The 134,571-nt window shown below is 40.7% G+C and overlaps 1 long non-coding RNA gene and 1 other non-coding gene across 2 annotated transcripts; one reads left to right on the plus strand and one right to left on the minus strand.

Annotated features, from left to right (window-relative positions):
• The first annotated feature begins 5,861 nt into the window (after window positions 1–5,861).
• On the plus strand, window positions 5,862–56,112 carry LOC129149035 (uncharacterized). The gene is made up of 3 exons (XR_008556015.1): window positions 5,862–5,990; window positions 20,425–20,539; window positions 56,063–56,112. It is a non-coding gene; the product is annotated as an uncharacterized LOC129149035 (long non-coding RNA).
• A 23,250-nt stretch (window positions 56,113–79,362) lies between these two features.
• Window positions 79,363–79,499, minus strand: LOC129149209 (small nucleolar RNA SNORA2/SNORA34 family). The gene has a single exon (XR_008556203.1). It is a non-coding gene; the product is annotated as a small nucleolar RNA SNORA2/SNORA34 family (small nucleolar RNA).
• Between the last annotated feature and the right edge of the window lie 55,072 nt (window positions 79,500–134,571).

Here is a 134,571-nt window from a genome sequence, read left to right on the forward strand (position 1 = left end):
GTGGGGCAGCATCTATACTTTATAGGTCAAATGTATAGGTTTGCTCACTTTACTTTTTCAATAAAGATGCATACTTTAATTACTTAATAAGTTAGCTTTTCACAATATAATCAAGGTCTCATATAAACTCATTTATATGAGAAGCCAATATTTTATGAGCAACTGGTTCTAGTAAAATCCAAAGTAAAATTTGCATACATATGCAAATGAGCACTAGCCAAAAAGAATGCTGTTTAAAAGTAAAATTTTAAGCTTAATAAAAAAGGAGAAATTTTATTATTTTAAGCTTAATAAAGAGGAGAAGTTATTATTCAAGCATTAAATCTCACCATTAATGAGACACCATAAGTAAAGAGAGTTACTTTTCTTGAGATGTATGCATTGCAGTATTGACCAGCATGTCTCTCTCCTCCCTGTTTTTCTGAAAGGCAACCAAGTTGGTTGCTGTTTAAAAGAAAGTAAAAGTTTTTAAAAGAAACTCCCTAAATGTGGCTCAGAAATCACTTTGGGAGGAAATAGAGGGAAATGCCCTTCAAATATCTAGGAACTGTAATTAAAAATCAATATATTAGGCCTTAAAAAGTAGAAATTTGAAAGGGTTGCCTTAAAACCTTAAATGACTTTCAGAAATTACTAGAGGACATTAATTGGTTAAGACCTTATCTAAAAATCTCTACGGAAAAAATGACGAATTTATTCAATATACTTAGGGGTGACTCTAATCTTTCCTCACCCCAAACATTAACAGATGAAGCTAGAAAGAAGTTACTAAGAATTGAGCAAGCAAAGCAATCTCCTCAGCCCAAGTAGCATGGGTACAACCTGAATTGCCTTTATTAGGACAAATTAATCCTACTGCAAATAGTCCCACTGGAGTCATCTTCCAAAATAAAAATTGTCCTACTATTATTAAATGGGTCCACCTAGGGCATCAATTCTCTAAAACTGTGTTTACATATATATCAAACTCATATCTCAACTCAGAAAGCACTGCAGATAGCTTAGAGGAGAAGAACCCCAATGTATCTATCTTCCCCTACTGGGAAGCAATTAGAAATGTTATTTCGACTGACTTGAATTGGCAAATTGGACTAAGTGGATATTCAGGGCAACTTAGTTGTCACGAACTAAAAACCAAATTACTACAATTTTTATATTACATCCCTATTATTATATCAAAAAATACTAGGCAGGAACCTATTCCTGGATCATTATCAAGGAATGTCCCACTTGCATGTTACATCTGCCTCAAGGGCCTAATGCAGGAATTAACTCTCGAAGATTGATAAGGGACCATATCTGGCAAATGGATATAACATTCTACTCCTTTTGGACACCTTAGGGCATTGCATGTCTCTGTAGACACTTTTTCCTATGGGCCACTGCATCTACAGAGGAAACAGAAAAACAGGTAATTAATCATTGCCTAGCTGCTTTTGCTGTCATGGGAATTCCAAAAATTATTAAAATTGATAATGGACCTGCATACACAAGCTGTCATTTCCAGCAATTTTGTAAAAAGTGGAAAATTCAGCACATTACGGGAATACCATACAATTCCCAAGGACAGGTAATTATAGAATGCCAACATCAGCGGCTAAAATCCCAACTTGAAAAACAGAAAGGGGGAATAGTGGTGCTGGAGAAATCTGTAAGTAGACTACACCAAGTCTTAATTACTTTAAATTTTTTCACTTGTAACACTGATGGCAAGACACCTATGAAATTACATGGGTGGCAGAATAAGCCAAAGGAAAATGGTTTGGTTGAATGGAAAGATCCCGAGTCTGGTTTATGGAAGGGTCCTCACCCTTTGTTAACCCGTGGTTGAGGATATGCTTGTGTATTTCCAGAAAACTCCTTCAAGCCCATGTAGATTCCTGCAAGGAACATCAAACTCCAACATGAATCCATGGAGAGGAACTGACCAAACTAACGAGGACCTTGCACCCAGTACCTGTGGTTGCAGACAATTGACTACTCCAACCACAGATAGCAGTAGCCTCAAGCAACATGCTGAAGGTAAGGAATGGGAGAGAATGAGACAGAGGAGAAACAGTCCAGAGAAGACCTGGGGAATGGTGAAGAAGCCTTGCCATGCTAGCAGTCATCAATTGTGCGACAGTGCAGGTTGCCTTGGACAAAGCCAGAGAAGGTCATTGACCACCATTTGTCCACCATCCAGAACTCGAATATCATTGCTGTCATGTCACAGGGGACAGTGATTAAGAAAGGGACCCATACAGAACTGATGGCCCAGAAAGAAGCCTACTTCAAACTAGTCCCTTAGATGCCTGGCAGCAATTTAAAAAGGACATGAAAGAACTTTGATCTCCTTACATTTGTCTCTTAGCATAACCATTATTGTCTGTCTCATTCTTGTTCTTATATGTTTATTTATAGTCTGAAAATGCAGAATAAAAAGTCTTAAAAGGACTCAAGCCCTACAGATGGCATACACTTTTCATGATTTATTAAGAAAACGAAAGGGGGAGATGCGGGAAGCCATCCATTGTCAATACTATCATGAGAGTGCATCAAGGAACTTGGAAGGCTGATGAACCTTGAGCTTTAGCAGGGCTAAAGCTATGCACCAATTGTTCCATGTTGAGATAGCAATGGCTCAAAGCAATTTCCTGACCTGATAGCCTCAAAGTAAATGTTTATCTTTATTGACCTTTGAGATGGTCTGTCTGCTACCTGTTTGCTGTGCTTTCCTGAGGGAAAGATGTGTATCTAAACTGAATAAAAAAGTGGACCGGCCAGAGTTTTGGTGTGTGCTCTTCAAGAAAAATACACCCCTGGCCCCCAATGCCTTCTAAATTCATATTCCTTGTATAACATTTTCATTTGTGTGCTGCACCTTCTTCAGATCTTGAACCCTAGCCATTAAAGTTTGCAGCAAGAGCTTGTTGCCTTTCTGAGCTTGTGTGACAATATTTGCTCCTCCTGCTGTCATTTTGCATTTCCTAAGCATCTTTGGATGGAATTTCATGATTTCCTCCTGCAGCACTGATGGAAATATGTCAGAAATGTTGAAGGCAATGGCTCTGGCATAAAAAGGCAGTGGGAATTAAGTGGCTCTACCCAAAGGTTAGTGAAACTCATAATACCTCACAATCTTGTCACTGGAAGATGTGGTTGGAGAGTGTTTAGGGTCATCATATAGTTTTTAAAAAAATCTATTTTAGATAGAAGCCAAATACTTTTTGTTGTGGATTAAATCCATTAATTTATACTTCTTTAGGAGAGACTAATAAGTTATTGTTGTTGGAGTGCCACTTAGAGAGTCCGTTTTCTACTCTTACCCAAACTAAACTCTGAAAACACATGCTGCACTTTTGTCAAATGTAACTTCATCCAAATTAATACAGTAGGTCAAGTATATTAAATAACCTCCCCAATGATAGAAATGCAGATGTTAATATGCACACAATTTTTGTGAATTTATATCATTGCAGGAAACATAAGAATGCTTCTTATGTTTTCTAATGAACAGCGTACACGACTTGTTGGTGACTTAAGGTTGCAGTCAGAATCATAATGTTGTTATTGGCATTGTTTTTACTATTGCATTACCAGTGTTTCCCAACTCTTGTTTTTTTTTTTTTAATTTCTAAAAAGGTAAAGAAAGAAAAACTAAATTGAAATTATTCGTATAAAGTTGGTCTGTGTATAGTTTTTTTATTGAATTTATTTGGGTGACATCTATAATAATAGAAGCATAATATGCTAATTAGACTGGACATCCTTCCAGACGACCTTCTGGATGAAGCTAGGGCTGCAAGGGAAGCCTGGGTCCCGGGTGCCTGCTGGCAGCTGGAGGGAAGCGCGGGTCCTGGGTGCCAGAGGGAAGCCAGTGCCAGCAGCTGGGGGAAGGAAGGCCTACTCTTGCATGAATTTAGTGCATTGGGCTTCTAGCTGGTTAATAAAAACATACAGGTTTCAAGTATACAGTTCAAAAAAACATCATCTACACACTGCATCATGTGTCCATTGTCCAAAGCAAAGTTTCTTTCCATACCCATTCATCCCCCCTTTGCCCACTTCTGCCTTACCTCATGTCCCTTTCCCTCTGGCTGTCACTATACTGCAATCCGTGTCTATATGTCATATATCTATTGCTTAATCTCTTCTTCATCCAGTCCCCCAAACCACCTCCACTCTGATTGCTGTCGTTCAGTTCTATGCACCTATGCTTCTGTTTCTATTTTGTTTGTTAAGTTATATTGTTAATTAGATTTCACATTTGAATGAAACTTAATTCTTTCTGGAAGGCTGTTCGAGAAGTGATTTATTGGAAATCGAATCATTTTTCCCATTAGAAATAATGTAAATTGAATTAAAAACCCTCCAAATGATTCCCTGTTTTAACCTTTTGTATATATAGTACCTGACTAATGTACTGTTTAATCTATAAATAAACACTTTGATAAAGGTCAAGAAATGTAAATGAAAATTTAACAAAAAGGAAATGATATGTACAGTAAAAACTGAAAATTTACGTACACAGTAGACCTTACCTTTAATGTTGAGTATGATTGATGACTGAATTAGAGAGGAGGGATGGAGGGATGAAGGGATATTGTTGTTTGTAATGGAAGTCCCCTTCCATATAAACATCAGGTGGCTGTTCTTTTGGGGTTTTTTCTCTCTTTGCTCCACAAGAACTTACTTCAGGCACACTGGACCTTTGTGGCACTAAATACCTATCCAATAATGTTTGTTTTTGCCTGCATTTTAACACATGCCTGAAGTGAAATTGCATTGTCATTAAAAAAGTTTATCATACAGTTTGCTACTTCTTTGTCAGGGTGATATTTTTCAATAAATATTTGCATTTCTCCCCATTTGCGAAGCATTTCTTTGATTAGTGAAGGAGGAATATCCCTCCTCTGAAAAGACTCCTCAGCTGCCATCTGTTGCTGCTCCCTCTGAAGGTCCTGGAGCTCCTCAGTGGTCAGCTCAGTGCTGTGGTCCTCCGCCAACTCCTCCATATAATCATCATCCACCTCCAAGCCATGGACTCACCTAGAGACACAATGCCCTCCACCACAGACACAGGCTCATCCTCAAAGCCCTCAAAGTCTCATTTAGCAATAGACTCAGGCCATAATTTCTTCCAAGCTGATTGCATGGTCTAGAAGACACTCTCTCCACCCCCATGATTTGTCTATGAGCTTCAAGCAAGTGAGGATATTAAAATGTTTCTTCCAGAACTCCCTGAGGGTTAAATTAGTTTCAGAGGTCACCTCAAAACACCTCTGAAACAATACCTTTGTATAACATTTCTTAAAATTAGAAATGACCTGCTGGCCCATGGGCTGGATGAGAGGAGCTGTGTCAGGTGGTAGAACCTCACAGTGATGACACTACTCCTCCACCAACTCGGCGTCCAAGACTGAAAGTGGGCAGGGGCACTGTCCATTATAAGAAGTGTCCTGAGTGGCAATTGTTTTTCGCAGAGGTATTTCTTCACAGTTGGGGAAACACTTCATGAACCCACTTAATAAAAAAATTGCCTGTCTACCAAGCTTTGCTATTATCCCTCCACATCACATTCAATTTGTTTTTCATGACATTATTTTTCTTAAAAATTCACAGGTTTTCACAATGGTAGATGAGTAGGAGTTTCAATTTAAAGTCCCCATTCATATTCCCACACAACAATAACATCTGCCTGTCCTTCATTGGCTTGGGTCCTGGCAATCACTTCTCCTCCTGTGTGATGTAGATACTCTTTGGCATTTTATTCTAGAAGAGGCCTATTGCATCACAATTGAACACTTGTTGGGGAAGAAATCCCTTGATCTCAATGTATTCTTGAAATTCTGTCACAAAATTACCAGCAGCTACTTTGTTAGAACTGGTAGCCTCCCCATGCCTCACTGCACTATAAATACCACTTGTTTTCTTAAATTTGTTGAACCACCCCTACTAGCCTTAAATGAATCACTTTCAGCACTTGGTCCAAGGAGGTCTTTCAGGAGGTCAGTATGCAGTAACTTCACCTTTTCACATATCATTGCCTCTGAAATGCTATCACCAACTAACTGCTTTTCATTGATCAAAATCAACAATTTTTCTACCTCTTCAATTACCTGTGGTTGTTGTTTCATGAGTAGTTTCACACCCATAGCAACATTAGCATTCTTGATGGTCTCTTTATGTTTTAAAATTGTGTGAATCATCGATTTCACCATGCCTCTCTTGATAGCCAGATAAGACACATGAACACCTCTATCATAGTTTTCAATTGTTTATTTTTAAAGTTCTATCATTGTTTTTGCAACTTTTCTTTTTAATTTGCTGTTATCACTAACTTCTTAGGACCCATAGAGACTTACTGTATGTATCCTCCTATATAATATAGAGGTGATATGCAAATTGACCATCACTCCAACACACAAGATGACTGCCCCCATGTGGTCAAAGATGGCCACCCCCATGTAGACACAAGATGGCTGCCACAAGATGGCCAGCAGGGGAGGACAGTTGGGGGGACCAGGCCTGAAGGGGAGGGCAGTTGTGGGGGACCAGTCCTGCAGGGAAGGGCAGTTGGGAGGGACAAGGCCTACAGGGGAGGGCTGTTGGAGGGGACCAGGTCAGCAGGTGAGGGCAGTTAGGGGCAATTGGGCTGGCAGGAGAGGGTAGTTAGAGGTGACCAGGCCAGAGTGGGAGGGCAGTTGGGGGTAACCAGGCCAGCAGGGGAGGGAAGTTAGAGGTGACCAGGCCAGTGGGGGAGGGCATTTAGGGGCAATCAGGCCAGCAGGTGAGCATTTAGGCGTCAATCAGGCTGGCAAGGGAGTGGTAAGGGGGTGATCAGGCTGGCAGGCAGAAGCAGTAGGGACAATCATGCAGGCAAGTAGGCGAACAGTTGGGAGCCAGTAGTCCTCGATTGTGAGAAGTATGTCCGACTGCCCATCGTGATCAGGCCTAAATGGGCAGTCAGACATTCCTTGAGGGGTCCCAGATTGGAGAGGGTGCAGGCTGGGCTGAGGGACACGCCCCCCCGCCCCCCGGTGCACGAATTTCGTGCATTGGACCTCTAGTTTCATAATAATAAGCAGCAAAAAAAGCAGGAAAACACAAAAATATTCACAGTACAACTTCCTGAAATGTTAACAATTCGAGGTTTAGTGGTAAACTGACTCATGCACATTCTTTCTTTTGTTCCCTGAGTGATGCATAAAAGGGTTGTCAGGTTGAGAACTAAAGTTTTGTTTGTTTCTGTGAACAACTTGATTGAGAAGCAAATTGTTCAACATGGGAGACATTCAAGAACCGAGGTTTGACTGTAAAAGTGAGATCAGATAGTATTTGTCTTTCTCTGACTGGCTTATTTCACTTAGCATAATACTCTCCAGGTCCATCCATGTTACAAAAGGTGAGATTTCCTTTTCTCTCTCTTTTTTATGACTGAGTAGTATTCCATTGTGTAAATGTATCACATCTTTTTTTCTCCTAATCTGTTTATGGGTACTTGGGTGTTTCCAGATCTATTGTAAATAACACTTCAATGGACATAGGTGTGCATATGTTTTTTTTTTGAATTAGTGTTTTAGGTTTCTTTGGTTATATTCCCAGAAGTGGGATCATTAGGTCAAAGGGTAGTTTGATTTTTAATTTTTTGAGGAAACTCCATGTTGTTTTCCACAGTGACTGCTTTAGTCTGCATTCCCACTAACAGTGCACAAGAATTCCTTTTTTTCCATATCCTCACCAGCACTTGTTTTTTTGTTGATTTATTGATGATAGCCATTTTGACAGGTATGAGGTGATATCTCATGGTTTTAATTTTTATTTCTTTGATGGTTTGTGACGCTGAGCATCTTTTCATATGTCTATTGGCCATTTGAATGTACTCTTTGGAGAAGTATGTATTCAGATCATGTGCCCATTTTTTTAATTCGGTTGTTTGTCTTCTTGGTATTGAGTGGTATAAGTTCTATATATTTTTTGGAAATTAACCCCTTATCAAATGTGTCATTGCCAAATATGTTCTCCCATTTAGAGGGTTCCCTTTTTACTTTTTTTTATGGTTTCCTTTGCTGTGCAAAAGCTTTTTAGTTTTATGTAATCCCCTTTATGTATTTTTTTTATTTCCCTTGCCCAAGGAGATATATCAGCAAATATAGTGCCCTGACAAGTGTCTGAGATTTTACTACCTATAGTTTTCTTGTAGGATTTTTTTTTTTTTTTTTTTACTTTTTAAGTCATATTTATTCATTAGGAAAAAGTGGGAAATACAGAAAAGCTCAGAGATTGACACTGACATGAGCGGATGCTTTGGGGGTCATTATTGATATTCCGGTCCCACCTCTGTTATAGGAGGAGCTGTATTCAGATTCCCTGGTTTGGAGACAGGAGTAATGCTTTATACAACAGCTCACACCATGTCTTGAACAAAGGAGGTATTCACTAATTTTTTAAGGACACAGAAGGGGAAATTTAAGAATTCTCTGCTACTATAAAGGTAGAGAAGTTGTTGTCCCTAGCATATGTTTTCTCTCTTTTTCTTCTTCTTTTTATTGTTTAAAGTGTTACAAATAGTAGTACATATGTCTCCTTTTTTTCCCCCCCAATTGACCTTCCCCCGGCCTCCCCTACTCCCCTAGCACAGGCCCTCATCCTTCTCCCGGTGTCTTGCGTCCATTGGTTATGCTTATATGCATGCATACAAGTCCTTTGGTTGATCTCTTACCTCCCCCTGCCCTGATTTGATCAATTTTGAGATTATTCTTGTGTATGGTGTAAATTGGTGGTCTAGTTTAATTTTTTATATGTACCAGTCCAATTTTTCCAACACCATTTATTGAAGAGATTGCTTACTCCATTGTGTGTTCTTGTCAAATATTAATTGACCATAAAGGCATGGGTTTATTTCTGAGCTCTCTCTTCTGTTCCTTTGATCTGTATGCCTCTTTTTATATTACAGTGGCCTTGTAATATAGTTTGATGTCAGGTAGTGTGATACCTCCATTTTGTTCTTTTTTCTGAAGATTGCTGAAGCTATTTAGGGTCATTTGTAGTTCCCTATACAGTTTTGGAATTAAAACTATAGATTGCTTTAATGGACATTTTAATGATGTTAATTCTTCCTATCCATGAACACAGTATATGCTTTCACTTATTTGTATCTTCCTCAATTTATTTCTTCAGTATCCTATAATTTTATGAGTATATGTATTTTATCTTGGTTAAATTTATTCCTAGATAACTTACTTTTTCTGTAATAGTAAATGGGATTATTTTCTTAATTTCTCTTTATCATAGTTCATTAGTGGTGTATAAAAATGTCAGCAACTTCTGAATATTAATTTTGTATCCTGCTAGTTTACCAAATTCATTTATCAGTCTTAGTAGTTTCTTTGGTGCTGTCTTTAGGGATTTAAAAAAAATATATACAATGTCATGTCATCTGCAAATAATGAGATTTTTACTTCTTCCTTTCCAATTTGGATGCCTTTTCATTCATTCTTCTTCTTGTCTGATTGATATAGGTAGATCTTCTAGTACAATGTTGAATAAGAGTTGTGAAAACAGACATCCCTGTCTTGTTCCTGATCTTAGAGCAAGCACTTTTAGTTTTTTCCAATTGGGTACCATGTTGGCTGTGTGTTTGTCATATATGATCATGAAATATTTATCTTCCACTTTGTTTATGTGATAAATAACATTTATTGATTTGTGAATACTGTACCAACCTTGCATCCCTGTAATAAATATCACTTGATTTTGATGTATGATATTTTTAATGTATTGCTGGGTCTGGTTTGCTAATATTTTTTAAAGGATTTTGGTATCTATGTTCATCACAAATATTGGCCTATCATTTTATTTCTTTCTTTTTAAAAAAATATATTTTATTGATTTCTTACAGAGAGGAAGAGAGAGGGATAGAGAGTTGGAAACATCAATGAGAGAGAAACATCGATCAGCTGCCTCCCGCACACTCCCTACTGGGGATGTGCCCACAACCAAGGTACATGCCCTTGACCGGAATCGAACCTGGAACCTTTCAGTCCACAGGCCGACGCTCTATCCACTGAGCCAAACCAGTCAGGGCCATTTTCTTTCTTTGTAGTGTCTTTAACTGGTTTTGGAATTAGGATAATGCTAGCCTTGTAAAATGAGCTTGGGACTTCTTCTTCCTCTTGGAGTTTTGGAATAGTTTGAGAAGAATATGTGTTAGTTCTTCTTTGAATGTTTGGTAAAATTTGTCTGTGAAACCATCCAGTTCAGGACTTTTGTTTGCTTGGAGTTTTTAAAATTTTTTATTATTGCTTCAATTTCATTAGTTGTAATTGATCTATTTAGATTTTCTTATTTTTGCTGATTCAGTTTTCAAAGATTGTGTGTTTCTAGGAATTTGTTCATTTCACCTAGGTTTTCTTATTTGTTGACATATACGTAGTTGTTCATAGTATTTTCTTACAATCCTAAGTTTGACTGCTTCTCCTCTTTCATTTCTGATTTTACTTATTTGTTTTTTCTCTTTTTCTTCATGAATCTGGTTAAAGTTTTGTCAATCTTGCTTATCTTTTCAAAGAACCAGTTCTTAGTTTCATTGTTGTTTTTTATTTATTTATTTATTTTAAATTTATTTATTTATTTATTTTAAAATATGTTTTATTGATTTTTTACAGAGAGGAAGGGAGAGGGATAGAGAGTTAGAAACATCGATGAGAGAGAGACATCGATCAGCTGCCTTCTGCACACTCCCTACTGGGGATGTGCCCGCAACCAAGGTACATGCCCTTGACCGGAATCGAACCTGGGACCTCTCAGTCCGCAGGCCGACGCTCTATCCACTGAGCCAAACCGGTTTCGGCTCATTGTTCTTTTTTATTGATTTTTTGTCTCTATGTTATTTAGTTCTTCTCTAATCTTTATTATTTTCTTTTTTATACTTACTGTGGACTTTGTTTACTGTTCTTATTCTAGTTATTTTAGGTGAAGGGTTAGATTATTTATTTAATTTTTCTTGCTTCTTGAGGTAGCCCTGTAATGCTATGAATTTCCTTCTTAGGACTGCTTATGCATAGATTTCAAGTTGGTGTGTGTCTAGGTAGCTTTTGATTTCTTCCTTGATCTAGTTGTTAACACATTCACCCTATCTAATAAAAGAGTAATATGCAAATTGACCATACCTCTGCTACACCCACAAGCCACACCCACCAGCCAATCAGGAACGAGTATGCAAATTAACACAACCAAGATGGCTGTAGCCACGGAGCGAGCAGGAGGCTTGAGTTTCCTCAGCAATGGAGGAAGCCAAGCTTTCCACATGCCCTGGCCAGCCCAGGCCTCCACTCAAGGCTACAAAGTTTCAATTATAGAAGATAAATAAATCCCAACAAAAATGGCTGTGGCCACGGAGCAAGCAGGAGGCTTGGCTCTGCTCAAGGCTACAAAGGTTCAATTATAGAAGATAAATAAATCCCAGATACCAGGGCCTCCGCTTGGGTCACCTGGGGGTGTGGCCGGCCTGCAAACCACTACAGGCCCCTTGCCCAGGCCACCCCACGCCCCAAGGGAACCCCCCACCCTGATCCGAGACCCCCTTCAGGGCAAACCAGCTGGCCCCCACCCATGCACCAGGCCTCCATCCTATCTAGTAAAAGAGTAATATGCAAATTGACCATCACTCCAACACAAGATGGCTGCCCCCATGTGGTCAAAGATGACTGCCCCCATGTGGACATAAGTTGGCCACCACAAGATGGTCAGCCGGGGAGGGCAGTTGGGAGGGATCAGGCCTGCAGGGGAGGGCAGCTAGGGGTGACCAGGCTGGCAGAGGAGGGAAGTTGGGGGTGACTGGGCCTACAGGGAAGGGCAGTTTGGGGGGACCCAGGCCTGCAGGGGAGAGCAGTTATGGGTGACCAGGCCTGCAGGGGAGGGCAGTTAGGGGTGACCAGGCCTGCAGGGGAGGGAAGTTATGGGTGACCAGGTCTTCAGGGGAGGGAAGTTAGGGGCAAACAGGCTGGCAGGAGAGCAGTTAGGCATCAATCAGGCTGGCAGGGGAGTTGTTAGGGGGTGATCAGGCTGGCAGGCAGAAGTGGTTAGGGGCAATCAGGAAGGCAGTCAGGCGAATGTTTGGGAGCCAGCAGTCCGGGATTGTAAGAGGGATGTCGGACATCCCTCAAGGGGTCCCAGATTGGAGAGGGTGCAGGCTGGGCTGAGGGACACACCCTTCAGTGCATGAATTTCATGCACCAGGCCTCTAGTTGTTTAATAACATGTTATTTAGCCTCCATGTTTTAAGTGTTTTTCAGTTTTTCCTTCTAATTGATTTTCTAGTTTTATACCACAAGCATCAGAGAAAATGCTTGATATAATTTCAATCTTAAGTTTGTTGAGCCTTTTTTGGCCTAATGTGGTTTATCCTAGAAAATAGTTCATGTGCACTTTAAAATAATGTGTATTCTGCTGCTTTGATGTGAAATGGTCTGAAGATATAAATTAAATTCATCTGGTCTATTGTGTCATTTAAAGCCATTGTTTTCTTGTTGATTTTCTCTTGGAAGATCTATCCATTGATTTCAATGGGATGTTAAAATCCTCTACTAGCACTGTATTAGTGTTGATCTCTCCCTTTATGTTCATCAGGACCTCCTTTACATATTAGGTGCTCCTATGTTAGGTACATACATTTGTATAAGGGTTATATCCTCTTGTTTGGATTGCTTTCTTTATCATTATGTAGTGTCCTTCTTTGTCTCTCAGTGTCTTTCAAACAAAGGCACTTTGTCTGATATAAGTATTAATGCCTAAGTTGTTGTTTTTTTCATTTCCATCTGCATGGAATATCTTTTCCATCCCTTTACTTTTAGTGTGCATCTTTTGTTCTGAGGTGGCTGGCTTGTAGACAGCATACATATGGGTCATGTTTCCTCATCCATTCAGCTACCCTATTTTATTTTATTGTTTACAGTATTACAGATGTCTCCCAATTACCCTATTTACGCCCCCTCCTCCCAGTCCTATCTCACCCCAGACCATGATTACGCTATATGTCTCTGTCCATTTGTTATGCATTATATAAATGTAAATTCTTTTGGTTAATATCTTCCCACCCCCCACCCCACCCCATCCCACCCCACCCTTCTCTCTGAGATACGTCAGTCTGTTCCTTACCCTATGTCTTTAAAAAATAAAAACTTTATTTTTGAGAGTATTGCAGATATCCTCCTCATTCCCCTCATTGTGCCCCTCTACCCAGTTTCCACCCTGCCCCAATCTTCAATACTATATTGTCTGTGTCTATAGCTAATGCATATTCTGTATAATACAGAGGTAATATGCAAATTGACCATCATACCCTCACACAAGATGGCTGTCCCCATGTGGTCACAAGATGGCCACCACAAGATGGCCAGCAGGGGAGGGAAGTTGTGGGCATTTAGGCCAGCAGGGGAGGGCAATTAGGGGCAACCAGGCTGGCAGGGGAGGGCAGTTGGGAGTGACTGGGCCTTCAAGGGAGGGAGGGGAGTGGGGGGATCAGGCCGGCAGGGGAGGGCAGTTAGGGGCAACCAGGCCAGCAGGGGAGGGCAGTTAGGGGTGACCAGCCTGGCAGGGGAGCAGTTAGGCATCGATCAGGCTGGCAGGGGAGTGTTTAGGGGGTGATCAGGCTGGCAGGCAGAAGTGGTTAGGGGCAATCAGGCAGGCAGGCAGGCGAACGTTTGGGAGCCAGCAGTCCAGGATTGTGAGAGGGATGTCCAACTGCCAGTTTAGGCCAGATTCCACAGGGTCCCAGATTGGAGAGGGTGCTGGCTGGGCTGAGGGACACCCCCCTCACCCCAGTGTATGAATTTTGTGTACTGGGCCTCTAGTATGTATATAAGATCTTTGGTTAATCTCTCCCCACCCCAACCCTGCCTCTGGTTCTATTTTATTCATCAATTTATTTATTAGATTCCTTGTTTATTTTGATTTTTTTAGATTCAGTTGTTGATAGATATGTATTTATTGTCATTTTATTATTCATATTTTTATTTCTTCTTCTTCTTCTTCTTCTTCTTCTTCTTCTTCTTCTTCTTCTTCTTCTTCTTCTTCTTCTTCTTCTTCTTCTTCTTCTTCTTCTTCTTCTTCTTCTTCTTCTTCTTCTTCTTCTTCTTCTTCTTCTTCTTCTTCTTCTTCTTCTTCTTCTTCTTCTTCTTCTTCTTCTTCTTCTTCTTCTTCTTCTCCTTCTCCTTCTCCTTCTCCTTCTCCTTCTCCTTCTCCTTCTTCTTCCTCTTTCTCTTTCTCTTTCTCTTCCTCTTCCTAAAGAATACCCTTCAACATTTCATGTAATGCAGGTTTGGTGGTAAACTCCTTTAGCATTTTCTTGTCTGTAAAGCTTTTTATCCAACCTTCAATTCTAAATGATAGCTTTGCTGGGGAGAGTAATCTTGGTTGTAGGTCCTTGCTAATAACTTCGAATATTTCTTGCCACTCCTTTCTAGCCTGCAAAGTATGGGCAATCCCTCGTAAGTAACTAACTGCTTTTCTCTTGCTGCTTTTAAGATTCTCTCTTTGTCTTTAATGCTTGGAATTTTGATTCTGATGTGTCTTGGTGTGGGCTTCTTTGGGTTCCTCTTGTTTGGGATTCTCTTTACTTCCTGGACTTGTAAGTGCATCTCTTTCACCAGGTAGAAGTTTTCTGTTATTATTTATTCAAATAGGTTTGCAATATCTTGCTCTCTCTCTCTTCTCCTTCTCCCTCCCCCATAATATAAATGTTGGGATCTTGAAGTTGTCCCAGAAGCTCCTTACACTATCTTAATATTTTTTTTATTTTTATTTTTTGCTCTTCTTATTGGGTGTTTTTTGCTTCCTCATACTCATATTCCAAATAGTTTTTTTGATTATCAGAATCCTCTACTCTATTGTTGAATCATTGTAAATTATTCTTTATTTCAGTTAGTGTATGCTTAATTTTTGACTGGTCCTTTTCATGTGTTTGATGTTCTCACTAAGGTTCTTGAATTCTCACTAAGATCTTTGGAAGTCTCACTAGGTCCCTTGAAGCCCTCATTAAAATCCTCGAGCAACCTTATAATTATTATTTTGAACTCTGTATCTAGTAGTTTGCTTGCTTCCATTTCATTTTGTTCTTTTTTTTCTGGAGATTTCTTCTGTTCTTTCACTTGTGACATGTTTCTTTGTCTCCACAGTTTTGCTGCTTTCCTGTGTTTGTTTCTATGTATTAAGTAGAGCTGCTATGTCTCCTGGAATTTGTAGAGTGGCCTTGTGTAGTAGGTGCCCTGTAGGGCCCAGTGGCTCAGCCCCCAGTCAACCTGAGCTGAGCATTCTAGGTACGCCCCTTGTTGTAGCTGAGCCTTAAATGCTCTTGGTGTCACTGATAGGAATTGACCTCCAGTGAAATGGCTGTGAGTACCAGCTGTAACTACAATGTGCAGGAGAAACCCTTATAGAGTAGGACTTGCCTCAGTGAGGCTTTGGTGCTCATTGAGTCTTCCCCTTGAGTGTGTCACTTGTGGATGTGTAGAGTTGTAATCTGGTATCATCTGAAGCTGTCCACCAGGTGCACTGGCTCTGGGGCCTCCTGGGAGGTGCAAAGTCAGAACTGCCTCTCTTCCCCTCCTTCACTGCAGGACCTACAGAGCTGCCTGCAGATGTCTGCTATTTGTATTGGGCTTGGAAGTGCCCAGGTGAGGCCAAGCTGTGAAGTAAGGCAGGCTGGTGCTAGTGCTGGGTCTTGGGCATCTTTTTGATAGGTATGGGGCATGCTGACACCAGCTGCTGTTTGTTTAAGAGATTTTAGGAAAGCCTGAAGTCTGAGCCAGGACAGGCCATTCCTATGGAAAGCCACTGCAAATGGCTTGAGTGGGGGCTGCAAATTCGATAGGGTAAGGTCTCAGGGTATTACCAGGGTATAGAAAATAGTGTGAGCCAAGCTGATGGTAACTCAAATATGGCTGCCAGTCAGCTCTGGGACAGGGGTGGAACCAGTACTGGACAATGACCCCTGTGAGCACCCTCATCTGGAAGAAAGCTGTCCCTGAGTTCTTGCCATGATGCCAGACAATTCAGTTCCTCCCCTAATGTCCCAGGTTCCTTTCAAGCTTCTGATCCAGCATTGGAGCCCAGAGGGTTCAAGTCTGAGTAAGTGAGTATACCAGCCTTTTAAGAGGATCTGCCTGAGTTTCCAGCAGCCTTTGTGTCACTCAGCCACAATCCCTGCTGGTTTTTAAAGCCCTAAGTTATGGGGACTTCTTTTCCCAGCTCTTGAATCCTGTGCTGGAGGTTTAGTGTCTTTTGATTGGAGCATTTAATTCATTTACATTTAAGATCATTATTGATAGTTACTTATTTATTGTCATTAATTATTTATTAACATTAATTATTTATACCTATGCTTCTCTCTTTTTCTCTTTATTCTTCTTTTTATAATTAAAAAAATTTTAATATAGTTTATTGATTTCTTAAAGCAGCCCCTTTAACATTTCTTGCAATATTGGTTTGATAGTCATAAACTCCATTATCTTCCCCACCCCCCTTTTAGTCTGAAAATCTCTTTATTTCACCTTCAATTTTAAATGATAGCTTCACTTGGTAGGGTAGTCTTGGTTGTAGGTCCTTGTTCTTTATCTCTTTGAATATTTCATGCCAATCCCTTCTGACCTGAAGTGTTTCTGGTGAGAAATCAGCTAATAATCTTATGGGAGCTCCTTTTTAGGTAGCTAACTGTTTTTCTCTTGCTCCTTTTAAGATTTTCTCTTTGTCTTTAACATTTGCCATTTAAATTATCATGTGTCTTTCTGTGGGCCTCTTTGAATTAATCTTAACTTCAGACCCTCTCAACTTCCTGAATTCATGTGACTTTTTTCTTTACCAGTTTTGGAAATTTTTTTTGCTATTATTTCTTCAAATAGTTTTATTTTAATACCTTGGTTTCTTTGTTCTTCTTCTGTTATGCTTGATGTTGTTCCAGAGATCTCTTAAACTTTCCTTATTTTTAAAATTCTCTTTCATTTTTTTATTATTTATTTATTTATTTATTTTTCTGCTTGGTACTTATTTTGTTCTCTAAATCACTGATTTAATCTTCTGTTTCATCTAACCTGATGTTTATTCCTTCTAGTATATTCTTCATTTCACATATTGTATTCTTTATTTTTGACTTTTTCTTGGTTTTTATTGTAATTTTTTAATGCTTATTATCTCCATTTAAGTTCTCATTGAGATTTTCCATTCTTCCCCTAAGGTCCTTGAACATCCTTATAACCATTGTTTTAAACTCTGCATCTTGTATCTTGGTTGCTTCCATTTTATTTAATTCCTTTGAGGGAGGGGGGTTCTCTTGTTATTTCATTTAGGGCATATTTTTTGTCTCTCCATTTGTCTGCCTTTTTGTTTGTTTGTTTGTTTGTTTGTCTCTGTGTATTAGGTAGATTTTCTATGACTCCAAAGCTTGTTATGAGGGCTTTCTGATGTAGATGCCTTGTGGGTCATCTGAGCTAGGTGCCTTGGGAATAATTCTTATGTGTATTATGTGTCCCCTCTTGTTGTAGATGAGTTTTGAATGCTGTTGTCGATTTGTGGGTAGAGTTAACCCTCAGACTGCCTGACTATAAGGATAGACCTCATTCATCATGAATGAGTCACTGTTCAGGGGCTGCCCCTTGAGGCAGAGTTGTTCCCAGCAGGGTCTGGTGTCTGCTGGTGCCCTTTTTAGCTTTGTCATTAGTGTGGCTTATTGGGTCTAGCTCTGGTATGGTTTGAAGCCCACCACTGGTTGCATTGTTTCTAGGCACACTTGGCCAGGGTTCTGGTTCAGGTTGATGTCAGACATTGTGTGTAACTGACCTCGGGCTACCCATCTGGAGCTACCATACAATTCACTGTCTGTTGCTGTCTATGAGGCCTGCATGTGCATGGGAGGGAACAAACTGGGTACAAGGATCTGCTTCCTGTGGCTCTGAGCTGGGGGGAAGATCAGTAAAATGTCTAAGGCCCCTTAAGTTTGGCATCCACTCTTCAGCTACTGTATCACCCCATGAGGTTGTCTGAACTTCCTCCAGAATCTTATGAAGAAAGACTGTAGAGCTGGCCATTCCCATCTGCCCCTTCCACATGACTCAAGCTTGGTAGAGCAGGGGAACCAGGTTGGGAAAACAAGGCCAGTGGGTCCCCTACTTGTGGGCAGCATTGTCAGGCAATCAATAGGGAGAGTGGCCCCTACTCTAGAGCCCTACCACTCAGCCTCTGCCAGAGTCTCCAACTCTAGCTACCCTAGGAGGAGTGTACCACAGGTTCAAGTAAGTGCATCCAGTTTTAACCCCTGCAGGAACAAACTGAGCAGGATGAGGCCAGTAGGACTTGGGAGAACAGATCAAGGCAGTCATTTGTTGGGGGTGGTGCCAGCCTTTGGGGAGGGGACAAGGTACATGCCTTTCCTTAGTTCCACAGACACACCATCAGAGACCCTGATAGGTGGCTCTGAGATAGAGGCACTCTGAAAGTTCCAGTACTGGGGGGCATTCCCTTCCCTTCAGGAACTGAGCACAGCAGGGCAGGGCCAGTGGCACTTGGGACATAGATCAAGACAGTCTTTTTGGGAGGGTGGAGCTGGCCCATCAAAGGGGAATGAGCTGCCTATTTCCCCTTTACTATGCAGCTTTGCCATCAGAGACCCCGACGGATGCTCTGAGGGAGATGCAACGCAAAGGTTCTAGCTCTGAAGGGTGTTCTCTCCCCCACCCCCGCCCTACCCCCATGTAACTGAGCTCAGCAGGACAGGGCCAGTGGGATTGGGAAAACAGATCAAGGCAGTCTTCTGTTGGGGGTAATGCCTGCTGAACCTGGGGAAAGGGGAAAAGATTGGCTCCCATTCCAAAGCCACACAGTTCAATGACTTTCTGAGGGTCTGCCTATAGTTTCTCTTAAAAAGGAGTGTACCACAGACCCTTTTTCCTGGATTCTCACTTGGCAGGGTGATGTTGCCAGCATTTGGAGTACTGTGTTAGTGTTCTCCCCCAGCTGATGCTATAAGAATAGGAGTGCCTGATACTGGGAGTTGGCCCCTAGGGCAATGTGGGATGTTGACTCAGGCCGGGTATCTCAGTAGCTGACCCTCCACATCTCTCTCTGGATCTTCTCTTTATGACTCCTATATGCCATTAGTCTCCTTCCCTCTACCAGAACCCAAGAAGACTGCCTGAGAGCAAGCTCCTGTGGATTGACCCTTTAGAAGAGCACCTGGGTTTCTAGCAGGCTCCCTCCTCTTCCCAGCAGACAGTTTGCCTGCTGATTTCCACTGCCAGATGCTATGCAGGCACTTCTTCCCAGACCTGATGCTCTGAGTTAGAGGTTCCAGCATGGGGTTGAGATTCCACTATCCTTAGGGGGGACTTTTGCAGCCAAGATATCTGTCCAGCTTCTCAGTCACCACACATGGGTACAGGAGCCAGATCTCTCTGTTTCTACACCCTTCTTACCAGTCTCTTTGTAGTTTTTTATATAAATCCTTGAATATAATACTCTTGTTCAGCTGTCTTTCAGTTTGTCATTCAGGTTGATTGGTCTATAATTTAGCTATAAATTTGGTTTGGCACTGGAAGGAGGTGTGTATAGCTTCCACTTACTCTAAAGCCATCTTGGATCCTCAACAATAGCTATTGTTTGCCTTGTGTAGAGTTTGAATATTTTAAACTTTAAATAAGTAGAATAATGAAAGAGGCTGTTTACTCCTCTAGCCAAGACTATTCAACTTCAAGATATGTTTACATTTGTAATTGTTGAAATGCACAAAATAAATTATTTTATCTCATTTTTAGTCAAAAGTATTAAATGTCATAAATATTAGTAAATTTATGAGGTTGAAAGTGACCCTCCACTTTGTACCTCACCATTTACAGATGAGTGATGAAAGTCCAAATGAATCAAGTTACTCAAGATCAAATAGCTGATTAGTGGCTGAATCAAAACTAGAACATAGATTGTTATCCCACAAATAGGCACTCTCTCCACACTGCTAAATAGATTTAGACTTGTGATCATTTTGGTTAAATCAATGGTTGATTTCTTGTCTTGATCTGTTTTTATTATAATTTTTAAACGCAAGAATATCTAAAATTGTTGTCTCATTAAATATTCCTTGTATGCCTTTGTTCTTTGAAAGCAACAAAATATTCCCAGTGCCAGGTCCCATGTGCTCCAGAGGGTTTTCAGATCCACCAGGTTACCCACATCAGCAAGAATGGGAGAAGGTAGTAGTCATGTACCACTTTGTATTCAGAAAGATTCCTTTAGCTCAAGCCCACCCTGGAAAACCTGCCACAGGGCCCTGCAACTGCAGCAGAGTATATTAAGTGAAGTCTGGACACAAAGAGGGGAAAATGAGATAGCTAGTGTCTTGAGTGGCATCAACCAGACCATATACTAGTCAAGAAATCTGATTTGTGTTTGCTTTTATAGCCAGGCCTGTGCTGGTGTTCTGGAGGTTCAAAGCCATTCAAGCAACATTTATTGGCTCCTGCTGTCAAGAAGCTTGTGATTTCTTGGGGAGAAAATACTCACATATCATACCAAGGTATTTGTAAGTCATTCAAGGAGAGAAAAATTCTGAGTCTCTGCCTCCCCTTTAGTTCTCTTTCCCAACTGTAGGTGTTACTAATTAATTGGTCACATTCCAAGACCTGGATCAGCCACTTTACAAGTAGACATGGTCTCCATGATTCAAAGGGCAAAGACCCTGTGCCACCTTCTCTTGGTTGGAGATCACTAAGCTCAGCCCCTTCTTGCACATCCAACTTTCTCTTGCTTCTCCAGTGAGGGCTTCAGTATTTGGGAAAGCTGTTTGTAGCTGTGGTCAGTTACTTTCTGATTGTAAAATTGGGATTTGGAGGAGAGAGGAAAGGTCCTGTGTGAAACCTGAGCCTGAGCTTAAGCCTGAGCTTGGAAGTTCAGCCTGGGTTAGTAGAGAGGTCCAGCATTAGGGTGTGGGGCTCCAAGTGTAGATGGTAAGAACAAAGCATTTGGGTATCTTTCATTGGCTAGGACTCCTTATGAAAACACTTCTTTGGGCAGAGTCACAGTATTTCATGCTCTACTATCATCCATCTCCACCATCACCCCTCATATCAGTAAGAAAGTGATGGTAGTGTTGAAACAACCAAAAGAATGCTAGTTTGAGAGCCATCATAGTAGCAGATGCAATTCTGGACAAAACATTTTCAGCATTAGCTAAAGGCATCTATATATATAAAAGGTTAATATGCAAAGTGTCCCCTCAGGAGTTTGACCAGGAGACTGGGAGTTCAATTGCTTGCTATGATGTGTGCTGACCACCAGGGGGCGGTGCGGAATGAAGGGAGGCCAGAGCCGGCAGCTGGAAGGCCCCAATTGTCCCTGATCACCAGCCAGGCTTAGGGACCCTACCCATGCATGAATTTCATGCACCAGGCCTCTAGTAATCCTATTTAATAAAGAGGGAATATGCTAATTGACTCTCACACCATAGCAAAGATGGTGGCACCCACAGCCAATAAGGAGGGGATATGCTAATTGACTGCCCCACCCTTAAAGATGGTGGTGCCCACAGCCAATAAGGAGGGAATATGCTAATTGATTGCCCCACCCTTAAAGATGGTGGCGCCCACAGCTACAAGATGGCGGCGCCCAGTCCCCTCAGCCCCGCTGGGGTGGCAGGCACATGGCAAGGCCAGGCCTGTCCCCAGGCAGGCACGGCCACTCCGTGCACCTGCCTCTGGAGTCCCCCAGTCCCCTCAGCCCCCCAGCCACCCAGGGCTGGCCCAAGGCACAGGCAAGCCTCAGATGGTGGCTGCCCAGCCACCCAGGGACACCTGAGGCTCAAGTAACCAGGGCTGGCCGAGGCTTGCGCTGCCCGCAGTGGCAGCAACAGAGGTGTGATGGGGCATCACCTTCCCCTGATCACCAGGTCGCCTCCCACCCCTGAGGGCTCCCAGACTGTAAGAGGGGGCAGGCCAGGCTGAGGGATGCCCCCTCCAGTGCATGAATTTTCATGCGCTGGACCTCTAGTAATATATAATCAAATGCAGAATAAAGATCACCAAGAAGTTTCTGGAGTGAAACCTTCCTTTCAAAAAGGGACAATGTACCCTCCTGTTATTATCATAATTAGCTAGTTAATATTAATAATAGGAATGAAGCAAAGGGGAGGCTAGACTTTATAAACATGGTCATCTGCATAAAGCAGCTATAGCTTCACACTCACCAGGGATCCAGTGGTCCATTCCCTACAGATCATTGGGGAAGAGATTGAACACAGGGGCAGGTGGACACACACACAGTGAAGTCAGGTGACATAGGGAAGGTGCTTGCCTGTCAGTCTAGCCTGGGGATCAATGGATTGGCTAAGGGGATAGACACCATTAGAAGCCTGAAAAGGTCTGGGAAGCTGATTAGCTATTTTGAATAAGCTTCTTGTTCCCCTCAAGCCTGAAAATACATAATTCTAGGCAAACAAAGACATGCTTGTTTGCTTGTGCTCTTCTTGCTCTCTCTTGTTCCATGACCTGCACTCACCCATGTGTGCACCTGTTTTCCATAGCCCTGTGGCCTTAAGCAGTCCCATGGCCCATGGTCATGCAGACCTCACATGTATTGGATTTCAGCTGGAAACATAAGCTAAGCTAGCCAGATGCTGGACTGGACTGTACTTTAAAAGAGCAGAAACTATGGATAGTGGCCTTAATTCTGGTCCCGCTGAAGACACGGTTGGACTTTTACCATGGCAGGACAGACAGAGATGGGACCTTGGAGGAGAAGCTCCTTAATTTTACATCATCAATAAAGCTTTCCATGAAACCCTATCCTCCCATGAGGGCCTCAGGAAATTTTCTCACAGTTCCCCAAAAACTCCACTTCTACCAAAAACACTCCTAGAAACTCTACCAACAAATGGATAATGGTTATCCGATGCTGATGTGATTGAGTCGTGAGCAGAAATGCCATGAGGCCTGATACAGCACAGCTGCCATGTCTTGGGAAATGGTCCCTGGGATAGGCAGCAACTAGATTTAGAATGAATCTGTTTAATTAAAGAACAATTGCTCTGAGAAAGCAAGATGCAAGACTACAAGTATAAGAAGAGAACAAAAACATTTTTGAGAGGGTTGAGGGATTTGTGATATCCCTCACACCAGCACCTCTAATATCACTAAAGGCTTTCTCTCCATTGGGCCCTTGATCTGGACATCTTCATGCTTCCAAATTATGCCTGCTTTGGGGGCATGCGAGGCTGATAGAGAATGTGTTAAAGCAGATCCCCCAGTGAAGCAAGGATTTCTTAAACAACATTTGTGGGCAAATGAAGGAAAGGTCCTTTCCCAGTTTCTTTTCTCCATGATGAATTTGGAAGAACTCAAGCTGACATCACTGTGTGAAATTCAGCATAAAAAAAAATCCTATTGCTATAATGAAATGTAGAAGCTGTGTAGAACATGTATGTAGTTGTACTTTTAATTGTATCTGCATTTATGCAAAAACTTGTAATAGAATGTGAAAAATAACTTCTGGCATATTTTTGTTCCTAACAATTTTGCAGTTAATTCATTTATTTGGTGGATTGGGTGAGAGGATAAAAAGAATAGGAAAGGGAGTGAAGTCAGGGAAAGGGAAGAATGATGAGTGGCGGGGCTGGGGGGGGGGGCGGGGCTGGGAGAAAGGGCTGTCTAACAATTCCTTGTTACCAAATGATGTCTAATAGTGATTGATCTGATTTGACCACTATGTTGGGTGAAATAAAATGGCCAAAATAAACTTGTGTAAACTATTTCATATTTGAATTATATTGAATATTTGGATAATCTGTTGTTTTTCTAAAACTGTATCTACAGCCTTAATATTTACCTTTTTACCAAAACCTTTCACCAGATAGAAAAATTTTTAGTTCTCTTTGTGTATTTTGACCACACGTAATTATTTCCATGGGTATACACCTCATATTTCCCAAAAGACACTTTTCTTGGGGAGGGAGGAACCATGCTTTAAACGTTTTCCATGTGCTTCCTTGTGCAGATGTTTAATGAGCAGTTGCCGGGAGCCTGATATTTGGAAAGTCTGGCTCATTTTCAAGGCTATGCATTTTAATGGTACTGACAGAAAACCAAATTTTCAGATTCCAATTATGTATTTTATGTCCTAACTTCATTTTAATGTTGATTTAGTCCAATATCTTATTTTCTCTACCATACATAGTAATTAACTAACTCATACAAATGCTTTGAAGAATAATGATTAAATGAGATTTGGCTCAGTGGATAGAGCGTCGGCCTTGGACTGAAAGGTTCCAGGTTTGATTCTGGTCAAGTGCATGTACCTTGGTTGTGGGCACATCCCTAGTGGGAGGTGTGCAGGAGGCAGCTGATCGATGTTTCTCTCTCATCAATGTTTCTAACTCTCTATCCCTCTCCCTTCCTCTCTGTAAAAAAATCAATAAAAATATATTTTAAAAAAAAGAGATTTGGCAACCAAAAGTAAGTACAAAAAAATATCTCTAAATTAAGATAAAATTAATGAAGATTGATAAAATATACCAGCTAGTTGTGATGTAGAAATGACGAGGGTTATTAGTTACACTAGAGGCCTGGTGCATGAAATTCTAGCACAGGTAGGGTCGCTAGGCTTGGCCAGCGATCAGGGCCGATCAGGGCCTCCCTTCGTTCCGCACCGCCCCCTGGTGGTCAGCGCATGTCATAGCGAGCGATTGAACTCCTGGTCGGTCAAACTCCCTAGGGGACAATTTGCATATTAGCCTTTTGTTATATAGGATTTTAAGTTCTTGTATAAATATTTTTGCAAACCAATTTCATGTGGCTAAATGGAAAATGATTTGGATAAAATAGATGCAATTTTTTGTGTAATTCTAAGTTATAAGAGAAATTTAAAAATTCTGAGGACTTATGATAGAAATCGCTAAGACTATAACACTCTTAGCCTCTTGAACTCTGCTTAAATAGAGTAGGTACTAACATTGTTTGGACTTTTAAGTAATCAGTTTTTGATTAGATAATACATGTGCGATAAAAACATTCAACAAAACTAAGTCTTTCTTCTACTCCTGTGTCCCAGATCCTGATTTATTTCCTTGAAAAAACTTCTCTGTTCCTTGCATTTTATCAGAGACATTCTGTGTGACTACAAGTAAAATTTAGTTCTAAATATGCCTTTCCAATTTTACAACATGAATGTTGGTATACTGACAGAGAGTCCTACACCTTGCTTTTTTTCACTTACCAATATGTCTGGAGTTTGTTTCCTGTCTATACATGTGGGTCTATCTCATTATGGATGGAAGGAACATAATTGGTTAGGCCAATATCCTCAGCTCAGCACATTCAAGGTTGTTATAAAATAAAGATCATTTTCAGTGGGTATGTCTTCTTCATAGCAGGTTCAGGCTTTTGATGTGCCATATAAATTATTGCTGATAATTCTTGGCTATAGATCACACTCAAACTCTCCATTATAGCATTATAAATTATGTTCCTAGGGTCCTGCACCTTCATGCTTCAGTTTAGACTGGGTATTATTCAGCCCATCTGTATTACCATCAGCCTTGAATTTTAACTTGAAACTTTCCTACTTTTGAATTTCTCCTTTTTGTGCCCTTCAGTAGCCATGTATAGAAATGTTTGTAGAGCCGAAACCGGTTTGGCTCAGTGGATAGAGCGTCGGTCTGCGGACTGAAAGGTCCCAGGTTCGATTCCGGTCAAGGGCATGTACATTGGTTGCGGGCACATCCCCGGTAGGGGGTGTGCAAGAGGCAGCTTGTAGGGGGTGTGCAAGAGGCAGCTGGTCGATGTTTCTCTCTCATCGATGTTTCTAGCTCTCTGTCCCTCTCCTTTCCTCTCTGTAAAAAATCAATAAAATACATTAAAAAAAAAAAAAGAAATGTTTGTAGAAGTTAAAATTTATTGAGTCTTTGAATGTCTGACTATATCTTTATTCTGTTCTCATAATAAATTTGATAATTTGGTTATAGGTATCTAGGTTAAACATATTTTCCAATAATATTTTAGGCATTAATCCAGGATTAATTATTTCTATTAAGAAATCTAATTTTCTCTTCAAATGTAACCTATTGCTTAGATCTAAAAGCTATTAGGAATATCCATTTTTGGTTTTCTGACTTGCAATGATAATGTGCACTTTTTTCTCTTTTGTCATGCTGTTCATTTATTTGGGTTATTCATTTTAATCTGGAGAATTGTATCCTTTGGTTCTGGAAGTATTCTTGTATTATTTCTTTGATAATTTTGATCCATCTCATTTTTTTATCCTTTTTGCTCTTTCTGGAACTCACATTTCCTGGAAATTTGGCCACTCGCTTCAAACCTTATTTTTGTCTGATTTATTTTATTTCCTTGTATAGGATGTAAGTACTATGAGGGCAGAGATTTCTTTCAATTTTGTTCACTTTGTATTTCCACTTCCTAGAACAGCGCTTAGAACATGGGAACTACTCAATTGAATAATCTCTTTCTGTTCTGTATCTAGCAGATTTCTTCAACTTTATCTTCCACCCATCTATTGGAATTTTAAGATATCTTCTGATTTTTATTTTTTAAGAATTATTTCTTGTGTTCTGATTTGTATTTACTATAATACCTTGTTCTTCTTTTATTAATGCAACTAGTGGCCTGGTGCACAAAATTTGTGCATGGGTGTGGGGGGGGTGTCCCTCAGCCCGGCCTGCACCCTCTCCAATCTGGGACCCCTCAGGGGATGTCTGACTGCCGGTTTAGGCCTGATCCCACTGGCAGTCGGACATCCCTCTCGCAATCTGGGACCGCTGGCTCCTAACCACTCACCTGCCTGCCTGCCTAATGCCCCTAACTGCTCCCTGCCTGCTTGCCTGATTGCTCCTAACCACTCTGCCTGCCAGCCTGCTCACCCCCAACTGCCCTCCCACCAGCCTTCTCACCCCCAACTCTCCCCCCTTACTGGCCTGATTGCCCCCAACTGCCCGACCCCGCCAGCCTGATCACCCCAACTTCCCCCCTGCCAGCCTGATCGCCCCCAACTACCCCCCCTCGCCGGTCTGATCACCCCCAACTGCACCCCCCTGCTGGCCTGATCGCCCCCAAGTGCCCCCCCTGCCAGCATGCTTGCACCAAACTGCCCCTCCCACTGGCCTGATCATGCCCAACTGCCCCCCACTGCTGGCCTGCTTGCCCCCAACTGACCCCCTGCTGGTCTGCATGCCCCTTACTGCCCACCCCCACCACTGGCCTGCTTGGACCCAACTGATACCCCCCTGCTGGCCTGCTCACCCTTTCTAATTTTTTTGAGGCAACTCCATACTGTTTTCCACAGAGGCTGCACCAATCTGTATTCCCACCAGCAATGCACGAGGGTTCCTTTTGCTCCACATCCTGGCCAGCACTTGTCATTTGTTGATTTGTTGATGACAGCCATTCTGACAGGTGTTAGATTGTATCTCAATGGAAGAATATATTGTTAGGGCAAAATTTCTAGGCGGCAGGAAGACATACAGCCAGGCACTCAGGAGATTCAGAAAATGCTTTTTCTTGCAGGAGCATTGGTGCCATGGCTCAGGGGAATTTGTTTCCAAAGCTGAGCCCTGATTGCAGCAGCCTCTAAGGTCTTTGTTCCCTGTTCCTGGGCTTTTCACAGGCTTTTGCAGCTCCCCCTATGAAGGTGGTAAGGGGACTTGAGACTAAATTCAAAGGCCCCTGCAAGATAAGCATTCAAGGAAACAGGTTTTTCAAGGCTAGGGTACAAGCAGGAAAGGGGTTGGAGTGAGGAATGCAGCTACATGCAAGCCTGGGTGTCCACAGATGTCAGCTATTGTCCTTTAGTCATCAGGAGATGAGATGATGTGAACGAGATGATGTTTTGACTCCTGGTGGGTCTGCCTATCGGTTCTGCTTGCTGGACTCAGAGCTGAGTCACTTCCCCAATTGCTTCACACAGGCCTTGAAAATGAAACGTTAAGAAAAACTTAACTCTCTATTCATATAAGAAATGTAATCCCCTATACACATAAGTATATGTGTTCTAAGATTTAAAATAATATGATTACTTTTCAGATTAATTCAAGTGTTCTATCTATCAGGTTGTAGGTCTCCCCTAACAATACCATGTTCATGGATTGGCAGAATCAACATCATTAAAATGTCCATACTACCCAAAGCAATCTATAGATCCAATGCAATCCCCATTAAGATATCAATGGCATATTTCACAGACCTAGAATGAACTCTCCAAAAATTCATATGAAATAAAAAAAAAGACCCCAAATAGTCACAGCAATCTTGACAAAGAAGAACAAAATTGGAGGGATCACAATACCAGATATCAAGTTATATTACCAAGCCACTGTTCTCAAAACTGCCTGGTACTGACACAAGAACAGACATATAGATCAATTGGACAGAACAGAAAACCCAGAAATCGACCCAAGCCATTACACTCAATTAATATTTGACAAAGGAGGCAAGAGCATACAATGGAGTCAAGACAGTCCCTTCAATAAATGGTATTGGGAAAATTGGTCAGATACGTGCAAAAAAAAAAAGAAAAAGAAAAAGAAAAGAAACTAGACCAACTTACACCAGACACAAAAATAAACTCAAAATGGATAATGGACTCAAACATAAGACAGGAAACCATAAAAATCCTAGAAGAATCCATAGGCAGCAAAATATAAGACATATGTTGTAGCAATATCTTTACTGATACAGCTCCTAGGGCAATGGAAACTAAGAAGAAAATAAACAAATGGAACTACATTAAGGTGACCAGATTTTAACATTGGTAAAGCGGGACACCATTGACCGGGGGCGGGGGGGGGGGGGGAGACACGTGTTTTTTTAAAAAATATATTTTATTGATCTTTTAGAGAGGAAGAGAGAGGGATAGAGAGTTAGAAACATCGATGAGAGAGAAACATCGATCAGCTGCCTCTTGCACATCCCCTACTGGGGATGTGCCCGCAACCAAGTTACATGCCCTTGACCGGAATCGAACCTGGGACCCTTGAGTCCACAGGTTTCGGCCCGGGGGGCTGTTCTTGATTAAAAATTTGGTCTATATTGTAATCGCTTTTGTTTTTTTTAATAAAAGGAAATTCACTTCTTAGATCCTCTTTTCTTACTCATTATGTTAAAAATCTAAAAAAATAATTTAAAATTATATTATAAATTATTATATACATATTGCTTAAAAACACAGTAAGTAGGTACATAATTACATGAACATATTTTATTGTTAGTTTATAAATTAAATTAATTTGATTGTTATAAAGTAACTATGTTTTAAAAATTATTTTAATCCTATATTTCTTTCTAAATAATAACAATACTAACTTGTATTATTTTTCCTCTGAATTTGCCATAACGTAAGTCGTAAGTAGTAAGTGTCACTTTCAAGGCCGGCGCTAGACTTTTTGCCGCCACTATAAAATATAAATAATATGAGTACTGTCTGCTAAATTCAAGAAAATTTATGTATTTATGAAATAAATAAATAAATTACTTACCTAAATTATCTGAATAGCTGATTTGTAATGACATCACTTGTTTAACTAGCTTACTAGCATGCAGTACGATGTGTATCGTCTGAGAGACAGTTACAAAATGTTTTCATCGTTGCCAATCCCAAAAAATGCCATTGTTCATTAAGTCCAAGCAATGGTGGTCGAATTCTAACAACTGACCAACAATGCGAACTTTGATAAGCAGTTCTCGATAATCAGTTCTCAACAATTATTTGTTATTATTAAAGTTTAACATTATAAAATTAACAAAAATAATATAAAACTCATATCCTGGCTAAATAGCCACATGGCGGCCGAAAACCGTATATTCCCTTCCCGTTCTCCCGCCGTTCCCTAGCTTGTCATGCATTCTTTCCAAAAATCGGGACTTTTTTAAAACGCTGCGGGACGCGGGACAAATTGTTAAAAATCAGGACTGTCCTGCCAAAAGCGGGACGTCTGGTCACCTTAGGTATTACGCCTGTAGCCAAGGGAAGCGGCATTGGGGCAATGCAACTTCCACCTCACCCTCTCAGCTTCCTGACCAGGTGGCTCTCTCCCGCCCAGATTCCTGTTCCTACCCTGGTCTCCAGGCATCCTCTGCCATTTCTTTTGATAACTGTCTCCTCAGCTGTGTCCAATTTGTTAATTCCGGTTGATGTTCTCTGATTTAGTTGCTTTTCCAGTCTGGCTCCAGGACAAGGTGCAGGACACATCTGCCTATTCAGCTGCCATTTTCTTCTCCCCACAATTACAATGTTCTTGATGTTCAAGTCCAAATCATAAGAGAAGTAAAAGAGATGAAGATTTTTCTGCCATTTTAGTTACTACTTTGTTAGTGATGTATCTGTCAAATGTGTTCACAATAAGAGATTATTGGGGACAGTACCTGACTTGTCTGACATTTGCTAAGAAACAGAAGTCAGAGCTTGGGGCAGAGAACCATCACTTATCAAGACAAAGGGAGGTGGGGACAGGAACTGGATGAGCACAAAGCCTAAAAACAACATTTCAAAATGTCCTCAGAATAGTCATTGCAGACAGCTCTAGGGTTCAAAATATATGTTTACTTAGATATTTTGTAAAAATATGCATAGCATTTTTTGTCTACATATATGTGTGAGGCAAGAGAGCCTTTAAAGTGACTGCTTTAGCTGACCTGAGTTTATGTGTAAAAGACTACCTAGAACCTAGAGAGAAGGTGCAGTGGGAAAAACTGGCCATGTGAATGGCACAGGAATTTGTCCTTCTGAATTTGAACTTTGATCTCTGAAATAAAATAGAGGAAATAGCACGCCCCTCATATATTCTGACTCTGAAAAATCTTGCCTTTTCTTTTTTCTTTTTTTTTTGCTATATTTATTTGTCTTCCTCTCTGCCCTTATCACACACCACCAACACCAACAACATCATATGCACACACATGTTATCAAAAGATCACTTAATGTCTTTGCTAGTCCATTGAGTGTCCTATCATATTGCCAGGAGGCTTCCCTTCATTCCTTCCAGGAATAAAGATCATGCAGCTGCTTAAGAAAATCCATGAAGTTATGCAGAGTAGAAGTAGAAGTAGTGGACTGTGTGGTATGTGTTTGTATGTGCACATTTGTTCAGTGTGTATTTATGTGTATATGAGTGCATATGTGTACATGTGTGCACATTTTGGGTGGGGAATAATCAGAAAGGAGAGATAAAAAGAAAAATCAAGTGAAAGAAACTAACTAATACCTGAGGAATTATGGACTAAAATAAAGTCAGCTCCCTCAATAACCCATCCACCCACCACGCACAAAAAAAGCAAAATAAACTAGAATTAGGAATGGAGAAATGACTTTTACCTAAGGGGTGGAAAGCATAAGACAAAAAGTAAGCAAGCTAAGAAAAATAGACCTCTATCTCAGTATCTTTTTAACCAAATTCAAAATGTACTGCCTATAACATTGGCAGTTTACAATAGCAATTAACTTCAATCCTATGCTCTAATTAACCTCAATCAACAAGTCTAAGTAGGTTAATTAAACAGGATTTGGCTAAGCATGAAGCATAAAACTACAGCTGTCTCTTTAAGGAAAGTCACTGTTTACTTAAGATTTTTAATTTCTTTTAGGGTACAAAGCATATCAGAGGAGGGAGTGGGGTGGAGGTGTCATTCAGAGAATCTCCCGGGCAGCCTCTTCTCAGGGTTCTTTGGTATTAACCATCCACATATAGTTCAAATATTCCCTCCAGGTGACCTACATTCACATCCATCCCATCCCTTTGTTGATTATTCTGCTCCTACCTCATCATCCCACTCCCTTATATCATAAATTTCTTCAGGACACAGTGCTTATTTGATTCATCTTTGTCTACTAAAACTCATCAATCAAAGTGCTTTGTGAGTAGTAAGTGCCCAATTAATTATTCTACTAATTGGATTTTCATAAAAAATGCACTTTTTTTCTCTCCACACCCCTAATTATATTTTGGATTCCTAGTATTTAGGATAAAACAGTACAGATTCTGTGGGGTAGGGTGCCGTCCTGGTTGCCTCTCTGGTCCTTTACTCTGTCATTCACAATGGGATCAAGAAGACCAATTTAGTCAATGGTGGCATCAAAGGTTGTGAATATTCTGTTTTCAAAAGACTCATCAGTATTCACACTAGGAGTTCCATGTACAGAGGCCACTGCCATGGCTTCACAAAGTCAAACAGTCTAATTCTTATTCTGCATTGGTTTTATCATTATTGAATGTCTACTGGATACTGTATCTAGATGAATATGATTTTTTTTTTCTTTTCATTAGAAGCATTTCAAGTTGAATAAGCATATATGCCTTCTCAATCTCAGATCCAAAATAGGCCCACCTGGTAGCTGACACTCTGAAAGTGAATGTTAAAATTCTTCTTGGACATGAGTGCTGAGATCACAGAATCTAGATCATAACGAACCTTAGGAATCAGCCAGTTCAAACTTTTCATTTTACCGATGGGGAATAATAACAAGGGACAGGCCACACACACCACTGGAAGATTCACCCCAGACCAGAGCTTGTTCTCTGTCCTTGCTACCTCTGTGATTGGTGGGGAGCTGCTGTCACTCTATCAGGAATAAGAACACAGTGTCATGCAGATGTGCTACAGAAAAACATATGACTGCAGAATCCAATTAAATTATTAGGTATTCATTACAGATATGGTGTTATCTGTACCCACACTAAGGAAAGGGTGCTACCACGTTAGGTTCCCCACTCAGGGCCAAGAGCAATGCAAGGTACTTATTACCACAGTTAAATGTTTTTGTGTGTGTATGTATGTGTGTATGTATGTGTGTGTGTGTGTGTGTGTATATATATATATATATATATATATATTGTATATATATTAAGCCTTTATTGATTAAAGTATTACATATGTCTCCTTTTACCCCCATTGACCTCTCCCCAGCCACTCCCACCCCCCAAAACATGCCCTCACCCCTCTAGTGTCTGTGTTCATTGGTTATGCTTATATGCATGCATACAAGTCCTTTGGTTGATCTCTTACCCTCCCCGCTCCCCTGCCAAACCTCTGAGGTTTGATGATCTGTTTGATGCTTCTCTGTCTCTGGATCTATTTTTGTTCATCAGTTTATGTTGTTCATTATATTCCACAAATGAGTGAGATCATGTGATATTTATCTTTCTCTGACTGGCTTATTTCACTTAACATAATGCTCTCCATGTCCATCCATGCTGTTGCGAATGATAAGAGTTCTTTCTTTTTACAGCAGCATAGTATTCTATTGTGTAAATGTACCACAGATTTTTTAATACACTCATCTGCTGATGGGCACTTAGGCTGTTTCCAAATCTTAGCTATTGTGAATTGTGCTGCTATGAACATAGGGGTGCATATATCCTTTCAGATTTGTGCTTCTGATTTCTTGGGATATATTCCTAGAAGTGGGATCACTGGGTCAAATGGGAGTTCCATTTTTAACTTATTGAGGCAACTCCATATTGTTTCCCACAGTGGCTGCACCAGTCTGCATTCCCACCAGCAGTGCAAGAGAGTTCCTTTTTCTCTGCATCCTTGCCAGCACTTGTCCTTTGTTGATTTGTTGATGATAGCTATTCTGACAGGTGTGAGATGGTACCTCATTGTTGTTTTGATTTGCATCTCTCAGATAATTAGTGACTTTGAGCATGTTTTCATATGTCTCTTGGCCTTCTGTATGTCCTCTTTAGAAAAGTGTCTATTTAGGTCCTTTGCCCATTTTTTTATTGGATTGTTTATCTTCCTTTTGTTAAGTTGCATGAGTTCCCTATAAATTTGGGGATTAAACCCTTATCAGAGATAACATTGGCAAAATGTTCTCCCATGCAGTGGGCTTTATTGTTGTTTTGTTGATGGTTTCTTTTGTTGTGCAGAAGCTTTTTATTTTGATGTAGTCCCATTTGTTTATTTTCTCCTTAGTTTCCATTGTCCTAGGAGCTGTATCAGTAAAGATATTGCTACAACATATGTCTGATATTTTGCTGTCACATTTAATCTTAATAAGAACTAAAAAAGATAGTTAATTTAACTCTATTTTTAGGTTTGAAAACTGTGGGTCAATATTTTTTCAAACCCATATCTCTAAACCCTATGTGTTTAACACCAGTTAAGCTAGAAAATCAGGCAAGTTAGGCCAATGATGACATGAGCAGTCCTATCTAACACATTGGATGACTAATTCATAAGGAACCAATTATGCCTGCTCTCCCCAATCTTTTGTTGTCCACTGTTTATAATTGCTTCTTGTGTTGAACCCAGTCTAAAATTATTCTCATCACATAGCCCCTAAAATTACACTTTCTCTTAATTCTGCAGTGCCTGTTTAAGGTAATTTTATTTTCTGGTCACTTAGGCTAGAATCTCTGAGTCATCACCGACTGCTGCTCTCAAGATGTTGCCTATCCTACCTCATGCAAGATCCTTCTACATCCTTATAGCCACTGCTCTTATTAAGGCCTCTTCCTAGGTCAAACATCTTCTCTCTCAATCCAGTCTATCCACTGAGACCCGATTATTCATCTTATAGACCACTTTCAACCTAAATATTACGTTGTAGGGTAGTGCATTCCAACAAAACTTTCTGTGATGATGGAAATGTTCTATATCTGCTCTGTCCAGTATGGTGGCCATTGGCTATACATGGCTATTGAGCACTTGCAATGTGGCTGGTGTGACTGAGGAACTGAATTATTTTCTATTTTATCTATTTTATTTTAATGGATTTAAAATTAGTTAATCACATGTGGCTAGTTGCTACCATATTGGATAGGGACACTCTAGGCAAAAAGATCTACTTACTATCTGTAGGAACCATGCCAGGTCCCCGGATAGTCAAGGCCTGTGGGAGCACAAAGGCCTTGTTATCAATACACCAGAATGACCAAAGGCCACTCTGGGCATGTGCCTAAATGGAATGTTCAAGAACTCTGAGCCTGGGAATCCTAATCAGGTCAAGATACCATGAGCGGGTACAAGGACACAAGGTACACTGTGCCCTTCTGTAGCAAATAATGATTGATATAACTATTGGCATGAAGCTTTCTTTGTCTAAATTGTATAAAAGTAGGTTACTGACCCACTAGATAGCTGGAATCAGCTGAGGCGGGAGTGAGAAGAAGTCTGCTGGAGAGAACAGCCTGGCAGGAGAGACAGAAGTTGCTGAGCCAGAGAGCTCAGATACTGCTACAATATGAGGCAGTGAGTCTAGGTGGCAGTATGTGGCTGCTCAGATAATAGTTGTGGGTACTGATGGTGATATGGCCACTGGCATCAGCAACAAAGACTCATTCTTATATACCCACAGTCTCTCATGGCTTCTCCATCTAAGACCCATTGTCCTAAGAGGTCCATTCCCTGTTACTAGTGAGCAGAGAATAAAGGAGGAACCTGGACTAAGTTCCCAACTATTAGTACAGTGGGCAGGGTTCAAGCAGGAACCAGCCCTGGCATAGTCGGATAAGATAATTTAGAAAAATACATGGACTAACAGCCACTCAGAACAACTCAGAGCACCAGAGTTCATGCAGGGCTCCTGCTGTGTGCTCTGACACTATCCCTGGAATATGACTTGCTATTTTCCTTCCTCACATATCCATAAAAGCAGGAATAGTGCCTGTTTCTTTCACTGCTATATCCTCAGTACCTAGATAAAGGCTTGACTGTGGTAGGTTCCAAGAAACATTTTTTAAAATTTATCTTTATTGTTGAAATTATTATGGATATCTCCTTTTTATCCCCATTGACCCCCTCTACCGCATACCCACTCACCTCCAGGCCTTCACCTCACTATTGTCTGTGGCCATGCATATATGCATATAAATTCTTTGGTTAATCTCTTCCTGTCCCCCAATCCCCCTCTCACTCCTTCCCTCTGTGATTCACCATTTTGTTCATGTTTCTATGTCTCTGAATATACTTTGTTCATCGGTTTATTTTGTTCTTTAGATTTTACATATGCATGAGATCATGTGCTACTTGTCTTTCTCTGACTGGCTTCTTTTTCTTAGCCTAATAATCTCCAGGTCCCTCTATGCTGTCTCAAAGGGTAAGAGAGCCTTCTTTTTAAAAGTTGCATAGTATTCAGTTGTGTAAATGCACCACATCTTTTTGTATCCATTCATCTACTGATGGGCACTTGAGCTGTTTCCATATCTTAGCTATTGCAAATAGCACTGCTATGAACATAGGGGTACACATATTCTTTCTGATTGGTATTTCAGGATTTTTAGGATATATTCCTATGAGTGAGGTCACTGGGCCAAGAAACATCTTTTAATGAATAAATCTGTCTCTTCTACCTGTCTATCTCTTTCCTATTATTCAAGCTTTGCTAACATTTATATTTTTCAAAAAGTGAATACTATGCAGTATTGTGTAATTCATCTGACATATGAAATTTAGTACCATTTGTATTTTTAAATATATTATTGTGTACTTTGTTAAAAATGGCCAGAAACAAGGCTATTTGGCCATTGGACCCATAGCACCAAATGCTGGACACACATGAATATGTTGCTCAGTCACTATTCATTCAATAATGGATTGTTTCCCAACCTCAGTACTCCCATTAGGTCCCAGGATACCAGCACATCATTTTTTTCTCTCAGCTCAGGCTCTGGCTCATCCTAATCCTCTGTTCCAGTGGAAACTGCAGTGATTCTACCAATAAGTCTCAATTCTCAAACCACAAAATTGAATCTCAGCTGATCTCAATCTAGAATTGGTTTTTCACTCATAAATTCCAGAGATATTCTTGTCCATGCTTTGTTCTGACACCTAAGAAAATACTAGAATGATAAAGAGAGGAGACCATGGAGTGAGCATCACAACAGCCATATTGCCTCTCTTATTAGTTATATGACCCTAACTGTATTTTCTCAGCTATAGAATCAAAATAATCAGATCTGCACACCTAATCTCCTGGGCTGTCATGAGCTAATATATGTGAAAGTATTTTTATGAGGAATAAAACCCTATATAACTGGTCATTGTATAATGTCATTTCATTCAGCATTATAATGATGGGATGCTGTAGGAACTTAAGTCTTCTTTACATTAATTGGCCTATGGTAAAATTGGTTTAATTATAAATCATACTTAAAATTGTAGAACCTATTAATGACATTAAGTGAGAACTTACTATACAAATACAAAATTTAAGTCAGCATATGGTTGAGTCAAAGAGATTTTAGGTAAAATAATTTGGGTAATTTTTTTAACTAATATTTACTGAGCAAAAGCACTGCATTAGACACTGAGGAAACAACAATGAATAAGAGCCACACAGTTCTATAGTCAGAGTGTCATTATAGTACTAGAGACAATCCTAATATGCTAATTGCCCGACCATTCATTCTACTGTTCGACCAGTCGCTATGATGCACACTGACCACCAGGGGGCAGACGTTCCCACTGGTAGGTTAGCTTGCTGTTGGGGTCCAGCTGATCGGGACTGGGCGAGACTGGCCATACACGCCCTGGAGCCCTCCCATGGTCTCTCCCCGGCCGACCAACCTCCTGGGGTCCCTCCCCAGCCAGTCAGCCCCGATCGGTCCCCATTGGGACTGGATGAGACACCCTGATCGGCCCCAATCAGCCCCAATGGGGACTGGGAGAGACACGCCCTGAATGAATCTGTGCACCAGGCCGGTTTCAGCCTGATCCCCGCAGGCCAGGCTGAGGGACCCCATCGGTGCACAAATAATGTGCACCGAGCCTCTAGTTTTAAATAATAAACTATGTAATATTGTGATATGAAGGAAAATGCAAGGTGTTATATGCATGTATGAGTGTAGAAGGAATTAAGTAGGTGAAGCTGCACGGGGAAGAGAATTTCAACAGAAGGGCAGCATGTGCAAAGACCCTGACGAGTAAATGAGTTGAGCATGTATACTTGAAGTAATGAAAGACCAGAGTGGCTGGAAAGCAGAGAGTCTGGGATAGTGGGAACAGGAGTGGTGATACCAGGTGGAGAAGGTAAAAGATGAGGCTGAAGAGATAGGCAGGAGCCAGATCAATTTCAGCCTGTAGGATGGTGATTTTATCCCAGGAGCATGGTAAGTTACTGAAGAGTTTTAATAAGGTAGGTATATAAGAAGATTTGCATTTCTGGAAAATACGTCTGAGAGCTCTGTGGAAAATGGATTGGAAGAGAGTGAAAACAAACAGGGAAAACAGTGAAGAGGTTGTCAGAGTTTGTTTGTTTTTTATAAAAGGAAGGGTTCTTGCAGTAAACTGGTCAAGAAGTGATCTTAATTCAAGCTATGGTGTTAGCAGAAAATGTAAATAAATGTACATATTCAAGGGATATTTAAGAAGCAAAATCCTAAAACTCCTTGATTGATTGGCTATGAATGAAAGTATAAGAAATCGTAATAATAACCATAAGAAAGCACACTGAAACATATCACTATGTGCTAAACACAGTTTTAAGTGCTTTACATAGATTATATACTTATTAGTACCTCCATTTTACAGATAAGGACATTGAGGCACAAAAGACTAATTAACTTGCTCAAGTCCAGAACTAGTAAATGGTAAAGCTGAGATTTGAACCCATGCAGACTGGTTCCAGAATCTGTGAGGATGAACTTCAATACTACACAGCCCCTCATAACCAGGACTTTCTACTTTCCAGTGATATTTATTAAGACAGATACATGGCATGAAGATTAGAATTGAGTGGCCTGTATATAAAAGCCACTGGTGTGTCACTAAAGATGTTAAAGATGCAGTTCATGTGGGATGTTCAATAAGCCATTGGAGCACAGAAGCAATTTTTTTTTTATAACAGATTTTTTAAAATTGAAAAGTCATGTCAGCACAATTACAAATATACAAGTCTGACTCATTTAAGAAAGCCCAAGGTATAATCACTTTTTAGAAACTAGAAAAAAGAAGTAAATAAGGATGGTTTGCTTTTAAAGAGAAATTTTAAAAAATATTCCTATATAGTAGTCATTCAAACAAAAATTACTGGATTTATTAAAAATATAACTTGGCTTACAAAGTGACATTTATTTATAATAAACTGGTGTAGGAATAGGAAGTATCTGAGAGGAGGGTTTACTTCAAGACCACAGCAGAGGGGAGGCATTGGGACAGGGGAACAGCTCCTAGCTGCCAATTGGAATATATGTTCTGAAGAATCATCAGCTTCCAGCTATTTCCTACCTTTACAAAAACTGTAATTTTTCCCCAGGGACTCAATAAGTTGCCTATTTCTCAGCTTTGAGTACAATTCAAACCTGAGAGTGGAATCTGAACATTTGATTATATAAGACCCAAGTAAGGCAGCAGTCTTCCCCAGAGAACAAATTATTGAGGAAATACCCAATTAGATGCTTGGCTGCCTCCTTGAGCCAACATCAATATGCAGGTGGGACTAAGACCCCCACAATCCTCTCTGCTGGGAACTGGAAAAGAACTATCTTCATTTTTATCTTCTTCATTTTCAGCAGAAAAAAAGTAAAGTGTTCACTCCACCTTCTTTTCCCACATCCCCCACACCCTAATGATTTGGCCAGGACCCTGTGGTAACAAAGAGGGCAAGGAACAAAATTATGAAGTCTCCAGCTAAGACTGAAAGTTTAGAGTCGAATCCTGGCTAGTAATGATAGTCACACACATTAGTGCCTTGAGGAGGCTTGGAGTGAACAGCTTTTAAATCAGACCCATTTCAAGAATTAAATCCATTTTAGTGAGAATCACCTTTGCTAAGTAAGAGGGCCTATGGACTTCAGATTGCAGGTTGTGAAGGGTGATATTAAGGTAGAACAAAATAATGTGCAAAAATTTTCCACTGGATAGAAAAACTCTCTAAGTATGAGGATCACATTACTTGGTGCTGTCATTGGTGTCATTGAAGGTGAGGATAAGACATGGCTGTGAAAAGTTAAAATAAGAAAGTGAAAGAATAATAAAACTGATCTTGCCGTTCATTCCTCTGTTTTCTTAGGTCTCTGCTTATTCCAACCCCATATAAATAGGGATTTCCTTTTTCTTTCTCAGAATTTAGTAAGAAGAGAAAGTTTTTCCCTCTTACATCTGAGAAAATGTCTCTATTATTCCATTCAGTCCATGTCCCTTATATCAGTGTTACCATCATAGTGTAGCATCCTATCTAATAAAAGAGTAATATGCAAATTGACCATACCTCCGCTACACTCACAAAGCCACGCCCACCAGCCAATCAGGCGCGAGTATGCAAATTAACCCAACCAAGATGGCTGCAGACGTGGAGCAAGCAGGAGGCTTGGGTTTCCCCAGCAATGGAGGAAGCCAAGCTTCCCGCACACCCTGGAAAGCCCTGAACTCCACTCAAGGCTACAAAGTTTCAGTTTTAGAAGATAAATAAATCCCAACAAAAATGGCGGAAGCCACGGAGCTGGGGAGAGCAGGAGGTTTGGGTTGCCCCCAGCGATGGAGGAAGCCAAGCTTCCTGGCCTGCCTTGGCCTCTGCTCAAGGCTACAAAGTTTCAATTATAGGAGATAAATAAATCCCAACAAAAATGGCTGCGGCCACGGAGCAAGCAGGAGGCTTGGGTTTCCTTGGCGATGGAGGAAGCCAAGCTTTCTGCCCACCCTGGCCTGCCCTGGCCTTTGTTCAAGGCTACAAAGGTTCAATTATAGAAGATAAATAAATCCCAGATACCAGGGCATCCACTTGGGTCACCGGGGGGTGTGGCCGGCCTGCAAACCACCACAGCCCCTCGCCCAGGCCGCCCCATGCCCCAAGGGAACCCCCCACCATGATCTGGGACACCCTTCAGGGCAAACTAGCTGGCCCCCACCCCTACACCAGGCCTCTATCCTATCTAATAAAAGAGTAATATGCAAATTGACCATCACTCCAACACACAAGATGGCTGCCCCCATGTGGTCAAATATGGCTGCCCCCATGTGGACACAAGATGGCCACCACAAGATGGCCAGCAAGGGAGGGCAGTTGGGAGGGACCAGGTCTGCAAGGGAGGGTAGTTGTGGATGATCAGGCCAGCAGGGGAGGGCAGGTGTGGGGAGACCCAGGCCTGCAGGGGAGAGCAGTTGGGGGGGACCAGGCCTGCAGGGGAGGGCAGTTAGGGGCAATCAGGCTGTCAGGGGAGTGGTTAGGGGGTGATCAGGCTGGCAGGCAGAAGCGGTTAGTGGCAATCAGGAAGGCAGGCAGGTGAGCAGTTGGGAGCCAGCAGTCCTGGATTGTGAGAGGGATGTCCGAACAGGCAGTCGGACTGCCCTCGAGGGGTCCCAGATTGGAGAGAGTGCAGGCTGGGCTGAGGGACAACACACACCCCATGCACGAATTTCATGGACCAGGCCTCTAGTTCCATTAATAAAATTTAATTAAATACTTATGAACTTTAGTGGAAAGAACATGTCATGTAAAAACACAAAACTCAGTTCTTGACTGTATGACTCTGGGCTAATAAATGTGCAGTCTCAGTTTCCTAATCTGTACAGTGGGGATGATAATACCCCTGCATTGGCTTATTGTGAGGATCACACTAAATCAGATTATGAGGGTAGCTTCCTCAACTGTAACTGGAACATAGTTGGGTACTACCCCATAAACCACAGTCCACAATGAGGAAACAGTGGGATCATGCTATGGCAAAGGTACCTCAGGGTACTAAGGGACCATAGAAGGAAAGGGAGGTGCTGGAATTGAGAGCAGAAGCAAATTCTTGACTCTAGACATAGAGAGTTGTCCATTGATAGGTGGTCATTGTGGCCATAGATTTAATAAAGTTTTATTAAAACACAGCCAAGATCATTAGTACACCTAGCATTATACCTCTTTTCCTGTTACTAGTACAATGGCAGAGTTGAGTAGCAGCAACAGAGACTAAAATTTTTACTATCTGGCCAACACTAGTGTGGATGAAGTTACCCAGAAAAAGAGTATAGTGTGAAAAGAGAATTTTACTACCATGGTTAAAGGCAAGATATAGAAGAAAGAACTGAAAAGGGAGACTGAGGAGGACAACCAGAGAGGTATTGAAAAAATAAAAAGGAAAGATGGAGGAAATTACACCAAAGAAAGCAAGAGGAAAGTGTTATAAGAAGAGAGTGGTTTGCCTTGTTAAAGGCTGCTCAATGACCAAGACGGTTGGAAAGTGTCCAGTGGACTATATAGCATAGAAAGCATTGGTAAATTTGGTAACAATTCAGTGCAGTGTTGGGGCTAGACACTAGACTGAAGTGGGTAGAAGTGAAAAGGAGGTAGGAGAGTAGCATAATGTATAAGCAACTCCACTCAGAGATGGGCTCTAGACCAGAAGAAGAAAGCAGTAGCTAAAGTGATGAGGGCAAGATTGATATTCAGTTAAAGCAGAAGAGTTTTGTTCCTAATCCTTAAACTGACCTGATTAAATAACAATGTGTTGGTCAACAATGGACCACATATACAACAGTAGTCCCATGAGATTATAACGGAGCTGAAAATTTTCTATTACCTAGCGATATTGTAGCTGTTGTATTACCATAGCACAATGTGTTCCCTATGTTTTTGCAGTATTGTTGATGTAAACAAACTTTCAAGTCATATAAAATCAAAGCACAAAATTATGTACATAATATTTTATAATGATAATAAACTACTATGTTACTGATTTATGTATTTACTATACTATACATTTTATTATTACTTAGGAGTATACTATTTCTTATTAAGAAAGTTTTCTGTAAAACAGTATGCTGTGTTACACAGGTAGCAGCTTCATATATCTCATCTTTAGGTCAAGGTGGTGGAGTAGGTGAATACTGTGCTGGCCTCCTTCCACAACTACATCAGAATTACAACTGAATTATGGAAGAAGCATTGAGAACCACCTGCAGACTAGCTGAACAGAGGTCCTACAACTAAGGATATAAATAAGAGTCAGGTTGAGGCTAGTAGGAGGGGCAGAGACACAGAATGGGCTAGTTCCATGGCCACATGTTGTGGTTAAATCAGGAGGAATATCTCAGCTGTGGAGGTCCCACCCTGGGGCTCCTCTGCCCAGGGTTCCTGTGCTGGGAAGAAACATCTCCATAATTTTTTGCTGTGAAAACCAGCAGGGATTGTAGCTGAGTGAGACTCAGATTCACTCACTCTGGGCTTTAGTACTGGATGGCAGCTCCAAAGGCATCAGGAACATACATGCTCACAAATTCACCAGCTCTAAGCTCCAGTGCTGTAGCAGCAGCTTTAAAAGCACTAGGGACAAGAGCTTTGGGGCAAGGGCTGTAGGGCAGTTCACTCCAAGTACAGAAATGCTGGAACATGCCATTTTTCCTTTGTTGAGCCTGTCCCCATCCAACTGGAAGTCACAGGCCATCACCAAATCTGAGCTCTCCATTAACTTGAATAACACTATTCACCTACCCTGGTGATTCTCTAAGACCCCACCTCACCCAATTTGAGTGGCAGGCCCAAACATCTTCCAGTGTCTTTTCCACACTACCAACCTGTCTCAGTTCATGCTGCAGACCTTCCTAAAATTTCTCAAAGGTTTAAAAACTTCAAACAAGTAGCAGTTGGCCTTGGCATGCCCCAAACCTAAGTGACCCCAAGCCCAGAGCTAGTGGAAGCCAGCCTCAGATCAAACCTTAGCTGCTCCAAACCCAGCACAGGTGGCAACCATCTTCAGATTGCTTTATAGCTACTATCAGGTGGCTCTGGGCTGAGCAAAGGCAGCAGCTAAACTTAGCATGCACCAGAGCTCCTCCCAAGAGGCTCCAGAACCAACACACCCAGTGGCTAGCTTAAGACTACACCAGACCACTGCCCAACCACCTCCACAAATGACGCACCCAAAGGGCAAACTCGGCAGGCACCAGAGACCTGCTAATCAATTCCTGTTCTGTGAGATCAATCCCTCCCACTCATGTTCCAACAGCACTCAAGTCTCAACTACAACAACAGGACAAACAACTCACACAAGTGACACCTGGAGCATCCAGATCAGATGACCAGAAAGGCAGCACAACTGGGCCCCACAGGACACCTACTACATAAGGCCATTCTGCCCAGACTAGGAGACACAGCATATCTACCTAATACACAGAAACAAACACAGGAAATAGGTCAATATGAGGAGAAAAAGAAGTATATCCCAAATGAAAGAACAGAACAAAACTCAAGAAAAATGGAGAGAAACAATCTACTACATGGAGAATTAAAAACACTTATTAGAAAGCTGCACAATGAGCATAGGCAAGGAGTAGATTAACTCAATGATAATTTTAACAAAGAGATAGAGAATATAAAAATGGAGATAGAAAATGTTTTTTAAATGAAGAATACAATAATTGAAATGAGGAATACATAAGAAGAAATCAACAGTGAAGTCGGTGAAGCAGAGGGTCGAATTGGCAATTTGGAAGACAAGGTAGCAGAAAATACCTAATAGAGCAGGAAAGAAAATTTTTAAGTTAGGACACTTTAAGAGACCACTAGTAAAAAATCAAGAGTAATAACATTTACATCATACAGGTACCAGAAGGACAGGAGAGAGAGCAAGGGACTGAGAACCTAGTTGAAGAAATAATGACTGAAAACTTCCCTAACCTCATGAAGCAAAAAGGCACACAAGCCCAGGAAGCACAAAGAGTTCCAAATAAGATGAAGCCAAAAAGGCACACAAAGACTAATTAAAATGGCAAAGATTAGAGACATACCACATTTCCTGATTGCATCATTTTCTGTTATACTTGATTTAATCTCAGGTTATTTTGTTCATCATGATCCCTTAAAAGCAATATCCACTGACTAATGTCACCAGTAAGTGACTACATCACATGATTGACCTGGAAACAAAATTAAAAGTGATTAATGATTATGAAGGTAAAAAAAAAAATCAGTGATAGTTATTGATCAACAGTCAGGCATCTACCGTTCCACCATAGCTACAATCTTGTAGTGCAAGAGCAAAATGGTGGAAGGTGTTAAAGGATCTGCTTTATTAAAGGCAATGTTACTAACAAAATTTCAAGAAGGGCCTATATCATACATGGAGAAACTTCTAATGACCTGGATTGAAGGCTAGGCACCATCATCATCACAGACAAAGCTAAAACTTTGTTTGCAACATCAAAAGAAAAGACTTGGCCTAACTCCAATGTTCAATTTAGTGCTAGTTCTGGGTGGTTTAAATAATTCAAGAATTGTTATTTATTATATAACTAGAGGCCCAGTGCATGAAAATTCCTGCACTGGTGGGGGGAGGTCCCTCAGCCCAGCCTGCCCCCTCTCACAGTCTAGGAGCCCTCAGGGGATGTCCTACTGATGGCTTAGGCCCGCTCCCCCTGAGGAGCGGGCCTAAGCCGCAGTCTGGCCTTCCTCTGCAGGAGGCAACTGGGCTGATCAGGGGAAGGCGCCGTCCCATCACTCCGGTGCTGCTGCCACTGCCGGCCACTGCAGCTGCCAAGGTGTTTTCATCAACATAGAGTTCAATCCCTTCACCACGAAAAAATGACAAACTTTCTTTAGGCATCTTCAAGATGTCTCTTTCATAGGTTATGCCATGTCTTTCTTTCTTTCTTTTTACTTATCCTCACCAGAGAATATTTTTCCATTGATTTTTAGAGTGTGGAAGAGAGAGGGAAAGACAAAGAGAAACCTCAATGTTAGAGAGACACTTTGACTGGTTGCTTCCTGCATGAGCCCTGACCTGGGCCCCAGGCAAGGAGGAGACTGCAACCTAGGTCACATGCCCTTTACCAGAATCAAACCCAGATTCTGCAGTCCACAGGCTGAGGCTCTATCCACTGAGCCAAACCAGCTAGGACAAGATATGACATTTCTTAGCCCTTCCAGCAGTGGACCTTCATTTTTTCCTCTAGGAGTGTGGTGGAAAAACCCTAGATCACCTTCTTGGATTCTTATTACCCTAGTTACCAAGAACACTATTAGTGGCATACCAGGAGCTTAGCCAATGAGCGGTCAGAAAAGGTTTTTCCTCTGTAGCTCATGCACAGAGGCAGGACTGCCGGCACGGTGGCTGGCAGGCCCTGCTCTCTCCAGGCCTCCTCGCCATCCATGGCTTGCCTCACCACGCCCGCAGTCCCCTCCTGCCCACCTGCGTGCGCAGCCTCCTCCTGAGCAATGATGACGTTACGGCATCCCAGACAATTTGCATATTACCTCTTTATATATATGTATATATATATATATGAAAGTAAGTAGTGAGTCTATGAGTACTGATGTAAAGGCAGATGAAGAATGTTTGGAGTCTCAAGATAAGCTGATTGTGAATGAAAATTACTTGCCAGAACAAATATTCAATATGGATGAAACCTCTCTATTCTGGAAATGGAGGCCTGAAAAAACTTTTGTTCAGAAGGAGGCCAAGTCAAAGCCATGTTCCAAGTCTGTTGGGGACAAAATAACAGTCTTACTTGGAGACAATGTTGTAGTCTATAAATTGAAACCCTTTATGACCCTAGGCCCTTCAAGCACATTAATAAGCACACACTGCAGTGTACTACACCAGCAATAAGAAATCAAGAATGACCCAGCTTCTCTTCCAAAATGCTCTCCTCAATTGCTAGACCAGCAAAATGGAGAAGTACTCTTTGAAGAATAATACTCCTTTCAAGATTTTGCTTACTATTGATAATTTTCCTAGACATCCTCCTTTTATTGGTGATCTTCATTCCAATATCAAAGTGTTTCTTCCCCTTCCAAACATCACCTCTTTAATCTAATCAAGGAGTTCGAACAGCTTTTAAGGCCTACTATCTGTGCAGGAACTATGTCCAGACTATTACTGCAACTGAGAAAGACACAATTGCAATTCTGGAAATTCATCAAGAACCTTGCTTGGGTTTGGAGTAATGCCACCAAGAAATGTATGAATGACATCTGGAAGAAGACTCTCAAGAGATTTGCTTATGACCTTGAAATAATTGCCAAATATGAGAGGTTATAAAAATCAACAAGAAGGTTATTGAGATGGCAAACAACTTTAACCAGATGTAGATGAGAATGACATTGAGGAGCTCCTAGAGGTGGTTCTGAGGAATTAATTAAAGATGAAATTTTGGAACTAGAAGAGGAGTGCATAGCTAAAGAAGAGACAATAAAAATGAAACTGCAGGAAAATAAGAATTCCCAAGAAAATTCACAGTGAATGGCTTAGCACAGTGGTCGGCATACTCATTAGTCAACAGAGCCAAATATCAACAGTACAATGATTGAAATTTCTTTTGAGAGACAAATTTTTTAAACTTAAACTTCTAACGCCACTTCTTCAAAATAGACTCGCCCAGGCCATGGTATTTTGTGGAAGAGCCACACTCAAGGGGCCAAAGAGCTGCATGTGGCTCGTGAGCCGCAGTTTGCTGACCACAGGCTTAGCAGAAGCTTTGTAGACCTCCGCTAGCCCCTTAAAATATTTGAAAACATGGACTACAACACTGAAAGATTTTCATGATAGAGCAGAATCTTTATGGTGCATTATCTACTTACAAGGAAATCTATAATGAAAAAAAGAAACAAATCAAGCAAACCACCATGGACATATTTCTGAAGAGTGATACATCCTCAAAAAGAAGCTCAGGCAAGTCATTTAGGAGGCATTCCAGAAGAGGACATTCTAACCATAGGAGATGACAGCCCTGTGCATGTTATGACCCCTGAAGACTTTCCAGTGAAGCAGGATGTGGCTATAGAAAACAATGATATTGATGATCATGACCCTCTGTAGAACTAAGCTAATGTGTGTGTTGTGTCTTAGTTTGTTAACAACAAAGTAAAATTAATTAAAAAGATAAAAATAGTGACTTAGAGGATGTTTTCATATGTCTCTTGGCCTTCTGTATGTCCACTTTCAAAAGATGTCTATTTAAGTCCTTTGCCCATTTTTTTTATTGGATTGTTTATCTTCTTTTTGTTCAGACATATGAGTTCCCTATAAATTTTGGAGATTAGGCCCCTATCAGATATAACATTGGCAAATATGTTCTCCCATGCAGTGGGCTTTCTTGTTGTTTTGTTTATGGTTTCTTTTGCTATACAGAAGCTTTTTATTTTGATGTAGGCTAAGGTTACCAGACGTCCCGCTTTTGGCGGGACAGTCCCGATTTTTAACAATTTGTCATGCGTCCCGCAGCATTTTAAAAAAGTCCCGATTTTTGGAAAGAATGCACGACAAGCTAGGGACCGGCAGGAGAACGGGAAGGGAATATACGGTTTTCAGCGGCCATGTAGCTATTTAGCCAGGATATGAGTTTTATATTATTTTTGTTAATTTTATAATGTTAAACTTTAATAATAACAAATAATTGTTGAGAACTGATTATCGAGAACTGCTTATCAAAGTTCGCATTGTTGATCAGTTGTTAGAATTCGACCACCATTGTTTGGACTTAATGAACAATGGCATTTTTTGGGATTGGCAACGATGAAAACATTTTGTAACTGTCTCTCAGACGATACACATCGTACTGCGTGCTAGTAAGCTAGTTAAACAAGTGATGTCATTACAAATCAGCTATTCAGATAATTTAGGTAAGCAATTTATTTATTTATTTCATAAATACATAAATTTTCTTGAATTTAGCAGACAGTACTCGTATTATTTATATTTTATAGTGGCGGCAAAACGTCTAGCGCCGGCCTTGAAAGTGACACTTACAACTTACGTTACGGCAAATTCAGAGGAAAAATAATACAAGTTAGTATTGTTATTATTTAGAAAGAAATATAGGATTAAAATAATTTTTAAAATATAGTTACTTTATAACAATCAAATTAATTTAATTTATAAACTAACAATAAAATATGTTCATGTAATTATGTACCTACTTACTGTGTTTTTAAGCAATATGTATATAATAATTTATAATATAATTTTAAATTATTTTTTTTTAGATTTTTAACATAATGAGTAAGAAAAGAGGATGCAAATTCAACGATGATCTAAGAAATGAATTTCCTTTTATTAAAAAAAAACAAAAGCGATTACAATATAGACCAAATTTTTAATCCAGAACCCCCCCCTCGGGCCGAAACCGGTTTGGCTCAGTGGATAGTTATTTATTTGGGTCCTCCCCTGCAGGCTTGGTCGCCCCCAAATGGCCCTCCCCTACTGTTGTTTCTATTTCTTGCTGAGTCTGGTTAATGGTTTATCAATCTTATTTATCTTTTCAAAGAACCAACTCTTGGTTGTATTGACCTTTCATGTTGTTATTTTTAGTCTCCATGTCATTTATTTATTCTCTAGTCTTTATTATTTCCTTCCTTCTATTTACTCTGAGATTCTCTTTTTTTCCTAATTCTTTAAATTGTAGGGTTAAATAGTTTATTATTATTATTATTATTATTATTATTATTATTATTTGTGATAAGCCTGTCATGCTATGAACTTCCCTCTTAGGACTGCTTTTGCTCTGTCCCATAGATTTGGGGTTGTTATGTGTTCATTTTAATTTTTTTCCAGGATTTTTTTTTATTTCTTATTTTATCTCTTTGGTAACCCATTCATTGTTTAATAGCATGCTATTTAGCCTCCATGTATTTGAATGTTTTTGAGTGTTTATATTGAACACAAAACAACCCCAAATCTCTGGAGCACAGTGGAGGCAGTCTTGAGAGGGAAGTTCATAGCATTACAAGCCTACTCCAAAAAACAAGAAAAATTAATATTAAACTCATTAACTCTATAAGTTAAATAATTTATTTCTAATTTCATGCCATTGTGACCTGAGAAGATGCTTGATATGATTTCAATCTTCTTGAACTTCTAGAGCCTTAGTTTGTGTCCTATCATATGGTCTATCTTTGAAAATGTCATATGTACACTTGAGAACAATGTGTATTCTGTAGCTTTGGGGTGAAATATTCTGAAAATATCAATTAATTCCATCTGATCTAGTGTGTCATTTAGGATCAATTTTTCATTGTTGACTTATTTGTCTAGAATATCTATACAGTGATGTCAGTGTGGTGGCAAGGTTTCCTACTATGATTGTATTGTTCTCAACCTCTCCCTTAAAATTCAACATCAGTTTTTTTTAACATATTTGGATGGTCCTATATTTGGCTCATGTATGTTTATCAGGGTTATATACGTTTGTTGTATTGATCCTTTTAGTGTTATGAATTGGTCTTCATTATCTCTTGCTATGGCTGATACTTTGTTGCTGTTGTTGTTGTTTTTAATGACCTTTACTTTGAAGATTATTTTGTCAGATATGAATATTGGTACCCCAGCTTTTTTTCATTTCCATTTGCATAGAAAATTTTATTTCATCCCTTCACTTTCATCCTGTGTGAGATTTTTGTTCTTAGATGCCTCTCTTGTAGACAGTATATAGTTGAGTTCTGTTTTTGTATCCATTCAGCTACCCTATGACTTTTGATTGGAGCATTTAATCTATTTTCATTTAAATTTATTATTGATAGGTACTTATTTATTGCCATTTTAATTATCTGTGCCTAGGTTTCTCTCTCTATTTCTTCTTCTCATTGCAGCTATCCCTTTAGCATTTCTTGCAATGCAGGCTTGGTGGTGATAAATTTGTCTAGTCTTTTTATTTTTATTTTTTGAATAGGAAGCTCTTTATTTCACCATCTACTTTGAATGGTAGCCTTGCTGGATATAGTAATATTGGTTTCAGACACTTGCCGTTCATTACATTGATTACTTCCTGTCATTTTTTTCTGGCATGTGGAGTTTCTGATGAGAATACAGTTGACAGCTTTATGGGAGCTCCTTTGTAGGTAACAAATTCTTTTCTCTTGCTTCCTTTAAGGTTCTCTCTCCATTTTTAATTTTTGGCATATTAATTATGATGTGTCTGGGCATGTGCCTGTTTGATTTCTTCTTGATTGGGACTCTCTGTGTCTCCTGAACTTGTGTTACTTTTTCCTTCACCAGGTTATGGAATTTTTCTGCCATTACTTCTTCAAACAGATTCTTTATCTCTTGCTCACTTTTTTCCCCTTCTGGCACATCTATTCTGTGAATACTAGAGGCCTAATGCACGAAATATGTGCAAGGGGCTCGGCCCTTGTGGTCCCGGTTGACTCAGCCCTCAAGGCCTTGGCTGCATCGCAGCCCCGCCCCCTGCCTACTGGTCATTCCCGAAGGTTGTTCCACCATCTGGTCTAATTAGCATATTAGCTCTTTATTATATAGGATTGTTACGTTTCACCTATATTTCTCTTGATGATGTCTGCATCCTGAGCTTCCTATGCAGTCTGAAGAAGGTATTGCACTCAGAACCAACCATGTACTGATGATAAAAGCCTCTGGTAACAATAAAAGTTGTCCTAAACACACACCAAGAACCTGAGCTTGGCACTTATATCCTTGTATAAAGGATCCTCGGTGAAAAGAAAATCCTTTTTACACAGAATTGTTTGGAAGATGCAACAGATATTATGTGTGAAGCACAATGTGCTGAGTAAACATTAGCTACACATAGACCATCAAATGTTAGACAAATGTAAAATAGTATTATTTTTGTTTTTCTTGGTTGTATCTCACAATTCTTTGAAGAAACCCAAAACTTCCAGGGTGAACTGGGAAAGTTCTAGAAAACCACAGTAGGGCTTATTTAGTCCAGCAACTTGTTTTGAAAGCAGAAATACTGGAAATATTGCATAAAAACCCAGGCTATCTGAATTTCAAGGACGGTTTCTAAACCAGAATGGCTTGGATCAGATTAAACAAGATTCTGAATGTTTGAGTGCAGACGCAAAACCAAACCTCAGCAAACTGAAAAATGACTAACTGAAAACTTTCAAATTATGGGATGGTTTAGGCGCTATGGGCAAATGTCCATTAGCAACTAGGATGCAATTATCAAGCTCATTTTTAGACCATGTCCAAAGGGCCAGTTTTTGTTTTCAGTTGTTCTCTTCTGAAGTGAAATTTCTGCTTGCCTAGGACCTGGCAGCAATAGTAATTAGAACAGCAACTTAGTTTGGTCAGTTTCCTGTTAAAATATTTTTAAAAAGTTATTAATGACATTGGTAATGACTAGTTCGTACTTTCTTTATAATTCTTATCTATTCAAAAGTTATAATAATTAATGGATTAATAATGAATAATTATAATGTATATTTTTGATAATTATAATTATTCTATGAATTAATGAATAATTATAAGAGAATAATAATAATTACATGCAATTATAATTATCTCATAAGAATTTCATTGAGTCCCTTTTATGTACCAGACAATGTTGAGCACTGAGACTAGAAGTCAATAAGATACATGCCCTGGACTTAAGGAGCTTGCACTTTTTTAGGGAGGCAGACAAGTTGGCAGCCAATGGTGACCCAATGGAATGTGTGTGGTCTAGAAGCCACTGAGTATTACTTCTGCCATTATGGGGAGGCCTTTTGTTTAGCATCAGTGATGTGTCACAAACTGTTCAGTGCATGTTCTCTGTGCTGTTCCCAATCTTTGCACTGTAACTCTGTGTGTATTTTTACATATGGGGAAACTGAGGTGTAGAGAAATAAGTGGTGACACTGCCTGCCTGCCTATCAGCATCTCTGGACACAACTGCCTTTCCCTGCCTTCCCCTGCAGGCCTGGTCCCCCCCCAGTTGCATGTGGTTCCAATTGTGTCTGTTTCCAACCTTCCCACGTGCCATGCTTCAAGTGTGTTCTTATGTACCTGTGGCTTCATCTTTTTCTGGAAACCATGAAAAAGCCGACCAGCCCACTTGGAAAACCCATAAAGCACATGGAGAGGGGGATATATTCCTCTTGCACAAAGTGATGCATTTAAATAGACAGAGCACAGTGGGGAGAGTTTCCATTTATTCCTGGTAGGAGAAGTACCAGGTCCTCCAGATTCTATTGTGCATGCAGGGGCCAGCTAGTGCCTTAGCAGCCACCTCTGTCCTGCTCAGAAAGCTCGCAGGAAAGTCACATGTTACACAGTATCATGAATTTTTAATGAATTTGACTTGAAAAGTAGTTTCAGAAGGTGAACAAAATACTAAGTTAATTGAATACTGCTGCTCAGCCTTCCTCTTCCAATGTAGTTTTCAAAAAATATGTCTGAAAATATCAGCTGTCAGATGATGAATATTTTAAAGAAAATTCTATTATGCACCCAAGGTTCACTCAGCTCAGTAATGAGAGTAATGAGGACAGTTACCTTTAGGGAAAGGAAGTGAGATCACTCTTGCCACTTACTGGGGGTGGTTTGACAGGCATCTGCTCTGAGCACAAGGCTATATCTGGGGAAATCACAGCTGCTTGTAGGAGAAACTCCACCTTACAATGGTTGGGAGCTCTATCTGTGGCAGAGAGCTGGCTGCAAACTATTTTTATTCCCTTGGCTGATTGTTGAGGTAGAATCCATCACCTGATGAATATTCAATGGGTGAAGTAGGAAAAAAAAGAACATCTCTGCTCTCTTGCAATGTCTCTCTGGCCTAAACAGAAAGAAAGAAAAAGGCAAGAGAGGAAAAGTGTTACACATCCCCTTTCTCCTCAATATGAATGCTCTCCACAGATGCTGGCAGAGGTCTGACCCTGGGAAAGGCAAAGGCAAAGGAATATGTTTTCAAATTATTTCAGAAAAGTACCAGAGAGAAAAGAGGATAGCCTTGAAGTTAAAGGTATATGAAAAGTGAACCAGTGGATCCATATTTTGTTGCTGCCTCTGATCCATATAGGTTTTTTACTTGAGTTTGGAATGGGGATTTGGGTACTAAATGGAGAAAAAGAACCTAACTGTGCTGCTCCAGGGAAGGCAGCCCTGTCAGAGATCAGCACACTGCTGCACTGCCTGAAGTTGTTAAATAGCACACGATACAGTTTTGCAGAGGAGAAAAATAGAAAATGGTTCTTTTTACATGCACTGTGTTATGAAGACAGTTTTGCTAGTTGTGAAGCTATTGTCAAGCTACAGTTGAAATACTTGATATTTTTTCCCATGCTGTGCCAGCAGGATTTGATGAACAGTGTGGCTGCAGAGTGACTTAACCAATCCTATATAAGAAAAGCCTAATATGCTAAGTGTCCGGCCATTTGGTCATTCGTTCAACCAATCAAAGCATAATATGCTAATGATATGCTAAGGACACTCAACAGCTCGCTATGACGTGCACTGACCACCAGGGGGCAGATGCTCCGACTGGTAGGTTAGCTTGCTGCTGGGTTCTGGCTGATTGAGACTGAGTGAGATGGGCTGGATATGCTCTGGAGCCCTCCTGCGGCCCCTCCCCAGCTGGCCAACCTCCTGTGTCCCTCCCTGGCCCTGATTGTGTACTGGTGAGGTCCCTTGGCCTGTCTTGCACCTTCTCGCAAACCAGGACCCCTCGGGGGATGTCAGAGAGCCGGTTTTGGCCTGATCCCGCAGGCCAGGCTGAGGGACCCCACTGGTGCATGGATTCGTGCACTGGGCCTCTAGTCTTAGATAAAAGGGTGAAGTAGGCACCATCTGCTTCTCTCATCATCCTGCCTGTGCTCCTACTCCCTCCTCACCATGCCAGTTCTCCCCTCCCTTTTGCCTATTCACAGTGCATGGTTTACTGGTTGTCCCTAACCCACCCCCTATTCATTGCAGTTTCACAATTCTATCCAGTGGTGATTTGCTTGTGAGGGTAGTACTAAAAGGAACTGAGAAGTCTGGCACCCATTGTGGATGAGGATAGAACATTCTTGATAATAAAATCAAGCATGGATATGGTACTACTAGATAACTTGTATTTCTTAGGCATATGGTGGATTATTTAATCCCTACCAGAACCCATTCTCTTCATTTTACGAATAAGGTAAATGGGGCTCAGATAGTTTAAGTGGTTTGACCAAAATCACATAGCTTTAAAGAGTGCAGCTGGGGATTGAAACCAGGCCAGTGTAACCCCACAACCTATGCTCCCCTTTTTATATCTTTGGAAGGACAGTAAATAAAGGAAATATATTGGTTTTAGGAATAGGGGACTCTTGCCAGTATCCTTGGAGGTTAGAGGTCCTTTCTGGATTGTTGCTTCCTGATCTTAGGTGATCATAACCTGGCTCCAGACAACAGTGTGTGGAATCTCAGGTGGCCAAGCACACACATGGAACAGTAAAGGGTTAGTGCATGAGGAAGTTCTAGCCTAAAATCCACACTTACTCAGAAATAGGGTTTCAGTGATGATAGTCAGGAGGATTGGGCAGGTCCTGGCTTATAAAAGCTTGGACACACATAATGGATGATGAAAAAAAAAAGCACACAATTGGTCCCAAACTCCAAGGATGGCAATTTAATAATAGAAACATAGAGGTCTACTTTGCACCTAAAAGTACTTTATGCAGTTTTTTCAGCACCATAACAAATTTCTGGGTTTGTGACACAGTGAAATAACTCCTAATGGAAAGGTTGTGTGACTCAACTGTGGACAGAAAAGCAAACTTTTTGCCATCATGATCCCACCCTAACCAGTATCTGTGGTGCAGTTTCCAGAAAGTGGAGCATTCCAGGCCACCTGGGTAGTAATTACCCACATTTATCCAGTAGCAGCTTCATGTAGGCAGCTCACATGGTTCATTTCCACTTGAGACATAAAACAATTCTAAAAAGTAATTATATTTCTTCCACTTTCAGAAGAGGGAGTTGAAACTCTAAAATGCTGACTGATTTGCCAGACAGCACAGAGACTAAACAATGGAACAGGGACTTGGAGTCGGAGCCCATTCCAAAGCCTGCCTTTCTGCTAGTGCTCTGATATCTTTACCCTGCCCGGTGATGCTGCTCTCCAGCATTCTTACCATTTAACCTACAGGTGACAGTGGTACTACCATATCTAGCTCACAGGGCAACTCTCCACTGGTTAAATTTATTTTCATCATAGTCAGGCTTCCCTTAGACCCCTATGTCAGCTGTTCACAGCTGACTGCAGTTTCCATGCCTAAAGACAGTTTTTCCTTTGAGTTCATGCTCCCTGTCTCTGTGCCAAGGGCTTCCATCGTTTTCCAATGCTCCTCTTTTGGGTCCTTTATCCTTTTTCCTAGCCACATCTTAACTATTCCTAGAGGGCCCATCTAGTTCCACAAACCTGACACAGAGGATTTTGCCTGGAACTTAGGTCACACTTTGCCCCTTATCTCCTCATAGGTTGCGGAAAGAGAAATGGCCCTTGGAGTCCAAAGAAGAAAGAGAGAAGAAGAGACAGCACCAGAGTGCTACCTCTAGTTAGCCTGAATTGGAATGGACCTAAGTCAACTAATCATTCTCAAGACATAGGCCTGGCCAAGTATTATTGGGCTTGGGGTGTATTTAATTTGGGGGTGCTTTTAAGATAAAAACTACAACAGTATGACTAGCAAGTAATATTCAGAGCCTGAGAAGAGGCCCATACAGGTGAGGGGCCTTGAAGCTGACGTGCCATTAGCATTACAGCAAATGTGCCCCTCTGCATAGGTTTTAGTGTACTTTTGGTAAGGGGCCACCTAGACATGGGGGGTGGTAAAGGATGACTACTCCTCACACACTTGCTATCAGGTTAGAATTGAACTGTTTCTATACAGATATATAGTAGTCTAATGTTTATCCCAAATATAGAACAGTTCATAAACCTGTTCTACAACTCAGTGAAAACGCATCTCTGGGACTTTCAGAAGTTCCAACCACAAAGGATCTGTCAAAGAAAGCCTTGCACTGAGCAGGCCAGATCCCATATGTCCCTTAGATGCAACTGTACAGTCACACCTGCTAGTCTCTTCACACTTCAAGCAAGAATGAGATGTTTCTAAACAGTTTTTAGTGAATCCACATACTCTGAATACCTTGAATTTCACCAATAAAGGAGAATTTCTAATATTTGTCATGCTATTTAAAAGTCACTAGTTTTACCAATGAAAACCCAAGTCAGTATGCTTATTCACAAAATGTTAGTTTTTAAAATATTTTAAAAATTTGTTTATTGTTATGTAAATTATGATAAAACTAGGGGCCCGGTGCACAAAAATTCATGCATGGGGGGGGGGGGAGTGTGTCCCTCAGCCCAGCCTGCACCCTTTCCAATCTGGGACCCCTCGAGGGTGGTCTGACTGCCCATTTAGGCCTGGTGGGATCAGGCCTAAATGGGCAGTCGGACATCCCTCTCACAATCCAGAACTGCTGGCTCCCAACCACTCGCCTGCCTGCCTGCCTGATTGCCCCTAACCGCTTCTGCCTGCCAGCCTGATCACGCCCCTGCCAGCCTGATCAATGCCTAACTGCTCCCCTGCCAGCCCGATTGCCCCTAACTGCCCTCCCCTGCTATCCCAGTCACCCCTAACTTCCCTCCCCTGCCAGCCTGGTCGCCCCAAACTGCCCACCCCAGCAGGCCTGGTTCCCCCTAACTGCCCTCCCCTGCTGGCCTGGTTGCCCCCAACTGCCCTCCCCTGCAGGCCTGGTAACCCCCAACTGCCCTCCCCTGCAGGTTTGGTCGCCCCCAATGGCCCTCCCCTGCTGGCCTGCTTCCCCCTAACTGCCCTCCCCTGCAGGCCTGGTCACCCCCAACTGCCCTTCCCTGGAGGTCTGGTTGCCCCCAACTGCCCTCCCCTGCTGGCTTGATCACCCACAACTGCCCTCCCCTGCCGGCCATCTTGTGGCGGCCATCTTGTGTCCAATGGGGGTGGCCATCTTTGATCAGATGGGGGCAGCCATCTTGTGTGTTGGAGTGATAGTAAATTTGCATGTTACCTCTTTATTATATAGGATACACATAATATAAAATTACTATCTTAACTATTTTTAAGGCTATTAATTTAGTGGCATTAAGTACATTCACATTCTTGTGCAAATTTCATTATTATCTACCCTGGAACTCTTTTTATTCTGTAAAACTGAAACTTTGTCCCCATTAAACACTAACTACCCCTAGCCACTAGCAACCATCATTCTACTTTTTTTTCTCTATTAATTTGACTACTGTAGGTATCTTATATAAGTGGAATCAAACAGTATTTATCCTTTTGTGACTGGTCTCTTATACTCAGTATAATGTTCTGCAGGTTCATTTCATGTTGCAACTGGGGTCAGAATTTTCTTTTTCTTTTTTTAAGCTTAAATGACATTCCATTATATATATTCTGCTATTCATCCTTCAGTTGGACACTTGAGCTGCCTCTGTCTCTGCTACAGTGAACATGAATGTGAAAATATCTCTTCAAGACCCTACTAACAAATCTTTTGTATATATACCGAGAAGTGGGATAGCTGAATCATATGGTGATTCTAGTTTTAATTTTGTGATGAATTGCTATTCTGTTTTGAAAATGTCAGTTTTTGATGGCAATAATAGCAGAAGAACTCAGTGTGTGGCCCAAATTTCTAGAACAGTGCTTTCACTTTTGTCTTGTCGTGGCATTCTAGAGAGCACATAGGAGCTGAGCTTTCCTAGACTGAAAGCATAAACTCACTGCTTCTGACATAGCATCACAGTGCTACAATGCAGTGCTATACTGTGATATCACAGCTGATAACTCACAGCCATGTGATGTCTTGCATTCTCAAATCAGTTAGGGAGCCCTTTGATGATACAGATCACGTTTAATATTTCTTTTTTCCCCTTGCCTTATGATACCTACTCATTTAAAAGAGGCAGAGAAGTAAGAAAGAGCACTGATTCTGAAAATGAGGATCTTGATTTAATGTTTGATTTTGACTTAACCTTTTGCACTCGGATGTCGAGTGTGACTCGACACGGTTAGCATCGGTAGCAGTAATTCAAAATTACTCTTTGAATGTATCGATAGTTTGAAATATAAAAAAATCCAAATAAATAAGTTTGTATGAAAAGAAACTCCAGTTTTTTATTCTACTGCCACGCTTTGTAAAATTTGGGGTATTTAAAAAATTAAATCCTGAGTAGAATAAAGGAATCGAGAAAAAAGCAAGCGAGTGCAAAGGGTTAATATGTAACCTCAGCCTCTATTCAGTTTCTTCACAGAATAATCTTTGAGCCTCAGCCATTAACCTCCTGAGGCAGCCAGAAACAATGACTGCACCTTGACTAAGGGTACAAGATATGGATTTCTATAAAGTTAAAGATAACCTTTTCATCTCAGTTATGATTCAGCTTCTGGGGCCTAAGGTAGAATAACCCCCTGGCTACTTACCCATGAACCAGACAGAGGGGCACTGGGACAAACCTCAGAGCTGTCCTTGATATCTGAGGAAGTGATTTATAAATTTTTTTGTTAATCCTTATCTGAAGATATTTCTTTTCCATTGCTTTTAGAGAGAGTGGAAGGGAGGGGGAGAGAAAGAGAAATATTAATGTGAGAGAGACACATTTAATCAGTTGCCTCCCGAGATTGGGGGATTGAACCTGCAACCCAGGTATGTGCCCTTGACCAGGAATAAAACCCGAGACTCTTCAGTGGGTGGGCTGACACTCTAACCACTTAGCAACACCAGTTGGGGTTGAATAAATGATTTACTACCTTTACCTCACCTCCACCAATCAGCTCCTAACATGACCCTAAACCCTAATTGATTTCAATCACCACACTGTTGTCCATGTCCATGAGTGTTTTTCTCTTATTTGCTTAATATATCCACCCTCCCAGAGAGGCTCCCCCCCACAATAGCTGTCCACCTGCTATCTATGAGTGTGTCTCTATTTTGCTTATTAGTTCATTTTGTTCATTAGATTCCATGTGTGAGTGAAATCATATGGTACTTGTCTTTCTCTGACTGGCTTAATTCACTTAGCATAAAAAAGCTGTGGTACATTTACACAATGGAATACTACTCAGCCATAAAAACGAAGAAAATTTTAGCCCAGCTGGCATTGCTCAGTGGTTGGGTGTTGACCTATGAATCAGGAAGTCATGGTTCGATTCCCAGACAGGGGACATGACTGGGTTGTGGGTTCAATCCCCAGTGTGTGGCATGCAGGAAGCAACCAATCAGATTCTCTCTCATCATTGATGTTTCTATCTCTACCTCTCCCTTCCTCTCTGAAACCAATAAAAAATATTTTTAAAAAAGAAGGAAATTTTACCCTTTGCAACAGCATGGATGGACCAAGTAATATTTCATTGTATATATGCACCACATCTTCTTTATCATTGATGGGCACTTGGGTTGCCTCCATAAAATGAGTCTTCTTAATCTATAATTTGCATCCAGATAATACTGCCTTCCAGGCACCTGGGACCCATCCTTCCAAGTAACACAAAATGGAAGAAAGTTTGAAGCAGAAGCCACCACCCTTTTTCTTTTTTTTTTTTCCAGTTGCTGCCCTGCTTGGGTGTTTTTTGTATCTTTCCTTTGAACTCATTGATTCAGTCCTCAGCTTCTTCAAGTCTATTGAGGAAACCTTCCAGTGTGCTTTATTGCAGCTATGTCTTTCTTCATTTCCTCTTGATTCTTATTCATGTTGGTGAAGTTCTCATTCAGCTCCTTATAATTCTCAATGAGTTGCGTGTATTTGTCATCCAGACATTTGAGCATCTTTATATTCATTACTCTGAATTCTTTCTCTGACAAATTACTTGCTGCCATTTCATTTAGCTCCTTTTCTGACAATTCCTCCTTTTCTTTCCTTTGGGGTTTGTTTCTTTGTCTCCCCATATGTGCTGTCCCATTGTATTTTTGAAAATGCAATGCAGATTTTTGTAGAGTGGTCCTATGTAGTGAGTGTTTCGTGGGACCCAGTGTTGCAGTCTCTCAGATCTCCTGAGCTGGGTGTTCTAGGAACCCCCCTTACTAGAGTTATTTGTGTTCTTTTGTTATAGTTAGGTCTTGAATGTTCTTGTCCCTTTCATGGATGGAATATCCTCACAGGTTGTCTGACTATGTGACTCACCCCCAACCTGTTGTGCATGCTGTTGTGGATGTGCTCAGAGTCTGACTCCCATGGCAAGGGTCACTGGAGTGGGACTCACTGTGTGTTCCTGTGGCCCATGGTCTTGTGGCTCACTGCAGGGTCTGAGAGCCCCAGGATGGGTCAGCGAGGTCTTGACATCTGCTGCTGAGGTGGTGCAACTCTGGCTGAGGTGGCATGCACTCTGCAGCTCACTGCGCATTTCAAGGTGGTGTCCAACACCAGTCTGGGTGTTGATGAGGCTGGTCTTCTAGCCGTGGCTGCTCTCCCCTTCAAATGGCATGATTTCTGTGCTAGATCCTTGCACCCTGGGTGGTAGTAGGGGCTCCCCATCCAGGAAATTCCTGAGAGATATAACTGTCACACACACACACACACACACACACACACACACACACACACACACGTCCACACATGCCCCTCTCACTCCCTTACTTACTCACACTCTCTCCCTTACTCCCATCCTACCGGCCCCAATGTTTCCTTTGGCTGACTGACTCTGTACTGTGATTATTTTCTTAAATAGTTGCCTAGCCTAGACTAAGCGGCAGATACTCTCTCTTACTTATTTTTTTTTCTTCCTAGTATTTAGCACATGCCTTGCACCTAATAGATACTCAATATTTGTTAATTGAATTAATGGTTGTGACTCTTATCAACAAATAAAACCGCCTTTTTATTTTTTATGGTTTTTTTTGCCTCACCCCAGGATATTTTTCCATTGATTTTTAGATATAGTGGAAGAGAAAGGAAAAGACACAGAGAAATATCGATGTGAGAGAAACACATCGATTGGTTGCCTCCTGCATGCATCCCAACCAGGGCCCGGGCAGGGGAGGAGCCTGCAACCAAAGTACATGTTCTTGACTGGAATTAAACCTGGGACCCTTCAGTATGCAGGCCAACACTCTATCCACTGAGCCAAACCAGCTAAGGCAAAATTGCCTTTTTAACAATCATAAAACACAACATGTATGTGCATGTACCTCCATATCTACAATAAAGATATTGACAGTCTCCAGACACTAGATCCATCATTACTTCTGTCTTTCAGAAGTGGCTATTGAAGGCAACTTCAAGGAACTCCCATGGGCCCTTGCTTCACTTCTTACTCAGGAGAGAGTAGAGAGTAGAGTAAGGCCTTTGCAGTGTTCAGAGGAAAATGAGCTTGCTGTTTTTCACACATATAAAGGCTACTTAAAAGTGGTAAGAAATACATTGATTTCCTGTTTTTTATCTGGTAGTGTGTGGGCTTCCAAACCTTTGTGTCAGCCTAAGATAATCCTGAATTTCCTCAGATGCTTCTTATTTTTTGTGTTTTGTTCTTCTGTAGTGTCATACATGGAGTACATTATGTGTGAGTGGTGCCTGTGATGGTGTAGTGCAGGTCAGTGGAGAATCTTCCATCAGACTCAGATAATAGAGATGAGTGTGCAAAGGCACCTTACTTGACCAGACTTTCTCTAGAGAAATATACCTCTTTGTTAAAATAATATAAACATTAATAATATAATATCAATCCTTAACTAGCTACTGCTGCAAGTTATTCACTTAGAGTGAAGACAATATCTGAGATAAGATTTAAATAAAAAATCTATAATTTTCTTGAGGCTTACTCAAGGGATTTATTTTCTAGACCATTTTTTCTTCTTCTTTGGTTAGAAGCCCCTTGCTGACTTTGTTAGTGTAGATAGCTAAATATTAATAAAAGAAGGAAGCGAAGGAAATTGGATATTATTAAGCCTAATAAAATAGAAAGCCTACTTCACCAGGAACTTACAGGTTCACACACTATCCAGGGCATCCTCTGCCCTCAGGACACAAACTTCCTATATTGGCATACTGGGAGAGGAATAAAAACAGCAAAAAAAATCTTCTGCTGGGTGTGTGCCAAGTAGAAGCCAAGATGGCAACTATAGAGACCTGTTTGTCTACCCCAGGAAAAGGATTGGGTTGGACAAGGGACACAGTACCCCAGAATATCTAGGAAATAGATTGGTTAGGGTGTGGACCCATCAGAAGCCCGAGAAAACTTGGGAATTGATTGGCAAGTTTGAAGAAGTGCATAGTTTGTCCTAAGCCAGAAATAATATAATCAGCCTAACAAAGAAGCAGCTCTTTCTCTTTCTCTCTGTAACACATGCTTTCCCCATTCATTCACACATTTTATAGCAACCATGGGCCCTAGCAGCCACTTGGACCAAGTATGGGCCTGGGCACAGCACCAGCCTGAGTGCAACCAGGAACAGACTAAGCTAGCCATATGGGGACAGGCTAAACTGGAATGAACCAATGGCACAGAACTTTTGGACCTTGGCTTTTGTACTAAGGTTGAGAAAGACGAGATTGGACTTCTTACATGGTAGGATGGATGGAAGTGGGACACTGGGAACCCAGGGGCAGTCCTTTAATTTTGCTTCTGCAATGAATCTTACCACAAAACCATAACCTCCCATGCATGAGTCCCCCAGAATGCTTTCCTTTCAACTCCGTAAAAGAACATGATTTCCACCAGCAGGAACTTGACAAGTCACCCTTCATTGAGAAGATCTTGACTGCATTTTGAAATTCTTTGAGTTGTGTCTGGGTTCAAGTCAAATAGTTCTGTCTACTTACTATCAAAATGACAACAACAACAATAACAAAACACACACAAAAATCACCTCTATCACCTTTTATTTCAGGTACATGAGAAAAGTATAAAAACATATTGCCTCAGTCTATGCTTTTTCCCCAGAGGTATAACATCTTCAAGTAGTGTGTTATCTTTCTGAAAAAAAAATTAATGTCCCACTGCATTTCCCCCCACTGCGCATCTATATTTGTAAATGCACACACACACACACACACACACACACACACACACACACACACACCAATTACTACATGAAAATAACAGAGAACTTTAGTCTTTTCTGGCATTTTTTAAACTTATAGGGTTTAGATTACTGTTTCAATAAAGAAATCATCTCTGAAGATTCCAGGACCATTTCCTACTGATACAGGTGAGCAACTTGTTGGATGGAGACATATTTTTCTAAAATTCAGAAAGACATCTTCAGTAGGTTTCAAGTTCTTCTCTTCTAGAGTCTGTTAGGCCGATAGGGCAATACAATCCTTAATGACCATTTGTAAGCTTCCTGCCACAGGAGAACAAAAGACCAGGAAAAACTTGCTGGACACCAGGAATCAGACCATATATAAGGAACGGAAACTGTCCTGAAGGCACCTGATCACACAACTGCATTCCATACCCATTCCAAGCCTACTAGCTCAGCCCCCAAACCTACTGAAGACAAGTTTCCCACCAGTGATTGCATACAAGGATGAAACTCCAGCTCCTGGGTGCTGCCATCATGGACCCAATGTCCCCTTGGCTCGGTGCCATGTAGCCCTTCCCTTTGGATATCCCATCTTCCATCCCCTTCCCTTAAATAAATTCAATTTTCTTTAATCACCATCTGAGATGACTTTTTAGCCTACTTGCGTGCACCATCCACCATGTTCACCTTTCAGAGTCCTTAATTAGTTTAAATCACTTACATGTTTAAGTCAAATTCTGCTCTGTGTAAAGTGTACAATTTTAAAAGCAAATGAAAAGGGAAAGTTCCTGTATTCCAGTCTCCAAAAATAGAGAAATATTCTATATATCTGGTCAATTCCACCATGGTAGAATTGATTCTAGTATTTTCTCAGGAGGAATGGCTGAACATGAGCATAAATCATAACTTAAATAAAGCCCTTATTGACAAGTCTAATTGACTACTTCAAAGCATTGAAGGAGAAAGTCTAGGGGCAACAGCTTGATTAAGTATATTTAAAGTCAGAATTCTGCATAAATATCTGTATCAATACTTATTTTGTCCTTTAGCACAACAGAAAATAAATAGCGTATGTTGTGCCTGTTAGCCCACCTTGAATGAAATTCCCTTAGTGTAGGGAATACCAGAAATTGGGCTGCCTTGCCCCTGAAAAATTGTGAAGTAAAGTTTATTCTGGCTACCATCTTACCTTACCTCTCCTTCTGTCCTGATTTCCTGTCCTCATTCCATAGGCTCAATCCTGTGTCCAATTCCCAAGAACCTTCTTGCTGTCAGTTAATAATAGCTTTTAATGCTGTTATTCTTCTCAGAGTTTTGCATTTTAATAGGGCCCCCAGGGATTAAAATGCTTCCAGAACCAAAAGAGTGACTCTCTAATGGTGGAATTTTCGGTATTTGTGACAGGCATTGTGGGAGCTTTTCATGAAAACCTCTCAGAAGACAAACACCTTGACAGCCTTCATCTACACGGATTCGGTATGGTCGGTCCTGTAGAGGAATACAGGAATGTGAATCAATCAGCAACGAAATAGTGAATTTTATTGAGAAGAAAACCTTAAACTTTGCTAATTATAGCTTAATATTTTAATCAGTTTTTCTATCAATGAGTACGTGTGACGTTATATGTTAGGGAGATTCTTTCAAGTGATGGTACAGTAAGGGATGGGAGACTGGTGGGACAGAAATGCTTAACCATCTGTGCTCCAAGTCTTAGCCCCTGGCTAAAAGAAGCACTCTCATGACATAGAATAGAATCCAAGTATGGGCATGAAACTGTAATAAACTTCACTCTGAACTGTTGTTCCCATATACATTTTGTACATGGACAGAAAAAGAAGAGAGGCCAGGATACTCTTCTCACCATGGTCTAGCACGAGAGGGTGTGAGACTCTGGCTCTTTATCTGAAACTGACTATCATCCTTTTCCTCCCTCCCCCAGCTAAGTAAACAGTGCAGCTTCATCCATTATTCAGCTATCAGAGACTGTCAGGATTTTCTGACTGTGGAACTTGGGAGTTCTTATATTTCTTAAAAAATGTGGAAAAGTGGATTTGCAAAATTGCTGGAAAGGAAAATGAAGAAAGATATCAACTCCTATAATATAATTAATCCTTGTGATTTTCCTCCAGAGACCTGACTTTTTTCTTTATTAATGAAAATTTAGATTTATTTTTTTATTTTTATTTTTAATATATTTTTATTGATTTCAGAGAGGAAGGGAGAAGGAGAGAGAGATAGAAACATCAATCAGCTGCATCCTGCACGCACCCCACTGGGGATTGAGCCAACAACCTGGGCATGTGCCCTTGCCTGGAATCGAACCTAGGACCCTTCAGTCTGCAGGCCAATGCTCTATCCACTGAGAAAAACCAGCTAGGCCCAGAAATTTAGTTTAATTTTTGGTTGTCATTATTTATACTTATCTATCTGTGGCAAGTGCTATGGAGGGGAAGAGAGGAAGGAAGAGCTTTAAAATTGTGTCCAGTGAGAAAAAGCACAAAGTAGCTGTGTAGGGCTCTGCCTTAGAACTATAAACACACTACCCTTCCTACCAATCAAGCATTACAAATTCTATTTCATAACTCTTAGAAGGCTATCTTCAAATTTTTCCATGTTGAATGCTGTAGTTTGAAATCTTCCTTTAGAGAAATTTTCCAGGTCAAAAGTTGCAGGTATAAGAATATTGAAAACAATGTAAAATCTTATGCATGTAAATATATTTTTGCTATCATCTTTGTAATAAGGGACAGTGACCTCTGCACTTGGAAGTAAAGAACAACCTCAATAGGAGGAGATTGAAATGCAAGAGGAATGAGGAGATGATTGCGGAGTCTCCCAAACATTTAAAATGTGCCACAGTCTCCACTTCTGCATGATGTTTCTAAGAAACCACAAAGCCTGACTATTTTCTATTTTTCACTTAGCCATGGCAGGGTGCAAGATCTCTGGACATAAAGACAGAAGACCTGGTGTAAGTTCAGCAATCCCATTTGCTGTGCCTTCTAAAGTGAGCATCTTCAAGCCGGGGATTCGCTGCACTCTCACATTTTGTAAAAGCTTTTTAAAAAATATAAATTAAAAAACACTATTGTAGGTATTAGGATGACAGAAAAGTTATTCTGGTGAATTTAACACAATCTGCATCAATAAAACTAGAATATATTATTAAATGCAACTGGGAGTGCTCAGAATAGAAGTGGGTAGAAATGGGTGAGCCTGCATTGTACACAAAGAAAAGGAAGCAACTTATTACCTTTTTGTTTGATAAACTGATTGCTGTTAAACTAGAGCATCACTGTAAACCTAATATAATCATAATTTTAAAATTCATTGGAAAATTCTCTCATGGTAGAATGTAGGTGCTCAGGTAGAAATGATAATAGTAATGATAGTTGGCACTCAGAAAACGTTTGGTGTATGTGGGAAGAAATGTTGAAAAAAGTAATCTAGTTAGAAAGATCCAGTTTGTGAACAACCATATATCAAAGACACCAACATTATCTCAAAAACAGGAGTCTCAGGGGAATGTTACGGAGTTACATATATAAAAATATATGGTTTATTATATTTGTCAATGGCTCCAAAAAACAAAAAAGACATCTGTGCAAATCCAGGTGGACTAAGCAGTAAGATTGATGAAATGATCAAGATTTAATATAGATTCCACTGAAAAAAAAAATCTAAGCACTCATAATTCAGATACAAAGGATGGATATTAAACATATTGGGGATTCTTACAATGTAACTGAGAGGTAAAGATATAAACAACCATAATAAGATGCAATAAATCAGATAATATAGGATTTAAGCCTGAATTTGAATCTCTGTTTTAATTTGTGTAATCTTGGACAAATTATACTTACTTTCTAAAAGTCTAATGTAATTCTCTAACAAATGGAATAATAATAGTATCTATTCCACTGTTCTTTGTAAGGATTTAATAGTACAGTGCATGTCAAATACTCAGCTTAGTAGCACCCAATACACTTGAGCCATTATTATTCCTATCATTGTAGTAATTTATTAAGAATAGTATGATATGGGTAAAATGGAAGATTTATTTACTGTATAACTTGGAGTTATGCAGTAAATAAATCACAGGATATAAGGTACAGCATGGTGATGATCTATATATATATATGAAAGCCTAAGTGACCATTATAACTGGTTGACCAAATGACCAATTGACCGGTTGCTATGATGTGCACTGACCACCAGGGGGCAGACCTCAACGCAGGAGCACTCCCACAGCCAACTTGCTACAGCTGGCCAACCTCCCGCGATCCCTCCCCCTCCCCCGCGGCTAGATGGTCAGTGCACTCCTACAGCCAGCCAACCTCCCACAGTCCCTCTCCCTGGCCAGCTGGCCCCGATTGGCCCCTATCACCAGCCAAACTGAGGGACCCTACTCATGCTCGAATTCATGCACCAGGCCTCTAGTAGTCAATAATACTTGATTGCTATTTGAAAGTTGCTAAGAGAGTAGATTCTAAATGTTCTCATCACAAGAAAAAAATTTGTAACCATATATGGCAATAGATGTTAACTAGACATGATCATTTTGCAATATATACAAACTAGAGGCCCGGTGCATGAAATTCGTGCACGGGTAGGGTTCCTAGGCCCAGCCAGTGATCAGGGCTGATCAGTGGGGTGACCAGCAGGGAAATCAGGGGGCCCTCACTGGCACCCACCTTGGCTGGCCTGGGGCCTTCAGGCTGGAGGCAGCTCCTGCATTGAGCATCTGTCCCCTGGTGGTCAGTGCACATCATAGTGACTGGTCTTTCCACCTGTCATTTTGCTGATTGGTCGATTAGCATATTAGACATTTATTATATAGGATAGTGAATCATTATGTTGTATAGCTGAAAATAATATGGTGTTAAATGCCAATTATACCCCAATAAAAAATACATAATTATATTCATTATATATGACTATTATAAAATTATCTTTAATTGTATAATAGGTCATTCATGTTTTAAGTAGGATTTCTTGAACAACTGGGAGGTTGGACAAGGTCTGACTCCTGGGTTCTATTATTCTATAGTTAATAGCATGTCTTGTCTATGAAGAAAATTGTTTGCAAATTATTTCTCTTTGTCCTAGCCAGTTTGGATCAGTGGATAGAGCATCAGGTTGTGGACTAAAGGATCCCAGGTTTGATTCCAGTCAAGAGCATGTGCCCAGGTTGTGGGCTCGAACCCCAGTAGGGGGTGTGCAAGAGGCAGCCAATAAATGATTCTCTCTCATCATTGATGTTTCTGACTCTCCCTCTCCATTCCTCTGTGAAATCAATAAAAATATTTTTTAAACTTGTTTCTCTTTATTCTCTACTCCTTAACTTCTCAGGGAAAAGTTAATTTAAAAATACTAAAATTCAGCAATGAGAATAAATGGCACTTTTATTTTAAATAGTTGTAATAGCTGGGGGTCTGATTGGGAGGATTAGAAGCAAGTCACTGACAAAGAACCCCTATATTAGTGCCAGTTAAATGGAAGTTATGTGGCCAGATGCCTTAAACATAAAGTTGGCTGACCTTGAGTTCTCTTGAGAAACTAGGGATAATAATATTTTTATTATGAAGTCTTTCTATAAACCCATTTTTCCACTAGATATATATTAAGCCCTTACTTTGCCCTGTCCATTGAGACTTTACTGTATGTAAGAAACCTCTTTTGGAACCAGTTTATTTATTAGTTACTAGTGGCCTGGTGCACAAAACTCATGCACATTAAAAGGGAATTAATTAGAAGAAATATTTTAATATTGCTATTTGCCCTTTCTTTATAATAGAAGTGTCAGAGATGAAAGAAAATTAGTAAAATGTATCTGAAAATCTCCCTCCTGTCAAAGTCTGGGGCATGCTGCGGGACTCAGAATCAAGTCCCTGCCCACCCACACATGCCTCGAAATTGCACGAGACCCAGACCCGGCCAGCCCCATCCCCATCAAGCCCCGCCGGGCGGGGGATGCAGCTTCAGTTTCCCCGTCAAGACCCGCCAGGTGGGGGGCACGGCCTCAGGTCCCCAAGCCCAGCCTCAGGTCCCCTGGCCCTGGCATGAGGGCATGAGGGTGTGAGGGCGGGAGGGCCTGATGATGATTTGCATATTAGCTCTTTATTATATAGGATTATTTTAATGTGCTCCCAATAAATATTAATGTATTTTGATGGATAGTAAGATTCTATTTTCTCTTCCTTAAAATGAAGGGGTGGTACTATAATGATCTATAAGTTTCCTTGTGACTGAAAAACTATTTGATTCCATGGTGATGTTCTTTGTGATACTCTAAAAACTCTACTCCATGACTGAGTCAGGTCACATGAGCAATACTGCTACTTAGTCAGGGAGTACAGGGAGTCTCCCCCATTGGCCAAGGTGTCATAGGGGGAGGTATTCCACCAAGTGTGCCAAAAGATAGAAAGATAATAGGATAGAGAAAAAAGCCCCCTCTTCTCTATCCCTATAAGAACCTTGGGCTTAAATAGGAAGATAAGATGATCTTTGGGACTAAAGTTCACTATCCTCTCAGGTTGCACAGCACCTGAATAAAACCTTTCCTTCAAACCAGCACCAATTTGGCTTTTGTGGTGGTAAGCAGCTTAATCTGTGTTTTTGGTTACACTTTTTAGCGACACTGCCAGGACAGTGTGGAACTCAGTAAGTCCTAGAGGGCCAGGCTGGATTCCAGCTGCCTGTGGGACTGTAGGGATTTTCCAGTAGCTGCATAAAGTTTTTCTTGGATAATTTCTCTGCACTCCTTTGCAAGGCTCCAGATGCCTGAAATGCTTGGCTGGTGAAATGAAACATGTTTCTGCAGAGTAGATGGACTCCAAGACTGGACAAGTCAAACCAGCATGCACACAGGGTGGGGGGTGTCCTCTATCCCTGCCACTTGGGCTTCATGTCCTTTGGGTCAAGTTAGGACAACTTATGGTATCTTTTGGCAGAAGATAAGATGCTAAGACAAGAGCATTCATTTGAAATAATGGAGTTTGGATCTAAGTTTTATTTACATGTTCTTACTTTGTTTAGGGTCTTTCTATGGTTATGGTTTTTCATTTGTACTTTTGTGCCATCAGTGGTTATTCTGTTTCAACCACTCAAGGGAGTCCAGTGGGCCAAATTTTAGCAGATTGGTCCATGTACAACTATGACACAATGACTATGAAGGAATTGGTTTTATACTGTAACACTGCTTGACATGTATAATTTAGACTATGAGAAAATAACTCTTAAATGGTTCTCTAAGTTAGTTACTACATTATCATACAATTGGAATTGTTTTGCTAATGGTCTGGGAAATCATATGGAATCCCATATGCTCAGGCATTTATGTTTTTATGCAATAAGAATTTGGCAAAGAAAGAAAACAAACTAAAGACATAGAGAAGGAAATTGGCTTCAAAATCCCTCCCTGATAGTAGGACACCAGAAGAAAAAGAAAATGAGGAGATGAGCCTCTTTAATGCCCTGAACCTGGAGGACCCAGTATTAGCAATAGGAATATTCTGTCCCTCTCCCCCCCCCCCCACCGCCCCACACACACACCGAACCTGCTGCTAGACACCCCTTAGACAGGACCCTACCCCTGTATGATGAAAGAATGGTCAGGGCCAGCCTGACATGTTGAACTGGGCTGAGGTAGGGAGGTGGGATTTGAGAAAAGAAAGAAAGACAGGACAGCAGGATCAGGAGGTCTCTGAGTCAATCGAGAGACTGTAGCGTGTTTAAATTTGACTGAAAAATTATTTAAAAAGCTGTAATGCCTTTTATACACAAAACACCAAATAGGAGGTCTGTGAAGAGGAATGTACTCTTTGTTCCTCTTAATCTCTAAGGGAGAGACAGAGCAGAAGGACAAATTCTCAGTACAGTAAATCAGGCAGATTCTCAGTAAATAGTTACAGACTTCTTGGCAAGCCATGAAAGGGTTGCTCTCATTCTACTGATAACCGCCATCCAAACAAGTCTGGGAAAACTGTGTGGGTAGGGGGCCAGCCTTGCTAGCCCCTTCAGGTGCAAGGACCGTGTCAGCTTACATCCTGTCTCCAACAGATCCCCCTTTTTTTGTTTTTTAGGCTATTACTAATAAAAGTAAAATGTAAATATTAATAATAAAGCTCTAATATTAAAACAATTGCAAACAATGCCAATGCAAAACTAAATTACATACATGTTATCATTTTCAAAACTTGAATGTCAAGAGCAAAACTCTGGCTATTAAATAATAACAAAACAATAAGAGAGAAATCAAAACTATGGACATATTAACATTTTTAGTTACTAAATGAAAGTCCCTTGTGCTGCTGGTGTATATTTACTTAGAGTCCTTGGACTTGGCTGTGCAAGACTTTGCAGAAGACTGGCAGCTAACAGATGCTAGCATGAGCAGGAACATGGTTGAAGAAGTAGCTTCAACTTCTTGCTTTTCTATAATCTGCTATACTTGAGTCGTTAACTTCTTTAGATGACTCTATGTTGGCACTTCAGTCCCTTGCGTAGCTTTCAGTTTTCTTCTTCCTCTGCTTTGCTGTCATTAGGGCAGTACTTAGTCCTTTTTGAGTGAAGGGACACAGGAGCTTGTTTGAGTCCATTGTGGTGATACACGTAACGCTCCGGCACCTGAATTGGCTGTATTGCTCCTTCTGGAAAGATATAAAACACAACCTCTTCCCCACATTATTACTGAATCTGATAAAACTCTTTTTCTGGTTTATGCTTCCTTCCACCTAGCTGACTCGGTGGAGGCTATTGTACAGGAGGCCTGATGCCTTTCACCTGCTGTATGATCCTCTGTATCACAATTTAAAAATTTTTAAAGTCTAAAAAGCATGACTGAGCTTCTCTTGAGGTGACACATAACAACTGTCTCCCCCTTTTTTGTTTTTTAAATGATTTTAAGAGTATCATTTGTTCTTTCTATAGTTGAGTGATATTTATTTTGCCAGATTCAATTAGGTTTAAGTCCTCGGGGATATACCCCTAAAGTTGGTACAGGAAGGTGGATAATATACTGAGGATATTGCTTCTAATAAAATATGGAAATTGTCGTTCTCAAATATCATTTTAAAGACTGAAAATTAAATGAAAAGTTCCTCTGAATTAGTGTGCCCTATAGTAGCTGTTCTAATAATTTTTGCTATACTTACTATATAAGTACTATTACTATAGGTTGATGGGCTCCATAGCAAAATCTGTTAAGGTATAAATAAGAGCTTGTATTTCTACTGAAATATATAAGGGGTTTGAAGGACCTTTGTTCCCCTGCTGTAGTAGATCTAGCCTTTCTAGAACTGGATCTATCTGTAAAAATGGTTAATGCTTGAGGTATGATATTTCTTTTAATGTGGTAGTTAATACTATTCCCTATGTTAGAAATAAAGTAAGTCCTTAAGCCAGGGGTCCCGGTAGAACACAAAACATTAAACATTTTGACTTTTATGTAGAAGGGTGTGTACACATGATCTGGAAGCATGCATACTGACTTTCCTTGTCCTTGGTCCTGGGTAACCTGTAGCAATGTACAGCTGCTGACTGCTAGTATGGCAAGGCGTCTTCACTATTTTTATTTTTGGACTATTTTACCTTTGTTCTTATGGGCCACTGCCTAGTCTGTGGCTGGAACAGTTATATTAGGTCTTCTCTGGGATCCGTTGTTGTAGAAATCTATATGGGCTTTTCTGGAAATATATAAACATATTCTCCACCAAAGGTTAATAAAGAAATCTTTTCTATAAATTAGACTTGTGATCCTTTTGATTTTTGTCTCAATGATTTTCCTTTGGCTTATTTTGATACTATAAGATTCTATGGGTGTCCTGTTATTAGTATTATAAATGAAAATTAATATTTGAGTAAAAATTTTAAAGTAATTAAGGCTTGATGTAATTTATTTATAGGATATTTCTTTTAAGATATTATTCTATTAATCTCCTTTTTTGTATTATTATGAGGTTTTTATAAAATTTTTAATGTAGTCTTGATAACCTTTTTTATTTTTAATTTTTGTATATAAATATGACTGATTTGGATTTATTGTATGTTAAGTAATTTTACTATGAGATGGATTATCAATAAAGTTTGTTAATACTTTAGGAACAGTTTTTTGTCTAGTATAATTAAGTATTTATGAATATTTACTTATTTTAATTAGCTAATTTAAATTAATCTGAAATAAAGTTTAATTTATTTATTTAACTTAACTTGTCCTGGATTATGGATAATAAATGATATTAAGTTTTTGCTATTAATCTTTAATTTTATATAAAACTTATTAGAGAGGAAAAACACAAATTATTTACCTTAGTTTAAAAGGCTAAACATATAGACTTTTAATTATAATTCCTATAACATTTGAAGGAAACCTCTTTATTTCCTTCTAGAAATAATTTTCAGGCTATAGAGAGTTTTATGTAAGAATCTTTGTCTTTCTTTTTACAATTGGTAACCTGTACGGCTGTAGTTTGAAGGTTAAGCCTATAGGCGACTAGCTAGCTATATTATAAGTACTTTTATAGTAAGGCTGACTACTAATTTACTTTTAAATTTAGTATTTTAACTTTTTAGTTGCCAGTGGCTCTGGAAAGCTAGGTTTGGTTTATTTGAATGTAAATTACTACATTCTTTAAGATGGCTACTGGCAGGAAACTGACCTATCTGCTGGGGGAAAGGCAAGCAGCCTTCTTCCTCTATTAGTAAAGGGTGTAGCCAGTTACCTGGGCTACTGAGATCTTTATAATCAATACATTATTTATCTATATTGCAACAATTTCTTTGAGATTCTAGAGTCAATTATAATTATTTTAAAGCATTACTTTGGATAAATTCTATGACAGAGACAAATTTACTTATATTCTTGAAGGCTTTAAAAGTTAACTTTTTAACAAGGTTTATTAGTATTTTAAAAACTACTCTTCTCTCTCTCTCTCTCTCTCTCTCTCTCTCTCTCTCTCTCTTCCCCTTTTCCCCTCTGGAAGGCGGCCGGCAGGGTGATCGCCAATAAAGCCTGTGTCCTGGTATCCCATGGTCTCCGGCCCTCTGTTTCATCTTTCATCATGGTCCCGAAATCATCTTTCATCATGGTGCTGAACCTGGGTGAGCATGGACTATCCTCGAACCTAGCCCCGAGCTTCTGACTCCTGCTCTGGCTTTGCTCGGCGGCATGGTTCTGAGTCGATTGGCCTGCTCAGAACACTCCTCAAACCCTGCCGTACCAGGACACGTGGGAATCTCATCGATTTCTTCTAACCAGTAGGCTTCAGGGATTTTCCCAACACCCCCCACTCCCGGTTCCCTTGACCTGGAAAGGCCTCAGAGTTTCCCGTAAGCGGCTCTACATTCTACGTTCTATGTTCTACGTTCTACTTTCTACGAAAGCCCAGGTACCTGGCCGGGAAAACTCTGTTCTACTCCACGGGAAAGGTTCACGTGACGACCTTGCAACCTTCTCCTGTCCTTTTTTCTACTGGTTGGCAGAGGGAAAAGAAGGACGCTTCTTATTCCTTCCCCAACTTCTCAGTGGCCTTTCCCTCCGGTCATGGGAAAAGAATAAACAAACAAACAAACAAACAAACAAAAAAACACAAAAAAAACTACTCTTTATTATGAAAATGCGAATCTTGTTGCTGGAACCAGCTTGAATTTCCTTCCTTTAGATTAAATTCGCCATTTTTTTCTTTCCTTTTTTCTTAGGAAAAAACTAGTCTTGGGTTTTTCATTTCTGTAGCCCTTGTAAAGAGTTAAGTCCAGTTCAAGACCTAGCTAATATCCGAAATCGTTCCATGTGCACATTTTGTCTTATACCAGCTTTCTCTTTACATGTGTACAGATATCCCAGATGTATTTCTAAATTTTTTAAAACTTTTTCATGGCGAGAAAGAAAACTTTTAATTTAACATACTAGGAGAGTGGGCTTCCATATTGGATCGCCATGTGTCTCTCCCTTCCTCCACATCCTGCTTACTTCAGGGGAAGTTTTAGCAACAGATCTGGCTACACATTTTTTCATGCTTAATAGATAAAGATAGATCTCAAATTTTTTCTTTCTTTTTGGCTTTCTGAAGTAATAACTAACACCCAATTTGGCCAAGATTTGCATTTCCCTGCTAGTTCTCTTATAATTTTTAAACAAGGCATTAAGTAATCGTATTGCAAGTAATCTTATTGTGGGAGAGCAAATAGCCCTGCTCTCGCCTGCCACCTTTGAATTTCTCTGCACCAGAGGCAGTTTCAGCAGTGGAGTTCCACTTATTACAGATTTTAAATTCCATAGACACACTAAGATTCTAATTTGAACAAGAAACAACATTATTTGTGATCACATAGACTTCAACATTTGCCTCTAAAGGGCATTTTCTCTAAACTCTACTTGTCCCATGCTTTACTCCCGACTATCAATAAATTGCTCCTCCCTTACCTTATCAAGTGCACTCTTTATCTGGGGGAGTTCCTCACCATCTGCTTCCCAAGTTCCAGGCACCAATTTGTCAGGGCCAGCCTGACAGGTTGAACCGGGCTGAGGTAGGGAGGTGGGATTTGAGAAAAGAAAGAAAGACAGGACAGCGGGATCGGGAGGTCTACAAGTCATCGAGAAATTGTAGCGTCGTTTATTAACTGTGTAATGCCTTTTATACACAAAACACTGAATAGGAGGTCTGTGAAGAGGAATGTACTCTTTGTTCCTCTTAATCTCTAAGGGAGAGACAGAGCAGAAGGACAAATTCTCGGTACAGTAAATCAGGCAGATTCTCAGTAAATAGTTACAGACTTCTTGGCAAGCCATGAAAGGGTTGCTCTCATTCTACTGATAACCGCCATCCAAACAAGTCTGGGAAAACTGTGTGGGTAGGGGGCCAGCCTTGCTAGCCCCTTCAGGTGCAAGGACCGTGTCAGCTTACACCCGGTCTCCAACAACAGGGCACTCAATTTGGCCAGGGAGCATCCCTATCCAGAGCAGGACAACTCTCTTTGAGGTGATGTCCTATAGGCAAAATAAACTGGGAAGGCCAGCCCATTGGATACTTTCGTTCCATACTCCATTTTCCACTTCAGATTTACTGAATTGGAACAATTCCACCCCCTCATATCAGGAAGATGATCAGAAAATGGCCTATCTTATTACCTCCATTTTTGCCACTCACCATCCAAACTGGGCAGACATACAGGCTCTCCTAACATCCTCCAGATAGGAGATAAAAGGTGGCTATCTATAATAATAAAAGCATAATATGCTAATTAGACCAGACGTCCTTCCGGATGACCTTCCAGATGAAGCCAGGGCTGCGAGGGAAGCCTGGGTCCTGGGTGCTAGAGGGAAGCTGGTGCCAGCAGCCAGGGAAATAAAGGCCTACTCTTGCATGAATTTTGTGCATTGGGCCTCTAGTTTATAGATAAGGTTAATGAAGAGGGTTATTGCCTCTATCAAGAGAATCCCAATGAGACCCTCAACTCTAGGAGTTATTCTCTTGACAGAGCCCAACTGGGACCAAAATGATAATACCTAGACTTCTTAGAACATTACAAAAGGTGCATACCAGAAGGGCTTAATAAAGGGGTGTATAAACAGAAAAGCCTGAATATGATATAGGCCATTCAATAGAAACCGAATGAAGATCTTTCTGAATTTTTAGGAGGAATCTATGAGACCTATTGAAAGCACACTGATGATGACCCACATGTGCTAGAAAATGTCCAGATGATAAACATGACTTTTATTGGGCAAAGTGCCCCAGATATCAGAAGGCAGTTCCAACATTTTAGATGGGGCATTGGGAATAAATCCCTCCCAGAAGGTAGACATAGCCTTTAAAATTTATCATGCCAAATAAACAAGGAAATTAAAGTAAAGTTTAATAATGTCTTGGTATTTTATATGGAAAGTCCTTGTTCTTAATTCTTTAAATTTGTCTTCCATAGGAACTGAAGGATCAGGTTGTCAATGATTTCCTTTTCCTGTCCTTTTCCCATGGTTGTGTATCTTTTTCTTTTGTTTGAGTTTTCAATACCTATTAATTCTAATTATTTTTACCTTGTATGCATAGTATATAAACTCCCCAATTCAGTGAATTATCTTATTTAGTAACTTTCATTATTTTTTATATATAGTAAATGTTAACTTTTAATCTATTCCATAATCTCAATCATAATTTGTACTTTTCATTGTCCAATTTAAGAAATAATTCCCCAAATGATATAAATTATCTTCCCACATTATTTTCTAAATTTAAAAGATTTTATCCTTCACATTTAGACTTTTAATGCAGCTGGAATTTATTTTTGCATGTGGATATAATTTTGCTCTAGTTCCTTATGATTAGTCAATTGTTCTAGCAGTATTTGGGTTTTTTATCCTTTGTCTACTGGCGTATATTGTCATTTTCGCAATATATCTAGTTTTTATATATATGTGGTCTTCTTTCTGCACTCTCTGTTCTGTTCCACTGCTCCGTTTGTGTGTCTCACTGCTATACAATATGTAACATAACTTTATTAAAAGTCTTGGTATAATACATGGTCATTGTTCTAGTTCTTTAAACTTCTTCTCTACAAAAATTTCAGGGTCAGCTTGAGAATAAAAAAACCCCTCTTGAACTTTTAATAAAAATTGCTTTAAATTTATTAACTAATTTTTGAAGAACTAATTTTTTTTTTACTTTATTGAGTTTTTCTATCCATAAATATGGTTGCTCATTCAAGAAACCCTTTGTATGTCCATTAATTATTTTTATGAAGTTCTTACACATTTCATTAGATTTATAACAGATATTTATAAATTGATAGTAACTTAAAACTTATATTTTCTATTTTATTATAAATATATATATATGGCTAAGTGACCAACCGTCCATCCATCTGATCGTCCAATCAACCACCTGGGTGGTACATATGACTCGCACTGGCAATTTAAAAATAAACGTTGACTTGCACATGTGCGATACATATAAAGCTCTCACTGGTGCCAATAATGTTGTTTTTATATCATGTTTTTGTTGTTTTTATACCATGTCTAACTTGTTTTATATCACGTTGTTTTTTATTTATTAATCAATTTATCAATCATTGTTTTTGTCAATATTGTTTTTTTATCATGTTTTTGTTATTTTTATATAGTTTTTTTGTTTTTATATCATGTTATTATTGTTTACTTATTAATCAATTTATATATTATTTTCATATACATATTACTAATTTTCTTTCATCTCTGACACTTCTATTAGAAAAGGTGAATAGTGATATTAAAATATTTATTTTAATTTTATAATACTATTAGGGGCCTGATGCACGAAATTTGTGCACTCGGAGGGGGGATCCCCTCAGCCCAGCCTGCCCCCTCTCACATACTGGGAGCCCTCAGGGGATGTCCTATTGATGGCTTAGGCCCGCTCCCTATGGGGAGCGGGCCTAAGCTGCAGTCTGGCCTCCCTTTTGGGGGGCAACTGGGCTGATCAGAGGAAGGCACCAGCCCCATCACCCCGCTGCTGCAGCCACTGCCAGCCACCACGGCCACCAAGGTGTTTTCATCAACATGGACTCCATTCCCTTAACCATGAAAAAATGACAACTTTTTTTTTTTTTTTTTAAAGAAAGTTACTTTGGTTACAAATTCATTTGTTGTGATATGAAGCATGAATCTGACTTATCAATGCCCATGTATCATAGCAACAAGAACAAGACAGCAAAAATAAAATAATACTGGGCAGTTGCTCTTCCCCATACTTGTCATTACTTGAAGCATTCCTAAGATTCTCCCAATGGGAGGGAGAGCTGTGGGTTGTTTCTTCCAAATGAAACAGCCATTCTGTGCTGAATTTCCAGAACAACCAACAGATCACAGGAAGATGGTCCTTTGGGCCTCTGCTTGAAACCAACAGCTACAGTATAAGTGCTGGTCTTCAGTCAGGGCCATAACAACTTTCTTTAGGCATTTTCAAGATGTGTCTTTCATAGGATATGACATTTCTTTCTTTATTTTATTTTTTTTGTATCCTCACCTGAGGATATGTTTCCATTGATTTTTAGAGAATGTGGAAGAGAAAGGGAAAGACAGAGAGAAACATCAAAGTGAGAGGAACACTTTAATTGGTTGCCTCCTGCATGAGCCCTGACCTGGGCTCCAGCCAGAGTGGAGCCTGCAACCTAGGTACATGCCCTTAATCAGAATCAAACCCGGACCCTGCGGTCAGCAGGCCTAGGCATTATCCACTAAGGCAAACCGACTAGGGCAGGATATGACATTTCTTAGCCCTCCAGCAGCGGACCTTCATTTTTTTTTCTCCAAGAGTGTGGTGGAAAAACCCTAGATCACCTTTTTGGATTCTTTTTTTTTTTAAATATATTTTATAGATTTTTTACAGAGAGGAAGGGAGAGCAATAGACAGTTAGAAACATCGATGAGAGAGAAACATCAATCAGCTGCCTCCAGTACACCTCCTACTGGGGATGTGCTCGCAACCAAGGTACATGCCCTTGACCGGAATCGAACCTGGGACCCTTCAATCCACAGGCCGACGCTCTATCCACTGAGCCAAACTGGTTAGGGCACCTTTTTGAATTCTTATACCCAAGTTACTAAGAATATTACCAGTGGCATACAGGGAGCTTAGCCAATGAGCAGTCAGAAAAGGTGTTTCCACTGTAGTTCACACTGATTGTCGATCACCTCTGATAGCCAGCTCTGCCCCTGCCAAGGCCTAAAGCCTCTGGCTAAAGCTTGGGGCCTGGGCCCCCAGCTCCCTCTGATTGCTGGCTCCACACCTGCCCAGGCCCCCCAGCTCCCTCTGATCACTGGCTTCGCCCCTGCGCAGGCCCAAAGCCTCTGGCTGAGGCTTGGGGACTGGGAAGGGGACCCCTCAGCTCCGATTGCAGGCTCGGCCCTGCCCATGAGCCCCCTGGCTCAGGCCCTTCCCAGGTTGCTCAGGACCCAGGCAGGGCCTACCTCGGAGTGACCTGGGTGCCGAGAAATTTCCCGGGACCCAGGCCGCTGGGTATGCAAATTAACCACCACCTTTGTTGGGTTAATTTGCATACTCACTCTGATTGGCTGTGGGCATAGCGAAGGTATGGTCAATTTACATGTTTGTCTATTATTAGGTATGATATAATATATACTATTTTTACAGGTAATTTTTTACAGTAACATAACTACCTCACCAATCTTTCTTCTAATTAATTTACTTTCAATGTGCACAAATCCATGCACCAGGCCACTAGTTAGTATATAATAACTTACGTTTACCTTTTACCTAGAAATTTGTGGTACTCTTTTATAATTTCAAACACTTTGTAAAATGCAAAATATTGGTTCCACTGCTGGTAATAGCCAAATAAGCTCCTATCAGATCAAACTTCCCACATATAATAGTGTTATGTGTTTGAAAATAAAAATAAAAAATAAATAAAAAGAGAATATAAAAGAAACACTTGAAGGCACTGAAAGGTAAACCAAAGCAGAATGGAGCTGACACTCACAAGAAAGCAATGACCTTAGCTGACTGTCAACATTTTAGGAAACCTAAGGAAATTTTCTACCATGTGATGCAGCTAATACACTGACAGAAAACCTGTGGTATTTCTGGAATTTAGAACCAGAGGACAAATTCAGGCAATGGCAGCTTTTAGAAGTTAAGGAGGAATCTTAGAAAGGAGAGTCCAAAAATGTTTCCCCAAATTCTCTGTAAAAACTCTGTCTAAATCTTGTTGAAACTTGAGTAAAATGTATATAAGGCAGACTCTGAGAAGGTAGGCTAGAGATAAAAGAAGTAAACTGAGATTTTAGCTGCCACCCAAGATATAGGGTTTTCAGTTTCAATCTAACCATTTTAATTACCTTATAAACAAATAAAAACAGTCCACACTCTTTGGAAGACTATAACAGAATAATCTTCATGATACTTCATAATATGATATTCACAATGTCCAGGGTACAACTAATTTTATTCTAGTTTCAAAGACATAGGAAAATGTAACCCATTATCTAGTAAAGGAAATTAACAAAAACCAACCCCCAGATGTTGGAATTATCAGTCAAGGTTTATTTATTTATTTATTTTTTATTTTTTTTTAAATATATTTTATTGATTTTTCACAGAGAGGAAGGGAGAGGGACAGAGAGTTAGAAACATCGATGAGAGAGAGACATCGACCAGCTGCCTCCTGCACACCCCCCACCAGGGGATGTGCCCGCAACCAAGGTACATGCCCTTGACCGGAATCGAACCTGGGACCCTCCAGTCCGCAGACCGACGCCCTATCCACTGAGCCAAACCAGTTTCGGCAGTCAAGGTTTATAAAGCAGCAATTATAACAATGCTCAGTGATATAAAGGATAATAGACAAAAAGCTTAAAATTTCAGAAGTAGAATAAGAACTACAAAATAAGGAAATTCTAGACCTGAGAAATAAAATATGCAAATAAAAATTCATTGGGTAGGCTTAACAATTAAATGAACAAGACAGGAAATTATAATTAGCTTCAAATTTATCAATATAATTTATTCAATATGAAGAACAGATTGAAGAGTTTGGAAATAAAATGAATACAGACTGTGGAATAACATAGAACATATAATATGAATAGAAAACTGTAGAATAATATAAAAATACTAGAGGCACAGTGCAGGAAATTTGTGCACAAGGGGGGGGGTGTTCCCCTCAGCCCAGCCTGCACTTTACCCCTCAGGGGATGTCCGACTGCTGGTTTAGGCCCAATAAACCAGCAGTCAGACAGCCCTTTCACAATCCGGGACCGCTGGCTCCTAACTGCTCACCTGCCTGCCTGCCTGATCACCCATAACCACTTCTGCCTGCCAGCCTGATCGCCCCTTACTGCCCCCCCTGCCAGCCTGGTCACCCCTTACTGCCCCCCCTGCCAGCCTGATCGCCCCCAACTGCTCCCCTCTGTTGGCCTGGTTGCTCCTAACTGCTCCCCTCCTGCCAGCCTGGATGCCCCCAACTGCTATCCTTGCTGGCCTGGTCACCCCATGCAGCCTACTGTTCAGTCGTTTGGTCATTCCTCACTAACACCCCTGCCAACCTGGTCGCCCTATGCAGCCTGCTGTTCGGTCGTCCGTCTGTTTGTTTAGGTTGTGATGGCTCCTGGCTCTTTATATATTAGGATTAACATATGCCAATTTAGAGACCTAGAAGTATAGGAAAAAGTTAATGGGTGAAAGATATTATTTTAATAAATAATGGCAGAAACTTTTCCAAATTTGATAAAGGGCATAAATTTATTGATTCAAGAAGCTCAATAAATCTCAAGTAGCATAATAGACAGACATATATGTCTAAGGACATCATAGTCAACTGAAGAAAACCAGAGATAAAAGTCTTTAAAACAGAGGAAAATGATACATTATATGTAAGGAAGTAATCATTGAAATGATTGTTGACTTTTTATCAAACAATGGAGTCCAAAAGTCAATATATTAAAAGTACTGAAGAAAAAAAAAAGACCCTATCAACCCAGAATTCTATACTCAGATAAAATATTCTAAAATAATAATGATAATAAAACATAAAAAAAAAACATTCTCAAATTAAAGAAAACTAAGAAAGTTTATTGCTAGCAGAACTAGCAATGCTAAATTACAAGAAATACTTGTTCTAAGAAATGCTCAAGGAAGTTTGTCATGATTTAAGAAAATGTTACTAGATGTTTAAGAAGAAAAGAAGACCACCAGAAGTGATTAAAAAAATGGAAAAACTGAAGACTATATTTTCCTCTTAATGTTTTTAAAGTACATATTCTTGTTTAAGGCATAAATTATAACAATGTCTTGTGATGCTTATAAACATACAGGGGCCCAGTGCATGAATTTGTGCACCTTGAAAGGAACTGCAAGCCACGAGGCTGCAATGGGCACAGGGGCAGGTCTTGGCCCATCCTCCATGCCCCTCCTGCCATGGGCCCAAGTCCCCTGTCTGCCAGCAGCTCTGCTCCTGCTGTCACTGTGCCCATGTGCTGATGGCGGTAGCTCTGTTCTCACCTGCTGCTGGCACTGGCCCCAATCACTCCAGGGTGATTGGGGTTGGCAGCTGCCGCTCACACCCGCTGACAGCGCTGAGCGATTGGGGCTGGCGTCAGGTGCCAGAAGTGGGTGCAAGTGACGACTCTGGTGCTGGCAGTGGGTGTGAGCAGGGCCGGCGCCGGCAGCAGGTGCGAGGGCTGGGCAGGATTGTGGCACGTGGGAGTAAAGAATTTTCAGTAACCACCAGAGGCTCGCCCCAATGACAGTGATATATATATATATATATATATATATATATATATATATATAGATTTAGATACATATGACAATTATAGCATGAAAGCCATGGAGGGTGGCAAATGTATCTATATCATTGCAAAATTTCTATCTATATATATAAAACCCGAATATGCAAATAGATTGAATGGCGGAACTACTGAACAACCGAAAAATAGAACAACCAGTCACTATGACATATGCTGACCACCAGGGGGCGTGTGCGGAACATGGTGGACGTTGGCAGCAGGTGGCAGAATGCAGAACATGGCAGGCATCGGCCACGGCAGGATGATGGAGCAGGTGAGCATGGGCACCAGACCAAGGTGGGGTGCCAGTCGCTGTCATCGGGGAAAGCCTCTGGTGGTTACTGAAAATTCTTTGCTCCTGTGTGCCACAGTCCCACCAGGTGCTCACACCTACTGCTGGCGCTGGCCCCGCTCGCACCTGCTGCAGGTGCCAGAGCCTCCACTTGCACCTGCTGCTGGCGCCTGGCACCGGTCCCGATCACTAGGCACCGTCAGTGGATGCGAGCAGCGGCTGCCAGCTCTGATCACCCTTGAGGGCTTTTCTACCTCCCCCTGATCCTGAGGGGTGATCAGGTAACAGCAGCCACTTGCACCTGCTGCTGGCACCAGCCCCAATCGCTCCACGTGATCAGCAGGTGCGAGCGAGGCTGGTGCCATTAGGCGGCAGAAGCGGGGCTGCCGGCAGACAGGAGATTGGGGACCATGGCAGGAGGGGCTGGGTAGGGGTGTGGAGGATGGGCCAAGACCCGCCCCTGTGCCCACTTCAGCCTCTTGGCCCATAGTTCCTTTCAAGGTGCACACATTCATGCACTGGGCACCTAGTATTATATATGAAGGGCTACAATTTTAACTCTAAGGTCTTTAGGATTTTGTCTGTGGACAATATTCACCTATAAAGGATAAATTTGTCTTTTCATTTGTAATTTTCGTACTTCACATTATTTTTCATTCTTGTTAAAATGAGTAGGATATTCAGTGCAATGTGCATACAAAAAATACTGACTTTAATAAAATATTCTAAATTTTTACCATTAAGTATAACATGTATGTATTTTTTGGTAAAATATTTAGATTAATAATTTTTCTAATTCTTTCTTTGTTTCATGTATATTTTAACAATGAAAAGACATTGAACAATATCAAAAGCATTTTGCTAATTTATTGCATTGGCATTTTTTCCTTTTAATCTTTGATAAGATCTATATAAATATTTTTTCTCAAGTTAAAATATCCCTTAAATTCTTTTATAATATCCCTTAAAATTAATTTATTTGTATATTGTATATTATTTTATAAACACCCAAATTTTACTTACTTCTTATATTTAAAATATTTTTGCATGTATAAACATGCAAGAGATCTATATTTATAAAAGCATAAGTGACTGAACGACCGACCAACCAAATGATCAGTCAACTGGCCGCTATGATGTGCACTGACCACCAGGGGGCAGGCGCTTAAGGCAGGAGCTACTTCCTGGTAGTCAGTGTGCTCCCAGACTGGGAGTGCCGCTCAGCTAACTGACCGATGCCAGATGCCCGGCTCACAGCTGTGATGGTGTGAGCCTCTCCTGCCTCTGTGACAGTGCTACTGAGCAGTGGCAGGTGCAGCGGGGACCAGGATTAGTGGGAGCAGCTTGGCACCAGCATGGGCTCGGGCTCCTCCCAGGCCGCCTGCCGCTTCATGCACTACTACATCCCTCAGGGGATGTGGGACAGCCGGGTTCAGCCTGATCCCCACAGAGGGGGTCTGGCTGAAACTGGCAGTCTGACATCCCCGGATTGAAAGAGGGCACAGGCCAGGCTAAGGGACCACATCAGTGCACAAATCCATGCACCAGTCCTCTAGTTTAATTATAATTCTCTATTATGACATCGATATTGTCTCTTTTAAACTTGATATTTACATATATTACCAAATGGGTACCTAGTTTTTGTCATCTAACTCTGAAACAGTAAAAGAGAAATTATTTGTTCCATGAAATTATTTGTTCATTTCTAATCTCTTTTTGATATGCTTCTTGATATTGATAAAGAGAGTTTTGGTAATACTCTCTTCTAAAATACTCTGGGTCTGCCTCATGCACTGCTGGTGGGAATGCAGACTAGTGCAGCCACTGTGGAAAATAGTATAGAGTTTCCTCAAAAAGTTAAAAATGAAACTCTCATTTGACCCAGTAATCCCACTTCTAGGAATATATCCCAAAAAATAAGAAACACCAATCAGAAGGATATATATGCACCCCTATGTTCATAGCAGCACAATTTACAATAGATAAGATTTGGAAATAGCCTAAGTACCCATCAGGAGATGAGTGGATTAAAAAAATATGGTACATCTATACAATAGAATGCTATGCTGCTATATAAAAGAGGGAACTTTTACAATTGCAACAGCATGGATGGACCTGGAAAGCATTATGCTAAGTGAAATAAGCCAGTCAAAGAAAGATAAATATCACATGATCTCACTCATTTGTGGAATATAATGAACAACATAAACTGATGAACGAAAATAGATCCAGAGGGAGACCGCACCATGTTTAAGGGGAGAGTGGCTGTTCTCAACACCCAGGGACAAGCTGCAAACCCAGGAACACCAGATCTCAAGCAGTGTGAATACCCAGACTCAGATGAGCTTTGCACCTTCTCACGAAAAAGGTCAGATTTCGCCTACAAAAAGGTGAGGTCTGTGATCCAGGCAGGAGAGAGAAACTCACGAATGGGAGCTAGAGGTTCCGGGGAAGTCTGCGCCCCACAAAATCCGAAGCCATTGGGACTAGGAGTGATTCACGAATGTGGAAGGGGATCTGCAAGGCTGCTGGCAGAAGGGAACTCTAAAAATCAACCCATAGCTGGACTGCGAGCAAAAAGCCACCCTGAAATTTTACCAGTGTGCTGGCTGCTTAGTGCCAGGGGAAAAAAGACTGCACAGAGACTTGCACCCAATGCCAAAGGGTAAAAGTCCCGAGTTCACGCACTTACTCTGGCTCTTTTTTTTTTTCTTTTTAAATCCTTGCTTTTGATTACTAAGCCCAGTACATAGAATCACCCAATTGGGGACACTCTAAGAGACTGCAGGGGAACGTTGTTTCTGTGGAACATGGGGATGGGGGGGGGGAGGGGGGGTAACAATCAGAGAACCAGCTCTGGGGCAGTCCATGCTCCCAAACCAGTATTCAGTGTGACAGGGAAAACAAAATCTAAATACTGGCTAGAGAGAATTTATAGCCCTGGAGGTCAATCCAGAAACACTGCCACCCAGGGGTTGAATCACAAATTAACTCTTGTGTAAACACAGATAAAGGAGTCTAAGAAAGAAATACTGCCTGCTTGAAAATCAGGACTATGGCTTACAACACGGAGGAGCCTTGGCACACAGGGAAATTCAATACTGTCCTGACTACCTACAGGAAACAGGCGTGCCAAACGGAACAGTAGAGGAAGTGAATGACCTTCACTACTGCACATTTTTATTTTTTCATCTTTTACTTAAGAAAGTTTTTTTCTTTTTTCCTCACTTGATTTTACCTTTTTAATTATTATATTTTTATTTTTAATCAGTATTATTACTACTATTATTTTGCCTTTTTTTTTTTTAAACGTCATTTTTTCTCTTTATTTTATTTTGGGATTAGTGTTCTACATTCTATTTTCATTTTTCCTTTAGCATCATTTTACTGTATCTCAACTTTACCTTTATGCCAACACTCCCTTCCTCACTTTTCCCATTTTGTTGTCCTGTTTCACTTACCCTATTCCTGCTTTAGATTTTCCCTATTCCTTCTTTTTACCCCCCATTAAAAAATCATCCTACTTATATATCTAATTTCTGATTCCCTGCTCTAAGTCCATATACACCTCTCTCTTCTCTGTCTTCACTATCCAATTTTTTTTCTCCTTCCCCCTTTTTCTTTTGTTTGTTTTTTGTTGTTGTTATTGTTTTCTTGGGTTCTTTTTTTGTCCTAGGTTTTATTTTGTTTTGCCTTGCTTTCTGTCTGTCCTATTGTTGTTATTTGCTTGATTATTGATTAGATTGATATTTTGTGCCTGTTTGTGAGATTGTTTCTCTTTTTGTGTGTGTGTTTTTTTTGCTTTTGTTATTGTTTGTTTTTTGCTTCAGTTTTTCCTCTCCTCACTTATTATTAGTTGTAGTTTGTAGTTTGCATTCATCTCTGGGTGTTTGTTGTTTTCATTATTTGGTATTAGTGGTTATTATATTGGAGTTTTCTCCCCATATAAATAGTTCCCACCTCCACTTCTTTTATACACTCTTTCTTTTCTCTCTTATTTTTTCCTTTTCTCAGTATCATTTTTTCACTTTTTTTTTCTTATCCCCTAATCTTCTTTTCTCTGGTGGTCATCTTTATTTGGGGTTATTAGTATCTTGAATACATTTGTGTTCAGTGCCTGTGTGTTGTAGCTTGTTGTGTTGTATTTTGTGCCCTTAAATCAATGCAGGAGAGAGAGAGCTATGTAACCAGACACACGGAGAAGAGAGATCATGGGGACACAAAGAAACAACCCACATATGAAAGAAAAGGAGGCATCATCAGAAAAGGAAATAAACAAAATGGAGGCAAGCAATATGTCAGAGAAAGAATTCAGAGCAATGGTCATGAGGTTGCTGAAAAGAATGGAAGACAAATTCAACAATATGTATAAAAACCAAGAGGAAATGAGGAAGAACAAAGAAGAAATGAAAAAGAAAATAACTGCTATAAAGAACTCAATAAAAAGCATCAACAGTAGACTAGAAGAAGCAGAGGACCACATCAGTGAGCTAGAAGACAAGGTAGGAAAAAATAGCCAAGCAGAGCAGCATCTAGAAAAAAAAACTTAAAAAACAGGAGAAGAGCCTAAGGGAACTATGGGACAACATGAAATGAAACAACATCCGCATAATAGGGGTACAAGAAGGAAAGGAAACTGAGCAAGGATTAGAAAACCTATTTGAAGAAATAATGACAGAAAAGTTCCCTGTTATAGGGAAGAAAAAACTCACACAAATTCAAGAAGCTCACAGAGTCCCAAACAAAATGAACCCAAAAAGACCAACACCAAGGCACATTATAATTAAATTGGCAAACACCAATGACAAAGTAAGAATCTTAAAAGTGGCCATAGAGAGACAGAAAGTTACCTATAAAGGATCCCCCATCAGACTAGCGACTGATTTCTCAACAGAAACACGTCAGGCCAGAAGGGAATGGAATGAAATATAAAAAGTCATGCAAAGCAAGGGTCTGAATCCAAGAATACTGTACCCAGCAAGCCTATCAACCAAAATTGAGGGGAAAATCAGGAGCTTCACAGACAAAAAAGGAATAAGGGAGTTTATTACCACCAAACCAGCAATGCAAGAAATGTTAAAGGGTCTGCTGTAAAAAGAAGAAATAGGAAGCGAAGAAGGAACACAGGGGTAAAGAATAAAAATGGCGACAAACAAATACCTATCAATAATAACTTTAAATGTAAATGGATTAAATGCCCCAATCAAAAGACATAGGATAACTGATTGGATAAGAAAAAATGACCCATATATCTGCTGTCTACAGGAAACCCACCTCAGAAGAAAGGACTCACACAGACTGATGGTGAAGGGATGGAAAAAGGTTTTTCAAGTGAATGGAAATGAAAAAAAAGCTGGGATAACAATACTTATATCTGACATATTATATATCAAAATAAAAGACATAACAAGAGATAAGGAAGGCCACTTCATAATACTAAAGGGAGCAATCCAACCACAAGAAATAACACTGGTAATCATATACGCACCTAATACAGGAGCACCCTAATACTTAAAAAAAACTTCTGGAGGATATCAAGGGAGAGATTGACAGCAGTACAGTCATAGTAGGGGATACCCCGCTATCTCATAATACCCCACTATCACCATTGGACAAATCCTTGAAACAAAAAATCAGCAAAGAAACATCAATCCTAAATGACTCACTAGACCAGATGGAATTAATTGACATCTTCAGAACATTTCACCCCAAAGCCACAAAATATACATTCTTCTCAAGTGCACATGGGTCATTTTCAAAGATAGACCATATGTTGGGTCACAGGCAAAGTCTCTTCAAATTCAAGAAGATAGAAATCATATCAAGAATCTTCTCAGATCACCATGGCATAAAACTAGAAATCAACTACAATAAAAACAATTAAAAAATCAAACACCTGGAGACTAAATAGCATGCTATTAAACAATGACTGGGTTACCAGAGAGATCAAAGAAGAAATAAAAAGCATCATGGCAACAAACGACAATGAAAACACAACAATCCAAAATCTATGGGATACAATGAAAGCAGTCTGGAGAGGGTAATTCATAGTTCTACAAGCCTCCTGCAAAAAAACAAGAAACAATGGTAATAAATTACCTAACCCTACAACTCAAAGAGTTAGAAAGAGAGCAGCAAGAAAAGCCCAGTGTAAGCAGAAGGAAGGAAATAAGAAAGATCAGAGTGGAGATAAACGAAATAGAGACCAAAAAAATAATACAAAAAATCAACAAAACCATGAGCTGGTTCTTTGAAAGGATAAACAAGCTTAATAAATCTCTAGCCAGGCTCACCAAGAAGCAGAGAGAGGACCCAAATAAAAAAAATCAGAAATGAAAGAGGTGAAATAACAACTGATCCCACAGAAATACAAACGATTATGAAAAAATACTCTATTCCAACAAAAAGGACAACTTGGATGAAATGTATATATTCTAAAAAAAATACAAGCTCCCAAAACTCAACCAAAAAGAATTAAAAAAACCCAAAAACCTGAATAGGCCAATAACTACCGAAGAAATTGAAACAGTGATCAAAAATCTTCCAGCAAACAAAAGACCTGGTCCAGATGGCTTTACAGGGGAGTTCTACAAAGCATTCAAAGAAGAACTAAAATCTATCCTCCTCAGACTATTCCAAAAAATTGAGGAGGAAGGCACACTTCCAAGCTCTTTCTATGAAGGCAGCATTACCCTAATCCTAAAACCAGATAAAGACACCACAAAAAAAGAGAACTACAGGCCAATATCCTTGATGAACATAGATGCTAAAATCCTCAACAAAATTATAGAAAATCGGATTCAGCAATACATTAGAAAGATCACCCCATGACCAAGTGGGATTTATTCCAGGGATGCCATGATGGCACAATATACACAAATCAATAAATGTGATACATCACATAAACAAACTGAGAGAAAAAAATCACATAATCATATCAATTGATGCAGAAAAAGCATTTGACAAAATCCAACACCATTTCTTGATAAAAACTCTCAGCAAAGTGGGAATAGAGGGATCATACCTCAACATATTAAAAGCCCTATATGACAAACCTACAGCCAACATCATACTCAATGGGCAAAAACTAAATCCATTTCCCCTAAGAACAGGAACAAGACAGCGATGCCCAGATTCACCACTCCTGTTGTATATAATACTGGAAGTGTTAGCCATAGCAATCAGACAAGAAGAAAAAATAAAAGGCATCCAAATTGGAAAAGAAGAAGTAAAACTCTCCGTATTTGGAGATGACATAATACTATACATAGAAAACCCCAAAGACTCAATAAAAAACTACTAGACCTAATAAATGAATTTGGCAATGTAGCAGGATACAAATTTAACACCCAGAAATCTATGGCCTTTTTATACACCAAGAATGAACTCACAGAAAGATAAGTGAAAATAACAATCCCATTTACCATTGCACAAAAAATTTAAGATACCTAGGAATAATCTTAACCAAGGATGTAAAAGACCTATACTCAGAAAACTACAGGACATTTAAAAAAGAGATGAAGGAAGACATGAACAAATGGAAGAACATACCATGTTCATGGATTGGTAGAATCAACACCATTAAAATGTCCATACTACCTAAAGCAATCTATAGATTCAATGCAATACCTATTAAAATACCAATGGCATATTTCAAAGATCTAGAACAAACTCTACAAAAATTCATCTGGAATAAAAATAGACCCCAAATAGCCTCAGTTGTCCTTAGAAAGAAGAACAAAGGTGGAGGGATCACAATACCAGACATTAAACTATATTACTAAGCCACAGTTCTCAAAACTGCCTGGTACTGGCACAAGAACAGATAAATAGTCCAATGGAACAGAATAGAGGACCCAGAAATTGACCCAAGCCATTATGCTCAATTAATGTTTGACAAAGGATGCAAGAGCATACAATGGAGTCAAAAGAGCCTTTTTAATAAATGATGCTGGGAAATTTGGTCAGATACATGCAAAAAAATGAAACTGGATCACCAACTTACATAATACACAAAAACAAACTCAAAATGGCTAAAGAATTTGAATGTAAGATGGGAAACCATAAAAATCCTACAAGACTCCATATGAAGCAAAATTGCAGACATATGTCATAGCAATATCTTTACAGACAGAGATCCTAGGACTAGAGATACTAAGAAGAAAATAAACAAATGGGACTACATCAAAATAAAAAGCTTCTGCCCAGCAAAAGAAACCATCAACAAACAACAAGAAAGCCCACTTCATGGCAGAACATATTTGCCAATGTTTCTCCGATAAGGTTTTAAACTCCAACATTTACAGGGAACTCATGCAACTTAACAAAAGGAAGATAAACAATCTAATCAAAAAATGGGCAAAGGACCTAAATAGACACTTTTCGAAAGAGGACATTCAGAAAGCCAAGAGACAAATGAAAACATGCTCAAAGTCACTAATCATCTGAGAGATGCAAACCAAAACAACAATGAGGTATCACCTCACACCTGTCAGATTGGCTATCATCAACAAATCAAGGAATGACAAAGTGCTGGAGAGGATGTGGAGAAAAAGGAACCCTCCTTCATTGCTGATGGTAATGCAGTCTGGTGCAGCCATTGTGGAAAACAGTATGTCATTTCCTCAAAAATTTAAAAATGGAACTGCCATTTGACCCAGTAATACCATTTCTAGGAATATATCCCAAGAAAACAGAAAGATCAACCAGAAAGGATATATGCACCCCTATGTTCATAGCAGCACAATTTACCATAGCTAAGATTTGGAAACAGCCTAAATGCCCATCAGCTGATGAGTGGATTAGAAAACTATGGTACATCTACACAATGGAATACTACACCTCTTTAAACAAAAAGGAATTCTTACCATTTGCAGCAGCATGGATGGAACTGGAGAGCATTACACTAAGTGAAATAAGCCAGCTAGTGAAAGAAAAATACCACATGATCTCACTCATTTATCCTATCTAATAAAAGAGTAATATGCAAATTGACTGTCCCTCCAACACACAAGATGGCCTCCCCCATGTGGTCAAAGATGGCTGTCCCCATGTGGACACAAGATGGCCACCACAAGATGGCCGGCAGGGGAGGGCAGTTGGGGGGATCAGGCCAGCAAGGGAGGGCAGTTTGGAGGGTCCAGGCCTGCAGGGGAGGGCAGTTGGGGAATCCAGGCCGGCAGGGGTGGGCAGTTAGGGGGTCCAGGCCTGCAGGGAAGGGTAGTTGGGGAGGACCAGGCCTGCAGGGGAGGAAAGTTGGGGGGACCAGGCATGCAGGGGTGGGCAGTTGGGGGGGAACAGGCCAATAGGGGAGGGCAGTTGGGGGGCACCAGGCCAACAGGGGAGGGCAGTTAGTGGGTCCAGGCCAGCAATGGAGGGCAGTTAGGGGCAATTGGGCCACCAGGGGAGTAGTTAGGCATCCATCAGGCTGGCAGGGGAGTGGTTAGGGGGTGATCAGCCTGGCAGGCAGAAGCAGTTAGGGGCAATCAGGCAGACCGGCAGGCAAGCGGTTGGGAGCCAGCAGTCCTGGTTTGTGAGGGGGATGTCCGACTGCCCGTTTAGGCCAGATCCCACCAGGATCAGGCCTAAAGGGGCAGTCAAACATCCCTCGAGGTGGTCCAGATTGGAGAGGGTGCAGGCTGGGCTGAAGGTCACCACCACTGCCCTCCCCCCCCCCCATGCACAAATTTCCTGCACCGGGCCTCTAGTGAATAATAAAGACCATTATAACCTGATGAACAAGAAGATAGATACAGAGTCAGAGAAGCATTGAATAGACTGTCAAATTACAACGGGAAGGCTGGGGAGTGTTGGGGGGTCAGTGTAAGACATCAACCTAAGGACTTGTATGTATGCATATAAGCATAAACAATGGACACAAGACACTGGGAGGGGGTGGTAAGGGCATGTGCTGGGGGGTAGGGGAGGCCGGGGGAAGGTCAATGGGGAAAAAAAGGAGATATATGTACTACTATTTGTAATACTTTAAACAATAAAATAAAATTTAAAATGTTTAAAAAACAATAGATTCAGAGACAAAGAAACACCGAACAGAACATCCAACCTCAGAGGGAAGGTGGGTGGAGGGTGTAAGAGATCATCCAAAGGACTTGTATGCATACATATTAGCATAACCAGTGGACGTGGACACTGGGTTGCTGGGGGCTTGTCCTTGGGGGTGGAGGTGGCTAGGGAGGTGTCAATTAGGAAAAAAGGAGACATATGTAATACTTTAAACAATAAACAATAAAAATGTAATAACATACTTAGGGTCTGATGACTTTTGGAGATGCAGATTTGATTAATAATTTAATTTGTAAATGAATTTATTTAGTTATCAATTTTCCTTATAGTCAATATTAGAAATTTTATTTCTGAAAATTTATATTATCTAAACTTTCAATTTTATTTTATGTAATTATTTAAAGAATTCTCTCAAATTATCATATGTATAATCATGGCATGCTTTTAGACTTAATATTATTAATTTTTCTTTTTTATTTTAAATATATTTTTATTCTTGATAATATTAGATATCTCCCATTTTCACACCCTCCCCCCTGCCCCTTTTACCCATCTCTTCCTGGCCCATACCCATCCTCCCAGGTCTTCACTACCCTATTGTTCATATCCAAGGGCTATGCCTATAAGTATATAAGATCTTTGGTTTACCTCTTCTCGTTCCCCTAACCCCATATAGTGGTATGTCAATCTGTCTCATGACTCCATGCTTCAGGTCTTATTTTGTTGGTCAATTCATTTTGTTCATTAGATTCTACAAATAAGTGAGATTATGTGATATTTGTCTTTTTTAGATTGGCTTATTTCAGTTAGCATAATATTTTCCAAGTCCTATTCATGCTGTCCCAATGTGTAAGAGATCCCTCTTTTTTTACAGCTGCAGAGTATTCCTTTGTGTATTAGTAAATGTCCCACAGCTTTTTTATCCATTCATCTACTGATGGGCATTTGGGCTGTTTCCAAATCTTAAACATTATAAATAGCACTTTATGAACATAGGGGTGCATATATTCTTTCTGATTAGTGTACACTTTTGGGGCTTTTAGGATATATTCCCAAAAGTGGGATCACAGGGTCAAAGGGAAGTTCCATTTTTAATTTTTTGAGGAAACTCCATACTGTTTTCCACAGTGGCTGTAACAGTCTGCATTCCCAATGGCAGTGAACTAGTGTTCTTTTTTCTTCACATCCTTGCCAACTCTTGTTGTTTGTGGATTTTTATTTTATTTTATTTTATTTTATTTTTTTATTGAGGTATTATATGTGTACATATCTTACCATTACCCCCCCCCACCACCACCACCACCACCACCCCACACCCTGTTTGTGGATTTTTTGATGATAGCCATTCTGACAGGTGTAAGGTGATACCTCATTGTCATTTTAATTTTCATCTTTTGGATGATTAGGAACTTTGAACATTTTTAATATATCTCTTGGTCATTTGTATGTTCTCTTTGGAGAAATGTCTATTCAGGTCTTCTGCCAATATTTTAGTTGAATTGTCTGTCTTTTTTTATTGTTGAGTTGTATGAGTACTTTATATATTTTGCATATTAACCCCTTTTCAGATATATCGTTGGCAAATACAGTGGGTTCCTTTTTCATTTTGATGGTGGTTTATTTTGCTGTGTAGGAGATTTTTAGTTTGATGTAGTGCCATTCATTTATTTTCTGCTTAGTTTCCTTTGGCCTATAAGATGTATCCTTAAACATATTGCTACATGAGATGTCTAAGAGTTTACTGCTTATGTTTTCTGCTAAGATTTTTATGGTTTCATGCCTTCAATTTAAGTCTTTTATCCATCTTGAGTTTATTCTTGTATATGGTGTAAGTTGGTAGTCAAGTTTCATCTTTTTGCATATGTCTTCCAGTTTTCCCAATACCATTTATTGAAGAGACTATCTTTACTCCATTGTATGTTCTTGCCTCCTTTGTCAAATATTAATTGACCTTAATGATGTGGGTCAATTTATGGGATCTCTGTTCTGATCCATTTGTATATATACCTGTTCTTGTGCCAGTACCAGGCTGTTTTGCTTACAATGGCTTTGTAGTATAGTTTGATATATGGAATTGTGATCCCTCCTACTTCGTTCTTCTTTCTCAAGATTGCTGCAGCTGTTTGGGGTCTTTTATGGTTCTATAGACATATTTGGAGTATTTGTTCTAGGTCTGTGAAGTATGCCTTTGGCATTTTAATAGGGATTGCATTGACTCTATAGATTGCTTTGGTTAGTATTGATATTTAATGATGTTAATTCTTCCAGTCCATAAACATGGTATACACTTCAATTTGTTTGTATCTTCCTCTATTTCATTTTTCAATGTCCCTTAGTTTTCCAAGTACAGGTCTTTTACATCCTTGTTTTTTGTTGCATAGTTAAGTGGGATTGCTTTTTTAGCTTCTTTTTCTGAGAGTTCATTATTGGTGTATAAAAATGTCATTGATTTTGGGTGTTGATTTTGTGTGCAGTCTCCACTTTCCATCTTTGGTTATCAGGGTTCTTTCCAGCTAGTTTTTAGTTGATTATTCAGGATTTTATTTTTATTTATTATTATTATTTTTTATTTTGGTTGTAATTCTAGTTTGGTCCTGGCAGCATGTCTGTGTAGCATATACTTACTCTACTGCCATTTTTAATCTCCTGTCTTTTTTCTTAATTACTATTACCAGTGTTTGTCTATTTCATTATCTTTTCTAAAGAACCAGCTTTTGATTATTTTACCTGTTAATTTTTTATTTTCTTATGTTTATTATTTCTCTCATTTTACTTTTTTAGATGTATTCTTCACCACCACGATCTGGGTTGAATGCTTACCTCACCTATATTTGATCATACTTGTTTTTAAAATTAAGAAAAAAATACCCCCAAACCCTCATAGACAATAGTGTGGTGATTGCCAGAGGAAAAGGGGGGGGGGTGAGGGCAATTAGAAGAGGGCATAAGGGGGATAAATAGTGATGGAAGGAGTCTTGACTTTGGGTGGTGAACACAAATATAATGTACAGATATTGTATTATAGAACTGTACCCCTGAAACCTACATAATTTTATTAACTAATGTCACCAAATAAATTCAATAAAATAATAAAATTAATACATTTAAGACTATAATTTTATATTTAAATATTTTTATATCTTTATTTCATAAGATTTTTATTTGGTTAATTCATTATTGTTCGGTTGTAAACATTGTTGATTTCTACTGTGAATACTTGTTTTGCCTGAGTTATTTTTGAGTTTCTAACCACACTTTTTTGGTACTATCTTTTTATGTTCATACATTATTTAATTACTGGAAACCTGCTGGTTTCTGTCTGACCCCCGCAGCCAGGCAGAGGGACCCCACTGGTTCATGAATCCGTGCAACAGGCCTCTAGTATGCATATAAGATCTTTGGTTAATCTCTTCCCACCTTTCCCCATTCCCTCTGAGATTCAGCAGTCTGTTCCATGTTTCCATGCCTGTGCATTGCCTGTCTTCCCCCTAGTGATCAGTGCACGTCATAGCTACCCGGTCAAATGGCCGAACAGTCAAAAGGTGGGCTGGTCACTTAGGCATATATATATATATATATATATATGTTTCTGTCAGAAGATATGATTTATCTGATACTAAACCTTTGATTTTCATTGAGACTTCCTTTGTGACCTAAAATATCATCATTAAAAAATAAATGATGTAAAGAGAATGTATATTTTCAGTACTCTGGGTACAGAATTAAATATAATTTTATTACCCTCTATCTCTATTTTAGCCCTCCTTATGTATGTTTTATAAATTTTCTTCTTGGTATTAAAATTGCTATAATAGGTTTGTTTTTAAATAATATATTTGTATGCATGTTATTTACCCTTTTATCCTTTCAGTGTCTTTGTTTGAGATGCAAGAAGCATATTATAGCAGGAGTTATTTTTAAAGCAAATTGGATAATTTCTATCTTCTAATAGATGGGTGAATCTTTTTACATTTATTGTAGTTATTTTTATTTTCTTTGTATCATCCTCCTTATCAGCTTTTTTTCTTTCTACTCTCTGTTAGATTAATAAAGTTTTCTTATCATTGTTTCTATTTATTTTTAAAGTTTTTTCCAGTTAATAGTTAAAATAAATTTACCAAAGCATTTTATCTTTTTTTCTTACCACCTTTATTTTTAAACTAGAGGCACAGTGCATGAATTTTGCATGGGTGGGGTGCGACTGGCCTGGCCCTAATTGGGGCCCGATCAGGGCTAGGCCAGCTGGAGGGAGGGACTGCGGGTGATTGGCCAATGGACCCTTCCCCCAATTGGGGGATGGTGATTGGAGGTGGGGCCAGCTGTGAGGAGAGGCTGTGGGCAGTGTGTGGCTAGCCTCAACCCCAAATGGAATGGGAGGGCCAATCGGGGTCAGTGGCTGGGGGAGGGGCCATGGGAGGGGCTGTGGGAGGTTAGCCAGCCAGCCTCACCTCTGATTGGTATGGGGAGGCAATTGGGGATGGAGCTGGGTGGGGGGAGGGGCTACAGGAGGTTGGCCAGCTGGCCCTGCCCCCTATTGGGGGGACAATCAGGGGTGGGGCCAGCCAGGGGTAGGGTCTGTGGGCCAATCCGGGGTGGGGCTGGTGGGTGGAAGGGCCATGGGGGGAGTGACTGGCTGCCCCACCCTTGATCAGGGTGGGAGAGGTCGATCAGGGGTGGGCCGGCTGGGGGAGGGGCTGTGGGAGGTTGGCCAGCCGGCCCCACCCCCCAATCTGGCCAGTTTGCTGGTCGCAGTGGGTGTCATAGCGACCAGTCTTTCTGGTCATTATGGTGTTACGGTCGCTGGCTTTCTGTATATATAGATTCTATATGTATATTCTGCGTTCATTTTCCTTTTTGTGAAATATTCATTTAGCATTTCTTAAGTGAGGGCCTGTGGTTACTTAACTTCACTTTTCTATGTCTGAGAAATGTATTTTCCTCTCTTGAGTTTTGAATTATAGTTTATCTGTGTATAAAATTTGAAGTTTAGAATCACTAATATTTCCTGTCTGATTGAATGTATAATTTCATTGTCTTCTGTCATCTGTTATTGCTGAGAAAACATTCTTCTATTACTCTATAGATCATGTCTTTTCTTATAGATGTAAACATTTTCTTATTATTAATGTTCTGCAGTTTTACTACAATGAGTCTGAAAATGGCTTTACAATTATTTATCCTGATTGGTCTTGAAGTATACTTTTCTTTTGAAGACACATCTGATATATTTCTTTAAATCTGGACAAATTAAAATTCTTAATAGTTCTTTCATTCCCTTGTTTGAGACCTCCTGTTGGATGTTTAGCCTCTCTGTCTATTCTCTGTGTACCTTAATTGCATGGAACCTCTCTGTACTATATTCAGGGCAGATAACTTGCCATGCACCACTTTTCTCTTGTCAGTTCTGAACATTTGCAGATTTTAAACTCAATGCCTTTATTTTTTAAATTTATGTGTTTTTATTTGATAACTAGAGGCCTGGTACACAAAATTCATGCATGGGGGGGTCACCACATATCAACTTGCACCCTCTCCAATCTGTGACTGCTGGCTCCTAACTGCTCCTCCCTACCAGCCTGATCGCCCTTAACTGCCCCCTTTTGCTGGCCTGGTCACCCCTAACTGCCCTCCCTGCTGGCCTTGTTGCCTCTTACTGCCCCCCCCCAGCCTTGTCACCCCCAAATGCCCCCTGCTAGCCTGATCTCCCTCAACAGCCTCCCCACGGGCCTGGTCGCCCCCAACTTCCCACCCTGCCAGCCTGATCACCCCACACAGCCTGCTGTTCAGTCGTTTGGTTGTCCCTCACTAACCCCCCTGCTGGCCTTGTCGCCCCACACAGCCTGTTGTTCGGTCATCCATCCAGTTGTTTTGGTCTTGACAGCCTCTGGCTTTTTATATATCAGGATTTATCATTTTTAAAAACACAGTTATTTACTTGTCTCATTGGTCAACCAAATTTATATTTTATTTTTCCATTTTGCCAGATTGTTCCACAAACATAGTTTCCTCTGGGCATATTCATGTTTTGAATGTTGATTTTGTTGGCTGTCTTTCTCAGTCTTAGTTTTCTTACTTTGTTTTGGAATTTTGCTTTACAGGCTTATTTTGAGTGAGAAGGTCTTGATTTTGTTTTCCTTCTTTCTGTTTTCTTTTGTGCTCACACCCTGGGACAGTGGTTTGTGGTTAACTTTGCCCAGATGGTAAGCATTCCCTGCCCAAAACTCACAACACAGGGCTCATGTACACAGTGGGATTGTGCCTTGCTTCCTGACTTGATTTCAGACAACATTCCTATTTTATTTTTACTATCTATGGTTCTAGTTTATTAAAAATTCTAGCCCTGGGAGATTAAAAAAGGCGACTGGTAGGATGGGTGTGAGGAAGGGAGTGTGAGTGAGTAAGAGTGAGAGGGGAGTGTGTGGACATGGTGTGTGTGTGTATGTGTGTGTGGGGCGTAGGGGGAAGGGCAGTTAGATCTCGCAGGAGTCTCGAGGGTGGGTGAATCAGGCTGTCCTGGACAAAGGGCCCCTGCTATTGCCACAGACACTCCATGGGTGGGTGCAGCTCTAGCTCAGAAACCACACCATCAAGGGGGAAGCAACAGTGGCTAGGAGCACATCCAAGCCACCACTGAGCCTAGCCTTGGATACCACCCCAGACCCATGCAGTGAGCCTCAAGCCAGCAGAACCTCACAAGCTACCCCCATCATAGGCACCAGGACCACTCAGTAAGTAAATGCCAGCAGGACTGCTGAGCCAAGTTCCTGCAGCTGACACCTGCTGGATCAGCTAGGTGGGGGAAGGGAGTACAGTTCAGAACAGAAATCATCAAGATGTGACACTCAAGGCAGACAAAGCCTCTAGGCTAAGGAGTCCCTGACCACTGGACTTCAAACTCTCAGACATCAATCATGATGCCAAGCACCAGAAAGAGACAGTGACTCAAATTAATCTGCACTATAGCAATTTTCAGGAGGTCCAGGATAGATACATCAAGGGAAAAGATTCAAAAACCACAGAGCAAAAATCCACTGAGCCTCAACCTCACTGGCAGCAAGTTGGAGGGTAGCTTTTTTTCCCTCAAGAATAAAAAACCAACAATCAAGTCCTAATTAAAATAGGAGAGCACAAATAGCACACACAAGGGGCATTCTTAGAGCATCCAGGTCAGGTGAACAAAGAGATTGCACCACCAGACTTCTCCTAGCACTTTCTACATTAGGCCATCCTATGAAGACTGGGAGGCATAACAGTTCTTCTTCTTTTTTTTTTTAATGAATCTTTATTGTTCAGATTACAATTGTTTCTCCTTTTTCCCCACATATCTCCCCACCACCCAGTTCCTACCCCCCCTCTGCCCTTACCGCCCCCCCCCCCGCTGTCCTTATCCATAGGTGTATGATTTTTGTCCAGTCTCTTCCTATACTCCCCACACAGACACCCCTTTCCCCCTGAGAATTATCAATCCACTCCCATTCTATGCCTGATTCTATTAAGTTCACCAGTTTATTCTGTTCCTCAGATTTTTAATTCACTTGACTTTTAGATTCACTTGTTGATAGATATGTATTTGTTGTTCATAATTTTTATCTTTCTTCTTCTTTTTCCTCTTTTTAAAGAATACCTTTCAGCATTTCATATAATGCTGGTTTGGTGGTGATGAACTCCTTTAGCTTTTTCTTATCTGTGAAGCTCTTTATCTGCCCTTCAATTCTGAATGATAACTTTGCTGGGTAGAGTAGTCTTGGTTGTAGGTTCCTGCTATTCATCACTTTGAATATTTCTTGCCACTCCCGTCTGGCCTGCATGGTTTCTGTTGAGAAATTAGCTGATAATCGTATGAGAGCTCCCTTGTAGGTAACTAACTGTTTTTCTCTTGCTGCTTGTAAGATTCTCTCTTTGTCTTTTGCTCTTGGCATTTTAATTATGATGTGTCTTGGTGTGGTCCTCTTTGGATTCCTTTTGTTTGGGGTTCTGTGCGTTTCCTGGACTTGTAAGTCTATTTCTTTCATCAGGTGGGGGAAGTTTTCGTTCATTATTTCTTCAAATAGGTTTTCAGCATCTTGCTCTCTCTCTTCTTCTGGTACCCCCATAATTCTGATGTTGGTTCGCTTGAAGTTGTCCCAGAGGCTTCTTACACTATCTTCAACTTTCTGAATTCTCTTCCCTTCATGCTTCTCTGGAGGAGTGTCCTTGGCCTCTTTGTATTCCAAATCTTTGAGTTGATTCTTGCAATCCTCTAGTCTGCTTTTGGGTCTCTGTATAATATTTTTTATCTCAGTCAGTGTATGTTTAATTTCTAGTTGGTCCTCATTGAATTTATCGGCCTTTTCCATGAAATTCTTGAAAAACTTTATAACTGTGGTTTTGAACTCTATGTCCAGTCGCTTGTTCTCCTCCATTTCTTTGGTTTGTGATCTGTTTCCTTGCCTTCTCATATTCTCTGCTTCCCTAAGTTGGTAGGGTAGTTTTGTGTACAAGGTGTCCTATTGGTTCAACGGGTCAGCCTCCCAGTTACTTGAGGTGGACACTCTTGGTGTACCCTTGTGTACTGTGTGTCCCCCAGCAGGAGCTACAGCAAGGGCTAGTTTTCTCCTCCTTTGCTTGGGCAGTTTTGGAGCAGTCTGACTGGAGCTGCAGTTAATTTGGTTGAGCTGCCCCAGAACAGGCCATTTATATGCAAAAGCCGCTGAGTGGAGCCTGGGCGGGTTTGTAGAATGTGCGGGGTGGGGTCTCAGGGCTGGGCGGGGTCTCAGGGCGTCACTAGGCTGGGGCGTGGCCAACGGCGATGGCTGCCTTCAGCTGTCTCTGCCTCTCCACTTTTCCAAGTCCCTGCGCCCTGCGCTCCAGCGCAGTAAACAATGATTGCTGGGCGCACCTCTGCAAAAAAGTCACTCTCACTTTCCGACCCGATGGCCGGGAGTCCAGCTTCTCCCCTTAGGCGCCTGGGTCCCCCGCGTGTCCCCAGAAACTGGATTTCAGAGTGATCGGGAGCTTGTCTCCCTGCGGGTTGAAGAAAAGCCGCGCACCCAGCCGCCCGCCGCCGGCCCGATTCGCGTGCCTCCGTACCTCAGCTTTTCAGCCATTGTGTTCCTTTCTCTTCTTAGTTGTAAATCTTCCACTCAGCCAGCTTTCCCGTGGTTCTGGGTGGTAGACGTTTTTGTCTTTTAGTTGTATTTTTGAAATTGTTGTGTGAGACAGCAGATTAGTTGTTTAACTATGCCACCATCTTGGTTCCTCTTCTAACAGTTCTATCTAATACATAGAAGCAAGTACAAAGAGACAGCTAAAAATGGGGAGACAAAGAAGTAACCCCAAAGGAGAGAAAAGAAGGAATATCCAGAAAAGGAACTAAGTGAAACAGATGCAAGTAACCTATCAGACATAGAGTTCAAAGCAATGGTTATAAAGATGCTTAAAAAACAGTGCAAATTACCAACAGCATGAGAAGGGAAATAGAGGACATTAACAAGAACAAGACAGAAATGAAGAATGATGTACTTGACACCAGGAAAACACTGGAAGGTATTAAAAATAGATTTGATGATTCAGAAGATCGAACCAGTGATTTAGAAGACAGGTAGAAATAAAAACCAAATTAGAGCAGAAAAAAAAAAAAGACTTAAAAAGCAGGAGATAGCTTACGGGAGCTCTGGGACAACAGGAAACATAACAACATTCACATAATAAGAATACCAGAAGTGGAAGAAAGTAAGCAAGAAAAAGAGAATCTGTTTCAAGAAATAGTGACTGAAAACTTCCCCAACCTGGTGAAGAAAAATATCAGACAAGTTTAGGGGGCACAGAGAATCCCAATCAAGATGAACCCAGAAACACACACCTAGACACATCATAATCAAAATGGCAAATGTTAAAGACAAAGAAAGAATTTTAAAGGAAGCAAGAGACAGACAGAAAATTACCTACAAAAGAGTTCCCATTAGAATGTCAGCTGAATTCTCTTCAGGCCAAAAGGGAGGGCCATGAAGTATTCAAAGTAATGAAAAGCAAGGGCTTAAATTCCAGACTACTGTCTCCAGCAAGGCGGCTATCATTTAAAATTGAAAGTGAAATAAAAAGCTTTCTAGACAAAAAAAAAAAAAAAGTTAAAGGAGTACATTGCAACCAAACTGGTAATGTAAGAAATGTTAAAGGGACTGCTTTAAGAAGAAGAAAAGGAGAGAGAGAGAGAGAGAGAGAGGGAGAGAATAATAGGTATAAAGAAAATAAAAATGGCAATAAATAAATACTTATCAATAATAACCTTAAATGTAAATGGACTAAATTCTCCAGTCAAAAGACATAGGGTGACATAATGGACAAGAAAACATGACCCATATATATGCTGTCTACAAGAGACCCAACTCAGAACAAAAGATACATGCAGACAGAGTGAAGGGATGGAAAAATATATTTCATGAAAATGGAAAGGAAAAAAACAGATGGGTAGTAATACTCATATCAGACAAAATAGACTTCAAAACAAAGGCCATAACAAGAGACAAAGAAGGCCAAGTCATAATACTAAAGGGAATGATTCAACAAGAAAATATAACCCTTGTAAACATATATATACCCAATATAGGAACACATACATAATAATCTCTTGATGGACTTTAATGAAGGGACTGACAACAATACAGTCATAGTAGGGGACTTTAACACCCCACTGACATCACTGGATAGATTTTTCAGACAAAAAAATTAATAGGGAAATGGAAGCCTTAAATGACACACTAGATCAGATGAATATAGCAGATATTTACAGAACATTTCACTACAAAACAACAGAATATACATTCTTCTCAAAGACCACATAGTAAGGCACAAAATAAGTCTATACAAATTCAAGAAGATTGTGATAATACCAAGCATTTTCTCTGATGACAAAGGCATGAAATCAAATACAATTAAATTAACTCAAAAAACCTAAAATACATTCAGTCTAAATAGTATGATATTAAACAATGAATGGGTTACCAATGAGATAAAGCAAAAAAATCAAAAACTTCTAGCAAAGAAATGAAAATGAACACACTACCACCCAAAACCCATGGGATACAGCTGGTCTGAGCACGAAGTTCATAGTACTACAGACCCACCTCAAGAAACAAGAAAAAGGACTAATAAATGATCTAACCACACAAATAAATGAATTAGAAAGAGAACAGCAAGAAAAGCCCAGAGGAAGTAGAAAGAAGGCAATAATAAAGATCAGAGCAGAAATAAATGACATAGAGATGAAAAAACATACCCACATTACAAAAGATCAATAAATCCAAGAACTGGTTCTTTGAAAAGATAAACATATTTGATGAACCCCTATAAACCTAATCAGACTCATCAAGAAACAAAGAGATAGGACCCAAAGAAATAAAATAAGAAATGAAAATGGCAATCTAGCAATGGACACCACAGAAATGCAAAGGATTGTAAGGAAATACTAAAAACAACTATATGTTAACAAACTGAACAACCTGGGCAAAATAAACATATTCCTAGAAACATACAATTTTCTAAAACTCAATCAGAAAGAATCAGGAAACCTGAATAGTCCCATAACAACTGATGAAATTGAAGCAGTAATTAAAAATATTCCAGCAAATAAAAATCCTGGACCAGATGGATATCCAGAAGAATTTTACCCAACATTCAAAGAAAAACTAACACCTATCCTCCTCAAACTATTCCTAAAAATTCAAGAGGAAGTAACACTCCCAACCTCTTTTTACAAAGCCAGCAATATCCTAATTCCAAAATGGGATAAATACATAAAAAAAAATTACAGACCAATATCCCTGATGAACATAGATGCTAAAATCTTCAACAAAATATTAGCAAATTGGATTCAGCAATATATTAAAAAAATCATACACCATGATCAAGTGTATTTATTCTGGGGATGCAAGGCTGTTACAATATTCACAAATCAATAAATGTGATATATCACATAAACAAATTGGAAGATAAAAACTACATGATCATATCAATAGAGGCAGAAAAAGCATTAGACAAAATCCAGCACTTTTTTTTTTTTTCATAAAAACTCTCAGCAATGTTGATATGGAGGGATCATACCTCAACATAATAAAAGCCTTATCTGACAAACCTACAGCTAACATAATACTCAATGGGGAAAAACTAAAGTGTTTCTCTTAAGAACAGGAACAAGACAAGGATGTCCATTTTCACCACTCTTTTTTTTCCTATACATTTTATTTATTTGTTTATTTATTTTATTACTAGAGGCCCAGTGCACAAAAATTCATGCACTCAGGAGTGGGGGGGGGGGGCGCGGGGGAGATTCCTCAGCCTGGCCTGTGCCCTCTCGCAGTCCCGGACCCCTCGGGGGATGTCCAACTGATGGTTTAAGCTGTCAGTCAGACATCCCTTTGGCAGCCTGGGAGCCCTTGGGGGATGCCTGACTAATGGCTTAGGCCCGCTCCTTGCAGAGTGTGGGCCTAAGCCGTTAGTCGGACATCCTTATCACTGCTGCGGAGGTGGGAAGAGGCTCCCTCCACCACCACTGCGCTGGCCAGCCATGAGCTGGCTTCTGGCTGAGCGGTGCTCCCCCTGTGGAAGCACACTAACCACCAGGGGGCAGCTCCTGAATTGGGCATCTGCCCCCTGGTGGTCAGTGTGCGTCATAGAGACTGGTCATTCTGGTCATTCTGCCATTAGGGTTAATTTGCATGTTACTCTTTCATTATATAGGATTATTTTTTAATCTTTACTTTTGAAAGTATTACATATGTCCACTTTTTACCCCATTGACCCTTTCTAGCCCACCCCCACACTCTGCCCCAGGCCTTGTCTACATTTTGAAAGAGCTTCATTGTCTTATTGACTGAAGATTTCTGTTAAGAAGTCTAATTCTGAGTCTAAATCTGCTCTAAAATGTTTTTGTTTTTGTTTTTTAAAGGCAGACTCCCCTGTTTTGAGCTCTTATAATCCACCTTGTTCTCTTTCTGATGTCTGGTGCTGCCAAATCCTGAGATTTCCTAGTGTTCTCTGGAGCATATCAGCTTTTTCTTATTGATGTTCCTTTCTTAGATTTAGATTTCAACTTGCTCAATCAATTACCATTGTTTCATGCTGGAGTGACCAGGAAAATACTTAATCACAAGGAGAGCTTGAGCACTGAATGGGCACTGGTGATATAAATTACCAATAGGGTCATATGAGTGTGCACTAGTAAATACCAATTAAATATCTGCTCTACCTCTATCCAATTTCTTTTGTAATAAAACTTTGGTAATATTTCTTGTTTAGTGCTGTTTCCTTTCCCATTCTCCTGTCTTAGGTGTGTAAGCCTTTTTGGCTCCCTTTACTATCACTTTGGCTGGATTTCAGCATGAATTAAAATATAGGCATGTGTTTAAAAGTTATGTTTACCCAAAAGTCTGTAAGATGCTCTATTCTGTTATCACACTTAATCCTTACACAAACCTTATGTGAAATGTATTTTTAGCTCCATCTAACATAAAGACACTGAGATATAAATATTGACAACTCTTGCTCAAGTTTGGATAGTTAATTAGTGTGGAACAAAGTTCAAATATGTTGATCTGTTTTCAAAATCTGTGTTTTTGCCTCCCAAAGGGTAGCATCTCTCAAAGTCAATGAGTGCAATTTCTATAGCACTCTCTCTCTCTTTATAACTATGATTTTCCCAACCTTCTGCTAGCTACATGCTTTTCCAATGATATCAAAAGCCCTTGGGGGTGATTATTTTATTTTTAAATTTGAATTATTTATTGTTTAAAGTATTACATAAGTCTCCTTTTTGCCCCATTAAGCTCTTCCCAGAGGGTCCCACCTCCTGCACATGCCCTCACGCCCCTACTGCCTGTGTTCATTGGCTATGCTCATATGCATGCATACAAACCTTTTGGTTGATCTCTTACCCCTCCCCTCCCCTGACTTCCCTCTGAGGTTTATTGGTCTCTTTGATATTTCTATGTCTCTGTATCTATTTTTGTTAATCAGTTTATGTTGTTCATTATATTCCACTAATGAGTGAGATCATGTGATATTTATTTTTCTCCGACTTTTGGTTTATTTCAATTAGCATAATGCTCCATCCATGCTGTTGCAAATGGTAAGAGTTCCTTCTTTTTACAGCAGTGTAAAATTCCATTGTGTAGATGTACCACAGTTTTCTAATCCACTCATTTGCAGATGAGTACTTAGGCTGTTTCCAAATCTTAGCTATTGTAAATTGTGCTGCTATGAACATAGGGGTGCATATATCCTTTCAGATTGGAATTTCTGGTTTCTCGGGATATATCCCTAGAAGTGGAATTACTGGGTCAAATGAGAGTTCCATTTTTACTTTTTTGAGGAAACTCCATACTGTTTTCCATAGTGACTGCACCAATCTGCATTCTCACCAACAGTGTATGAGGGTTCCTTTTTCTCCACATCCTTGCCAGCACTTGTCAGTTTGTTGATTTGTTGATGATAGCCATTCTGACAGGTGTGAGATTTGTTGATGATAACCATTATGAAAGGTGTGAGATGGCACCTCATTGTCATTTTGATCTGCATCTCTCAGATGATTAGTGAATTTGAGCATGTTTTCATATGTCTCTTGGACATCTGTATGTCCTCTTTCAAAAACTGTCAAGTTAGGCCCTTTGCCCATTTTTTAATTGGATAGTTTATCTTCCTTTTGTTAAGTTGTATGAGTTCCTGAGAATAAACCCTTATTGGAGATAACAATGGTAAATATGTTCTCCCATGCAGTGGACTTTCTTGTTGTTTTGTTGATGATTTATTTTGCTGTGCAGGAGCAATTTATTTTCATGAGTCCCATTTGTTTATTTTCTCCTTAGTTTCCATTGCCCTTGGAGCTGTATCGGTAAAGATATTGCTACAACATGTATCTGATATTTTGCTGCCTATGGAGTCTTCTAAGATTTTTATGGTTACCCATCTTACATTTAAATGTTTTTCCATTGTGAGTTTATTTTTGTGTATGGTATAAGTTGGTGATCTAGTTTCATTTTTTTTTTGCATGTATCTGTCTAGTTTTCCCAAGATCATTTATTGAAGAGACTGTCTTGACTCCATTGTATGCTCTTGCCTCCTTTGTCAAATATTTATTGAGCATAATGGCTTGGGTCAATTTCTGGGTTCTCTGATCTGTTCCATTGGTCTATATGTCTGTTTTTGTGCCAGTACCAGGCAATTTTGAGAACAGCAGTTTTGTAATATAGCTTAATGTCTGGTATTGTGATCCCTCCAACTTTGTTCTTTTTTTTCCCCTCATGATTGTTGCAGCTATTTGGGGTCTTTATTTATTCCATATGAATTTTTAGAGAGTTTGTTATAGCTCTGTGAAATATGCTGTTGATATTTTAATGGGGATTGCATTGAATCTGTAGATTGCTTTGGGTAGTATGGACATTTTAATGATGTAGATTCTACCAATCCATGAACACAGTATGTTCTTCCATTTGTTTATGTCTTCTTCTATCTCTTTTTTCAAAATCCTGTAGTTTTCTGATTATATATCTTTTATCTCCTTGGTTAAGGTTATTCCTAGGTATATTAATTTTTTTGTTACATTGGTACATGGGATTTATTTTTAGTTTCTTTTTCTGTAAGTTCATTATTGGTGTATAAAAAAGCCATAGATATTTGGGTGTTATATTTTTACCACTCTTATTCAACATTGTACTGGAAATCCTAGCCATAGCAATCAGACAAGAAGAAGAGATAAAAGACATCCAAATTGGAAAGGAGGAAGTAAAACTGTCATTATTTGCAGATGACATGATATTGTCCATAGAAAAACCTTAAGAACTACACCAGAAAACTACTAGACTAGACTTAATAAATGAATTTGGCAAGGTAGCAAGATACAAAATCAATATATGGAAATCAATGGCATATTTATACACCAATAATGAACTCACAGAAAGAGAAACTAAATAAGCAATCCCACTTACCATTGCAACAAAAAATTATGATATCTGTGAGTAAACTTAACCAAAGAGGTAAAAGACCTGTACTTGGTTAAGTTAGTTAAAAAATTATGGGACATTGAGAAAAAAATAGAGGAAGATACAAACAAACGGAAACGTATACAATGTTCATGGATTGGAAGAATAAACATCATTAAAATTTTTATACTACCTAAAGCAATCTATAAATTCATCGCAATCCCTATTAAAATACCAAAAGCATATTTCACAGAATTAGAAAAAATATTCCAAAAAATTGTATAAGATCACACAGACCCCAAATAGCTGCAACAATCTTGAAAAAGAAGAATGAAGTAGGAGGGATCACAAATCCGGATATCAAACTATACTACAAAGCCATTGTAAGCAAAACAGCCTGGTACTGGCACAAGAACAGGTATACATACAAATGGATCAGAACAGAGACCCCAGAAATTGACCCACACCATTAAGGTCAATTAATATTTGACATAGGAGGCAAGAACATACAATGGAGTAAAGATAGTCTCTTCAACAAATGGTGTTGGGAAAACTGGAAGACATATGCAAAAAGATGAAACTTGACTACCAACTTACACCATATCCTATCTAATAATAGACAAATATGAAAATTGACCATACCTCCGACACACCCACAAGCCACGCCCACAAGCCACGCCCACCATCCAATCAGAGCGAGTATGCAAATTAACCCAAACCAAGATGGCTACAGCCACAGTGAGCAAGGTTTCCTAGGTAACAGAGGAAGCCAAGCTTTCCACCTGTCCTTGCCAGGCCTAAGCCTCCACTCAAGCTACAAAGTTTCAATTATAGAAGGTAAACAAATTCAAACAAATGGCGGCAGAACGGAGCTTGAGAGAGCAGGCCAGGGTTGCTGCCAGCAACAGGGGAAGCAAAGCTTTCCGCACACCCTGGCAGGGCCCACCCGCTTAAGGCAACAAGGTTTCAATTATAACCCCAACACAAATGGCTACGGGCCTCGGAGGGAGCCCCAGGCTTGGCTCCGCTCCAGGCTACAAAGTTTCAATTGTAGAAGGAAAATAAATTCCAGATACAGGGCCTCCGCTTGGGTTGCCGGGGGGCATGGCTGGCCTGCAAACCACCACAGGCCCCTCGCTCAGGCCGCCCCACACCCCAAGGGAACCCCCACCTGATCCGGGACGCCCTTCAGGGCAAACCAGCTGGCCCCCACCCTGTACCAGGCCTCTATCCTATCTAATAAAAGAGTACTGTACAGATTGATCATCACTGCAACACACAATATAGCTGCCCCCATGTGGTCAAAAATCCTGCCCCCATGTGGACACAAGATGGCCACCACAAGATGGCCAGCAGGAGAGGGCAGTTGGGAGGCACCGGCCTGCAAGGGAGGGCAGTTGAGAAGGACCAGGCTGCAAGGGAGGGCAGTTGGAGGTGATCAACCCTGCAGGAGAGGGCAGTTAGGGGTGACCAGGCCAGCAGAGGAGGGAAGTTGGGGGCAAACAGGCTGGCAGCAGAGTGGTTAGGGGGTGATCAGGCTGGCAGGCAGAAGTGATTAGGGCAATCAGGAAGGCAGGCAGGCAAGCAGTTGGGAGCTAGCAGTCCTGGATATGTCCGACTTCCCGTTTAGGCCCGATCCCACCGGGCAGTCGGACATCCCTTGAGGGGTCCCATATTGGAGAGGGTACAGGCTGGGCTGAGGGACAACCCCCCTCCGTGTATGAATTTCGTGCACCGGGCCTCTAGTACAAAAATAAACTCAAGATGAATAAAAGACTTAAATGGAAGGCATGAAGGCATAAAAATATTAGAGGAGAACATAGTAAAATCTCAGACATCTCATGTAGCAATATGTTTACAGATACATCTCATAGGGCAAAGGAAACTATGAAGAAAATAAACAAATGTCACTACATCAAACTAAAAAGCTTCTGCTTAGCAAAAGAAACCACCATCAAAATGAAAAGAGAATCCACTGTATGGGAGAACATATTTGCCAATGATACATCTGATAAGGGGTTAATATTCAAAATATATAAAGTACTCATACAACTCAACAAAAGGAAGACAATCAAATTAACAAATTGGCAAAACTCCTGAGTAGACATTTCTCCAGAGGACATACAAATGATCAAGAGACACATGAGGAAATGCTCAGTCACTAATCAGAGAAATGCAAATTAAAACCACAATGAGATATCACCTTACTCCTGTTCGAATGGCTATCATCAAAAAATCATCCTAAGAAACCAGAAACACCAATCAGAAAGAATATATGTACCCCTGTATTCATAGCAGAGCAATTTACAATAGCTAAGATTTGGAAACAGCCTAAGTGCCCATCAGCAGATGAGTGGATTAAAAACTGTGGTATATCTACACAATGGAATACTATGCAGCTGTAAAAAAGGAAGAACTCATACCATTTGCAACACAATGGATGGACCTGCAGAGCATTATGCTAAGTGAAATAAGCCAGAGAAAGATAAGTATCACTTGATCTCACTTATATGTGGAATCTAATGAGCAACATAAACTGTTGAACAATAATAGATCCAGAGACCTAGAAGCATGGAACATACTGTCAAACCTCAGAGGGAAGGTAGGGGAGGTTTAATGGGTGGGAAGAAATCAACCAATGAACTTATATGCATATATTCATAACCCTGGACACAGACAATAGGATGGTTCAAGCCTGGGGTGAGGGTTGGGAGCAGGCTACGAGAGGTCAATTGGGGGAAACAGGGACATATGTAATACTTTCAACAATAAATACTTTAAAAAAATCAACAACAAATGTTGGTGATGATGTGGAGAAAAGGGAACACTAGTTCACTGCTGGTAAGAATGCATTATGGTGCAGCCACTATCAAAAACAGTATAGAGGGGAGAGAGATGATGGCTGGCAGGACAGAGGTGAGGGAGAGGCTGTGAGTGAGTAAGGGGGTGAAAAGTGAGTGTGTGGATGTGTGTGGTGTGTGTGTGAGTGAGTGAGTGAGGGACAGTTAAATCTGGCAGGAGTATGAGAGGCTGGCAGACCAGGCTCTCCTGGACAGGGAGCACCTACCACTGCCGCAGGCACTCCCCAGGCTGCGGGGCTCTGGCATGGAGCCCTCGTCATCTTGAAGGGGAGAGCAGCCTCTTCTAGGAACTCATCAGCACCACCACCCAGACTGGCCTTGGACACTGCCCGTGACCCTGCAGCCACTCCAGCCAAAATCCTGCTGCCCCACCCACAGACCCTAAGACTTCCACCTCCAAGGGTGCACAGCTCCTGCAGCAGTAAGTGCAACTTCCCCCCTCCCCAGCTGCGGACTTCCAGACACCTCAGTTGTGCCTTCTGAGAACACAGGCCTCCTGAGGCCACCACCCCACAGGCTGTTCTTGGGTGCCTCCGTGAGCCCCTGCTGGGCATGCTCATATCCAAATAATGGCACAGGGCCCTGGCAGTAGAAATTGGGATTACCCCCTTATTGGCTGCCTACACACAGACACTGCGGGTCACATGGCTTCAGGGGTCCCACTCCACAGCTACCAACCGCCGCACACCACAGTCACACCTTTCCAGCGTGCAGGCCTCCTGAGCCCACTGCCCCAAAGGTGGCTCTTGGGTGCTGCTATGAGCCCCTGCTGAGCATTCTTGTATCCAAACAAGGGTGCATGGCCCCGGCAGTAGAAATTGGGACTTCCCCCTTCTTGGCTGCCTGCCCACAGACACTGTGGGTTGTGTGGCTTCAGTGTGAGGGCCCCTCTGAGTGTGGCACTCTGGAAAATGGTCCACAGGTGCCTCTGTGAGCCACCACTGGGCACGCATGAATCCAACCAAGGGCACAAGGCCCTGGCAGCAAAAACTGAGTCTTCCCACTCCACAGCTGCCAACTGCCTGATACAATACTACTCACCTATCCAGATCACAGGTCTCCTGAGCCTGCTGCCCCTACAGGTGGCTCCTGGGTGCTTCCTTGGGCCTCTGCTGGGCACGTTCATATCCAAACAAGGGTGCATGGCCCCAGCAGTAGAAATTCGGACTTCCCCCAGCACAGCTGCCTGCCCACAGTCACCGCAGTAGCATAGTTTCAGCACACAGGCCCCCTGAGTCTGATGCCCTGACAGCTGACTCCCAGGTGCCTGTGTGAGCTGACACTAAGTGCACTCATATCCAACCAAGGGCACAAGGCCCCAGCATAAACTCGACCTCTACCTCCTCAGCTGCCATCACACCGATACAGTGTGCAAGCCACCTGAGCCTGCTGCCCTGGCAGGCAACCCCTAGATGCCTCTCTGAGCCACCACAAGGCACAACCCAGGAAGCTGGAATTACCCTAATCCCAAAACCAGATAAAGGCACCACAAAGAAAGAGAATTACAGGCCAATATCTCTGATGAACATAGATGCTAAAATCCTCAACAAAATGCTAGCAAACCAGATCCAGCAATACACTAGAAGGATCATACACCATGACCAACTGGGATTTATTCCAGGGATGCAAGGCTGGCACAATATCTCAAAATCAATGAACATGATACATCACATAAACAAATTGAGAGACAGAAATCATATAATCATATCAATTGATGCAGAAAAGACATTTGACAAAATCCAACACTCTTTTCTGATAAAAACGCTTAGCAAAGTGGGAATAGAGGGATCATACCTCAACAAAATAAAAGCCCTATATGACAATCCTACAGCCAACATCATACTCAATGAGCAAATACTAAAACCATTCCCCATAAAACAGGAACAAGACAGGGATGCCCACTTTCACCACTCTTGTTTGACATAGTACTGAAAGTGCTTGCCATAGTGATCAGACAAGAATAATAAATAAAAAGCATCCAAATGGGAAACGAAGAAGTAAAAATGTAATTATTTGCAGATGACATGATATTGTACATTAAAATCCCTAAAGACTCCATAAAAAACTACTGGACTTAATAAATGAATTCTGCAATGTAGCAGGATACAAAATTAACACCCAGAAATCTATGGTCTTTTTATACACCAATAATGAACTCACAGAAACAGAAACTATAAAAAACAATCCCATTTACTATTGCAACAAAAAAATTAAGATCCCTAGGAATAAATTTAACCAATGAGTTAAAGGACCTGTACTCAGAAAATTACAGGATGTTGAAAAAAGAGGTAGAGGAAGACATAAACAATTGGAAGAACATACCGTGTTCATGGATTGGTAGAATCAACATCATTAACATGTCCATACTACCCAAAGCAATCTATAGATTCAATGCAATCCCCATTAAAATACCAATGGCATATTTCAAAGACCTAGGACAAACTCTCCAAAAATTCATCTAGAATTAAAAAAACAAAAAAGAAAAACAACCCTATTAGCTATAGCCATCTTGAGAAAGAAGAACAATGTTGAAGAGATCACAATACCAGATATCAATCTATATTAGAAAGTCACTGTTCTCATAACTGCCTGGTACTGGCACAAGAACTGACACATAGAGCAATGGAATGGAACAGAGAACCCAGAGATCAAGCAAAGCCATTATACTCAAACTCAATATTTGACAAAGGAGACAAGAACATACGATGGAGTCAAGACAGTCTCTTCAATAAATGGTGCTGGAAAAATTGGACAGATATTTGCAAAAAAATGAAACTAGAACACCAATTTATACCATACACAAAAATAAATTCAAAATAGATAAAGTACTTAAATGTAAGATGGAAAACCATAAAAATCTTAGAAGACTCCATAGGCAGCAAAATATCAGATATTTGTTGTAGCAATATCTTTACCGATACAGCTCCAAGGGCAATGGAAACTAAGGAGAAAATAAACAAATGGGACTACATGAAAATAAAAAGCTCCTGCACAGCAAAAGAAATCATCAACAAAACAACAAGAAAGCCAACTGCATGGGAAAACATATTTGACAATGTTATCACCAATAAGGGTTTAATCTCCAAAATTTACAGGGAACTCATACAACTTAACAAAAGGAAGATAAACAATCCAATCAAAAAATGGGCAAAGGACCTAAATAGAAACTTTTCGAAGGAGGACCTACAGATGGCCCAAGAGACATATGAAAACATGCTCTAAGTCACTAATCATACGAGAGATGCAAATCAAAACAACAACGAGGTACCATCTCACACCTGTCAGGATGGCTATCATCAACAAATCAACAAAGGACAAGTGCTGGCCAGGATGTGAGAAAAAGGAACCATCTTGCAGTGCTGGTGGGAATGCAGACTGGTGCATCCATTGTGGAGAACAGTATGGCATTTCCTCAAAAAATTAGAAATAGAACTTCTATTTGACCCAGTAATCCCACTTCTAGGAATGTATCCCAAGAAAACAAAAACACCAGTCAGAAAAGATATATGCACCTCAATGTTCATAGCAGCACAATTTACAATAGCTAAGATTTGGAAACAGCCTAAGTGCCCATCAGTAGACGAGTGGATTAGAAATCTGTGGTACATCTACACAATGGAATTCTATGCTGCAGTAAAAAAGAAGGAATTCTTACCATTTGCTACAGCATGGATGGAACTAGTGAAAATTATGCTAAGCAAAATAAACCTGTCAGAGAAAGATAAATATCATATGATTTCACTCATTTGTGGAATATAATTAACAACATAAGCTGATGAACAAAAGAGAACCAGAGACATCGAAGAATTGTACAGACTGTACAACTATCTACTAGTATAATACTATCAATAATAAAAAGTATATTTAAAAACAAGGGTGGGTAAAGGATTCGTGATGGAGTTGACTTTAATTAGGGATAGGATTTTTAAGGGAGTGAGGAGGAGGGTGAATAAATAGAGAGGTTGGTGGTAGTGGTACCATGCATAGCATGAGTAACATTAAAAGAAATTTGCTGTTTTTGACAGGATGTTAAGCAATCTGCTTTGGTCTTCCAAATTTCTGGTCTGTACTCATTAAAACTACCAGTGTGTTAAAAGACAAGGAAAAGCTGGAGAGCTCATTCAGATAGAAGTAGACTAAGCAAGCATGATGTCTAAATGCAATGTGAGATCCTGGATTGTAGCCTGATTTGAGTAAAATAATCTATTACTGGGAAAATTTGTACAATTTGAATATAGATTGTATATTAGATACCAAAACTGTATCAATGTTAAATTTCCTAAACTTAAAAAAAAGGAACACAAAAATTTCTATAAGCAAAAGAAAGAATAGATGCAAATACATATAATTTTATTGGGAAATTAAATAAAAATTTTGAATCTATGCCTGGTAATATAAATAAAATTTAAATAAGAATATGCCATATAATAGCAACAAATTAATTTTATTTAATTAAATTGATATAAATAATTCAGCATAAAAGTAAAACAAAATTCCAGCCCTTATGTTGTAGTTAGCTAGAGATTTTAGTTTCTTTCATGGGTAGGTGTTGCGAATGAGAGTGGAGTTGGTCAGTGACAGTAGCCCCAATCCTCACTCTTAAATGAAGTAATCATATCCTCTCTAGCTCACTAGAATTGAACTGCAGTCTGCTTAGCCTCCTTCCAGAATGGATGTCCAGCCAATATATGGCTCCTGTAGAGCCCACTGACTTCCATGCCTCTGGTTCATGGAGAGATTTATCTTATTTATTTTTAGAGCCTTATTAATGCCTTTAATTTTCTGTTCTATTTTATCTACTTTTCATTTGCATTTAGATTGAGGAGGGTATGTCCCCCTAATAGGTCTTAATTTGAGAATGATGTAGATAGAATCATGTTTTACAAATAATTTTCATTTTTTAGTTGACATACAATATTATGTTAGTTTCAGGTGTACTACCCAGTGATTAGAAATTTATATATCTTACTCGAGGCCCGGTGCATGAAATTCGTGCATGGGGGGGGGGTCCCCTCAGCTCAGCCTGCACCCTCTCCAATCCAGGACCCCTTGGGGGATGTCTGACTGAGGGTTTAGGCCCGATCCTGATCCCAGGGATTGGGCCTATACCGGCAGTCGGACATCTCACTCACAATCCTGGACTGCTGGCTCCTAATTGCTCACCTGCCTGTCTTGTTGCCCCTAACTGTCCCTCTGCCAGCCTGGTCACCCCTAACTGTCCCCCCCTGCCAGCCAGGTCACCCCCACTGCCCCCTCCCTGCCAGCCTGGTCCCTCCTAACTGTTCCTACCCCCACCAGCCTGGTCACCCCTTACTGCCCGCCCCCCTGCTGGCCTGGTTGCCCCCAACTTTCCCTCTCTGCCAGCCTGATCACCCCTAACTGCCCCCCCCACCAGCTCAGTCACCCCTCACTGCCCCCCCTGCCAGCCTGGTCGCACCCCACTGCACTCCCCCCGCTGGCCTGATCGCCCCTAACTGCCCCCCCTGCCAGCCTTGTCACCTCTTACTGCCCCTTCCCCTGCTGGCCTGGTCACCCCCAACTGCCCCTCCTGCCAGCCTGGTCACCCCTCATGGCCCCCCAATGGCCTGGTCACCCCACGCAGCCTACTTGTTCAGTCGTTTGGTCATCCCTCACTAACCCCCCTGCTGGCCTCGTCATAGGCAGCCATCTTGTGAGGGTGTGATGGTCAATTTGCATATTACATCTTTATTATATAGAATAAAGTGATCACCCTGATAAATCTGGTACCCATCTGACAGCATACAAAGTTATTACAATACTAGAGGCCCTGTGCATGAAATTCATGCACTTGGGGGGTCCCTCAGCCCAGCCTGTGCCCTCTCGCAGTCTGGGAGCCCTCAGGGGATGTCCGACTGATGGCTTAGGCCCGCCCCATAGGTAGCAGGCCTAAGCCATCAGTCAGACATCCTTAGTACTGCTGCAGAGGCGGGAGAGGCTCCTGCCACCTCTGCTGAGCTCACTAGCCATGAGCCCAGCTTCTGGATGAGCAGTGCTCCCCCTGTGGGAGCACACTGACCACCAGAGGACAGCTCCTGCATTGAGCGTCTGTCCCCTGGTGGTCAGTGCATGTCATAGTGACCGGTTGTTCTGCAGTTTGGTTGATTTGCATATTAGCCTTTTATTATACAGGATTATTGTCTATATTCCCTGTACTGAACTTTACATCCCTGTGATGATTTTATAACAAGCAATTTGTACTTCTTTTTTTAAAAAAAATATTTTTATTGATTTCAGAGAAGAAGGGAGAGGGGGAGAGAGATAGAAACATCAATGATGACAGAGAATCATTGACCAGCTGCTGCCTGCATGCCCCTGACTGGGGATCGAGCCAGCAACCTGGGCTTGTGCCCTGACCAAGAAGCAAATACTACTTCCTGGTTCACAGGTCAACTGTTGAGCTACACTGGCTGGGCCCAATTTGTACATCTTAAGTCCTTCACCTTTTCATCCAACACCCCTCCCATTTGGAAACCATTAAAATGTTTTCTTTATCTATATAAGTCTGTTTCTGTTCTGCTGTTGTTTTATTTTGCTCTTTAGATTCCTCACATAAGAAAAATCATCTATCATTTGTCTTTCTCAGACTTACTTCACTCAGCACAATACCTTCTAGGTCCATCCATATTGTGGCAAATGGCAAGATTTCATTCCTTTTTTATGGCTGAATAATATTCCATTGTATATTTGAATCATTTCTTCTTTATCAACTCATCTATTGATGGATACATAAATTGCTTCCATATCTTAGCTACTGTAAATAATGCTGCAATGAACATGGATGGGTACATCTTTTCAAATTAGTGTTTTGGTTTTCTTTGGATATATACCCCAAAGTGGAATTGCTGGGTCCTTTTATTGTCTCTTGTTATAGTCTTTGGTTTAAAGTCTATTTTGTATTTTTTTTTTTAATTGGATTTTCATGAAATACTTTTTTTTTTTCATTTTCAGTCTGTGTATGTCTTTCCATCAGAAGATGGTCTTTTATAGACAGCATATTTAAGCCTTTTGTTTTCCATTTAGCCACCATGGAGCAAAACTTCTTTCAACAGGGCCTTGGTGCCCACTGAGTCTGCCCATTTGAGTGTATTGCTTGTGGAGGTAGTTCAGTGGTGCTCTGGCATGGTCTGAAGCTGGACACTAGGTGCTCTGGCTGTGGGACTTCTTGGGAGGTACAGGCCAAGGTCAGCTGCTTCCTATGTCCTGCCTAGGGCTACCTTGTATGAGCTACAAAGTGATCTGCAGATGGCTACTACAGGCTTTTTGTGCTAAGTCACAGTGGGCTTCTGCAATGCTGCGGGAAGCAGGGAAGGCACACAAGAACACAAGAGAAGCTTTCCAGAGGCTACTTCTTCCATTCTCATTTTTTTTTTTCTGCAGCCAGAAAACCTTCAAATCCCAGGTTTTCTCTTTGGAAAGACTATGATGTACAATTTCTCACTCTTTCAATGTGAGACATAATTTCCTATTCAAATGTCTTCCTAAGGATGAAAGCTCCATCCCCATTTAAGAGCTTCAAAACAGCTAAATTTTTTTTGGGGGGTGCAGTAAAATGTAAAGGTACGTAAAATTAAACTATTAAACTGTGGCAACAAATGATCCAAACAATTTGCATAAATTACAGACACTGAGAAAGGTTGAGCTAAGCTTGGGGAAGGGGGTATCACAAAAAGATGGCACTGTAGTATCTCATGTAATTTACTACAATATCCCAAATTGGTACTAGTTGTAAATGGACTCAGAAACAATACTTTTCCCCTAGGTTGTAAACAAAGCCTTGTCTTATACCATTTCCTGGCATTCTCGGAGGGACCCCAAGAGGAACCAAGGCATATGCTCATTTTTTTTTTAAATCCTTATCCAAGTACATACTTATTGATTTTAAAAAGAAAGGAAGGAAGAGAGAGAGAGAGAGAGAGAGAGAGAGAGAGAGAGATCAATTGCCTTCCCATATGTGCCCTGATTGGGAATCAAACCCACAAACTTTCAAAGTATGGGATGATCCAAACAAGTGAGCAATACCGGCCAGGGCACATGCTCAGTTTTGAAAGATGAAAAACTTGGTTTAATTAGTAGTCCAAAGTCACAGAACTAATAAACTGTGAGTGTGTGTCTCTTAGGTCAATCCCTCATTTTGGTCTGGGCTTTGGTGAGTTAATCTTGGGAGCATTTTGGTAGAATGACGGGAGATACAATTTTTTTTTCATGAAATCCAGGTAATTGGTTTACTTAATAGCAAAAAAAAATTTAATGCCAATAATTCGAGAACTGAATGATGAATTAGTATACCTGCTCTCTAAACGACCTTGAATGTCTGTCTTTTGGGGCCAACATGAAGTGTTTCTGTGAGAAACTCTCAAGGTGCTTTCTGCTCCTTTCTCAATATTGTCATCCAGGTAAAATCTGAATCCAGATTCAGGTGAAGGGAAAGGGCAATCATAAAGGTGCAAAGCGAAACCTGAGGGACAGAGGGACATGGGGAAAGGGAGTCATAGCACGACACATCTTCTTGTCTATTCAAAATACATCTATTAAATAACTCTTCTGATAGTGTCAGCCCTGTGCAGTGCCTGAGGAAGAAATGTGAGCAAAGAGGAATTCTCTGCACCTCTACCCAAACCCCAGGAGAGTCCCCAAGTCTGGGAGACAGACACAGAGGCAGACAAGGAAAATTAAAAGCAGCATTTACCCACTGCTGGTGAGGGATCTTAATGGACTGGTTAAGGTGCTGTTCCCAGGTCCAGCCTGGGAATCCTTATGTGCTGGTTGTCTATCTCCCTCCCTCCTGAGTGCTGCTTAGCAGGGGGTTTAAGGAGGAGGAATATTTTGGCTCTGAGCTAAAGTGGACCTCAAGCTTTCTCAGAATTATACTGCAGCCCTAGCAAAGCTTCCCCATTGGTGACCAACTCAGTTTCTCTCTGAAGCATTTCTTTTCTGCTTTTCTCTGTTACAAGCAGGAAAAGAATAAGAAAGGGGAGGGAGGGCAGAGACAGTCATGGCACTGAGCTGCAATGGAAGCAGGTCTCCAAAACCAGGAATTAAAGGTATTTAGGGATCCCCAGGCAGTGTCAATGTTTTCTGATATTCATTCACATAAATGACAAGCCTTTACCAGTAGTTAACATTAACTGGAATTGTGAGAACACTGATGGGAATATATAAGTAAGAGCAACATTAGAGGAAAATGAGTGCTTAGGAAAACTTTGAGTGAATGAATAAGAATAATTGCAAGGAAGTCATTATAAGAAAAAATTTTATTGTATCTGTGACCACCCTCCCCAACATCATCCCTCATGGCTGTGAATACCTTTGAGAATTAATTTGTGTATAATTCTGATAGTTTTTGTACAAGTATTTATAAGACTGCATAGGTTATTTGAAACCTTCAAATCCCAGTTAATTTGGATGGCCTACTACACATGATTACTGTCAGCATTGGTTAGTCATCCAGAGAGAAAATTAAATACTGGTATTGCCATTTATCTGTAGATAATGTCAAGCCTGTAATGACAGTGCATTTTATGAGGTGAGGAAAAGAGTTCTTGACCTTTGCAAAGGGAGAAGTACTACTAAACTGGGGCCTCTGGACCACTGGAGAGAGGGCTTTCTGGTCTGGCATTCCCTGGACCAGGGCACCCACCTCATGTGGGATGGGGCCTAAATGGGCAGTCGGACATCCTTCTCACAATCCAGGACTGCTGGCTCCCAACCGCGTGCCAGCCTGCCTGCCTGATTGCCCTTAACCACTTCTGCCTGCCAGCCTGATCACCCCCTAACCACTCCCCTGCCAGGCTGATCGACACTTAACTGCTCCCCTGCTGGCCCAGTTGCCTCTAACTACCCTCCCCTGCAGGCCTGGTTGCTCCCAACTGCCCTCCCCTGCCAGTCTGGTCACTTCTAACTGCCCTCCCCTGCTGGCCCTGTCACCCCTACCTGCCCTCCCTTGCCAGCCTGGTTGCCCCTAACTGCCCTCCTCTGCTGGCCTGGTCACCCCTAACTGCCCTCTCCTGCAGGCCTGGTTCCCCCCAACTGCCCTCCCCTGCCAGCCTGGTCGCCCCTAACTGCCCTCCTGGTCACCCCTAACTGTCCTCCCCTGTGGGCCTCATCCCCACTAGTGCCCTCCCCTGTAGGCCTGGTCCCATCCAACTGTCCTCCCCTGCAAGACTGGTCCCCCTCAAGTGCCCTCCCCTGTAGGCCTGGTCCCCCCCAAGTGCCCTCCCCTGCAGGCCTGGTCACCCTCAACTGCCCTCCTCTGCTAGCCCAGTCACCCCTAACTGCCATCTCCTGCTGGCCTGTTCACCCACAACTGCCCTCCCCTGCTGCCCATCTTGTGGTGGCCATCTTGTGTCCACATGGAGGTGGCTATCTTGTGTGTTGGAGTGATGGTCAATTTGAATACTACCTCTTTATTATATAGATGTTTCCTATCAGTGATTTGTAAGGAAATGCTTGCACAAGTAGTTGAAACTTTCATTAGTTTTGTCTCTTTCAACAAAAGACACTATACATTAGTCTCAGAACCTTACTCTGTTCATTTTTGTTGTTGTTGCTGTTAACATTGGAATTTCCTATAGTCAGTCATGGGGAGAAAATGTCCAGTTTCTTTGAATCATGTGTATGACAACAAAGCAAAAGAGTTGAAAACACCATGAGCTATACAGCATAATGGTTAAACAATCATACTTTACAAGTGTTACCCGGGATATTTCCAGTATCCACCTGGGACCATATGTATAATTATATCATTGACTACATTTAAATAATATATACAATATTTTTTTACTATATTTTATCTGTACTTCTTAATTCCTTCATCTTTATTCCTAGTCCCCCACCTCCTTTCCCTGTCAACCATCAGTCTCTTCTCTTTATCTATGATTCTGTTTCCATTTTGTATGTTTTTTTTCTATTATTCTTTAGCTTCAAATTATAAGTGATGTATGAAATTTGTCTTTCTCTGGCTAACTTATTTCACTTAGCATAACATCCCCATTCATGCTGTTGTAAGTTATAAAATTTCATTTTTTAATGGCCAAGATTATAATATTCCATTGTATATATGAACCACCATGTTTTTATGCACTCAACCAAACCAGCTAGGGCAAGATTTTGTTTTTCTTGATGCAGTTTTGGAAGATTGTATGTTGCTGGGATGTTATTTATTTTTTAAGAATGTCCAATTTGTTGGCATATAATTGTTTGTAATATTTTCTTAGAATCCTTTGTGTTTCTTTGGTATCAGTTGTTACTTCTTTCCTTTCATTTCTGATTTTAATTATTTGTTTCCCTTAAACTTATCATGTTTTTAAAAGTCTTTTCTTTTTGCTACTGTGATTGGGTGTTTTCTGCTACCTTGTCTTCCAAATCACTTATTTGGAAGCTTTATCTAACCTACTGTTGATTCCTTCTACTGTATTCTTCACCTAAGATACTGTAGTATTAATTTCTGACTTGGTCTTTTTATAGCTTTTGTGTGTTTGTTTTAATGCTGTTGAAGTTCTCACTCAGTTCCTTAAGCATTCTTACAACCATTGTGTGAGTTTTTTTAAATATATTTTATTGATTTTTTACAGAGAGGAAGGGAGAGGAATAGAGAGTTAGAAACATCGATGAGAGAGAAACAGATCAGCTGCCTCTTGCACACCCCCTAATGGGGATGTGCCCGCAACCAAGGTACATGCCCTTGACCGGAATAGAACCTGGGACGTTTCAGTCCGCAGGCCAACGCTCTATCCACTGAGCCAAACCGGTTTCGGCACAACCATTGTTTTGAACTCTATATTTGGTAGGTTGCTTGATGCAATTTTATTTAGATTTTTTTCTGGAGATTTCTCCTGTTCTTTCATTTGGGACATGTTTCTTTGTCTCCCCATTTTGTGTTCTTCTATGTGTTTTTCTGTGTATTAGGTAGATCTGCTATGTTCCCCGTCTTGTTAGGGTAGCCTTATATATTCAGTGTCCTTTGGGTTCCAGTGGCACAGTCTCCCTGATCACCTGAGCTGGGTCCTCCAAGAATGTCCCTATGTGACACCTCCTGCTCTTGCCCATCATGCAGGGGTCAATCAACCCTCATGCTGGCTGACTGTGAGGATCAACTTCAAACACAGGGTATAAGCTGCTATGCAGTTGCTGATAACATGAAGTAGAATTCACATCAGCATGATCTGTTGCCTATCAAGATAACCCTTTGTATATGCCAGTTGGGTCCTGTTATGATGTTGTCTGCAGCCCTTCACTATGTGCATTAGTTCTAGGGTCTCTTTGGAGAGACTCTAGTGCAGGTCAATGTCAGATATTTCCTATGATGGGCCCTAAGCAACTTGTTTGGAGCTACAAACCAATACACAATTTGTGGTTGCCTCTGCTGGGACTGAGTGTGCATGGGAGAGGCCAATCAGCACATCCAGGTCACCTTCCACCCACTTTGAACCAGGGGTCAGGTGAACAAAAAGCCCAAGCCACCTTGGGATTTACCTCTGCCTGCTTGCTACCTGTTAGACTCACTCACTAAAATAGCCTTTTGGCCATAGATGAGTTGCATGAGGTAAGTTCTCAGTGAGTCGTCAGGTAGGGACAAGTGGTGTTCACCAGATTAATACTGAGCTTGGTCTGAGGACCACTGAGCAAAAGCCCAACGTACATCAAGACCAGCTGCTACCTGATGGATGCCCACACACCTGTGTGGTAGGGCAGATTCTCAAAGAGTCCTCAAGATGGGGCCAGCAGAGTTTATCGGACCCAAACAGCAAGTTTGACTTGTAAAAGGAGGTCTCTTTACCAGTTGGGTGTACAAGCAAAAAATGACCCCTGCCTTAGGGCCACACAATTCAGTGTGTCCTGGATTCTACCTGGACCTCTTCAAGAGCCAGTGCTCAGCAGGGTGGGCTGCTGGGAGTCAGGAGGGTGGGACTAGTGTATCTGCCATAGGGGTAGCTTCCAGTAAGGCTTCTGAGAAGAGGGTAGTGGACACCATCCCAAAGCCGCATAACTCAGTTTCTGACACACCTTAAGATCTCTTGAATCTGCCCGGTCTTCTGTACCACAGGCCCAGGCAGCAGACTCTTCCACAGGGTGTGAGCTTGGCAGGACTGCATGCAGCTATTGCATTACTGCAGATTGATGTCATAGGAGGGAATTGCTTGACCCAAGAAAGATGGCATCTACACTGGTTGATGTTCCTTCAGTTTTCTTGCTAGAGACACACAACCAAGTTTCTCCTCACATGACTCTAGTTTGCTCTGAACGGCCTTCCTTGTGCCAGAGCCCAGGATGAGTGCCTGCAAAGGAGATTTTGTTTGTTAATCCTTAAAGAGGGTGCCTAGAGTTCTTGCAGAATCTTGTCTCTCCCTGGCAGACAGAATCCCTGCTGATTGCCATAGTCAGATGTTATTTTGGTGCCTTTTCCTGACTCTGGTGTTCTGGGCTGGGGATCCTGGCATAGGGCTGAGACCCTTTGCTCCTCAGGGAAGACATTGCAGCTGAGATATACCTCTGGATTCCTAGCCATGGCACATAGGTGCAAGGCCAGCCCTTTTCACATCTCCACCCTTCCTATCAGTCTCAATGTGGCTTCCTCTGTAAATTCTTGATTACAAGACTTTTGTTCAGCTAGTCTTTAGTTGGTTATTCAGTTTGATGGTTCTATATTTGAGTTTTAATTTCAGTTTGGTCCTGGGAGGGGGTAAATATTATTTCTACCTACTTAGCCACCTTCTTTGATCTTCTTCTAGCTGTTGCTTTTTTTTTTTTTTTTTTTTTTACAAATTGAAGCCAAGATCCTCCAGCAGCAAAAAGAATTACTCACTTTATTGCGATATTTGCTTTATTGCAGTGGTCTGGAACCGAACCTGCAATATTTCCTAGTTGTGCCTGTTTTATGGCTGATTTATGGTACAAAGGGAAACATGTGGATGGGTTCTCAGGTGGCTAAATGTTATATTGTGGAAAATGTCCTTGGCCATGAAGACAGCTTTACACAGCTGCAGCGAGGCTAACTCTAAATTATCAATTTCTGGGAAGCAGGAAGGTTCTGGAAGCTCACTCTGAAACTTCCTTAACTGCTCACATTTTTTTCCAACCTCAAAGTCTTCCATTTTACAGATGAGTAATCTGAAGTCTCAAAAGCTACATAGAGAAATTCCTCATATATCCAGGAGTCTTTGTGGAGCATTTTGACATGCCAACTGCAGATACTTATAACACAGCTTTAGTAGTTTATAGTTTTTTAAATCATTCACATACTTTATACAGAAGTTTCATTATCCAAAGCATTAATACTTGAGATTTTCCTTTGTACTCAAATAACAAGAGTTTATAGCAATGAGTGCTAAGTGGCCAGAGATAGTTGCTAATAATAAATAGATGGAATGCAGAAGCTGGGGAAGTTAGCCAAGGCTCCTGAGAAGATCTCTGGAAGAAGAGAGGTGTGAGGTGGGTCTTGGGGTAAGGAAAGAGGAGAAGGACATCTTCGTATGGGGAATGGAAAGGAGAAATGGATACCAAAGTCATTAAAAATGAATAAACTAAAGAAATTTGTGGCTGCTTTGAAAGGAGTAAGGATGAAGGAAAAGGTGAAAATTTTGGTATTGGTTGATGAGAGAATAGTGATACTGTCTCCTTTTCATGACTGGAGTCAGATTTAAGCTCCATGTTCTCTAATCATTGCCATCCCTCTCTCTCCTAGCTTTTGTCACTCCTTAGACATTAATTGCTTTATTTTTCAGCATCATTGTACTATATGATATACTGATTTATTTTGTTTATTGCTTCACCCCAAACCCCAACCAGATTGTAAGGTCACAGATCAGGGATATTTTTTATTTTGTAACATTTTCATTTTATTCCTGTATCCTTAAAGCCTAGAACAAGAAAGAACTAAATGTTGTGTATGTGTGTGTAGATAACTCTATATATGTATATTTATACTTCCAGAGCATTTAGTTGTGTTTTATATTTTTTATATATTTTTATTTTTAAAGAAAGAAAAACATTTCATGCAAGTGGAAACCAGATTATTGTGCTAATTGTCAATATTTCCAAATCAATATTTGTAAAAAGAATGAAGGGAAATAAAAAGATTTAGGACCAGGAAAATAGAAAGACTTGAAAAAGTCTGTGTTGGCCTTGCTTTGTCTGGGTTTGCCTGGGAAAAAAGGAATCAGGTGATTTCATGAAGCACAGATGCCTAGAGGCAAGAATCATAAAGAGCTAGGTAAGTGGGAGCTTGTGCTGAATCTTGTAACTGGTGCAGTATTGCTAGATAGGAGTGGGGTGCCAGTGAAATTAGTCAGATCACTGAGTCCTAATAGAGTGATGGAAAATAAACATTCCTAGGAACATGATTCTGCAAGTCCCTAAAGAATATAAATTGAGATCTTTGATGAAAAAAATTAAGAAGGTTGTATGTCTCCTCTAAAATCTCCTTAAATCTCCTAAAGCTGCAGAGTAATGCTTTCAGAAAACAAACAAACAAACAAACAAAAACTACATTTAGGGTTACACTCAGTACCCTCAGATGATTTATTTTTTGTTACTTTTGTTTTCTGATACATGTATTTGGAATTGTAAATTTCCCATTGAGTATCATATTTGTTTTATCACATCCATAGTCACAGGAAGTATTTTTATTGTTTGGTTTTAAGTGTTTTAAAATTCTTATAATAGCCCTGGCCAAGTAGCTCAGTTGGTTAAGAGCATCATCCCAATACACCAAAATTTCTACTACAAATAATGTATATTTAGTGGTGTTTTTGCTTCCAGACATATGTACCTTTTTTTTGCTAATTTTTTTTTAATGAGCTCCACTTCTACTTCATTGTGATAAGCAAACATAACCCATATGATACTACTTTTTTTCCTATAATTTATTGAGAATTACCAGGTGGTCTGTACTTAGTCAATATTTGTAATTACATGTGTGCTTAAAATTATATTTTTATATTTGGTGGGTACAATATCTTATATAATAAAGAGCTCATATGGAAATGGTCATCACACCCTCATGCCCTGGCACTGGAACTGCTCAGACACTCAACACTGGGGAGAGAGGAATGAGGACGAGCCAGGCACAAATGAGCTTGTGAGAGAGGAATGGGGACCAGCCAGGCACAAATGAGCTCACGAGAGAGGAATGGGTACCGGTTAATAATGTGGATTTTTTTCAGTAGGTGGAGTTACACATATGTTGATATATATGTGATTTGATATGTATGCTATTTTGTTGTATTGACAGTGAGCTTCAAAGCTTCATATGACAAATTTGCTGAAAGTGTTAACATCATGGATATTTTTACACTTAAAAATGTCGAATTTGGTGCCAAAAAGAACATTTGCGGGAAGTTTTATTTTGAAGAAAAGTGCTGCTGAAATTTATTGTATACTTTGGGAAGCTTATAGTGAACATGCTCCATCTCAAGATACTTGTGAACACTGGTTTAAACTCTTTAAAAGTGATGATTTTGATGTGAAAGGTCAACTGAAAAAGTTTGAAGACCAACAATTATAAGCATTATTGGATGAAGATGTGTATCAAACTCAAAAACAACTTGCAGAAAGATTAAACGTTGCTCAGAAAACAATTTCTGATCTTTTACAAGCAATGGGAAAGATTTTAAAGGAAGGAAAATGGGTGCCACATCAACTGAACAAAAGACAAATGGAAAACCAAAAAGTCATCAGTAAAATGTTGCTTCAACGGCACAAAAGAAAGTCTTTTTTGCATCGAATTGTGACTGGCGATGAAAAGTGGATTTATTTTGAGAATCCCAAACACACAAAATCATGGGTTGATCCAGGCCAACCATCAACATCGACTGCAAGGCCAAATTGCTCAGAAAGAAGACAATGCTCTGTGTTTGGTGGGATAAGGAAGGTGTGGTGTACTATGAGCTTCTAAAACCAGGTGAAACTGTTAATACTGATCACTCCTGACCAAAAAATAATCAATTTGAACCATGCTTTGATCGTGAAACTACCAGAATGTGCCAGAAGACATGGCAAAGTAATTTTGCTTCATGATGACGCATCATCACACACTTCAAAACCAGTTAAAGACACGTTAAAAGATCTTGCTTGGGAAGTATTAACCCACCTGCTGTATTCACGAGCCCTTGCTCCTTCAGATTAGCACTTGTTCTGACCGATGGCACATGCCCTTTCTGAGCAGCACTTCAAAACATACAAAGAAGTGGAAAATTGGGTCTCTGAATGGTTTGCCTCAAAACAAGAAATTTTCTTTTGGAAGGGTATCCACAAATTACCTGAAAGATGGGGAAAATGTGCAGCTAGTGATGGACATTACTTTGAATAAAGCACTTTTGATGTTTCTCTTGAAATTATCATGTTTTCTTTGATTACAAAATTTGTATTATTAACTGGTACACCTGTAAATGGCAGTGCTGTCTGTTCTTAGTGGAGAAGATAGTTTAGTATGCCCTAGTAATGGAAGGACAAACATCATAAGCTTCTGAATAATTCCCCAATTTACTCCTGCTCAATATTCCAGGGTCAAAGTCTAGATATTCTGGAACATCTTTCTGAATTTGAAAGCAGATAGCAAAACAGCAGCTCTACATAGTCTGTTTATTTATTCAATTGCTCGTGTAAACACAGTAATGATGACAGATCATCATTTGGCCTGTCAATGTGGCCACACTGCAGCAGAAACCTGTCCTAATGTGAGCCCATTGGCCTTTCCTGTCTGCAAACAGTGGCAAAGAGGAAATAGGAGTGATATAACAGTAAATACATGATGTTGAATTGCAAAACATTGATAAAAACAATTGGCATTGCAATTCTCAGAACCCCACTGTATGGTGGAGATACAAATTTTAGAAGGGTAATTCTGCTATCTGGAACTGAGGGTATGTAATTTTCACAGCCTGTGCCCCATCTTGCCTCTATGGAAGCTATTTAGTTTGCAAAGTGGGACAGTTCCATAAGCCAACCCACTCATTTTTATGAAGATCCTCAGGGTAAAGCTGTTATACAATTATACATCAACACACGGCCTTCAGTGAAGTACAAATAATATAAAATAGGCCATCCAGTCCCATAAAGCAGGTAATGCCAAGTAGTTATGATTTAAGTTCAGTTTAGCAGTGGCCTGGCTTATTATGATAAGACTAGAGGCCCAGTGCATGAATTCATGCCTGGCCCCAATTGGGGTGGATTGGGGCCCAGCCTGTTTGGAGGAGGAGATGGTGGGAGGTTGGCCAGTTGGCCCACCCAATCAGGGCTGGACCAGCTGGGGCAAGGGGCCACAGGCGACTGGCCTGTGGGCCCCACCCCCTATTGGGGTAGGGGAGCAATTGGGGGTGGTACCGGCCATGGGGAGGGGCTGTGGGTGGTGGGCCCACCGGCCCCATCCTCAAATGGGGTGGGGGGCTGATTGGGGGGTCAGCAGCTGGGCGAGGAGCCGTGGGAGGTTGGCCGGTCAGCTCCACCCCCGATTGGTGTGGGGGTGATGATTGGGGGCAGAGTTGGCTGGGGAGGGAGGGGCCACAGGCAATTGGCCTTCTGGCCTGCCCCTGATTGAGGCGAGTGGGCCAATCTGGGGTGGGGCAGGGTGGGGCTGGGTTGGGGGAGGGGTTTGGGGCTGATGGAAGTGGTGGGGGCCCATCGGGGGTGGTGCCAGCTGGAGGGAAGGGCCTCTGGAGGTTGGCTGGCTGGCCCCACCCCCTGATCAGGCTGGTTCACTAGCCACAGTGGGCATCATAGTGACCGGACATTTTGTTTGTTACAGCATTCTGGTCACTGGCTTTTTATATCCATAGACTAGAGGCCTGGTGCACAAAATGTGTACATGGGTGTGGTCCCGAGGCCTGACTGGCGATCTAAGTGCAAGCGTCTAGTGAGGAAGGGCAGTTCCCAGCTGACCTCTGGGCCCTGGGCAACACCTGGGCCCCCCTCTGCCTGAGTCACCACATCCAAGTCCTCATGTGGAGATGTGGTAAGTGCAGCCAGACGCCGTGGGCCATAGAACAGCTTGGGCCTCTGGGCTGCCCAGGGGTGCCACATGGAAGCCTGGCAGCAGCTCGGTATCTCTCAGCTGGCCTCACAGACTGGCTCCTACATGAACCCATGGGGACTCTGACTGGCCTCTGCCTCCTGGTTCACCTGGAAGAGGCCATGTGGGTGTGGAGCGGGCTCCTCACAGGCGCCCAGCACTTAAGTGTGGCAGCTTCCCTGGTGCATGAGCCATGGTGACCTGGGGGAAGGTAGCAGGGGGAGTGAGAGCAAGCTCGGCAGACACCCTGCATTCTCACCACACCTCCGTCCCCATCTTCCCCACCCCCAGGTAGCTGGTGAGAGGTCGCAGCCCTCCACCTGGGAGCCACGGGAGGTTGGTCGCCACCACCCACCCCCAGTTCCCCATCCCAGTGCAGGGCCTGGCTCCGATCAGGGCCTGGCCCCAGCTGGCCACTGGTCACCATCTGCAAGACAATTGATTGGGGCCTGGCCCCCCGACCGGCTCCCTCAGTGCCTGGGAACCATGTGGCAGTCCCATCCCCCACTGCTGTGGTGGTCACCATCTGCAGGGTGATCGGTGGGGCAATCGGGCCCCTGCTCGCACTCACATTGGCCTGGTGCCGCTCGCTCACCTGCTCCACCATCCCAACGCAGTCCTGCTCTTGTCGGGGCCCATCTCAGCCAGCAGTGCCTCCACTGCTGCCCGCTGCCAGTGCCGCATCACTGACACCCGCCATGTTTCGTGCCACTGCCTGATGGTCAGCACACATTATAACAAGCAGTTGAACTGCCGATCAAACTCCTGGGAAAGGGGACAATTTGCATATTAGGCTTTTATTATATAGGACTTGAGGCCCAGTGCATGAAATTCATGCATGGGGGTGGTCCCTCAACCCGGCCTGCACCCTCTCCAATGTGGGACCACTTGGGGGATGTCTGACTGCCGGTTTAGATCTAATCCCTCTCGCAATCCGGGACCACTGGCTCCTAACTGCTCACCTACCTGCCTGCCTGATCACCCCTAACCACTCTGCATGACTGCCTGATTGCCCCTAACTCCTCTGATTGCCTTTAACCACCCTCCCCTGATTGCCTTTAACCACCCTCCCCTGATTGCCCCTAACCACCCTCCCCTGCCGGCCTGATTGCCCCTAACTGCCTCTGCCTCAGCCCCCACCACCTTAGCTTTGTCTGGAAGGAGGACCAGACGACTGAAAGATGTCCAGTCTACCTGGTCTACTTAGCATATTACCCTTTTATTAGTGTAGCTAGAGGAATCAATAAAGCCTAAATGGTAAGAGCCAGTGACTTGAGTGCAAAATAAAGAATTCATTGGGTTCCTTCCAGAAGCTATAAGTTGAAGGGACAGAAATCCTGTTATTAAAAACAAACAAACACAAAAAAACAAAAAAAACAAAGGTCAATTGCTAGGATAGACTCACAAACTACTTTTCAGTTTTGTTTGTTGAGGAAATGACACCAACTTCTAACAAATATTTGGTCAGCACTCCATCAACACAAGAAGGCTTTGAGATCTTAATGTGGCTTTCTAGGACAAACCAAGTTATCCTCAGCAAAATGTGGAAAATGAGTTATGCTTGTGTTTACAATGAGCTAAGCTTTGACTTTATAAGAAGACAGAGTTAATTATAAACTAGATTATTGATCTTAGATTTATCAGGCTATATAGCTGGTGACTGCCCCAATTAGAGTCAGCTTCCAGGAAATGAAATAAGATTTATTTACATTTAGAGTGATGCCCAGCTACTTTGTCACTTCAAAGCATTTAAAAATTAACTTTACTACCAGCCGCCCAAGAAGCATAATGAACCCTGGGAGGGCCTTTGCTCCCTTTCTCCCTCCTCTTCTTGAAATACTTATTCATCATTTCAGCCTATGTTCTTAAGCCTGTGTACTTTTTGCTAAATCCTTGAAAGCTTCTTTCTATTTCAGTTTTGCTCAATAATCTGTACTTTATTTGGTGAGTCTCCTGATAAAGCAGTTTTCTAAAACCTCACCAATCGCTAATGATCACCAGGATAGCTGAGGTGTACGTGCATAATAAGAAACAGAAATCATTCTGGTAAACTTTCTTTGATATGAAATGTTTCTATTACATTGGTCAGTGATAAAGGTTATTAAGGATTACACATGATGGACTAAAGGGGTGACCCAAGACACCAAGCTGTTACTTCTCACATGACCATGTGGTTACTTTTAAACAAACACTAGGAATGATTAGATAAATGTTGTATTAAAAATTGCTAGACAGCCAATAAAAATGACCAGAGCAGTAGGATGGCATTTCCATGCAAAAGTGGAAGTTTTAGTCACATTTTAGTTTAATACAATCTAAAATTTAACTTAAAATTCTTATAATGAGACCTGTAGTCTATAATTACTTCATAGTTTTAAATTCATTAGAAGAAAATATAATTTGCTAGCGGCATATGAATGATAGTAATACCTTCCCTGCCCTATTCAGAAAATTATTATAAATATTCAAAATATTTTTGTCAATTGAAAGGAGCTGTGAAAACATGAGATACTTTGGCATTCCATTATTTAATATTTTAATAACATAGTTGCTT

The sequence above is a fragment of the Eptesicus fuscus genome, chromosome 5 (genome assembly GCF_027574615.1).
Source record: "Eptesicus fuscus isolate TK198812 chromosome 5, DD_ASM_mEF_20220401, whole genome shotgun sequence".
Lineage (NCBI taxonomy): Eukaryota > Metazoa > Chordata > Mammalia > Chiroptera > Vespertilionidae > Eptesicus > Eptesicus fuscus.